The sequence below is a fragment of the Zea mays genome, chromosome 1 (assembly GCF_902167145.1).
Source record: "Zea mays cultivar B73 chromosome 1, Zm-B73-REFERENCE-NAM-5.0, whole genome shotgun sequence".
Taxonomy (NCBI): domain Eukaryota; kingdom Viridiplantae; phylum Streptophyta; class Magnoliopsida; order Poales; family Poaceae; genus Zea; species Zea mays.
In genome coordinates this window covers 187209027-187353205 of record NC_050096.1, presented here as the reverse complement: position 1 = coordinate 187353205, position 144179 = coordinate 187209027, and the positions used below count along the sequence as shown (strand labels likewise).

Sequence of the window (144179 nt, the reverse complement as noted above, 5' to 3'; positions counted from 1 at the left end):
GCAACCATGGTCTGGCGCACCGGACTGTCCGGTGCACCAGGGTGAATCCACTCGAACTGCTCAGCTTCGGGTTTCTGGAAATGCCACTCCGCTATAATTCACCGGACTGTCCGGTGTAGCACCGGACTATCCGGTGTGCCATGCGGAGTAACGACTACAGCGCCAACGGTCGTCTGCAAAAGTGAACAGTGAAGCTACAGTGCGCGGACTGCACGCGCAGAAGTCAGAGCAGGCGCCAGAAGGCGCATCGGACAGTGAACAGGTCTGTCCGGTGCACCACCGGACTGTTCGGTGGCCCCACTTGTTAGAGCTCCAACAGTCGAACCCCAACGGTTGGGTGACGTGGCTGGCGCACCGGACAGTGTCCAGTGCGCCCGTCGACAGACAGCCTCCCCAACGGCCACTTTGGTGGTTGGAGCTATAAATACCCCCCAACCACCACACTTCAAGGCATCCAAGTTTTTCAGCCAACATATTCAATACAAGAGCTAGTGCATTCAATACAAGACATAATTAGATTGAATCAAAGCCTCTCCAAGTCCCAATTCCACTCAAAGCAATTAGTGACTAGAAGAGAGAGTTTTGCCCGTGTTCTTTGAGCTCTTGCGCTTGGATCACTTTTCTTCTTCCCCATTTCTTGTTCTCAAGCATTTGTAATCAAAGCAAGAGACACCAATTGTGTGGTGGTCCTTATGGGGACTAAGTGTCCCATTTGATTGAGGAGAAAAGCTCACTCGGTCTAGGTGACCGTTTGAGAGAGGGAAAGTGTTGAAAGAGACCCGGTCTTTGTGACCACCTCAACGGGGAGTAGGTTTGCAAGAACCGAACCTCGGTAAAACAAATCATCGTGTCACTCTCGCTATTTGCTTGTGATTTGTTTTTCGCCCTCTCTTTCGGACTCGATTATATTTCTAACGCTAACCCCGGCTTGTAGTTGTGCTTAAAGTTTATAAATTTCAGATTTGCCTATTCACCCCCCTCTAGGCGACTTTCAATTGGTATCAGAGCCCGGTACTTCATTAGAGCCTAACCGCTCGAAGTGATGTCGAGAGATCACGCCAAGAAGGAAATGGTGACCGGTGAGAAGCCCGCTACAAGCCACGGGAAGGCTCTATCGGGAGACTCCGGCAACAAGATGAAGGGATCCCCTTCACACAACAAGTCGCATCGGAGCGGCGAAAAGAAAAAGAAGAAGGTGGTCTACTACGAGACCGATTCTTCATCACCTTCTACATCCGGCTCCGATGCGCCGTCCATCACTTCTAAGCGCCATGAGCGCAAGAAGTTTAGTAAGACCCCCCTACGCTATCCTCGCATTTCTAAACACACTCCTTTACTTTCCATTCCATTAGGCAAACCACCGGTTTTTTATGGTGAAGATTATATTAGGTGGAGTGATATGATGAGATATCACCTAACCTCACTCCACACAAGCATATGGGCCGTTGTTGAATTTGGAGTGAAAGGATCACGATGCCCAAGAGGGGGGTGAATTGGGCTTTTCTAAAAATCAACACTAATTAAAACCTAAGCAAGAGCCCAACTTTACCCCAACTACTAGCACTAAGATAATAATACTAGAAATACAACAATGCTAAGACAATACTTCAAATACTTGCTAAACAAATACACAATGTAAAATGCTTGAGTTAAGTGCGGAATGTAAAGCAAGGGTTAGAAGACTCCTCCAATTTTTCTCAAGGTATCGAAGAGTCGGCACTCTCCACTAGTCCTCGTTGGAGCACCCGCGCAAGGGTATCGCTCCCCCTTGGTCCTCGCAAGAACCAAGTGCTCACTACGAGATGATCCTTTGCCACTCCGGCGCGGTGGATCCCTCACGACCGCTTACAAACTTGAGTCAGGTCATCAACAAGATCTCCACGGTGATCACCGAGCTCCCAACGCCACCAAGCCATCTAGGAGATGCCGATCACCAAGAGTAACAAGTTGTAGACTTTCGCTTGACCAAGAGAAGCCTAATGCAAGTGGTGTGTGCTCTAGGTGGCTCTCGCTAGCGCTAATGAGGTCCAAATGTGGGATTAAGATTCTCTAATCTCCTCACTAGGCTTTTGGTGCTTGCAATGCTTTTCCAATGTGCAGGAATTAATGTGGACATCAAGACATTGAATATGGTGGGTGGAGGGGTATAAATAGCCCTCACCCACCAACTAGCCATTACCAGCATTGTTCTGCGCATGGGCGTACCGGACAGTTCGGTGCGCCACCGGTGCGCCAACGGTCGACTCCAACAGCTAGTTCTGACAGCTAGCCGTTGGGCAGATGGCAGACCGGACAGTGAACAGTCCAGTGCACTGTCCGGTGCGCCACTAAAATTCCACTCGGGAACCTTGCGCTCTCGGGTTTCTGTGTGGGGAAACCCTTCCCCTGGGCCAGCCTGGCCCCACCTGGCAGAGGGTGCACCGGACAGTCCGGTGCCCCAAGGCCAGAAACCCTATTTTCTGTTTTATGCTGTTTTTTCAAATCAGTTTTCGTTCTAACTTGTGAGTATGTTCTAGAGTGTCACCTAGCACTATATGTGAGTGTGAATATGCACCAACACTACACTAGAACTCTCTTGGTCAAATTACTCATCGACAACCCCTCTTCATAGTACGGCTAAAACAAAATAAAAAGACCTAACTAAATCATGAGTGTCTGCAACTCCTTGACACTCGAACTACGTAGACCTTCACTTTTTGATTCGTCGATTTAGCCGTCGCTTTGAGTTCTTATCTCCGGGATTGTTTTCACTGTTGTAGTACTTCTACCTGTAATGCGACCTAACTTACCATTTGTCTCTGCAAAACATACGTTAGTCACATATAACATTACGTTGTCATGAATCACTAAAACCAACCAGGGGCCTAGATGCTTTCAATCTCCCCCTTTTTGGTGATTGATGATAACCCTACAAGTTTTGTGAGAGTAGTTTGTTTTGAAAGTTCTATCAATAGAGAAGATGGTTAGTTGTACTCAGTAATCTTTGACAGAAAAAGTGTGTAACATAATAATATGAATGAGCGCATACACATCGTAAGTTTCTTGTTCATAAAAAAATAAAATCAAATCGATGAACAAGAACTAGAAGACTGGTGATAACATATAAGGTGAAAACATAATACACACACAGTGAACATGAGCATCGAGAGTATATAATAGAGTTTGTGAGCCAAAAGCATCATGCAAAAGTGAAGCTAGTACTGAGAGTAACAAAGCACATATATTACATCAAAATGACTCTCTACTAACTCTCTAACTCCCCCTAGCTCTCACAACTCATATCTCTCCCCCTTTGGCGTCAAACACCAAAAGGGAACCCGAACCTACACATTAGAAGAGGGAGGAGGAGGTGGGGGCGCATCCGGTCACGGTCGAGGCAGTAGAGCAAACGCCAGCTGTGGGTTAGAGTCAGTCTCGGATCCAGGATCTGCTGTAGAAGCTAGAGCTGGTACTGACTCAGACGGAGGCTACGCTGTAGGAGCTGCCGGAGCCGAAGAAGTCGCAGACACCGCCACAGCGACAGTGGAAACAACAGAAGCTGGTGGCACTGACGGCTGAGGGCTAACGGAGCTGATGACCGGCGACGTGAAAACCAGGGTGACCGGCCGGAGCGGAGAGGAGGAAGGACCAACTGTAGGAATAGGGGGTCCTGGATGAATAGCTGGCACAACAGGAGCCTGAAGAGGTGGAGGCGGTGCTGACTGAACTGGGGGAATCGACACACCGGTGTGCTGAAGCATGAGAGTCATGAATGCCCTGTTCTCAACCCGGTCCTAGAGAAGCTGCTGCTGTAGAGTATCCTGCCTGTCCTGAATCGTCTGAAACATCGAGAGCATTCTCTCGGACATCTGCTGCTGGACCGCTGCCTGACGGGCCTGCTCGGCTGCCAAGTGAGCCTGCTGCTGAGTAAGGGTCTGGAGGATCGCAGCAAGAGCAAGGTCAATGGAAGGAGGGGCAGCAGCGGTAGCACTAGAACTCCCAGCCTTATGATTATGTGAGCGTGGAGGCATAGGAGGCGGAGGCGGAACCCCAAAGTCGTCGTCATCATCATCATCATCATCATCATCATCATCATCATCATCATCATCAGGGACTGCTGCGCCCTGAGTCTCAAACTGGTGAAAGGTGGTATCCTCAGCCTGAGTGTAAACCACTGGAGCAGGTGCCGACATAGGATCCTCTGGAGCTGGACGGTAGGACCCAAAGAGGAGGCGAGAGGCCTCAAGAGTACCCTGGAACTGTGGGGGCCGAATCAGCTGAGCAAAGATGTGACACAAATAGTGAGCAAAAGGTAGCTGTCGACGAGCACGTAGACCATCCAGTACGGTGTCCTCGATCTCACAAATGAGAAAATCCACAACATCAAACTCTAAGTGAGAAACTAGGGCACCAAGGAGCCAAAGCTGAATATGAGTGGCAGCCTCCCTGTAACCCATCCGTGGCAGAAGCGTCCGTCTCATGAGCTGATATAGAAACCTGGCCGCTGTGGTGAAGTCTACCGGAGAACATCGCGACCCATCTGAGAAGGGCGGTTGAAACAAAGCCGCGATGTGAGCTGTACGAGGAGCAACTCTGCCGTGAGGGCGACGAGGAGGGTCAGAGGTGCCATAGCACATGCTGTGAAGACGAGTCGATGACTCGTTGAATCCAAACAACTGACGAATCTGACTGGCATGAATGGTAACATCCTCTCGCTCAAATCGGAATCTCATCTAGTGGTGATCAGGGTCGATCCATACAGTAGCATAGAAAACTCGGACCCATTCCTCAACATATCTGCTGCTGGTAGTCAAAAGAGTGAGAAGTCCAGGCAGATAGGAGAGGTGAACCTCAGAGTCGGCACCAGCTGCTAGCAGGAAGCCAGGGAGATCCAATAGCCGGTGCGCTCACAGAGCAATCTGAGCTGACAACTGTGCTCTGTAGAAAGACTCCTGAATCCTAGTGCTGAATGGATCTGCCGCTGCAGGGTCTCTCTGTGCAGGTAACCAAGACTCCACGGGTACATATATGAACCGACGTACCCGTGCCGCTGTAGCACGCTGAAGATCAAATAGCCTGGGATCAGCAGCAAGTGGTCGCACCTCAGTCTCATCGTGCTCCTGGAAGCGAGCAGGTGGGATAGGAGGAGCAAAAGTGGGAGGAGGAGCAGTGGAAGCTAGAGTAGTGGAGGTGGTGGGTATGGCTGAGGTGGTGGATGGCGCAGGAGTGACGGGGGCAGGCGAAGTGGGTGGAGGAGTGGTAGGAGCGGAGGAGCGAGGACGAGAGGCGAGGCAACGAACTCGATAGGCAATCTGATCGGAAGGAATCTGCAACTGAGCTCCTCGCTCTGCCTGCTCAGTGGCTGCTGCTGCTGCTGCCGTTGCTCGGGCTGCTCTGTCCAGACGCTGCTTCTTGCGGCCTTCCTGCTGCTCCAAATGCACAATCTTCCCCTTGACCTACTTAAAGGGGGCAAGGAGGGTCCTCGTCATCTCCTCCCCTGGCGCCGACACATTCTTCGTGTGCGACATCCTGACCTGACGACTGGAAAGCTCACACGAGAGGTGAAAATCTAGGCAGGACAGAAGACGGCTCACGGGCAGGCAAGGTCACAGAGGAAGAGCAGGCACAAGCACTGGAGGTCGCCGGAGCACGGTGGTCGCTGGTGAGGGAAGGTCACCGGCGAGGGAGAGCAAATCGCCAAAGAGCAGAGAGGAGCCAGAGAACAGAGAAAGTGTGGCCTCTAGCTCAGCTCAGGCTGGAGGCCGATTTTTTAAAACGCGTTATGGGCGCACCGGACAGTCTACAGTGCCTGTCCGGTGCACACCGGACAGACACTGCAGACTGTCTGGTGAACCACCGGACAGCGCACGGGAAAAAGGAGCTCTTGCGCGCGCGCGGCAGGTGCATCAGACAGTGCACAGTGCAGTGTCCGATGCACACCGAACTGTCCGGTGAGCCCAGAAAGAGGGAAATTTTCAAATTTTCAAATTTTTCTATCTAGTTTTCAACCAAACCAAATCCCAACTTATAATCACACAAAATAACACTTGTTGGGACAGGTATTGGCACCCTCATATATTTTCTCATAATTTTCAAAATATTTTGCCATAGGCTAGATAATTTTTAGAGAAAATATGCAAATGGTGAAATTTGCATTTTTGGCCTTGCACTAGGGGTTTTCATGAGTGTTTTGAGTTTTGAATACTCCCCCTAAGTGCAGTACCTCATGCATATTTCAAGAACCAACAATTGCATAGTAAGTAAGAATTTAAGTGCTAAAAGCTTAAAACTAAGACTTGTCAAGTTTGATCCGAGTTAAGCTTTTTCACTCGCTTTGTTGGCGGTTATCTCAACTAGGTTAGACAAGCCCTAGATGCAATACAAGAAATTTAAACATGCAATGCAAGCTTGACAACACCATTTGACATCTTAAATAATTTTTTTGAGATCAAGTATATTTAATTCATTCCTCAACATGCAAAAGCGGGTCTTATCAAGTGGCTTAGTGAAAATATCCGCTAATTGATCTTCCGACCTCACTCCTTCTAAAAGGATGTCTCCTTTAGCAACATGATCTCTAAGGAAGTGATGACGAATATCAATGTGCTTGGTGCGAGAGTGTTGTACAGGATTATTATCAATTTTAACAGCACTCTCATTGTCACACAACAAAGGTACCTTTTCTAGAACTACGCCATAGTCTAGAAGAGTTTGTTTCATATATAAAATTTGTGTGCAACAAGCACCCGCAACAATGTATTCCGCTTCGGCGGTTGACAAGGCAACACTATTTTGCTTTTTGGATGTCCATGATACTAGTGATCTCCCAAGCAAATGGCACCCCCAGAAGTACTTTTTCTATCAATTTTGCAACCGGCATAATCCGAATCGGAATAGCCAATTAAGTAAAAAGTAGCTCCTTTGGGATACCACAGACCAACACTTGGGGTGTGCCTGATATACCTAAGAATTCTTTTAACAGCATGAAGATGAGCTTTCTTAGGATTAGATTGAAATCTAGCACACATGCAGACACTAAACATGATATCGGGCCTAGATGCGGTAAGATACAATAAGCTACCAATCATAGAACGGTAGAGAGTTTGATTAACCGGGTTACCTCCCTCATCTAGGTCGAGATGTCCATTTGTTGGCATAGGTGTCTTGATTGGTTTGCACTTCTCCATGTTGAACCTTTTCAACAAGTCTTTGGTATACTTCTCTTGTGAGAGGAAGTTACCATCTTTCATTTGCTTGACTTGAAAGCCGAGGAAGTACGTCAGCTCACCAATCATTGACATCTCAAACTCCTTCGACATCAACTCACCAAATTCCTTGTAATGATAGTCATTTGTCGAGCCAAAGATTATGTCATCAACATATACTTGACAAATGAAAATATCACCGTTATGTTTCTTTGTGAATAGAGTTGTGTCGACGGTCCCGATCTTGAAGCCCTTTTCGATGAGGAAGTCGCGAAGGCGCTCATACCAAGCTCTTGGAGCTTGCTTTAACCCATATAGCGCCTTGGACAACCTGTAAGCATGGTTAGGATATCTAGGGTCTTCAAATCTAGGTGGTTGCTCAACATATACAAGTTCATTTATGAAGCCATTTAAAATGCACTTTTTACATCCATTTGATAAAGCTTTATATCATAACATGATGCATATGTGAGTAGGATACGGATGGCTTCCAGTCGAGCAACCGGTGCAAAGGTCTCTCCAAAATCTAAGCCTTTAACTTGAGAGAATCCCTTTGCAACAAGTCTTGCCTTGTTCCTTACAATCACACCTTGATCATTTTGTTTGTTTCTGAACACCCACTTTGTTCCAATGATTCTTGCATCTTGTGGGGGCTTCTCCAGGGTCCAAACTTGGTTACGGGTGAAGTTGTTAAGTTCTTCATGCATGGCGTTCACCCAGTCCGGATCCTGTAGCGCCTCATCTATACATGTAGGCTCAACACAAGAAACAAAGAAGTGATGTTCAATAAAAGAAGCATGTCTATGTGATCGAGTAATAACCCCTTGTGAAGGACTCCCAATGATTTGGTTTTGAGGGTGAGCTTGAAGTAGTGATGAAATTATCCTGTCAACCACTTGGGAAGAAGATCCTGGAGCATCAACATCTTCGGCTTGTACCCTTGCTTGTTCATGAGAGACAAATGTATCTTCATTTGCATGCCTCTCATCTTTTTCATCATCTTGTGGTACATTTGATGAAGAAGGCATGTCAATGTTTTGCACCTCTTCTTCATCTTCTTTTGGTTTGATAGCTCCAATTGGCATGTTCTTCATTGCTTCCCTAAGTGGCTCATCACCTACATCATCAAGATTTTCTAGTGCTCCTTGGGAGCCATTAGTCTCATCAAATTCCACATCATATGTTTCTTCTACCACGCCAGTGGCATGATTGAATACTCGATATGCTTTGGACTAAAATGAATAACCCAAAAGAAAACCAATATCACAACGTCTTTGAAACTTCCCTAGGTGATGTCGTTTCTTGTAGATGTAGCATTTGCATCCAAACACCCGAAAGAAGGAGACGTCTGGCTTTTTCCCATTTAGCAGTTCATAGGGAGTCTTCGCAAGTAGCCAGTGAGAAAATAGCCTGTTTGATGCATAACATGCAGTGTTGACAACTTCGGCCCAAAACCTCTCTGGTGTGTTATACTCATCAATCATTATTCTTGCATGTGTGATCAAGGTCCTATTTTTCCTTTCAACAACTCCATTTTGTTGAGGTGTATATGTTGCAGATACTTCATGCTTGATCCCAATTTCATCACAATACTCATGAATGTTGGTGTTGTCAAATTCTTTGCCATTATCACTTCTAATTTTCTTGATCTTGCAATCAAATTCATTTTGAGCTTTCTTGGCAAACTTCTTGAATATAGATGCAACTTCAGATTTATCATGGAGAAAGAACACCCAAGTGTATCTTGAGAAATCATCAACAATCACTAGACAGTAGAGGTTGCCACCAGCACTTACATAATTTGTAGGTCCAAATAAATCCATATGAAGTAGTTCCAGTGGCCTTGATGTTGACATGAAAGCTTTTGTAGGATGTGTATTAGCAACTTGCTTCCCAGCTTGACATGCACTACAAGGCTTGTCCTTTTCAAATACAACATCCTTTAATCCTCTAACCATGTCTTTCTTTAATACCTTCTTGAGTGTGCTCATCCCAACATGTGCAAGCCTCCTATGCCAAAGCCATCCAAGTGATGCTTTGGTGAAGAGGCAAGTTCTTAAGTCTGCATCTTCTGAGGTGAAATCCACTAAGTAGAGATTGTTGTATCTAAACCCTTTGAACACCATTGATTCATCATCCATTTTTGATACAATAACCTCTGTTGGAGTGAATAAACATTGAAGTCCAAGATCACATAGTTGACCCACTGATAATAAGTTGAAGCTCAAAGGTGCAACCAAGAGAACATTTGAAATTGATAGATCATTAGAAATTGCCACCTTGCCAAGTCCTTGAACTTTCCCTTTTGAATTGTCCCCAAATGTGATTTTGTCTTGTCCATCGACATTCTCATCAAGTGAGGTGAACATCCATGGGTTGCCTGTCATATGTTGTGTGCATCCACTTTCAATAACCCAATGGCTCCCACCGGTCTTGTAGTTCACCTACATCCACAGACAAATCAAGCTTGAGTTTTGAGGGCCCTATATTGCATAGGACCAGTGACTCTCTCAATCAAGGACTTTGCAACCCAAATTTGTCTAGGTCTACTCTTGCTTGGTGGACCTAGGAATGTAACTTTGACCTTTCCATTTGCAACTTTTCTTAGAACATAATGAGCATTGAAAGCAAATGGTCTTGAGTGCTTAGGCAAGGGAGTTGGTGGTTTGGCTTTGCAGTTGTGGGCAAAGTGACCTTCTTTTCCACACTCAAAGCATTTGATAGGCTTGTGAGTCTGCTCTGGCTTGTATTGAGTAGTAGCTTTATTTTGCACAAAAGCATTGTATCCAATATCACTCTTGTTGTTTTTCATGACAGTGTTCATGAGCAACTCATTTTGGAGGTATTGGCCCTTGTTGAACTTTTGCACACTTGTTGCAAGATGTTCATTTTCACTCTTAAGTTTCTTGACCTCATTTTAAGCCTTTCATTATCCATTGCCAACTCATTGTTGAAATCATTGTTCTCAACATCAACCTTTCCTCTAGTAGTTGCATCAGTCAAGTATCTCTTCAATTTTTGGTTGTCTAAAGTCAAGACTTCAACTTTTTCGGTAAATTCATCATGTAGACTAGTTTGCTCTCCTTGACTCAAATCATCACATGAGGTTGCTACATCAATCTTAACAACAGGGTTAATAGCCTCATGTGTATTGCAAGATAAAAGTTCATTTTCAACAAAAAGATTATCATGATCAAATTTAATCTTAGTATAGTCTTCCTTGATTTTCACTAGTCTATATTTCAACTCCCTATTAGCTTCATTTAACTTGTCACATTTATCCTTAGCATCTTTTAGGGAGATTGTGAGCTCATTTACAGTGGATGACATAGTTTTGTTCTCTTCTTTCATTTCATCACTAGCTTTCATAACTATGTCATATTTGACATTTAAAGATTCATTTTCATTTTTCAACTTATCACATTTAGCTTTTGACTTCCTAATGATTTGAGTGTATTCTTTAAGCAAGTCAGCTAGTTCATCATAGGAAGGTGAAGCAAATTCCTCATCACTATCACTATCACTATCATCAGTAATATCAATATCATTTTGTACCTTTCGTTCACCTCTAGCCATGAGGCATAAGTGAGAAGTCGATGATGGCGATGGTGGTGGTGAAGAGAAGTCCCCAGTGATGGCGGCAACTTTTTCATCATTTTCTTCTTCACTTGAAGAAGATCCACTTGATGACTCAATGTCAGTGAGCCAATCACCAACAATATATGCCTTTCCATTCTTCTTTTTGTGGAACCTCTTGTGCTTCCCATCCTTCCTCTTGAAGAATCTCTTTTCCTTTTTCTCATCATCGTTGTCATATTCTTTCTTGTCCTTGAACTTGTTTTTTTTGGGCTTGTTACATTGATGAGCAAGATGACCAAGCTCTCCACAGTTGTAGCAATCCATCTCAAAAATGGGCTTTCTTTTGCTGGAAAAGAATTTCTTCTTTCTTGAATCAAATTTGATGCCTTCTTTGTTGAGCTTCTTTAACATCTTGGTGGTCTTCCTCACCATCAAGGCAATGTTAGCATCAAGGTCATCATCACTTGAGGATTCTTCCTCAATTTGTACTTTAGCTTTTCCTTTTCTTTCTTGATTTGCTTTGAGAGCTAAATTCTTTCTTTTTGAAGATGACTCATCCTTGTCATTGATGTGCATGTACATTTCATGAGCATTGATCTTTCCCAATATCTATATAGGTGTGGTGACTGAAAGATCCATTTGATGCAGCATAGTGACAATGTGTCCATATTTGTCAATTGGGAGGACACTGAGAATCTTCCTCACAACATCCGGTTGTGAGATTTGAGTAAGCCCCAAGCCATTCACTTCCTCTACAAGAATATTGAGATGTGAGTACATAACATTGGCATTTTCATTAGCAAGCATTTCAAAAGAATTTAACTTTCTCATAGCAATGTGACATCTCTCTCCTCACGCTCACTCCTAGTTCCTTCATGTAGAGCACAAATGTCCATCCACAAATCATGAGCATTTTTATGATTTCTAACTCTTTTGAACACATCTTTGCAAAGGCCTCTAAAAAGGGTGTTTTTGGCCTTCACATTCCATTTCTCATAATTAAACTCTTCACCTACAAGATTTGTGGGATCTCTAGGTTCGGGGAATCCTTGTGTGGCGGCTTTGTAGACACCAATGTCTATAGCCTCTAAATATGCTTCCATACGAATTTTCCAATATGGAAAATCGTCACCATCAAAAACGGGAGGAGGTCCATCCCCACCGGACATCATTACTCTAGCGGTTAAGCTAATCTAAGAGCAACAAGGCTCTGATACCAATTGAAAGGATCACGATGCCCAAGAGGGGGGGGGGGTGAATTGGGCTTTTCTAAAAATCAACACTAATTAAAACCTAAGCAAGAGCTAAGCAAGAGCCCAACTTCACCCCAACTACTAGCACTAAGATAATAATACTAGAAATACAACAATGCTAAGACAATACTTCAAATACTTGCTAAACAAATACACAATGTAAAATGCTTGAGTTAAGTGCGGAATGTAAAGCAAGGGTTAGAAGACTCCTCCAATTTTTCCCGAGGTATCGAAGAGTCGGCACTCTCCACTAGTCCTCGTTGGAGCACCCGCGTAAGGGTATCGCTCCCCCTTGGTCCTCGCAAGAACCAAGTGCTCACTACGAGATGATCCTTTGCCACTCCGGCGCGGTGGATCCCTCACGACCGCTTACAAACTTGAGTCGGGTCGCCAACAAGATCTCCACGGTGATCACCGAGCTCCCAACGTCACCAAGTCGTCTAGGTGATGCCGATCACCAAGAGTAACAAGCCGTAGACTTTCGCTTGACCAAGAGAAGCCTAATGCAAGTGGTGTGTGCTCTAGGTGACTCTCGCTAGCGCTAATGAGGTCCAAATGCTGGATTAAGATTCTCTAATCTCCTCACTAGAATTTTGGTGCTTGCAATGCTTTTCCAATGTGCAGGAATTAATGTGGATAGCAAGACATTGAATATGGTGGGTGGAGGGGGTATAAATAGCCCTCACCCACCAACTAGCCGTTACCAGTATTGTTCTGCGCATGGGCGCACCGGACAGTCTAGTGCGCCAACGGTCGACTCCAACGACTAGTTCTGACAGCTAGCCATTGGGCAGATGGCACACCAGACAGTGAACAGTCCGGTGCGCCACTAAAATTCCACTCGGGAACCTTGCGCTCTCGGGTTTCTGCGTGGGGAAACCCATCCCCTGGGCCAGCCTGGCCCCACCTGGCAGAGGGTGCACCGGACAGTTTGGTGCACACCGGACAGTCCGGTGCCCCAAGGCCAGAAACCCTTTTTTCTATTTTATGCTGTTTTTCAAATCGGTTTTTATTCTAACTTGTGAGTATGTTCTAGAGTGTCACCTAGCACTATATGTGAGTGTGAATATGCACCAACACTACACTAGAACTCTCTTGGTCAAATTACTCATCAACAACCCCTCTTCATAGTACGGCTAAAACAAAATAAAAAGACCTAACTAAATCACGAGTGTCCGCAACTCCTTGACACTCGGACTACGTAGACCTTCACTTTTCGATTCATCAATTTAGCCGTCGCTTCGAGTTCTTATCTCCGGGATTGTTTTCACTGTTGTAGTACTTCTACCTATGCGACCTAACTTACCATTTGTCTCTGCAAAACATACGTTAGTCACATATAACATTACGTTGTCATTAATCACTAAAACCAACCAGGGGCCTAGATGCTTTCATGGAGCACAGGTACCATCCGTAGGGGATGAAGATTATGATGAGGACGAAGTCGCCTAAATCCGACACTTCAATTCCCAAGCAACTACTATACTCCTCACCTCTCTAAGTCGAGAGGAGTATAATAAGGTGCAAGGGTTGAAGAGTGCCAAAGAAATTTGGGACGTACTAAAGACCACACACGAAGGAGACGAGGTGACCAAGATTACCAAGAGGGAAACGATCGAGGGGGAGCTCGGTCGGTTCATGCTCAACCAAGGAGAGGAGCCACAAGCTATGTACAACCGACTCAAGATTTTGGTCAACCAAGTGCGCAACCTCGGGAGCACAAAATGGGATGACCACGAAATGGTCAAGGTTATTCTTAGATCACTCGTTTTTCTTAATCCTACTCAAGTTCAATTAATTCGTGGTGATCCTAGATATAAGCTAATGTCTCCCGAGGAAGTTATAGGAAAGTTTGTGAGCTTTGAATTGATGATCAAAGGCTCCAAACAAATCATCGAGCGAGGCGCCACCTCCACACCCGAGGTGCAACCCGTCGCATTCAAAGCGACGGAGGAGAAAGAAGAGTCTACATCAAGTAGGCTCCCCATCGACGCCTCCAAGCTCGATAATGAGGAGATGGTTCTCATCATCAAGAGCTTCCGTCAAATCCTCAAGCAACAGAAGGGGAGAGACTACAAACCCCGTTCCAAGAAGGTTTGCTACAAGTGTGGTAAGCCCGATCACTTTATTGCTAAATGTCCATTATCTAGTGATAGTGACAGGGGCGACGATAAGAAGGGAAAGAGGAGGGAAAATAAGAGATACTACAAGAAGAAGGGCGGCGATGCTCATGTTTGTCGGGTGTGGGACTCCGATGAGAGCTCCACCGACTCCTCCTCCGACGAGGACGCCGCAAACATCACCGTCAACAAGGGTCTCCTCTTCCCCAACGTCGGCCACAAGTGCCTCATGGCAAAGGACGACAAAAAGAAGGTAAAATCTAGAGCCTCCACTAAATATGCAACATCTAGTGATGAGGAAAACTCTAGTGATGATGAAGATAACTTGCTTGCCCTTTTTGCCAACCTAAACATGCAACAAAAGGAAAAATTAAATGAATTGATAGGCGCTATTCATGAGAAGGATGAACTCTTGGATAGCCAAGAGGACTTCCTTATTAAGGAAAATAAGAAGCATGTTAAGGTAAAAAATGCTTATGCTCAGGAAGTAGAAAAATGTGAAAAATTGACTAGTGAGCTAAGCACTTGCCATAATATTATCTCAAACCTTAGAAATGAAAATGCAAAATTAGTTGCTAAGGTTGAGAAGTTAGATGTTTGTGATGATTCAATTGTTAGTCTTAGAAATGATAATGCTAGTTTGATTACTAAGATTGACAAGTTGAATGCATCACTCTCTAGCCTTAAAATTGAGAATGAAAAATTAATTGCTAAGGCTAAAGACTTAAATGTTTGCAATATTTCTATTTCCAATCTTAGAGATGAGAATGCTATCTTACATGCTAAGATTGATGAATTAAATGCTTGCAAACCATCTACATCTACTGTTAGTCATGTCTCTATTTGCACTAGATGTAGAGATGTTAATGTTGATGCTATCCATGATCACATTGCTATGATTAAACAACAAAATGATCATATAGCAAAATTAGATGCTAAAATTGCCGAGCATGAATTAGAGAATGAAAAATTTAAATTTGCTCGTAGTATGCTTTATAGTGGGAGATGCCCTGGCATTAAGGATGGCATTGGCTTCCAACAGGGAGGCAATGTCAAGCTCAATGCCCCTAAAAGATTGTCTAATTTTGTTAAGGGCAAGGCTCCCATGCCTCAGGATAACGAGGGCTATATTTTATATCCTACTGGTTATCCTGAGGATAAGATTAGGAGAATTCATGCTAGGAAGACTCATTCTGTTTCTCACCATGCTTTTATTTATAAGAATGAGGCTTCTAGCTCTAGGCGTTCTAACCATGTTAAAATGCCTAAAAAGAAATCTCCTATTGCATCAAATGAACCTAATGTTTCATTTAAAACTTTTGATGCTTCTTATGTGCTCACTAACAAATCAGGCAAAGTAGTTGCCAAATATGTTAGGGGCAAACACAAGGGATCAAAGACTTGTGTTTGGGTACCCAAGGTGCTTGTTTCTAATGTGAAAGACCCAAGACCGTTTGGGTACCTAAGAACAAGGCCTAAACTTGTTTTGTAGGTTTATGCATCCGGGGGCTCAAGTTGGATCATCGATAGCGGGTGCACAAACCACATGACAGGGGAGAAAAGGATGTTCTCCTCCTATGAGAAAAACCAAGATCCCCAAAGAGCTATCACATTCGGGGATGGAAATCAAGGTTTGGTCAAAGGACTTGGTAAAATTGCTATATCACCTGACCATTCCATTTCCAATGTTTTTCTTGTAGATTCTTTAGATTACAACTTGCTTTCTGTTTCTCAATTATGCAAAATGGGCTACAATTGTCTTTTTACGGATATAGGTGTTACTGTCTTTAGAAGAAGTGATGATTCAGTAGCATTTAAGGGAGTGTTAGAGGGTCAGCTATACTTAGTTGATTTTAATAGAGCTGAACTCGACACTTGCTTAATTGCTAAGACTTACATGGGTTGGCTCTAGCATCGCCGACTAGCCCACGTTGGGATGAAGAATCTTCATAAGCTTCTAAAGGGAGAGCACATTTTGGGACTAACAAATGTTCATTTTGAGAAAGACATGATTTGTAGCGCATGTCAAGCAGGGAAGCAAGTTGGTGTTCATCATCCACACAAGAACATCATGACGACTAACAGGCCGCTTGAGCTACTCCACATGGATCTATTCGGCCCGATTTCTTACATAAGCATCGGCGGGAGTAAGTACTATCTAATTATTGTGGATGATTATTCTCGCTTCACTTGGGTGTTCTTTTTGCAGGATAAATCTCAAACCCAAGAGACCTTAAAAGGATTCTTGAGACGGGCTCAAAATGAGTTCGGCTTGAGAATCAAAAAGATTAGAAGCGACAATGGGACGGAGTTCAAGAACTCACAAATAGAAGGCTTTCTTGAGGATGAGGGCATCAAGCATGAGTTTTCTTCTCTCTACACACCACAACAAAATGGTGTAGTGGAGAGGAAGAGTAGAACTCTACTTGACATGGCGAGGACCATGCTTGATGAGTACAAGACTTCGGACTGGTTTTGGGCGGAAGCAGTCAACACCGCTTGCTACGCCATCAACCATCCCTACCTTCACCGAATCCTCAAGAAGACATCATATGAACTCCTAACCGGTAAAAAGCCCAATGTTCCATATTTTAGAGTCTTTGGTAGCAAGTGCTTTATTCTTGTTAAAAGAGGTAGAAAATCTAAATTTGCTCCTAAGGCTGTAGAAGGCTTTTTACTTGGTTATGACTCAAACACAAGGGCATATAGAGTCTTTAACAAGTCCACTGGACTAGTTGAAGTTTCTTGTGACATTGTGTTTGATGAGACTAACGGCTCCCAAGTGGAGCAAGTTGATCTTGATGAGCTAGATGATGAAGAGGCTCCATGTGTCGCGCTAAGGAACATGTCCATTAGGGATGTGTGTCCTAAGGAATCCAAAGAGCCTCCACAAGCACAAGATCAACCGTCATCTTCCATGCAAGCATCTCCACCAACCCAAGATGAGGATCAAGCTCAAGATGATGAAGATGAAGATCAAGAAGAGCCACCTCAAGAGGAGAACAATGATCAAGGGGGAGATGCCAATGATCAAGACAAGGAAGATGATGAGGGTCCAAGACTGCCTCACCCAAGAGTCCACCAAGCGATACAACAAGATCACCCCGTGAACTCCATCCTCGGCGATATTCATAAAGGGGTAACCACTCGATCTCGTGTCGCTCATTTTTGTGAACATTACTCCTTTGTGTCTTCTATTGAGCCATACAGGGTGGAAGACGCATTAAGGGATTCAGATTGGGTGTTGGCAATGCAAGAGGAACTCAACAATTTCACAAGGAATGAGGTATGACATCTTGTTCCACGTCCTAACCAAAATGTTGTAGGAACCAAGTGGGTATTCCGCAACAAACAAGATGAGCATGGTGTGGTGACAAGGAACAAAGCCTGACTTGTGGCCAAGGGTTATTCACAAGTCGAAGGTTTGGATTTTGGTGAAACCTATACACCCGTAGCTAGGCTTGAGTCAATTCGTATACTACTTGCCTATGCTACTTACCATGACATTAAGCTCTATCAAATGGACGTGAAAAGTGCCTTCCTCAATGGACCAATCAAGGAGGAGGTCTATGTTGAGCAACCTCCCAGCTTTGAAGATAGTGAGTACCCTAATCATGTCTATAAACTCTCTAAGGCGCTTTATGGGCTTAAGCAAGCTCCAAGAGCATGGTATGAATGCCTAAGAGATTTTATTATCGCTAATGGCTTCAAAGTCGGCAAAGCTGATCCTACTCTCTTTACTAAAACTATTGCAAATGATTTGTTTGTATGCCAAATTTATGTTGATGATATCATATTTGGGTCTACTAACAAATCTACATGTGAAGAAATTAGTAGGATCATGATTCAAAAATTCGAGATGTCTATGATGGGGGAGTTGAAATATTTCTTAGGATTTCAAGTAAAGCAACTCCAAGAGAGCACCTTCATCTGCCAAACGAAGTACATTCAAGACATACTCACCAAGTTTGGAGTGAAGGATGCCAAGCCCATCAAGACACCCATGGGAACTAATGGGCATCTCGACCTCGACACGGGAGGTAAATCCGTAGATTAAAATGTATACCGGTCGATGAAAGGATCTCTACTCTATATGTCGGGGACCATAATTAGGGGTACCCTCAAGACGCCTAATTCTCAGCTGGTAACCCCCATCAGCATAAAGCTGCAAAGGCCTGATGGGTACGATTAAGTCAGGGATCAGTCCACACGAGTGACTCGATCATGCTTCACCCGAGCCTAGCCTCGGCCAAGGGCAGCCGACCTCGAGAGACTTCCGTCTCGCCCGAGGCCCCCTTTTTATGGCGGACACATCACCGGCTCGCCCGAGGCCTTGGCTTCGCTCAGAAGCAACCTTGACTAAATCGCCACACCGACTGACCAAATTGCAGGGGCATTTAACGCAAAGGTGGCCTGACACCTTTATCCTGACACGCGCCCCCGGCAGAGCCGAAGTGACCGCCGTCACTCCACCGCTCCACTAACCAGTCTGACAGAGGGACAGCGCCGCCTGCGCCACTCCGACTGCAGCACCACTCGACAGAGTGAGTCTGACCGGCAGTCAGGTCTTGACAAAGGCGCCACGGCGAACTCCGCTCCGCCCGACCCCAGGGCTCGGACTCGGGCTAAGACCCGGAAGACGGCGAACTCCGCTCCGCCCGACCCCAGGGCTCGGACTCGGGCTAAGACCCGGAAGACGGCGAACTCCGCTCCGCCCGACCCCAGGGCTCGGACTCGGGCTAAGACCCGGAAGACGGCGAACTCCGCTCCGCCCGACCCCAGGGCTCGGACTCGGGCTAAGACCCGGAAGACGGCGAACTCCGCTCCGCCCGACCCCAGGGCTCGGACTCGGGCTAAGACCCGGAAGACGACGAAACTCCGCCTCGCCCGACCCCAGGGCTCGGACTTCGCCCTGGCCTCGGCCGAACGACTTCCGCCTCGCCCGACCCCATGGCTCGGGCTCGGCCACGGCAACAGAAGACGGACTCGACCTCGGCTTCGGAGGAACCCCCACGTCGCCCTGCCTAGGGCACAGACCGCCACGTCAACAGGAAGCGCCATCATCATCCTACCCCGAATCGACTCGGGTCACGGAGAACAAGACCGGCGTCCCATCCGGCCAGCTCCGCCAGAGGGGCAATGATGGCGCTCCACAAGCTCTATGACGACGGCGGCCCCCAGCTCTCTTACGGAAGCAGAACGACGTCAGCAGGGACTCGACCGCTCCAACAGCTGTCCCTCCGCCAGGCTCCGCCGCACCTCCGACAGCCACGACATCACACCAGCAGGGTGCCCAGATCTCTCCAGCTGCCACATTGGCATGTACCTAGGGCGCTAGCTCTCCCTCCGCTAGACACGTAGCGCTCTGCTACACCCCCCATTGTACACCTGGATCCTCTCCTTACGACTATAAAAGGAAGGACCAGGGCCTTCTCAGAGAAGGTTGGCCGCGCGGGACCGAGGACGGGACAGGCGCTCTCTTGGGGCCGCTCGCTTCCCTCACCCGCGTGGACGCTTGTAACCCCCCTACTGCAAGCGCACCCGACCTGGGCGCGGGACGAACACGAAGGCCGCGGGACTTCCACCTCTCTCACACTCGACTCCGGCCACCTCGCCTCTCCCCCCTTCGCGCTCGCCCACGCGCTCGACCCATCTGGGCTGGGGCACGCAGCACACTCACTCGTTGGCTTAGGGACCCCCCTGTCTCGAAACGTCGACAGTTGGCGCGCCAGGTAGGGGCCTGCTGCGTGCTGACGAACAGCTCCCCGTCAAGCTCCAGATGGGTAGTCTCCAGCAACCTCTCCGCCCCGGGACGGTGCTTCGTTTCGGGACTCTTGAGTTCATGTCCTTCGACGGCAGCTACGACATGATACTCCTTCCACCGCCGTGCGACTACGACAATGGCGGCCGACAACCCGCCAGCCGGCGGCGGAATCGACGACGTCTTCCCCGCATGGTGGAAGGGCAACATTCGGGCTCGCTCCGTTCTCTCCCCCGCCAACGGAGGAGGAGACGGGGCCGTCAAGGCCAGGTGGGAGGCCGCGCTTCGTCGGCCGTCGAGCAAATCGACGCCCCCGACACCCCGACGGAAGGCACGCCGGACGTCGACCTCGCGTTCAAGATGGAGGCAAGCGCCGTCCCCCCGCGGCACGCTGACCCCGAGCAAGAAGACGGCGCCGGCGCGCTCGCGGAAAGCCTGCACGACGTCGCCCTCGGACCAGAGATGATGGTGCAACCAGTCCCCGATGTGACTACGTCGCTCCTCGTCGACCAAAAGGTAACGACTAACTCCCATCTTGCGTCATTTTGACTCGGCCTCAATGTCACACCCGGTTTTAGAAGGCAAACCGAATGCGAACCATGTACGTGCCAGGATCAGTTATTCACGTACACAACAGTTACATAATATGGACATCATCACACAGTGCTCAAAATAGTATTAATAAGGGAAATAGTCGATTACATCATACGTCTGAGACGTCCATATAGTTCTTACAATAAATCAAAGTGCGGAAAAGAAACGTAGATAACGCGGCCTTCACAGGCAGCCGACTGGGGGTTGCCGCTAACCCACACCTAGAACTCGTCGTAATCTTGGAACTCCTGGAAGTCTCCTTCCACAGCTTCATCTTCGCCTGAGCAGTGGTTGCAATGCTGACAACCTGGGGGGGGTTTGGTGTGTAGAGCAAGGGTGAGTACACATCAACATACTCAGCAAGTATCCTGTTTGGCTGTAGTGGACTAGCTTTATGTGGGGATAAGTCAAGCAGTTGCTTTTAGTTGGTCAGATTATTATTTACTAGTAGAAAGCCAAGTTTTAGCATTACCCAAGTTATTAACCCGATGTACCCTTTCCAAACGGAAAGAATACCACTTACCAGCACCATAGTCATAACCAAAACCATCAATCTCATAACCACCTGTACCACAATGTCTCTGATCAAGTACCACTAATCACTGGAGCTCCCTTGGCCGCTCATAACCGCGAGCACGGCTGATATATCAGTTTCATAACACTCTGCAGAGGTTGTGCACTTTACCCACAAGCCGTGATTCCCTCTTGCCTCGGGCCGATCAAACCCTTAAACACTACCAAGGTGAATAGGCAGGGTTTCACTACGTAGCCTTTACAAAGATTCCCCGGGGCTGTAGCCACCCGTTAGGTTTCCTAAATGCACCGCACTCCTCCCCAAGGGGCGAACCCAAACTTGGCAGAGCGAGCCGCATACACCGAGCCCCATTGACGGCACGACGGCTAAGTGAACTACACCCCGGATCCTCTAATTATTCAGCTAAGGGCACCCCATTCCACCCTCATGGTTGCACTGTTTTCCCGGGCGGTCATCCATAGAACAGGTCCTTACGGAGAGGCACTCGAGAAACCGCTCGAGCCCCCTTGAAAACCACAAGTATAATCATAAAGAAGAACGGGAAAACAGCGTATCATAGATAATCACATCATGTTCATTGATTAGAGTTGAGCAATAGCATCAGACTAAGTAGTAATAATCCGACCCAAATAGGTAAACAAGGACATGGATAACAAAAGCTAGTCAATCCTTAGGGATAAATGTGTAATGCGGGAGGTGAATTAAAGAATGAATAGGACAGAGATAGGTCAAAGGACACTTGCCTCCACCAACCGACTGCTGCTCAGGGGCTTCTCCTGCGAATTCCTCGGGCTCTTCGACCGGATCGTTCTCTATGCGAGCGCAAACATACATACATCCATCCACATATTTAATACAAAAGAACAGTACACCATACAAGATAACAAATAAAGTGAATATGCACCAAGTATGACATTCGATAACGCATTTGTTATGGTTAGAAAGAAACGGGAAAGGTCTCGCAGGGGGTTAAATCTTATGCACTAATGACACAATTGGTTTTTAACAAAATAATTCTGTTATATATATTTATATATACTGATGGAAACCTAATCACTTTTAGTTGATCAACATTGCACAGGGTAAACAATTAACTACGTGAATCAATAACATAACGGAATTTTAAACTAAACTTCCTATTTTCCCATAGCATGAACAGTGATTAGCCTACTTAAAATACAGTAATTATGATCACAGAAAGTAAATAAAATAAAATAAAAAAAATAATAAAAAAAAAACAGAAGGGGGGGGGGCGGTTGAACCGGCCCTAGGGCGGTTGAACCGGCCCTAGGCGGGGCGCGGGCGGGGCTGGCCGGGCGGCTGAGCCGCTGCGCCGGCCGGTTGAACCGGCGGCCAGGCGGGCGCGGGGGGGGGGGGGGGGGGGGTCGGGCTGGGCGGCCGAGCGGGCGGCCACAGGCCACGGCGGGGCAGGGGACGGCCGGCGCGGACAGGGGGCGGCCGGGCCTTGGCCGGGCAGGGAGGGGGAGGGGAGGGGAGAGAGGGAGGAGGGAGAGAGGGAGGAGGGGGGGGGGGGCTCACCGGTGTCGGGGATCGACGGCGAGGGGCGGCCGGCGGCAGGGGGCGGCGCGGCGACCTAGGGGCAGGGGGCGGGCAGGGGGTAGGGGCGGCGGCTTAGGTGGGGAGGGAGAAAATGAGGGGGGAGAGGGAGAGGGTTAGGGAATAAGGGAAAGAGGGGGGGGGGCGGCTGGGCCTATTGGGCCCAGGGGGGGGGCGCGCAGGGGCCTGGGTCGGCCGGGGTCGGCCCACGGCGCGGGAGAGAAAAAGAGAAGATTAGAGAGAAAGAGAGAGAAAGAAAAAAGAAAAGATTACTTCTCTGTTTTCGAAATCCGATCTTCTAGATGAATGCGATTGCACTTTCAAAAAAATGCAAGGGCGGCATGGTGCATCAAACAACATAAAGTATTTAGGGTTTTTATACGTACGGGAATTCCAAACCGAATCCCGCTAGAACTTTGGAAAAGGTCAAGGTTTAGCGAAGGGAAAAAGAAAAGGAAAAGGTAACGCCCGAATTTTGGCGAGTAAAGAAAAGAAAAAATTCAACTGCAAAATTCGGGGCGTTACAAACCTATCCCCCTTAAAAGAATCTCGCCCTCGAGATTCAGGGCTGGCTAGCAAAGAGCTCCGGGTACTTGGCCATCAGATCATCTTCACGCTCCCAGGTTGCTTCTTCCTCAGAGTGGTGACTCCATCTGACTTTGCACATTCTGACGGTCTTCCTTCGGGTGACTCTATCTGCAACCTCAAGGATCTGAGCTGGCTTCTCAACATAGGTCAAGTCCTCCTGGACTTCCAGACCTTCCACTGGCAACTGCTCTTCCGGCACACGCAAGCACTTCTTCAACTGAGACACATGAAAGACATTATGCACAGCAGACAAATTCTCTGGCAAACTGAGCTGATAAGCCACTTCTCCTCGCTTTGAGAGAATTTGATACGGACCAATGTAGCGGGGTGCCAGCTTGCCTTTGACTCCGAATCTTCTGACTCCTCTGATCGGTGACACTTTCAGATAGACAAAGTCTCCGACTTCGAAACTCAGCTCTCTTCTTCTTGTGTCTGCATAGCTTCGCTGCCTTGATTGCGCTATCTTCAGATTCTCTCGGACCATCTTGATGTTCTCTTCGGCTTCGAGCAAAATGTCTGGCCCAAACACTTGCTTTTCTCCAGGCTGATCCCATTGCAACGGAGTTCTGCAACTCCTTCCATACAGCGCTTGAAACGGTGACATCTTCAAACTGGCCTGGTAACTGTTGTTATAGGAAAACTCCGCATAAGGCAATCTCTTGTCCCATCCGGACTGATCTTGCAACGCACAGGCTCTTAACATGTCTTCGAGAATTTGATTGGTTCTTTCGGTCTGGCCATCTGTCTGCGGGTGATAAGCTGAACTGAAATTCAGATGCGTGCCCAAGGCTTCATGCAACTGCTGCCAGAAATGAGAGGTGAACTGCGTTCCTCTGTCTGACACTATCTTCTTTGGCACACCATGAAGACAGACGATCCGAGACATATACAATTCTGCCAATACTGCACTGTTGTAGTTGGTCTTGACAGGTATGAAGTGGGCTGATTTGGTCAAACGGTCCACTACTACCCAAATGGAATCGTAGCCGGCTCGAGTGCGAGGCAATCCGACTATGAAATCCATACCAATTTCATCCCATTTCCACTGAGGGATCTGCAACGGTTGCAACAATCCAGCTGGTCTCTGGTGTTCTGCCTTAATTCTTCGACAACTATCGCACATAGCCACATGCTCTGCGATTTCTCTTTTCATTCCGTACCACCAGAATTTCTTCTTCAGATCCTGATACATCTTCTCACTGCCAGGGTGAATCGAATAAGCTGTCTCATGAGCTTCCTTAAGAATCAACTCCCGAATAGACTGGACATTGGGAACACACAAGCGGTCTTTGAACCATACCACACCTTCTGCATCTTCTCGAAAGTCTTTGCCTCTGCCATCTAGAATCAATCGCCGAATCTCACTGATCTTCTCATCATTTTTCTGCGCTTCTTTGATTTCGCGCTCCAAGGTAGGTTCCAATTCAACTGTGACTCCTCGCGAATTGTTCAGAAATCCGAGACTCAACCTGTCAAACTCCTTGGCCAACTCATAAGGCATCGGACGAGCGACCATCAGATTAACTTGACTCTTTCTGCTCAAAGCATCTGCCACTACGTTTGCTTTTCCTGGATGGTAATGAATCTCCAACTCATAGTCTTTGATCAATTCTAACCATCTTCGTTGCCTCATGTTCAATTCTGACTGAGTGAATATGTACTTCAGACTCTTGTGGTCTGTGTAAACATCACATTTCTGTCCATACAGATAGTGCCTCCATGACTTCAGTGCGTGAACCACTGCTGCCAACTCTAGATCATGGATTGGGTAATTCTTCTCATGAACCTTCAGCTGTCGGGACGAGTAAGCCACAACTCTTCCCTCTTGCATCAACACACATCCCAAACCTGTGTAACAAGCATCGCAATACACCGAGAAGGGCTTGTGCACATCAGGCAAGACTAGGACGGGCGCTGTAGTCAACTTCTCTTTCAGCGCTTCAAAGGCCTCTTGACATTTCTGGGTCCACTTGAACTCAACTTTGTTGCCTAGCAACGCTGTCATTGGTTTCGCAATCTTCGAAAACCCTTCAATGAATCGCCGATAATATCCGGCCATTCCAATGAAGCTCTTGATTCCTCGAGCATCCGTTGGCGCTTTCCAGTTTAGAATGTCTGCCACTTTCTTCGGATCCACAGCCAATCCTTCTTTGTTGATTATGTGACCCAAGAACAGGACTTCACTGATCCAGAACTCACACTTGCTCAACTTTGCATACAACTGGTGCTCTCGCAGTCTCTGCAATACCATCCTCAAATGATCTGCATGCTCTTCTTCACTTTGAGAATAAACCAGAATGTCATCAATGAATACCACCACGAACTTATCAAGATAATCCATGAATACACTGTTCATCAAGTTCATGAAGAATGCTGGCGCATTGGTCAAACCAAAAGACATCACTGTGAACTCATATAAACCATACTTGGTAATGAATGCCGTCTTCGGAATGTCCGAAGGTCGAATCCTGAGCTGATGATAACCTGACCTTAGATCGATCTTGGAGAACACACTGGCTCCTCTCAACTGGTCGAACAGATCTTCTATTCTGGGCAAAGGATACTTGTTCTTGATCGTGACTTCATTCAAAGCTCGGTAATCAATACACATCCTCTTAGTACCATCTTTCTTCTCCACAAACAAGACAGGGGCGGCCCAAGGCGAGGTGCTTGGCCGGATGTAACCTTTCTCTGACAGCTCATCAATCTGCTTCTTAAGCTCAACCAACTCTGGTCCAGATATTCTGTAAGCTCTCTTAGAGATGGGGGCGGTTCCAGGAAGAAGCTCTATAGCAAATTCAACTTTCCGCTCTGGTGGCATACCCGGTAAATCCTTTGGAAACACATCTGGGAATTCAGACACAACCTTGATACTCTCAATTGGGTCTGCTTCACTGCTATCGACAGCCATCTGATAACAACTTCCTTTCTTTGGCTCGGGCGGGACTAACTCGGTCACCACTTCCTCTCCTAGTGGGGACACCAACTTGATTGTCCTTTTATCACAACTGATAACTGCCTGATACTTATCTAACCAATTCATCCCTAGGATGACATCTATTCCCTGAGTACCCATTACTATAAGGTTGGCGGGAAACGCTATCCCCCTTATTTCCACACTTACATTTAAACAAATGCTATCAGCTCGAATTCTACCACCGGCTGAGTCAATTTGAATGGGGGTTAACATGGTAGTAGTTGGAAGATTATGTGCTTCTACCCATGATGCAGTAATGAAAGAATGTGTTGCTCCAGTATCAAATAACACTTCTGCAATATGGGAATCGACTGGGAACATACCTACTGTCATGTCGGGGGTCTCCTGAACTGCTTCAGCCTCCAAGTGATTCAATCTTCCATGATTATAGCGCTGCTGAGAGCGATTGCCTGCTCCAGGCTGAGACACATTCTGCTTTGCTGGGGCATTGGGGCCTGACTGCTGCTGGGCTGCCTTCTTCGGACATTGCATCACCCAATGGCCTTGCTCTCCACAGTGGAAACATGCCCTGTTTCCAACCTGAGCTGGTGCTGCCTGACTGTTCTGCTGATTTGCTGGGGCAGGAAGACGAGGTGCTTGCTGATTCTGCTTTTGAAACTGACCTCCTGACTGATTGCTCTGACGGTTCTGGTACTGATTCTGAGGATACTGCCTTTGGAACTGCTGATACTGCTGACGCTGCTGATGCTGCTGAGGTGGACGCTGGTTTTGCCTGGACTGCTGAGGTTGATTGCCTGAGAAACGGGGACGGCTGCTGCTTCCAGGCTGGGGTCCACTGATCTTGCGCTTACGATCTTCCATCTCCTTGCGCTTTCTCTCTGTCATGATTGCTCTGTCAATCAGGTGCTGGAATGTCGGGAAGGTGTGGTTCATCAGCTGATACTGCAGAGGGTCAACCAAGCCTCTCAGGAAACGGTACTGTCGCTTGGCGTCGGTGTTGACATCTTCAGGAGCATAGCGAGACAATTGCAGAAACCTGTCTCGATACTCACTGACAGACGATGACCCTTGCTTGAGAGCCAGGAACTCCTCCTTCTTCACTGTCATCAGACCTGCAGGGACATGGTACTGACGAAAGCTACCCCTGAATTCTTCCCAGGTGATGGTGTCGGGGTTGGCATGGGTGGCGAGGTAAGACTCCCACCATGACTGGGCTGCTCCTCTCAACAGACGGGGACCATACAAGACTTTCTCCCGGTCATCGCACTGAGCGGTATGCAACTCCCGCTCCACAGTGCGCAGCCAATCTTCAGCATCCATGGGGTCAGAAGAGTGAGCGAACGTTGGTGGATGACCTCTCATGAATTCAGCACGCTTGTCTCTGGGCATCTGAGGCATCTGAGGCTGAGGTGGTGCTTGCTGCTGTTGCTGCTGCTGCTGCTGCTGAATGGCGGCCAGAGTCTGACCGATGGCTTGAACTGCCTGAGTCTGCATCAGAAACATCTGCTCAATCGACATCGGGGGCGGGGGCGGCAGGTGCTGCTGCTGGGGCACCTCATCCTGCGGAGCGGCTCGCTCCTGCTGAGCACGCCTTCCTCCTCTACGCCTGTTCTCTGACATCTGCAGAACGCAACCACACATCAGAACTGATCTGGCAAATCTTGCAGCATAAGAAAAGAGTATAGAATTCTCCAACAGCACTGAACAGATGAGCATCTTCACTGATCTCCAACACAGACCACACAGCTTCTCAGATAAAGAGGAAAGGAGAATAATGGGTTTCCCAACTATATAACTAACTTTATTGACATAGTATGTAAACCAAAATGCAGGGGATACCCACACTCTGGTGACAATCATTACAAAGATCCAAACCAAACATAGTTCATCATGACAAACATAAATGCACAGGATATAGCAAACTACCCTGTCTAACTAAAACTAACTAAGACCGAGACTAACGCTAAGACTGAAGCTTCTATGTATATATTTATTTCGTATTAATTACAAGATCCAACTCTAACGATCTATGGTTCTAGATTTATCTTGGTCTTGCAGGCGGGATTGCCATAAGACTGGTGTCCACGCTGAGGTGAGCGGTACGGGTGCTGAGTCCCAACGGGAGCGGGGGAACCACCGTCCAGATAACGACGTTCCGCGCGCTCAGCCCGCAGCAGGGCGATCTCAGCACGAGCCCTACTCAGCTCGTCTAATGCATGGTCCAGCTCCGTGTTTAGCACGGCGGCTAGGTTGACTGTGCTGCTCAACCTAGGATTGCCCTCACCGACAGGTGAGACAATCACGCCTCCTGTGCTGCCAGATGAACGGCGGGGGTAATACTTCAGGTCAAGACCGTCAGCTGCCCCACCGAAAACCGAGCAGTAGTGCGAAAGCGCACGCCGTGCAGCATCTTGCATGGCTGCCTCAGCTGAGTCCCGCTCAGAGATAGAATAGTGCTCTGAACAGGCCTCTGCACCCTGGAGACTGTCCTCCGGGCAGCGCACCAAGCAAGTCGCCTCCCAGCGGTCCGGGTAGACCCCGCGACTATGCTGGTAGACCACACAGCGATACTCGACGGACCAAGTATGCCGGTCAAATGCCCGACGTAGCAGGGTGTCGAGCGCATCATGGAAGTGACACCCGCGAGCAGCGTCGCGAGTGATGGGTCGAGCAACCCACCCTTCCGGCTCAGGGTTAGCAGAGAAGTCGGTGTCGTGGCTCGAGCTGTCGTCGCCTCCTCCGTCGTCTGGGTCTCCTCCAGCAGCTACTCCAGAGGCTGGGGCGCCCAGTGGTGGTGCAGGGGGCGGCTCCAGAGGAAGCACAGGGGAGCAGCTCCTCACAGACTCTATCTCCTGGTGGAGCGAGAGGGAAGAGCTCTGCTGCTCCTGTCGTCGACGTTCCTGCTCCTCACGCAGGCGGTGGTGTAGTCTCTCCAAGTGGCTGGACTGTCCGGCCACGGGACGGTGAAGCGGACGCTCAGCAAGGCGGGAGGGTAAGAAGGGGATGACTGACTTTCGTGCAGTGTGTCTAAGTCGAGCCATCTACAAAAGACATCGCAAGCAAAAGGGTGAGAACAGAATTAATATGACCAGCAAGTAATGAATCATAAGTAAATGAAGGATCAGAATAAAACATAATTTTCAGCAAGGTATAATATGTAGTAGAACATAGGTTTGGTCAGTAGGACCAACTTTTGAAGAGATATCAAAGTCAAGGAAGAGACAGAGGTCTATAATCCTTAGAACGACCATTCTACTCTAGGCTAGCGGTCCTACAGTCAGCACGGCTTTGATACCACTTATGTCACACCCGGTTTTAGAAGGCAAACCGAATGCGAACCATGTACGTGCCAGGATCAGTTATTCACGTACACAGCAGTTACATAATATGGACATCATCACACAGTGCTCAAAATAGTATTAATAAGGGAAATAGTCGATTACATCATACGTCTGAGACGTCCATATAGTTCTTACAATAAATCAAAGTGCGGAAAAGAAACGTAGATAACGCGGCCTTCACAGGCAGCCGACTGGGGGTTGCCGCTAACCCACACCTAGAACTCGTCGTAATCTTGGAACTCCTGGAAGTCTCCTTCCACAGCTTCATCTTCGCCTGAGCAGTGGTTGCAATGCTGACAACCTGGGGGGGGGGGTTTGGTGTGTAGAGCAAGGGTGAGTACACATCAACATACTCAGCAAGTATCCTGTTTGGCTGTAGTGGACTAGCTTTATGTGGGGATAAGTCAAGCAGTTGCTTTTAGTTGGTCAGATTATTATTTACTAGTAGAAAGCCAAGTTTTAGCATTACCCAAGTTATTAACCCGATGTACCCTTTCCAAACGGAAAGAATACCACTTACCAGCACCATAGTCATAACCAAAACCATCAATCTCATAACCACCTGTACCACAATGTCTCTGATCAAGTACCACTAATCACTGGAGCTCCCTTGGCCGCTCATAACCGCGAGCACGGCTGATATATCAGTTTCATAACACTCTGCAGAGGTTGTGCACTTTACCCACAAGCCGTGATTCCCTCTTGCCTCGGGCCGATCAAACCCTTAAACACTACCAAGGTGAATAGGCAGGATTTCACTACGTAGCCTTTACAAAGATTCCCCGGGGCTGTAGCCACCCGTTAGGTTTCCTAAATGCACCGCACTCCTCCCCAAGGGGCGAACCCAAACTTGGCAGAGCGAGCCGCATACACCGAGCCCCATTGACGGCACGACGGCTAAGTGAACTACACCCCGGATCCTCTAATTATTCAGCTAAGGGCACCCCATTCCACCCTCATGGTTGCACTGTTTTCCCGGGCGGTCATCCATAGAACAGGTCCTTACGGAGAGGCACTCGAGAAACCGCTCGAGCCCCCTTGAAAACCACAAGTATAATCATAAAGAAGAACGGGAAAACAGCGTATCATAGATAATCACATCATGTTCATTGATTAGAGTTGAGCAATAGCATCAGACTAAGTAGTAATAATCCGACCCAAATAGGTAAACAAGGACATGGATAACAAAAGCTAGTCAATCCTTAGGGATAAATGTGTAATGCGGGAGGTGAATTAAAGAATGAATAGGACAGAGATAGGTCAAAGGACACTTGCCTCCACCAACCGACTGCTGCTCAGGGGCTTCTCCTGCGAATTCCTCGGGCTCTTCGACCGGATCGTTCTCTATGCGAGCGCAAACATACATACATCCATCCACATATTTAATACAAAAGAACAGTACACCATACAAGATAACAAATAAAGTGAATATGCACCAAGTATGACATTCGATAACGCATTTGTTATGGTTAGAAAGAAACGGGAAAGGTCTCGCAGGGGGTTAAATCTTATGCACTAATGACACAATTGGTTTTTAACAAAATAATTCTGTTATATATATTTATATATACTGATGGAAACCTAATCACTTTTAGTTGATCAACATTGCACAGGGTAAACAATTAACTACGTGAATCAATAACATAACGGAATTTTAAACTAAACTTCCTATTTTCCCATAGCATGAACAGTGATTAGCCTACTTAAAATACAGTAATTATGATCACAGAAAGTAAATAAAATAAAATAAAAAAAATAATAAAAAAAACAGAAGGGGGGGGGCGGTTGAACCGGCCCTAGGGCGGTTGAACCGGCCCTAGGCGGGGCGCGGGCGGGGCTGGCCGGGCGGCTGAGCCGCTGCGCCGGCCGGTTGAACCGGCGGCCAGGCGGGCGCGGGGGGGGGGGGGGGGGGTCGGGCTGGGCGGCCGAGCGGGCGGCCACAGGCCACGGCGGGGCAGGGGACGGCCGGCGCGGACAGGGGGCGGCCGGGCCTTGGCCGGGCAGGGAGGGGGAGGGGAGGGGAGAGAGGGAGGAGGGAGAGAGGGAGGAGGGGGGGGGGCTCACCGGTGTCGGGGATCGACGGCGAGGGGCGGCCGGCGGCAGGGGGCGGCGCGGCGACCTAGGGGCAGGGGGCGGGCAGGGGGTAGGGGCGGCGGCTTAGGTGGGGAGGGAGAAAATGAGGGGGGAGAGGGAGAGGGTTAGGGAATAAGGGAAAGAGGGGGGGGGGGGCGGCTGGGCCTATTGGGCCCAGGGGGGGGCGCGCAGGGGCCTGGGTCGGCCCACGGCGCGGGAGAGAAAAAGAGAAGATTAGAGAGAAAGAGAGAGAAAGAAAAAAGAAAAGATTACTTCTCTGTTTTCGAAATCCGATCTTCTAGATGAATGCGATTGCACTTTCAAAAAAATGCAAGGGCGGCATGGTGCATCAAACAACATAAAGTATTTAGGGTTTTTATACGTACGGGAATTCCAAACCGAATCCCGCTAGAACTTTGGAAAAGGTCAAGGTTTAGCGAAGGGAAAAAGAAAAGGAAAAGGTAACGCCCGAATTTTGGCGAGTAAAGAAAAGAAAAAATTCAACTGCAAAATTCGGGGCGTTACACTCAACCCGCCAAACGACCTCGTTTTGGCGGGCGCTCTCATTAAGGCGAGTGCAACCCCACTGAGGTTCCGTATGCGGTCGCCTTGGGACCGACTGACGGACGTCTCGACCTACGGGCCCTCTGGGTCCGAGGAAGATGACGATCCCAGCATCGATTGGGATTTCTCCGAACTTGGCAACCCCAGCGCCGTGCGGGACTTCATGACCGCATGTGACTACTGCCTATCCGACCGTTCCGATGGAAGCCGCAGCCTTGGCGACGAGAGCTGCGGCCCAAGCCGCGAATGTTTCCATATCGAGCTAGGGAATCCCTCCGAAGGCAACCATCTTGGCATGCCGGAGGACGGTGATCTCCCTAGGCCAGCGCCTCGCGCCGACATCCCACGGGAGCTAGCTGTGGTCCCCGCTCCGGCGGGGGGTTACGACCCACAACTCGAGCAAGTCCGCGAGGCGCAGGCCAGGCTCAACGAGGGAACAGGAGCGCTTGAGCCGATCCGTCGGGACGTCGGACAGGCGTGGGTGGGCCAACCCCTGGCCGGAGAAATACGTCACCTGCCCCGAGGTCTCCAGCACCGCGTCGCCGACGATGTCAGGATCAGGCCGCCGCCCGCATCCAGCGGGGTTGGTCAGAACCTGGCAGCCGCAGCAATGCTCATCCGCGCGATGCCGGAGCCGTCAACCACCGAGGGTCGGCGAATCCAGGGAGAACTCAAGAATCTCCTGGAAGGCGCTGCGGCCCGGTGGGCCGAGAGCACTGCCTCCCGAAGGCAAGGTTGTCCCTTGGAACCTCATGCCGCGACTTCCCGATTCATGCGGGAAGCCTCGGTCTACACCGGGCGCACGCGCAACACCGCGCCTGCGGCCCCGGGCCACCTCGGCAACGAGCACCATCGACGCGACCGTCGGGCTCACCTCGACGAAAGGGTGCGCCGAGGCTACCACCCCAGGCGTGGGGGGCGCTACGACAGCGGGGAGGATCGGAGTCCCTCGCCCGAACCACCCGGTCCGCAGGCCTTCAGTCGGGCCATCCGACGGGCGCCATTCCCGACCCGGTTCCGACCCCCGACTACTATCACAAAGTACTCGGGGGAAACGAGACCGGAACTGTGGCTCGCGGACTACCGCCTTGCCTGCCAACTGGGTGGAACGGACGACGACAACCTCATCATCCGTAACCTCCCCCTGTTCCTCTCCGACACTGCTCGCGCCTGGTTGGAGCACCTGCCTCCGGGGCAGATCTCCAACTGGGACGACTTGGTCCAAGCCTTCGCTGGCAATTTCCAGGGCACATACGTGCGCCCCGGGAATTCCTAGGACCTTCGAAGCTGCCGGCAACAGCCGGGAGAGTCGCTCCGGGACTATATCCGGCGATTCTCGAAGCAGCGCACCGAGCTGCCCAACATCACCGACTCGGATGTCATCGGCGCGTTCCTCGGCGGCACCACTTGCCGCGACCTGGTGAGCAAGCTGGGTCGCAAAACCCCCACCAGGGCGAGCGAGCTGATGGACATCGCCACCAAGTTCGCCTCTGGCCAGGAGGCGGTCGAGGGTATCTTCCGAAAAGACAAGCAGCCCTAGGGCCGCCCATCGGAAGAGGCTCCCGAGGCGTCTGCTCCGCGCGGCGCCAAGAAGAAAGGCAAGAAGAAGTCGCAATCGAAACGCGACGCCGCTGACGCGGACCTTGTCGCCGCCGCCGAGTATAAGAACCCTCGGAAGCCCCCCGGAGGTGCGAACCTCTTCGACAAGATGCTCAAGGAGCCGTGCCCCTACCATCAGGGGCCCGTCAAGCACACCCTCGAGGAGTGCGTTATGCTTCGGCGTCACTTCCACAGGGCCGGGCCACCCGCCGAGGGTGGCAGGGCCCGCGACGACGACAAGAATGAAGATCACCTAGCAGGAGAATTCCCCGAGGTCCGCGACTGCTTCATGATCTATGGAGGGCATGCGGCGAATACCTCGGCTCGGCACCGCAAGCAAGAGCGCCGGGAGGTCTGCTCGGTAAAGGTGGCGGCGCCAGTCTACCTAGACTGGTCCGACAAGCCCATCACTTTCGACCAGGCCGACCACCCCGATCATGTGCCGAGCCCGGGGAAATACCCGCTCGTCGTCGACCCCGTTGTCGGCGATGTCAGGCTCACCAAGGTCCTGATGGATGGGGGCAGCTGCCTCAACATCATCTACGCCGAGACCCTCAAGCTCCTGCGCGTCGATCTGTCCTCCATCCGAGCAGGCGCTGCGCCCTTCCACGGGATCATCCCTGGGAAGCACGTCCAGCCCCTCGGGCGACTCGACCTCCCCGTCTGCTTCGGGACATCCTCCAACTTCCGAAGGGAGACCCTGACGTTCGAGGTGGTCGGGTTCCGAGGAACCTACCACGCAGTGCTAGGGAGGCCATGCTACGCGAAGTTCATGGCCGTCCCCAACTACACCTACCTGAAGCTCAAGATGCCGGGCCCCAACGGGGTCATCACCATCGGCCCCACGTACAAACACGCGTTCGAATGCGACGTGGAGTGCGTGGAGTACGCCGAGGCCCTCGCCGAGTCCGAGGCCCTCATCGCCGACCTGGAGAACCTCTCCAAGGAGGTGCCAGACGTGAAGCGCCACGCCGGCAACTTCGAGCCAGCGGAGACGGTCAAGGCCGTCCCTCTCGACCCCAGTGGCGACACCACCAAGCAGGTCCGGATCGGTTCCGGGCTCGACCCCAAATAGGAAGCAGTGCTCGTCGACTTTCTCCGCGCAAACGCCGACGTCTTTGCGTGGAGTCCCTCGGACATGCCCGGCATACCGAGGGATGTCGCCGAGCACTCGCTGGATATTCGGGCCGGAGCCCGACCCGTCAGGCAGCCTCTGTGCCGATTCGACGAGGAGAAGCGCAGAGCGATTGGCGAAGAGATCCACAAGCTAATGGCAGCAGGGTTCATCAAAGAGGTATTCCATCCCGAATGGCTTGCCAACCCTGTGCTTGTGAGGAAGAAAGGGGGGAAATGGCGGATGTGTGTAGACTACACTGGTCTCAACAAAGCATGCCCGAAGGTTCCCTACCCTCTGCCTCGCATCGACCAAATCGTGGATTCCACCGCTGGGTGCGAAACCCTGTCCTTCCTCGATGCCTACTCAGGGTATCACCAGATCCGGATGAAAGAGTCCGACCAGCTCGCGACTTCTTTCATCACGCCGTTCGGCATGTACTGCTATGTCACCATGCCGTTCGGGTTGAGGAATGCGGGCGCGACGTACCAGCGGTGCATGAACCATGTGTTCGGCGAACACATCGGTCGCACAGTCGAGGCCTACGTCGATGACATCGTAGTCAAGACAATGAAGGCTTCTGACCTCCTCTCCGACCTTGAAGTGACATTCCGGTGTCTCAAGGCGAAAGGAGTCAAGCTTAATCCTAAGAAGTGTGTCTTCGGGGTCCCCCGAGGCATGCTCCTAGGGTTCATCGTCTCCGAGCGATGCATCAAAGCCAACCCGGAGAAGATCGCGGCCATCACCAGCATGGGACCCATCAAGGACTTAAAAGGGGTACAGAGGGTCATGGGATGCCTCGCGGCCTTGAGCCGCTTCATCTCACGCCTCGGCGAAAGAGGTCTGCCTCTGTACCGCCTCTTAAGGAAGGCCGAGTGTTTCGCTTGGACCCCTGAGGCCGAGGAAGCCCTCGGCAACCTGAAGGCGCTCCTTACAAAGGCGCCTGTCTTGGTGCCCCCGGCGGACGGAGAAGCCCTCTTGGTCTACATCGCCGCGACCACTCAGGTGGTTAGCGCCGCGATTGTGGTCGAAAGGCAAGAGGAAGGGCATGCATTGCCCGTTCAGAGGCCGGTCTACTTCATCAGCGAAGTGCTGTCCGAGACTAAGATCCGCTACCCACAAGTTCAAAAGCTGCTGTATGCTGTGATCCTGACGAGGCGGAAGCTGCGACACTACTTCGAGTCTCATCCGGTAACTGTGGTGTCATCCTTCCCCCTGGGGGAGATCATCCAGTGCCGAGAGGCCTCGGGCAGGATCGCAAAGTGGGCGATGGAAATCATGGGCGAAACGATCTCGTTCGCCCCTCGGAAGGCCATCAAGTCCCAGGTGTTGGCGGATTTCGTGGCCGAATGGGTCGACACCCAGCTGCCAACGACTCCGATCCAACCGGAGCTCTGGACCATGTTTTTCGACGGGTCGCTGATGAAGACGGGGGCCGGCGCGGGCCTGCTCTTCATCTCGCCCCTCGGAAAGCACTTGCGCTACGTGCTGCGCCTCCATTTCCCGGCGTCCAACAATGTGGCCGAGTACGAAGCTCTGGTCAACGGATTGCGGATCGCCATCGAGCTAGGGGTCAGACGCCTCGACGCCCGCAGTGATTCGCAGCTCGTCATCGACCAAGTCATGAAGAACTCCCACTGCCGCGACCCGAAGATGGAGGCCTACTGCGACGAGGTTCGGCGCCTGGAAGACAAGTTCTTCGGGCTCGAGCTCAACCACATCGCTCGGCGCTACAACGAAACCACAGACGAGCTGGCTAAGATAGCCTCGGGGCGAACGACAGTCCCCCCGGACGTCTTCTCCCGGGATCTGCATCAACCCTCCGTCAAGCTCGACGACGCGCCCGAGCCCGAGGTACCCCCGGCTCAGCCCGAGGTACCCTCGGCTCAGCCCGAGGTACCCTCGGCACAGCCCGAGGTACCCTCGGCCCCCGAGGGCGGGGCACTGAACATCGAGGAAGGGCAGAGCGGGGCCACGCCAGATCAAGATTGGCAGGCCCCGTACCTGCAATATCTCCGCCGAGGAGAGCTACCCCTCGACCAAGCCGAGGCTCGGCGGGTAGCGCGACGCGCCAAGTCATTCGTCTTGCTGGGCGACGAAGAGGAGCTCTACCATCGCAGCCCCTCGGGCATCCTCCAGCGATGCATCTCCATCGCCGAAGGTCGGGAACTGCTGCAAGAAATACACTCGGGGGCTTGCGGCCACCACGCAGCGCCCCGAGCCCTTGTCGGAAATGCTTTCCGGCAAGGCTTCTACTGGCCAACGGCGGTGGCTGACGCCACTAGAATTGTTCGCACCTGCGAAGGGTGCCAATTCTACGCGAAGCGGACACACCTGCCCGCTCAGGCTCTGCAGACAATACCCATCACCTGGCCCTTCGCTGTATGGGGTCTGGACCTCGTCGGTCCCTTGCAGAAGGCGCCCGGGGGCTACACGCACCTGCTGGTCGCCATCGACAAATTCTCCAAGTGGATCGAGGTCCGACCTCTGAACAGCATCAGGTCCGAGCAGGCGGTGGCATTCTTCACCAACATCATCCATCGCTTCGGGGTCCCGAACTCCATCATCACCGACAACGGCACCCAGTTCACCGACAAAAAATTCTTGGATTTTTGCGAGGATCACCATATCCGGGTGGACTGGGCCGCCGTGGCTCATCCCATGTCGAATGGGCAGGTAGAGCGTGCCAACGGCATGATTCTACAAGGGCTCATGCCTCGAATCTACAACGACCTCAACAAGTCCGGCAAGCGATGGATGAAGGAACTCCCCTCGGTGGTCTGGAGCCTAAGGACGACGCCGAGTCGTGCCACGGGCTTCACGCCGTTTTTCCTGGTCTACGGGGCTGAAGCTATCTTGCCCACTGACCTGGAATACGGCTCCCCGAGGGCGAGGGCCTACACCGAACAAAGCAACCAAGCTAGCCGAGAGGAATCGCTGGACCAGCTGGAGGAAGCTCGGGACAGGGCCTTACTACACTCGGCGCGGTACCAACAGTCCCTGCGACGCTACCACGCCCGAGGGGTCCGGTCCCAAGAACTCCAGGTGGGCGATCTGGTGCTCCGGCTGTGGCAAGACGCCCGAGGGAGGCACAAGCTCACGCCCCCCTGGGAAGGGCCATTCGTCATCGCCAAAGTTCTGAAGCCCGGAACATACAAGCTGGCCAACAATCAAGGCGAAATCTACGGCAACGCTTGGAACATCAAACAGCTACGTCGCTTCTACCCTTAAGATGTTTTCAAGTTGTTCATATACCTCGCACCTACGCAAAGTTTAGTCGTCAAGGAAGGGTCGGCCTAGCCTCGGCAAAGCCCGACCCTCCCTCGGGGGCTAAAAGGGGGGAGACCCCCTCTGCGTCGAATTTTTCCTCGAAAAAGGATCTCTTTTTAGCAGGATTTCTTTCGTGCTTCTTGACTACTTCGAAAAGCGGATCCTGGAAACGACGGAGTACACGTAAGCAGCCAAGGCTGACCGAGCCGAGGGACTCCTACGCCTCCGGGATATGGATACCTCACTCATCACCTTCTGCGATAAGTAACTTGCGCTCGGATAAAGCGACCCCGTGGACCGAACAAGTCTTCACGTTCGGAAGTTCTCCTGCCGAAGCAGTCCTTCAAGCTTTCTCGACTGAGTCGAGGACAGGGCCTCATGGACGGGTGAAAGTACGCGTAAGCGGCAAGGCCGACCGAGCCGAGGGATTCCCACGCCTCTGGGATACGGATACCTCGCTCGTCCCTTCCGCGAAAAACAACTCTCGCTCACACAAACATCCCTGTTACCGACAGAGTCCAGATGCTCGAAACAAGAGGAAAAAAGGCGCAGCTTCGCAAGCGCGGCGAGGGTGTGTTTTTTCTGGCCTCGGCGGCCGCAGAAAGCACACGCTACAAGATGATCTGATCCTGCAGGCTCGGGTCTTCACGCTGAAGGGAGCCATAGCACCCTCGGCATCGACGACGTCTTCAGCAAAGTCCGACCCAGCCTCGGGCGGCGACGCGATCCAGGGACTCCTCCGGGAATCCGGCCCGAGCAGGCGGCTCAACCGGTTACCCCCGGGGCCTCGGTCAACCGGCTTCCAAGGACGCCAGCCCGACCCGAAGCCTCAACTGATCGACTTTGGCATCGGCTCCGCTGACGGACAACACGACTAAGCTCCGGCCAACCAGGTTCCCATTCTCGAGCCAACCCCGCCTCTGTTCATACTGATATCGCTACCCCTGGCCTCGGTCCACCGAAGGGCGGCCGAGGGGTCTCTTTAACTAAGCTAGAGGAGCCCCAGACAACAAGGCCAAACGGGCCGAGGGATTCCTACGCCTCCGGGATACGGATACCTCACCCGTCACCTTAACACGGGGCGACTCATGCTTGGTAAAGCGGTTCAGATAACCAACAGGCGAGACTTAGTGCTCGAAAATGAGGAAAAAACACGGCTCCGTGCCGAAATTACATACATGTTCAGGCCCCGACAGCCGCAATGAACAAAAAACACTGGCATTCGAAGTGCCATTACGAACGGAACTCCGGTTCCCCTCTCCGCAGGTACGAACGACCCCATTCCATGGGGAAGGCCTGCGGAGCAACAGAAGACCGACGGCCGGCTCGCCGCCGCCCATCCTGACTACGGCGACAGTGGGTCGGCGCTGCCGCGATCTTGCCCTCGCCCCCGCCGACGCTCGAGGGGCGAGGACAAGCACGCCGGCGCGGTGGCCCGGGGCGCGGGTGGTGGCAGTGATCCCGTCGATGACGGGGACTTCTCGAGCCGCCTCCACCTCGGCGCCGATGGCGGGGACACCAGCCCCCCGGCAGATCCCCACTCAAATCCTCCCAAACGAGTGGGGCGCCGGCCTCCGCGCAAGGGCGCCGTCCCGATGCAAAAGCAGGACCACCCCAGAACACGAACGCCGCCCTAACGGCGCGCGGAATCGTGGGTGGTCCTCCCGTGCACACGATGCGGCGGTCACCCTTCGGCAGGAGGGGCCGCCGGAAGCCCGGCCAACGACTCCGACACGCTGGAGGTGACGACGCCCGCCGTCGATCAGCCCCACGTTGTCTAAGTCCGCGCCGTCCGTAGGGCCAGCGAGCGCCTCCACCCCCAAACGCCGCGGGAAAAGGCGACCCGCGGACCCTCGCGGAAGGAAGAGCGCCGGCTCAGCGTGGCTCCCGCCCCAGCGGGGATGATGAACATCCTTGAAGCTGAGGGTGGGACCAAGATCGCAGCCCGGCTTGCTCTTCCCCACCCAGAAACCGGCGGTCACCTTCCTGGGTGATCGACGGCATGGGGGTACGGCCGGGCCGGCTGATGAAAATCCTTGAAGCCGAACGATGGCTGAGAGGTACCAACTCCCATGGAGTTGCGTTCCTCCAACGAGGAGGCGGAAAGGCGGCGGATACCCCCCATCCGGGGGCTTGGAAGATGGGAAGGCACGACGCTTAAGGGAGGAAGAAGACATGGTTGCCTCCCGAAAGGAGTCTCCCTCCTTTTAAAGGCAACTCTCCCTACGTGCGCCCCCAGGCGCCATAGGCTGAGTCTTCTCCAACACGCGCCAAGGCCCTCCCATGCGACTCGGGGGCTGGGTCCCGCATGTCATGCAAGCCGGCTCAGGGCAGAAGAAGCCAAACCGCCGCGCGTGGTGCGCACGACCGTCCAGCGGTTACAAGCGACCCCCCATTTTCGCCCAGACCAACGGGCAGAAGGGGCGGGCAGCCATGCAGGCGGCATGCAACCGCGCCAGGTGGACGCGCTTCTCCAACTTCTGACACGTCAGCTTGGGAACCCAGGCCCACGCGTCGAGCAACCGGCGCGCCAGTTGCTGCGTGCAAGCAACCTCACCGCCACTTGTGCCACCATCGCGCCTCTTCGGTTGCGGAGCCAATGCCGCGACTCGAGGCAACCCAACAGCGCCAGCCTGGCGCGTCGGTCAAAGCGACCGAAAGTGGGCCGGCAGTAATAGCGGTGGCAGGCGGGCGGGCGCAGTGGTCACGTCGTCAGCCAGGCTCACGTCCCATCCCGGGACAGCAAGAGAGCCTCCTCTCACGGCGTGGAAATGGTGCACCCGTGACCCGTTCCTTGAACGGATCGCACACGCGCAACGGCCGCCCCGCCAACCACTCGCCCCGTCGCATTTACCCCGCGGCGGGACAGGCGGCGTCTCTGACGGGAGGAGCGCGCGACGCTTCACCTTCGCCATAATAACCGCGTCAGAAAAGGTACGCCACGTTGTCTGATCTCGTATCCTTTTCCGTTTTCCTCTTTCTCTATCTCTTGCAACAGGGACCGGGAAAGGGGATGCCCCGAAAGGGATCCTTCTCCGCGAAGGAACCGGGCTCCGAGCCCCCCACTACTGATCAGGGGTTCGAAGGCTGGCCCTCCGAAGGGTTCAACAGCCGCCTCAGATCGCGTGGGCCCGACACCCACTACTGGTCAGGGGTTCGAAGGCCAGCCCCCCGAAGGGTTCCATGGCCGCCTTAGGCTACTCGGGCTCCGCGCCCATTACTGATCAGGGGTTCGAAGGCTGGCCCCCGAAGGGTTCACAGTCGCCTCAGACACCGAGCGAGGGATGACCAGGGGTACGTTCGATACATAACCGAGGCTCGGGCTGCGCTCCCGAGGTACCCTAGGACATTTCCGAGACCAGCGGGAACGATCTTGTAACGGAATCCCATCGGAGGGAGGCATCGAGCCCTCGGACCCCGTCGCCAGGGGACCGGGTCCGGCAAATCACCCGCAGGTACTTTTGGGCGTGCCTCTGGGCCCCTAGCCGACCCCCAACGAACGGGGCACGGACGTCCACTCGGATTACCCGCTTGCAGCTCACCGGAGACACCATGTTTGGTGCCCATCGAGGGTAACATGGCGCACTCCCCCCTCCTCCTTGCGGAAAGGCGACGTAGGGGCGTATGTAAAAAGTCGAGTCTGTCCCTGATCGTCCTCTCGCCCTGTGCGGAGGCTCGGGGGCTGCTCTCGCAAAAACCGGCTCCGGCCAAATCGTTGACAGCGTCAACATACCAGCCCGAGAGCTTGGGCCCCGACCGTACACCCGGGCTACGGCCAGTTCGCATGAGGGAACGACCAGGCCAGCCGAAGCGTTACGCGAGGTATTAAGACCTCGAAGGAGTGTAACCACTCCTCCGAGGCCTCGGGGGCTACACCCGGCGGGTGCGCTCGCGCGCACCCGCCGGAACGAAAGGCAACTGAGAAAGGCTGGTCCCCTTGCAAAAAAGTGCGACAAAAGCCTCCAAGCGAGTGCTAACACTCCCTTCGAGGCTCGGGGGCTACTGTCGGGGACCATAATTAGGGGTACCCTCAAGACGCCTAATTCTCAGCTGGTAACCCCCATCAGCATAAAGCTGCAAAGGCCTGATGGGTACGATTAAGTCAGGGATCAGTCCACACGAGTGACTCGATCATGCTTCACCCGAGCCTAGCCTCGGCCAAGGGCAGCCGACCTCGAGAGACTTCCGTCTCGCCCGAGGCCCCCTTTTTATGGCGGACACATCACCGGCTCGCCCGAGGCCTTGGCTTCGCTCAGAAGCAACCTTGACTAAATCGCCACACCGACTGACCAAATTGCAGGGGCATTTAACGCAAAGGTGGCCTGACACCTTTATCCTGACACGCGCCCCCGGCAGAGCCGAAGTGACCGCCGTCACTCCACCGCTCCACTAACCAGTCTGACAGAGGGACAGCGCCGCCTGCACCACTCCGACTGCAGCACCACTCGACAGAGTGAGTCTGACCGGCAGTCAGGTCTTGACAAAGGCGCCACGGCGAACTCCGCTCCGCCCGACCCCAGGGCTCGGACTCGGGCTAAGACCCGGAAGACGGCGAACTCCGCTCCGCCCGACCCCAGGGCTCGGACTCGGGCTAAGAACCGGAAGACGGCGAACTCCGCTCCGCCCGACCCCAGGGCTCGGACTCGGGCTAAGACCCGGAAGACGGCGAACTCCGCTCCGCCCGACCCCAGGGCTCGGACTCGGGCTAAGACCCAGAAGACGGCGAACTCCACTCCGCCCGACCCCAGGGCTCGGACTCGGGCTAAGACCCGGAAGACGGCGAACTCCGCTCCGCCCGACCCCAGGGCTCGGACTCGGGCTAAGACCCGGAAGACGACGAAACTCCGCCTCGCCCGACCCCAGGGCTCGGACTTCGCCCTGGCCTCGGCCGAACGACTTCCGCCTCGCCCGACCCCATGGCTCGGGCTCGGCCACGGCAACAGAAGACGGACTCGACCTCGGCTTCGGAGGAACCCCCACGTCGCCCTGCCTAGGGCACAGACCGCCACGTCAACAGGAAGCGCCATCATCATCCTACCCCGAATCGACTCGGGTCACGGAGAACAAGACCGGCGTCCCATCCGGCCAGCTCCGCCAGAGGGGCAATGATGGCGCTCCACAAGCTCTATGACGACGGCGGCCCCCAGCTCTCTTACGGAAGCAGAACGACGTCAGCAGGGACTCGACCGCTCCAACAGCTGTCCCTCCGCCAGGCTCCGCCGCACCTCCGACAGCCACGACATCACACCAGCAGGGTGCCCAGATCTCTCCGGCTGCCACATTGGCATGTACCTAGGGCGCTAGCTCTCCCTCCGCTAGACACGTAGCGCTCTGCTACACCCCCATTGTACACCTGGATCCTCTCCTTACGACTATAAAAGGAAGGACCAGGGCCTTCTCAGAGAAGGTTGGCCGCGCGGGACCGAGGACGGGACAGGCGCTCTCTTGGGGCCGCTCGCTTCCCTCACCCGCGTGGACGCTTGTAACCCCCCTACTGCAAGCGCACCCGACCTGGGCGCGGGACGAACACGAAGGCCGCGGGACTTCCACCTCTCTCACGCTCGACTCCGGCCACCTCGCCTCTCCCCCCTTCGCGCTCGCCCACGCGCTCGACCCATCTGGGCTGGGGCACGCAACACACTCACTCGTCGGCTTAGGGACCCCCCTGTCTCGAAACGCCGACACTATTTATGTGCATCTCGACCGGATATTATGCTTTCCGTATGCATGTGTGCAAGATTCCAAGCCAATCCTAAGGAAGTTCACCTTAGGGCCGTAAAACAAATCTTGAGATATTTAGTTTATACTCCTAAGTTTGGTCTTTGGTACCCCAAGGGATCCACTTTTGATTTAATAGGTTATTCAGATGCTGATTGGGTAGGGTGTAAAATTGATAGAAAGAGCACATCAGGGACTTGTCAGTTCTTGGGAAGATCCCTGGTGTCTTGGGCTTCAAAGAAACAAAATTTAGTAGCCCTTTCTACCGCCGAAGCCGAGTATATTGCTGCAGGCCATTGTTGCACGCAATTGCTTTGGATGAGGCAACCCTTAGGGACTTTAGTTACAAATTAACCAAAGTTCCTCTCCTATGTGATAATGAGAGTGCAATCCGCATGGCGGATAATCCCGTTGAGCATAGCCGCATTAAGCACATAGCCATTCGGTATCACTTTTTGAGGGATCACCAACAAAGGAGGGATATCGAGATTGCTTATGTTAGCACCAAAGAACAATTAGCCGATATCTTTACCAAGCCATTAGATGAGAAAAACCTTTACCAAACTTAGGAATGAGCTAAACATTCTTGATTCTAGGAATTTTGATTGATACTTTGCACACATAGCTCACTTATGTACCTTTGATCATATCTCTTTCATTTGCTATGACTAATGTGTTTTTCAAGTACATTTCATGCTAAGTCATAGATTGAAAGGGAAATGGAGTCTTCGGCGAAGACAAGGCTTCCACTCCACTCCATCATGTTATTTACCCTTCACCGTCACTCCGCATCGCTCTTCACTTTGGTATAATCCTTCACTCATATATTGTTTGCCAAAGGGGGAGAGAATTTAAGAAGGGCTCTAAAAGACTCCGTTTTTGGCGATTAATGCCAAAGGGGGAGAGAGTATTAGCCTAAAGCAAAAGGACCGCACCACCATGCCAATTTCAATTTTTTTTGGAAAGTTGCTTTCAATTGGTATTTTTCAAATTAGTATTCCTCAAAGAAATTCTATCTCAATTGGTATATTTTTAAAGAAGAGGTTTTCAAAAATTGGTATCTAAAATATTTGATCTTCTTTCAATTTGTAAAACCCTCTTGAACACTAAGAGGAGAATTTCATTAAGGGGGAGTTTTGTTTAGTCAAAGGAAAAGAATTTGAAACAGGAACAGAAAATTTCAAATCTTGAAAATGCTTCTTGAAATATCATTCATTTACCTTTGACTATTTGCAAAAAGACTTTGAAAAGAATTTCCAAAAGAATTTGCAAAAACAAAACAAGTGGTGCAAGCGTGGTCCAAAATGTTAAAAGAAAGAAAGCAATCCATGCATATCTTATGAAAATATAAATTGGTTTAATTCCAAGCAACCTTTGCACTTACCTTATGCAAACTAGTTCAATTCTGCACTTATATATTTGCTTTGGTTTGTGTTGGCATCAATCACCAAAAAGGGGGAGATTGAAAGGGAAATAGGGTAAAACCTTTTCCTAAATGATTTTGGTGGTTGAATTGCCCAACACAAATAATTGGACTAACTAGTTTGCTCTAGATTATAAATTCTACAGGTACCAAAGGTTCAACACAAACCAATAAAAAGTCCAAGAAAGGATTCAAATGAAAAGGAGCAAAAGAAACCGAAGGCAGCCCTGGTCTGGCGCACCGGACTGTCCGGTGTGCCATCGGACAGTGTCCGGTGCACCAGGGTGAATCCACTCGAACTGCTCATCTTCGGGTTTTTGGAAATGCCACTCCGCTATAATTCACCGGACTGTCTAGTGTAGCACCGGACTGTCCGGTGTGCCATGCGGAGTAACGGCTACAGCGCCAACGGTCGTCTGCAAAAGTGAACAGTGAAGCTACAGTGCACGGACTGTGCACGCAGAAGTCAGAGCAAGCGCCAGAAGGCGCATCGGGCAGTGAACAGTGCCTGTCTAGTGCACCACCGGACTATCCGGTGGCCCCACTTGTCATAGCTCCAATGGTCGAACCCCAACGGTTGGGTGACGTGGCTGGCGCACCGGACTGTCCGGTGCGCCCGTCGATAGACAGCCTCCCCAACGGCCACTTTGGTGGTTGGGGCTATAAATACCCCCAACCACCACACTTCAAGGCATCCAAGTTTTTTAGCCAACATATTCAATACAAGAGCTAGTGAATTCAATACAAGACACAAATAGATTGAATCAAAGCCTCTCCAAGTCCCAATTCCACTCAAAGCAATTTGTGACTAGAAGAGAGAGTTTTGCCCGTGTTCTTTGAGCTCTTGCGCTTGGATCGCTTTTCTTCTTCCCCATTTCTTGTTCTCAAGCATTTGTAATCAAATCAAGAGACACCATGTTGGGGGTATGCTTCGTAGCCGAAGATCCTAAAGAAAGAAATACCTTCGGCAGATCCTCTCAAAAGCAGTGCCAAAGCTATCGCCTATAAAGCTTCGGCACAGTGACATGTCTCAAGACGAAGGGGTGAACCGACTTAAAGATGAAATGACCCAAAGACCCATGGTATTTTGTGTCATTATTGTAGTCGATTGTAAAGGGCATAAATGTAATTATACACAGGCTGCGCCCTGTGCCTATAAATAGGTGAACAGTACCCCTGTACTGTTCACGCAATCTTGTAATCACTTGTACGCGACATTTGAATTATTGCCCTTTGCCAAGACGAAGGTATAAATGTGATTAAATGTTATGTTTTGATATTTGAATTTATATAATGAAATACATGAATAAGTTTATGTGTTTTGACATATTATTCCTTCATGTCTTATATTTTATATTACATCTTTCATTACCTCACAATTCTGATTACGAAGGTATGACCTTCGTAATTTTTGCTCATGACCTTCGTTCGAAGTGCATTATATTCCTGGGGAGATAACACTTCAATGGACGAAGGTCATTAATATTTAACATTTTATGTTGCCTTGTTCTTAATTCGAAGCATTTGAGAACAAGTCCCCAACATTGGTGCCCACCTCCGGTGAACTCACTTCCACTTTCTGAGATGATGGCTTCGTTCAACAACCAAGCTGAAGCTGCTTCGGCTACGAAGCTGGTGCTCCCAATAACAGGCGATTCATGCTCAGAGCCAGCCAACAAGAAGCAGAAGAAGGAGGCTCAGAGAAGGGTACAACATGTTGGGGTGTAGGGACCCTTCATCAAGTTAAATGGTCCCACATCCCAATCACCTTCTCCCAGGAGGACCTTCAGCTCAAGGATTACCCTCACAATGATTCTATGGTCATTTCTTGTGTCATCAAGGGATTTCTGGTCCACAATATTCTGGTTGATACAGGCAGTGCATCGGATATTATATTTGCCAAGGCCTTCAGACAGATGCAAGAGCCAGAGGATACGATTCATGATGCTACACACCCTCTTTGTGGCTTCGGAGGAAGGCAGATCGTAGCACTTGGCAAGATCACGATGTCGGTGACCTTCGGATTTGTCAACAATACAAGGACTGAGCAAGTTGTGTTTGATATTGTCGACATGGAGTATCCTTACAATGCAATCATTGGTCGTGGGACACTCAATGCTTTCGAAGCAATTCTTCATCCAGCATATTTATGCATGAAGATACCTTCGGATCAAGGGCCTATTGCTATTCACGGAAGTCAGGAAGCTGCCAGAAAGACTGAAGGAAACTGGACAGATTCAAAAGCAATCCATAATATAGATGGAGCCGAAGCTTGTGAACGGTATAAGTACAGAAGGGAGAAGGCTGCTTCGGCTGATCAGCCGAAGCCCATGCTTCTATGTGAGGACATAGTAGAGCAGAAGGTATTGCTGGGATCTCAACTATCTGAAGAGCAGGAGAAAACCTTGTTAAGGTTTTTATTCAACGACAAAGATGTTTTTGCATGGTCAGCCAACGATCTCTGTGGTGTCAACAGGGACGTCATTGAACATTCGCTCAATGTCGATCCATCCTTCAGACCCAGAAAATAGAGGCTTCGGAAAATGTCTGATGACAAGGCCGAAGGTGCTCGGAATGAAGTAAAAAAGACTTCTTAGTGCTGGAGTCATCAGAGAAGTAAAATACCCGGAATGGCTAGCTAACACTGTTATGGTGAAAAAGGCCAATGGTAAATGGAGAATGTGCATTGATTTTACTGATCTCAATAAGGCTTGTCCAAAGGATGAGTTCCCATTACCAAGAATAGATTCTCTAGTTGATGCAGCAGCTTCGTCAGAGCTCATGAGTCTACTAGATTGTTATTCAAGTTACCATCAAATCTGGATGAAGAAGGAAGATGAGCCAAAAACCAGCTTCATGACCCCCAGTGGTACATATTGTTACCTTCGGATGCCTGAGGGGCTCAAGAATGCTGGAGGAAGCTTCAGTAGAATGACAGCCAAAGTCCTTCATTCTCAGATAGGCAGAAATGTACTAACATATTCAAACTAAAAAGCAAGTTCCAATATATTTTGTCTCCGAAGTATTAAGCTTATCAAAGAAAAATTACACAGAATTAGAGAAAGTGTTATATGCTGTATTAATGGCCTCCAGGAAGCTTCGACATTATTTTCAAGCTTACCATATAATTGTTCCCTCATCACAGCCTCTGAAGGATATTATGACGAATAGAGAAGCAACTGGAATGGTTGGAAAGTCGGCCATGGAGCTCAATGAATTCACCATTGACTACGTGCACAGATCTTCAATTCAATCCCAGGAGCTAGCAGACTTCATCGCTGATTGGACGCTAGGGGCTCACGAAGAAGGGACAAGCAAAGATACCGAAGCTTGGACGGTGTTTTCTGCGATGGTTCTTGAGGAACCTTCGGTGCAGGAGCAGCTGCGATCCTAGTGGCACCTTCAAAAGTCAAAACATGTTTTGCAGTCAAACTGGATTTCAGTTGCACAAATAATATTGCTGAGTACGAAGCACTTCTTTTGGGGCTTCAGAAACTAAGGGCAATGGGAATAAGAAGGGCCATTTTAAAGTCTGATTCTCAAGTTATTGCTGGTCATGTGAATAAAAGCAGCAAGGCACGAGATCTGAAGCTTGAGAAATATCTGGATGCAGTCCGAAGGTTGGAAGCTTCCTTCGAAGGTTTTTCCGTCAGAAATATTCCAAGAGGCGAAAATGAGCATGCAGATTTGCTAGCCAAATCAGTGGCTCAGGGGCCTCTCCTTCCCTCCGAAGTATTTTTTGAAGCAATAAAAGCACCTTCGGTTGAGCTCGTGGAGAGAGCAGTGCTTACTATTTCTCCAGTACACAGTGAAGACTGGAGAACTGAAATAATATCTTTCCTTCAAGGCAATTGTCTTTCAAGTGACGAAGCTTATAATAAATAATGGAGGCAAGAACAAGACCATATGTGGTAATAGAAGGGGAATTGTATAAACATGGAGTTTGTTCACCACTCCTCAAATGTTTATCAAGAGCCGAAGGTATGGAATTAATGAAAGAGATACATGCAGGTCTGTGTGGATCCCACATTAGATCTAGGCCCTTATTAGGAAAAGTTTTCCGACAAGGATTTTATTGGCCGAAGGCAGCTTCGGATGCGACAGAATTAGTCCAAAAGTGCGAAGACTGTCAAAAATGTGCAAGAGATCAGAAGCAACCTTCATCTCTCACTCAATTAATACAACCCACTTGGCCGTTGCAAAGGTGGGGCCTCGATTTACTAGGCCCACTTCCACCAGCACAAGGAAATCTAAAATATGTTGTGGTGGCAGTAGAATATTTTTCCAAGTGGATTGAGGCGAAGCCTTTAGCCACAATAACTTCGGTCACTGTCCAGAAATTTTTCTAGCAAAATATTGTTTGTCGCTTCGGAGTGCCGAAGGCTATTACTGTGGACAACGGGACACAATTCGATGCTAAAGCTTTCAAAGAATTCTGTGAACAAATTGGCACGAAGATTCATTTTGCATCGGTCAGACATCCGGAGTCAAATGGACTTGTTGAAAGAGCTAATGGCATTATAATGACGGGAATAATGAAGTTAATCTTCAATCAGCCCAGAGGAAAGTGACCGGATGAGTTGATCAAAGTGGTGTGGAGCCACAACACAACAATATCAAGGTCAACAGGCTTTACACCATTCAAATTACTGTTTGGTGACGAAGCAATAACCCCAGAAGAAGCTAAAGCAGGATCAATAAGAACAATGGCTTCGGCAGAGGACGAAGCTGATTGTTCTATGGCAAAAGATGCTATAGAAGGGATCAGGCTTCAGGCAGTGGAGAACATCAATAAATATCAAGCCGAAACAATAAAGTGGCGTGACAGAAAAGTTCGGCTAAAGAACATCAAGCCAGGGCATTTGGTGCTTCAGAGAGTTGCCAACCCAGATACAGTAGGCAAGCTACAGTTGAAGTGGGAAGGACCTTTTCTGGTAGTATCTTCGTCAAGACCCGGCTCTTACAGACTAAAGGATATGGACGACAACGACATTCCTAGATCTTGGAATGCGGATGAGCTTCGGCGATATTATGTTTAGCTTGATGCAATTTTTTTCCTATGACACCCTTTTCCTTTCCGATGGGGGAGAAAGGTTTTTAATAGGGCCATAGCATGTAATCTCTCTTTTTCTTATTCAGCTCTACGAGAGCAAAATCCCCCAAAAATGTAAATGTAAAAACTGGGCACGCACCATCGAGTGCACACAAAAAGGAAAAAACAGGAAGAAGCTTGAAAGTCGTCCCTAAGGGGATGCAGAGCACGACGAAGCTACAAAAAGCCGTTCCTAAGGGAGCGCATCATAAGTTTTCTGCTCAAAAGTCGTTCCAAAGGGAATGCAGAGCTTACAGCGAAAAGTCAACGCTGATTCCGCCGAAATATAAGGCAAAGCGCGAAAAGTCAACGCGATACCGCCGAAATAGAAGGCAAAGAAGTTCAAAAGACGTTCCTAAGGGGATGCAGAACTTACAGCGAAAAGTCAGCGCTGATACACCAAAAAATAAGCGGTGAAGCCGAAAAATAAGCGGCAAAGAGACTTCGGTCATTCCCAAGGGAATGAAGGCTATGGTTGTGGCTTCGTATGTGGGTTTGGACATTCATTTGCACGACACATTACATCATACATTTGCATTCATAAACATTCATTTAGACATACATAGGATCATCATCATCATAACATACAGACAAAGGCGGATGCTTCGGCTCTAAAAATATGGCTTCGGCAAAAAGAGAAAAAGAAGCAGTTTTATGCTTCGTTGTGTACGAAAAGAAATGAAGGTGTTTTTCGCCTTCGGCTCAAAAAATGCTAGTTTCGTCCACAACAAAGCAAATCAATGCAAGTACAAGTGTTGTTCACATCGAAGCACTTCATACGTTGATGGAAAGGTAAAAATATATTACAAGGTATGGACAAAGTTTACAGAGTAAAATCTAATTTTCAAGTTAAAATATTTTTCACAAAGGTTATTACAAAGAATTCTTAGTCTTTTCCACAGTTATATATTTCAGCTTCATCATTATCTATTAAGCTTCGGCTTCGCGCTCTTCAGCTTCGTCAACTTGCTCTTCAGCTTCGTCATCCTGTACATATTTAAGTATGGTAAGACTTATTCAAGTTTAAAGGGAGAAGTAAGCACAAGGTATGATTTTGTTACCGGCTTAAGATGACTTCGAGCTTCGTCACCAGCCATGCTTCGTCCACCCTTAGTCCATATCAGTTTTATAAACCTGTTTCCTATGCTTCGGGCAAGATTGGGGATATCAACTAGATCTGCTGGTGACAAACTAAAGTTGGGCCTATTAACAATATTTCCATGTGTACAACCAGATTTCAGGAAGGCGACAGCTGTGCCCCGAGAAGCTACCAGGGCATAGAAATCACCATGTCCGGCTATAATTTCGTCAAGGTCATCAATTTCACCCTCGATATGTTCGAATGCTCCTGGCAAGTCTTCAGTCGAGGGACTAAATTTTTTACAGCTGGCTCCAATCGAATTGAAGACTTGCTTCAGCCATTGTACACATCGGCTACTGAACTCCAGACACTTGTTCTGAAGCTCTGTCAATGATTTTTGCAAATTTGAACTTTTCTCGACCTCGGCCTCAAGTTTTCCATTAAACTTTTGCTTTTCCTGTTCAAAGCTTTTTGACTTGGAGAGGAGCTCTGTATTTAATTCTGCAATTTTAGCTTCAGCTTCTACCAATAAACCTTCTGTTGTCTGAAGCTCGAAGTCCTTCTTTTCAAGAGAAGCTGCTTGATCTTTTATTTTGCTTTCTAAACTCTCAATTATAACTTCATGTTTTTATCTTCAAAATCTTGTTGCATTCTCAAAGCTTTACTCAACAACATACTCTGTGCACAAACAACCTTCGTCAGAAAACATCTTTGTTGTTAAAGATAATAAAAACTCAAGAAAAGTTTTTTACCTTGAAATTGGAGTAGAATAAACTACCGATGATGTGATGTCGTCGGTAGCGGCTAATGTCTGTCTCGAGCTTCGGGAAACCAATACTCTTTGATAGAGTACCAATAACCTTCGCTCCAGTTTGATCTCGGACACAGCCTAACTTTTCATCGTCAATGCCACCGAAGAGTAGTGCCCCCGGTAGATATCCGCAAGATATGGCATATTCTTTTAACTCTTCTTTCTCAGCCTTCGTCAACTCCTGTCCAACTAAGTTTTGAAAGTTGAAAATTTCCTCTTCCGAAGTGTCTTCGACTATTTCCTTCTCCTTCTCAGGCTCTGGGGCCATAGCTTCTTCGGTGGCTGCGGCAGCTTCTTCTGCGGCCATGTCTAGAAGTATCTTATCAATATTAGAAATTGTGTGTTCTAAATCTACATCTTCGGCCGTGGCAGCTTCGGCGGCTGTAGCTTCCGAAGGTGCAGCTTCGGTAGCTGTTGTGCTCTTAACAGCTGGTGCCTTCGGAGTCGAAGCTTGCGGTGGTGTCCCTTCAATAACTTCTGTTACAGTAACGATTCTTCGTTTTTTTGGCCTAGCGGCCTTCTTCATTATCGAGGGCTCCTTTTCCTTCTAAAAAAGCTTCGTCAGATGCGGCCCCAGTGGACTTAGCTTGATAGGCAAAGATTCAGTCATTACCTTTAAGATTTCCTCCACGTCGGTGGCAGAAGGTGTTGCAGCAGTTTCTTCTCCTACATCAATTGCCTTCTGCTTCGGAGCTATAGCTTTTCTCTTCTTCGAAGCATCTATCTTCGGCTCAGGCTTCAGTTTTTTCTTTTTCAATTTTTCTTCATCGTCTTTCATTGATTTAGTAGCTTCTTTATTCAGAACACTGGCCACTCTCTTTCTCTTCTGCCCTTCGGCATCCTTGTCTAGTCGCTCGTAGTCGGGGTACTCAAAGTCCAGAGCATCCATTACTCGGATTAATCTTCGCTTCGGACGAGAGCCGAAGGCTGCGGTCATTAGTTGATCTTCTTTTTTAGAGTAATTGCCGAGAATTTCATTGCACATTACTTCAATCGTGTCTAACCACTCTTGGCAAGGCACTTCGAAATGTTTCTTGAATTTATAATGATAGGGCAACCGAATAAGTTCCCCCTTTTTCTTTTCTCCCTTTAGCTTCGGCATGTCCCACTCTTTCAAAGTTGGGAACACTCTGAAAGCCAAGAATTCTTGCACTAAGTCCCTAGTGCCAATATGCTCCGCAATAACTCAAAATTCAGCCAGAGCAATTTGGCTTGGACTCCCTGGTGTCATGTTGCACTGGGGTCTGGTTTCTCCGAAGATTAATTCTAGCGGACTTTGGACCAGCTTCTCCTTTTGTTCATCAACTTTGACGTAAAACCATTCAGACTTCCAGCCAGCTGGCCACTTGCTACGATAGCTGATAACTGGAAATTTTGTATTCTTGCAATAGGCAAAATTGTAGCAGCCAAAGTTTTCATGGAGCCCATCTCCTCTAGCTTTTGTTTGATAATGAAGCTCGTGCACTCGGCAGAAGCCTTCGGCAAATGGTTCCACCCCTGGCTTCGGAGGGCCCAGATATAAACGCTAAGCCTAACGATAGCGTTAGGAGTTAGCTGATGAAGGTAGATCCCAAACTTCTTCAAAACATCAGCAATCATCCCATTTAAAGGAAATCTTAATCCAGCTTTAAAGAAGCCTTTGAAGACCACTACTTCATCCTTTCCTGGCTTCAGGGTAATCTCCTCCCCGCCAAAATGAACCAGCTCCTTCTTTGCTTCACTAAAATATCCTAAATTCATCAGCTTAGACATATCACCTTCGGAAATGGTGGATTTCCTAAACTCCAGGTGGCTGGGTTTAGTTGGCACAGCGATGTAATCATCTTCAGATTCAATTTCCTCAGCATCAGCCTGCTCGGCTTCAGCGGCAGGTGCATCCTCCGATACTACTAACCCTGAACGCTTCATCACTTCAGAGATTGGAGCGGTTTCGACACCTTCGGCTTCCTCTCCGTCGCGAGTAACCCTAGCTGTTGAACGTACTCTGGCCATCTGATGATTAAATTTCTTGTTTTTCGAATGAAGTTGAAATTTTTTTAACTTTGCCGAAGCTCTTTCTTGTTACGAAGCTTGAGCAAAATAAATAGCTTCGGTTGAGGATGCAGTAAGCAAGCTTCGACTTTGGTCAATATTTTGGCAGCAAAACATCGCAATAGCAATGAATGCTGTGGTAACTTCACACCTACCCGTCTGTTTATATAGTGTCGCAGGTGGAAAGGTGAATCGTCAAGGTCTTCCGCACCGGACAAACATCCACCCGCACTCACTGAACGGTGGGCCACAGAGTCCGAGAAGGTGAATCGCCAGGGCGCGCGTAACTGCTGCAAGATGGGGTCACCTCGCGCTCGGATTATTTTAATCGTTTCTCGGCAACGAGCTCAAGGAAGGTGTTTTTCGGATCTTCGGCATCCCGAAGCCTAGAAGATTTTTTCACGGATCAAGCTCGTTACGAAAAATGATCTAGCACCCGCGAACTGTTGGGGGTATGCTTCGTAGCCGAAGATCCTAAAGAAAGAAATACCTTCGGCAGATCCTCTCAAAAGCAGTACCGAAGCTATCGCCTATAAAGCTTCGGCACAGTGACATGTCTCAAGACGAAGGGGTGAACCGACTTAAAGATGAAATGACCCAAAGACCCATGGTATTTTGTGTCATTATTGTAGTCGATTGTAAAAGGCATAAATGTAATTATACACAGGCTGCACCCTGTGCCTATAAATAGGTGAACAATACCCCTGTACTGTTCACGCAATCTTGTAATCACTTGTACGCGACATTTGGATTATTGCCCTCTGCCAAGACGAAGGTATAAATGTGATTAAATGTTATGTTTTAATATTTGAATTTATATAATGAAATACATGAATAAGTTTATGTGTTTTGACATATTATTCCTTCATGTCTTATATTTTATATTACATCTTTCATTACCTCACAATTCTGATTACGAAGGTATGACCTTCGTCCGAAGTGCATTATATCCCTGGGGAGATAACGCTTCAATAGACGAAGGTCATTAATATTTAATATTTTATGTTGCCTTGTTCTTAATTCGAAGCATTTGAGAACAAGTCCCCAACACACTAATTGTGTGGTGGTCCTTGTGGGGACTAAGTGTCTCATTTGATTGAGGAGAAAAGCTCACTCGGTCTAGGTGACCGTTTGAGAGAGGAAAATGGTTGAAAGAGACCTTGTCTTTGTGACCACCTCAATGGGGAGTAGGTTTGCAAGAATCGAACCTCGGTAAAACAAATCATCGTGTCACTCTCGCTATTTGCTTGTGATTTGTTTTTCGCCCGCTCTTTCGGACTCGATTATATTTCTAACGCTAACCCCGGCTTGTAATTATGCTTAAAGTTTATAAATTTCAGATTTGCCTATTCACCCCTCCTCTAGGCGACTTTCAGTTTCTACTCTATAACTTACATGACACTTTTCGTTCCACTCATATATAGTAAAAATGTAGCACATAAATATCTTCGACATCTTGCTAATAATAGTATACAAATATATTTTATATAAAAATAAATTAACTTAATTGATATACGCCTAAATTACTATTATTAGAATGCAATTCCAATGATCCAAACGGGGCGTTAAAGTTTATTGGGTTGGTGGGAGGTTGGGACTTTGGGTGGGGCGGGGCGGGGCTTGGCATGGTGGACGACTGGACGGTATATCATTAGTCAATTAATTTTTGGATGTGTGGCTTTTTTTCACTACAATTCTGTAGCGGTATTGTACCTCGTCGATTCGTCATATTTGTGTTAATTATGTAAAACTCTACACTGATGTTTTTGTGTGTTGTGACTTGTAAGTAATGCTAGCTGAGTTGTACGCAATGCACCTGCACAACTATACTTTTGATGCTTTTGTTATGTGATAGTTAATCTATTTTAGTTGCTATATAGTGATGATTAATCTTAGCTGCTATACAGAGGCCTTTTGTACAATCTGTAGTTATACTTGATTAAGATCTTTGTGTGCCTGGCTGCCCGCATTATGTTCCGTAGCCAATAATTGTAATGAGCAGCTATATGGACCGGTGACATCCAACGAAAAACATGTTAGTTTGTAGGAAGTTAGGTTTTTTTTATCTAATCTAATCTTTGTCAATAAAACTTCTCACTAGTGTTGCAACTAGCGAGATGCTAGTTTTACATAACGAGGTTACAACTGAACTATTGGGAATACTCGTAGTTCATAGAGCAGGGCATGATGCAGCACTATGAAAGTAATTGTTTTGGCATTTGTGTTGTTTTCCTTTTTTCTATATTCCATTTATTCAACAATTTGATGTGTGGATCTACTAGTGAATTGCAGGATTAATAGATTCTCATATTAGCCATGTCTTCATTCTACTGATTTTGTGCTGGTGTGTCCTGGTACAACTGAAAGGGAAATGTGCCTTTGGACCATTTCCATAATGTTTTGGTGATTAAATGTTCAACACGTTTGATTAAGTTCTTATGTACCAAATAAAGTGAGAAGTATAAATCAAGGCACAAGGTATGTTTCTAGACTTAGTATATTGTTTTTTTGAACGCTAATGTGTTTGTCTAAGTGCTAGAAACAGTGAAAAAAGAAAGAGAAAATAAATGTAAAGGACTTGGCTCTGTGCAGCCAAACTTCAGCTCAGTCTGGCACACCGGACTGTCCGGTGGTGCACCGGATAGTGTCCGGTGCGCCAGGCTGGTCTCCGGTGAAAGTGCTGCTCTCGGGAATCGATGGTGGTGTACGACTATAATTCATCGGACTGTCCGGTGAGTCATCCGCGGAGAACTCGTCGCTCTCGGAAATTGCAATGGGGCGACGTGGCTATAATTCACCGGACTGTCCGGTGGTGCACCGGACTGTCCGGTGAGCCAACTGTCGCCTGCGTCAACGGTCGACCGCACAATCTTCACGCGACACGTGGCCGCGCCAACGATCGGTTTTGCACACCGGACTGTCCGGTGCGCCAACCGATTCTGGGGACCAGCGGTCGGCTGCTCTTCGTATGGAAAGAAATCAAGCACCTGACATGAACAGTAGCTGTCCGGTGATGCACCGGACTCTCCAGTGCGCCACCCGACAGAAGGCAAGATTGGCCTCCAACGGCTCCTAGCTGACTTAGGGCTATAAAGGGACCCCTAGGCGTATGGAGGAGTTACCTAAGCATTCACTAAGCATTCTAAGACTCCCACACTCCGCCACCGCACATTTTGATCGATTGTGTTAGTGATTTGAGCTCCGTTCGAGTTGTGAACTCTCTGTGCTACGTTTCGAGCTCAAGTCTTGGCTTGTGTGCGTGTGTATGATGTGGATTTGTGTCTTGTGTGTGTTGCTCTCCCAACCTTACTCTGTGTTTTCTTTGTGATCTTTATTGTAAGGGCGAGAGGCTCCAACTTGTGGAGATTCCTCGCAAACGGAAGAAAGACTATAAGGAAGAAAGTCGTGGTATTCAAGTTGATCATAGGATCACTTGAAAGGGGTTGAGTGCAACCCTCGTCCATTGGGACGCCACAACGTGGAAGTAGGCAAGTGTCACTTGGCCGAACCACGGGATAAAAATCGCGTGTCTCTTGTGTTGCTTTCTCTGTGATTGTTTTGTCCACAAGAACTCGCCTCAAAACTACTTAGTCGCACTAACATCTCTATAACTAAGTTTTGTGGCTATTTAGTGTTTAATTTTACAGGATCACCTATTCACCCCCCTCTAGGTGCTCTCAACAACTACATTTGTGAGGCATTTTGAACAGTATGGAGACATAGTTAATTCTGAAAGCATCTAGGCCCCTGGTTGGTTTTAGTGATTAATGACAACATAAGATTATATGTGATTAACGTGTGTTTTGCAGAGCAAATGGTAAGTTAGGTCGCATTACAGGAAGTTGTGCTACAACGATGAAAACAGTCCCAGAGATGAGAACTTGAAGCGACGACTGATGAAAACACGAATCAAAAGATGAAGGTCTTCATATTCTGAGTGTCGAAGGAGTTGCGGACACTCGGTATAGAATTAGGTCTTCGATTTTTATTTTAGCCGTACTATAAAGAGGGGTTATGGATGAGTAGGTTGACCAAGAGATTTCTAGTGTAGTGTTGTTGCATATTCACACTCACATCTAGTGCTAGGTGTCACTCTATAACACACTCACTAGTTAGAACGAAAACGGTTTAGAAAAACCAAAGGAAAAAGAAGTTAGGGTTTCTGTCTTAGGTGCACCGGACCGTCCGGTGCGCCCCCTAACAGTGGGGCCAGCTAGCCCTGGGGGCAGCGCCTCTGCCCCCGAGAGAACCCGAGAGCAACGAGTTTGGAAAATGAATTTTAGCCATCATACTGGACTGTCCGGTGCACCATCAGCCCAACGACTAGCTGTCAGAACTAGTCGTTGGAGCCGACCGTTAGCACACCGGTGGCGCACCGGACTATCCGGTGCGCCCATGCGCAGAACAGCCAGGTAACGGCTAGTTTGGTGGGTGGGGCTATTTATACCCCCTCCACCTACCTCATTGAGTGTCTTGCTACCCACATTAAAGCTCACACATTACTAGAGCATTGCAAGCACTACAAAGCCTAGTGAGGTGATTATAAAATCTTAATCCAGTGTTAGGACCTCATTAGTGCAAGTGAGAGCCACCTAGAGCAAACACCACATGCATTAGGCTTCTTTTGGTCAAGTGAAAGTCTATGGCTTGTTACTCTTGGTGATCGACATAACCTATACGACTTGATGGCATTTCGAGCGTGGTGATCACCCTGGAGGATTTTTGGTGACCCGACTCAAGATTGTAAGCGGTCGTGAAGGATCGACCGCGCCGGAGTGGCAAAGGTGAGAGCACCTAGAGGGGGGGGGGGTGAATAGGTGATCCTGTAAAAACTTGAAACTTAAAGCCAAAAACTTGATTAAGTGTTAGCACAATGAAATCAAGTGGCTAAGGAGAGCTCTTGTGAACCACAATTGACACAGTGAGAACAAGCACAAGAGACACAAGGATTTATCCCGTGGTTCGGCCAAGTACAATACTTGCCTAGTCCATGTTGTGGCGTCCCAATGGACGAGAGTTGCACTCAACTCCTTTCAAGTGATCCAATGATCAACTTGAATACCACGGTGTTCTTCTTTCTTTACTCTTTCCCGTTTGCGAGGAATCTTCACAACTTGGAGCCTCTCGCCCTTACAATGAGATGATCACAAAGAATCACAGATGTAAGAGTGGGAAGAGAAACACACACAAGCCTCAAAGCACGAGCACAAACACGCACACAAGTCACAACTTGAGCTCTAAGATCACACACGGAGTTCTTAACTCAAGAGGAGCTCAAATTGCTATCACAACGAATCAAATGCGCTAGAGAGATGTATTGGTGCTAAGAGATGATCAAAGAATGCTTGGTGTCTTCCTCCATGCGCCTAGGGGTCCCTTTTATAGCCCCAAGGCAGCTAGGAGCTGTTGAGAGCAATCCAGGAAGGCAATTCTTGCCTTCTGTTGGGTGGTGCACCGGACATTCTGGCGCAACCGATCGTTGAAGATTTGGAGCCGTTGGCGCACCGAACATTGTCCGGTGCACACCGTATAGTCCGGTGCCCCCTTCTGACCGTTGGCTCGGCCACGCGTCACGCGCGGATTGCGCGGCCGACCGTTGACACAGTCGATCGTTGGCTCACCGGACAGTCCGGTGCACCACCGGACAGTCCGGTGAATTATAGTCGTACGCCGCCGCCAAAACCCGAGAGCAGCCTTTTCGCCAGAGCCAGCCTGGCGCACCAGACACTGTCCGGTGCACCACCGGACAGTCCGGTGCACCCAGACTGAACAGCAGTTGGCTGTACACAGCCAACTCTTTTTCCTTTTGTCTTTTCTCTGATTCTAGCACTTAGACAAATATGTTAGTACACAAAAACCAATGTACTAAGTCTAGAATCATACCTTTGTCTTGATTTGCACTTTGTCCACCATTTGGCATAGTTTAACACATAACCATTTGTGTTGGACACTTAATCACCAAAATACTTAGAAATGGCCCAAGGGCACATTTCCCTTTCAATCTCCCCCTTTTTGGTGATTTATGCCAACACAACAAAAAGCAACATATAGAAGTGCAACATCAATGCAAACGAGAACAAAAATTTGTTTTGATTCAAATTTGGCATATTTGGATCATTCTTTGCCACCACTTGGTTTGTTTTTGCAAATCAAACTCAATTTCCTATCTCTAAGTCAAATTCACTTGTTGAGGCATAGAGAAAGATATTCTAAGAGAAATTGATTAAAGATTCAAAAACTCCCCCTTTTCCCATAATCAAACATTCTCCCCACAAGAGACCAACTTTTGACAAAAATAGACACTTAGAGTATTTTGCTAAAACAAAAGTTCTAGCTCTACTATTTTCAAAATTCTCAAGTGGTAGCTGATCCATTTGCTTTAGCCTTAATTTCTCCCCCTTTGGCATCAAGCACCAAAACAGGATCTTTTTGGCCCTTAAACCCCATTGCCTCACCAAAATCTTCAACTCAAAATAAAAGGCAATGAGAGTATGGAGATGAACTTGGAGTAAGTTACCCTCTCATCGGAGTGCAGTGCAAGTCTTTCATGGTCCAACTCCATCTTTCCCTTTCAATCCACCTTTGAGACTAAATCAAGCAAGCTCTAACACATGGTTAGTCTCAAAGGGTCAAGTTGTAGCACATCTCCCCCTAAATATGTGCATCACTTGCAAATGGACTTGTGAGGTCCGGGGAGTGCTTGTACAACTTGAGCACCATAAATAAACAACAATATGCATAAGGAACATGATCAAGGCATAAAACACATGTATGCTATAAATCAATCCAAGTTCTACGAATCTAAGACATTTAGCTCACTACGCAGCCTGCAAAAGGTCTTCTCATCTAAAGGCTTGGTAAAGATATCGGCTAGCTGGTTCTCAGTGCTAACATAAAACACTTCGATATCTCCTTTTTGCTGGTCGTCTCTCAAAAAGTGATGCCAGATGTCTATGTGCTTTGTGCGGCTGTGTTCAACAAGATTATCCGCCATGCGGATAGCACTCTCATTATCACATAGGAGTGGGACTTTGCTCAGATTATAGCCAAAGTCTCGGAGGGTTTGCCTCATCCAAAGTAGTTGCGCGCAACACTGTCCTGCGGCAACATACTCAGCGGTGGATAGGGCAACAGAAGTTTGTTTCTTAGAATTCCAAGACACCAGAGACCTTCCTAAGAATTGGCACGTCCCTGATGTACTCTTCCTATCAACCTTACATCCAGCATAATCGGAGTCTGAATATCCAATTAAGTCAAAGGTAGACCCCTTTGGATACCAGATCCCGAAGCAAGGCGTAGCGACTAAATATCTAAGAATTCGCTTCACGGCGACTAAGTGACACTCCCTTGGATCAGATTGAAATCTAGCACACATGCATACACTAAGCATAATATCCGGTCTACTAGCACATAAGTAAAGCAAGGAACCTATCATAGACCGATATGCTTTTTGATCAACGGACTTACCTCCTTTGTTGAGGTCGACGTGTCCGTCTGTTCCAATTGGAGTCTTTGCGGGCTTGGCGTCCTTCATCCCAAACCGCTTGATCAAGTCTTGCGTGTACTTCATTTGGGAGATGAAAGTGCCGTCCTTGAGTTGCTTCACTTGGAACCCAAGGAAGTAGTTCAACTCACCCATCATCGACATTTCAAACTTTTGAGTCATCACCCTGCTAAACTCTTCACAAGACTTTTGGTTAGTAGAACCAAATATTATGTCATCGACATAAATTTGGCACACAAATAAGTCACCATCACAAGTCTTAGTGAATAAAGTTGGATCGGCTTTCCCAACCTTGAAAGCATTAGCAATTAAAAAGTCTCTAAGGCATTCATACCATGCTCTTGGGGCTTGCTTAAGTCCATAGAGCGCCTTAGAGAGCTTACACACGTGGTCGGGGTACCGTTCATCCTCAAAGCCAGGGGGTTGCTCTACGTACACCTCCTCCTTGATTGGCCCATTGAGGAAAGCGCTCTTCACATCCATTTGGAACAACCTGAAAGAATGGTGAGCGGCATAGGCTAACAATATGCGAATTGACTCTAGCCTAGCCACAGGAGCAAAAGTCTCCTCAAAGTCCAAACCTGCGACTTGGGCATAACCTTTTGCCACAAGTCGTGCCTTGTTCCTTGTCATCACCCCGTGCTCATCCTGTTTGTTGCGGAACACCCACTTGGTTCCCACAACGTTTTGTTTGGGACGTGGCACCAGTGTCCAAACTTCATTTCTCTTGAAATTGTTGAGCTCCTCCTGCATGGCCAACACCCAGTCCGGATCTAGCAAGGCCTCTTCTACCCTAAAAGGCTCAATAGAAGAGACAAAAGAGTAATGCTCACAAAAATTAACTAATCTAGAGCGAGTAGTTACTCCCTTGCTAATATCACCCAATATCTGGTCGACGGGATGATTCCTTTGAATCGTCGCTCAAACTTGAGTTAGAGGGGCATGTTGTGCTTCTTCCTCCATAACATGATCATCTTGTGCTCCCCCTTGATCACACGCCTCTTCTTGATGAACCTGTTCATCGTATTGAGTTGGGGGTTGCACCATTGTTGAGGAAGAAGGTTGATCTTGCTCCTTTTGTTCCTGTGGCCGCACATCTCCAATTACCACGGTGCGTATTGCGGTCGATGGAACGTCTTCTTCATCTACATCATCAAGATCAACAACTTGCTCTCTTGGAGAGCCATTAGTCTCATCAAATACAACATCGCTAGAGACTTCAACCACACCCTATGATTTGTTGAAGACCCTATACGCCTTTGTATTTGAGTCATACCCTAACAAAAACCCTTCTACAGCTTTGGGAGCAAACTTAGAATTTCTACCTTTCTTCACTAGAATATAACATTTGCTCCCAAAAACACGAAAATATGAAACGTTGGGTTTGTTACCGGTTAGTAGCTCATATGAAGTCTTCTTGAGGAGGCGATGAAGGTAGACCCGGTTTATGGCGTGGCAAGCCGTGTTCACGGCTTCCGACCAAAACCGCTCGGGCGTCTTGAATTCTCCAAGCATCGTCCTCGCCATGTCTATGAGTGTCCTGTTCTTCCTCTCTACCACACCGTTTTGCTGTGGTGTGTAGGGAGCAGAGAACTCATGCTTGATTCCTTCCTCCTCAAGGTACTCCTCCACTTGAAGGTTCTTGAACTCAGACCCGTTGTCGCTCCTTATCTTCTTCACCTTGAGCTCAAACTCATTTTGAGCTCTCCTTAGGAAGCGCTTGAGGGTCCCTTGGGTTTCTGTTTTATCCTGCAAAAAGAATACCCAAGTGAAGTGGGAAAAATCATCAACTATAACAAGACCATACTTACTTCCTCCTATGCTTAGGTAGGCGATGGGTCCGAAGAGGTCCATATGAAGTAACTCCAGAGGTCTTGATGTGGTCATTACATTCTTGCTGTGATGAGTACTTCCCACCTGTTTACCTGCTTGACAAGCTGCACAAGGTCTATCTTTTTCGAAAGTCACATTCGTTAGTCCTAACACATGTTCTCTCTTTAGAAGTTTGTGAAGGTTCTTCATCCCCACATGTGCTAGACGGTGATGCCACAGCCAGCCCATGCTAGTCTTAGCCATTAAACATGCATCTAGACCGGCCTCCTCATTTGCAAAATCAACTAAATAGAGTTTGCCGTCTAGTACACCCTTAAAAGCTAATGAACCATCACTCCTTCTAAAGACAGACACATCTACATTTGTAAATTAGCAATTATACCCCATATTACATAATTGACTAACGGACAACAAGTTATATCCGAGAGATTCTACTAAAAACACATTTGAAATGGAATGCTCGGATGAAATTGCTATTTTCCCTAGTCCTTTAACCTTGCCTTGGTTCCCATCACCGAATATGATTGAATCTTGGGAGTCCTTGTTCTTGACGTAGGAGGTGAACATCTTCTTCTCCCCCGTCATGTGGTTTGTGCATCCGCTGTCGATAATCCAGCTTGAGCCCCCGGATGCATAAACCTGCAAGGCAAATTTAGGCTTGGGTCTTAGGTACCCAACTCTTGTTGGGTCCTACAAGGTTAGTGACAATAGCCTTAGGGACTCAAATGCAAGTTTTGTCTCCCTTGCATTTTGCCCCTAATTTCCTAGCAATTACTTTCTTATCCTTTCTACAAATTGCAAAGGAAGCATTGCAAGCATGATAAATTGTAGAAGGTTCATTACTTGCTTTCCTAGGTACATGAACAACATTTCTCCTAGGCATATGATGAATAACATTTTTCCTAGGCATATCATGCACAATAGAAGAACTAGAAGCAGGCATAGCATATGAATCGTAAGAATAATTCCTATAAGCATTTCTAGAGAATTTTCTATCACTATAAATGAAAGCATGATTCTTTTGAATACTATTAGCCATAGGGGCCTTCCCTTTCTCCTTGGCGGAGATGGGAGCCTTATGATTTGTTAAGTTCTTGGCTTCCCTCTTAAAGCCAAGTCCATCCTTAATTGAGGGGTGTCTACCAACAATGTAGGCATCCCTTGCAAATTTTAGTTTATCAAATTCATTTTTGCTAGTCTTAAGTTGGGCATTAAGACTAGCCACTTCACCATTTAGTTTTGCAATAGAAGTAAGGTGTTCAACACATGCATCAACATTAAAGTCCTTACACCTATTGCAAATCACTACATGTTCTACACAAGAACTAGATCTATTTGCTACTTCTAGCTTAGTATTTAAATCATCATTAACATTTTTTAAACTAGAAATAGTCTCATGGCATGAAGATAAGTCACAAGAAAGCATTTCATTCCTTTTAACTTCTAAAGCAAGAGATTTTTGGACATCTACAAATTTATCATGCTCTTCATACAAAAGATCCTCTTGCTTTTCTAACAATCTATTCTTGTCATTCAAAGCATCAATTAATTCATTGATTTTATCAATTTTAGTTCTATCTAAACCTTTGAATAAACTTGCATAGTCTATTTCATCATCGCTAGATTCATCATCACTTGAAGAAGCATATGTAGTAGTATTCCTAGTGCATACCTTCTTTTCCTTTGCCATGAGGCAGGTGTGATGCTCGTTGGGGAAGAGGGATGATTTGTTGAAGGCCGAGGCGGCAAGTCCTTCGTCGTCGGATGAAGAGCAATCCGAGTCCCACTCTTTGCCAAGGTGTGCCTCGCCCTTCGCTTTCTTGTAAGTATTTTTCTTTTCCCTCTTCTTTTCTTGATCCTGGTCACTATCATTATCAGGACAGTTAGCAATAAAGTGACCAACCTTACCACACTTGAAGCAGGAGCGCTTCCCCTTCGTCTTGCTCTTGTTAGGATGCTCCTTGCGACCTTTGAGCGCCGTCTTGAAGCACTTGATGATGAGGGCCATCTCATCTTCATTTAGCCCGGCCGCCTCAACTTGCACCACCTTGCTAGATAGCACCTCCCTGCTACTTGTTGCTTTTAGAGCAATGGTTTGAGGCTCGTGGATTGGGCCATTTAACGCCTCATCAACATATCTCGCATCCTTGATCATCATTCGCCCGCTTACGAACTTTCCAAGTATCTCCTCGGGTGTCATCTTGTTGTACCTAGGATTTTCACGAATAAAGTTTACAAGATGCGGATCAAGGATGGTGAAGGACCTTAGCATAAGCCTGACGACGTCATGGTCCGTCCATCTCATGCTTCCATAGCTCCTTATTTTGTTGACCAGGGTCTTGAGCCTGTTGTAAGTTTGAGTTGGCTCCTCCCCCTGATCATCGTGAACCTTCCTAGTTCGCCTTCCATCAACTCCATCTTGGTGAGCATGGTGACATCGTTCCCCTCATGCGAGATCTTGAGGGTGTCCCAAATCTGCTTGGCGTTATCCAAGCCGCTCACCTTATGATATTCTTCCCTGCACAATGATGCTAACAAAACAGTAGTAGCTTGTGCATTTTTGTGAATTTGTTCATTGATAAATATGGGACTATCCGTACTGTCAAATTGCATTCCATTTTCTACTATCTCCCATATGCTTGGATGGAGAGAGAACAAGTGACTACGCATTTTGTGACTCCAAAATCCGTAGTCCTCTCCATCAAAGTGAGGAGGTTTACCAAGTGGAATGGAAAGTAAATGAGCATTGGAACTTTGCGGAATACGAGAATAATCGAAAGAAAAGTTCGAGTTAACTGTTTTCTTTTTCTCCTCGTATTTGTCGTCCTTTTGGGAAGAGGAAGACTCGTCGCTGTCGTAGTAGACTATCTTCTTGATCTACCTCTTCTTCTTCCCGTCCTTCTTCTTTTGGCTCGAGCCGGAGTCAGTGGCTTTGTCATCCCTCGGCTCGTTGAAGATGGACTCCTTCTCCTTATCGTTGACCACCATCCCCTTTCCCTTAGGATCCATCTCTTCGGGCGATTAGTCCCTTTTGTGAAGAGAACGGCTCCGATACCAATTGAGAGCACCTAGAGGGGGGGTGAATAGGTGATCCTGTAAAAACTTGAAACTTAAAGCCACAAACTTGATTAAGTGTTAGCACAATGAAATCAAGTGGCTAAGGAGAGCTCTTGTGAACCACAATTGACACAGTGAGAACAAGCACAAGAGACACAAGGATTTATCCCGTGGTTCGGCCAAGTACAATACTTGCCTAGTCCACGTTGTGGCGTCTCAATGGATGAGAGTTGCACTCAACTCCTTTCAAGTGATCCAATGATCAACTTGAATACCACGGTGTTCTTCTTTCTTTACTCTTTCCCGTTTGCGAGGAATCTCCACAACTTGGAGCCTCTCGCCCTTACAATGAGATGATCACAAAGAAGCATAGATGTAAGAGTGGGAATATCAACACACACAAGCCTCAAAGCACGAGCACAAACACGCACACAAGTCACAACTTGAGCTCTAAGATCACACACGGAGTTCTCAACTCAAGAGGAGCTCAAATTGCTATCACAACGAATCAAATGCGCTAGAGAGATGTCTTGGTGCTAAGAGATGATCAAAGAATGCTTGGTGTCCTCCTCCATGCGCCTAGGGGTCCCTTTTATAGCCCCAAGGCAGCTAGGAGCCGTTGAGAGCAATCCAGGAAGGCAATTCTTGCCTTCTGTCGGGTGGCGCACCGGACACTGTCCGGTGCTGATTGCTTTCCTACTCTGGCGCAGCCGACCGTTGAAGATTTGGAGTCGTTGGCGCACCGGACACTGTCCGGTGCACACCGGACAGTCCGGTGCCCCCTTCTGACCGTTGGCTCGGCCACGCGTCACGCGCGGATTGCGTGGCCGACCGTTGACGCAGTCGACCGTTGGCTCACCGGACAGTCCGGTGCACCACCGGACAGTCCGGTGAATTATAGCCGTACGCCGCCGATGAAACCCGAGAGCAGCCTTTTCGCCAGAGCCAGCCTGGCGCACCGAACACTGTCCGGTGCACCACCGGACAGTCCAGTGCACCCAGACTGAACAGCAGTTGGCTGTACACAGCCAACTCTTTTTCCTTTTGTCTTTTCTCTGATTCTAGCACTTAGACAAATATGTTAGTACACAAAAACCAATGTACTAAGTCTAGAATCATACCTTTGTCTTGATTTGCACTAGCTTTGTCCACCATTTGGCATAGTTTAACACATAACCATTTGTGTTGGACACTTAATCACCAAAATACTTAGAAATGGCCCAAGGTCACATTTCCCTTTCAAAAGGATCACCTCATAGTGAGCACTTGGTTCTTGCGAGGACCAAGGGGGAGCGATACCCTTGCGCGGGTGCTCCAATGAGGACTAGAAAAGAGTGCCGACTCTTCGATACCTCGGCAAAAAATTGGAGTAGTCATCTTAACCTTGCTTTACATTCCGCATTTAATTTGAGCATTTAACTTTGTTCAATTGCTTAGCAAGTATTTGAAGTAATGACTTAGAGTTGTTGTTTTTTTAGTAGTATTTACTTATTGCTAGTAGTTGGGTGAAGTTGGGCTCATGCTTAGGGTTTAATTGTTGTTGATTTTTTAGAAAAGCCCAATTCACCCCCTCTTGGGCATCGTGATCCTTTCAGATTCAGTGATAATGAATGTTAGGCACACGTCTCAACCACTGGTTTTGGCTTCATTGCATACTCTAACCTTGTTGTTGTTGATAAAGTGATAGAAGACAATCATGTTATCGATGGGAAGCAAGTAACTTTTGTTTCTCAGCAAGTCTGTATCATCACTTAGGAGTTAAATTTCTCTATTTTGTTATTTCTTCGCTTTAGCTATTATACATGTTTTGTCGATGCATGCACATTAGGTAATCATTTTTGTGATAATAAGGATATAAAACCATTTATTTTATCGCATTTATATGTATTAAAATATAAATTACACCTTGTACTATAAATGGACATGGATTATCAATTTATATGCCTATTAGGATTGATCACTTCTAGGTGTAGTTATGTTTTTTGCTACCAAGTTATGAGTGCATTTTAAACAAACATTAGCGTTGCTTTGGTGACTGTATGTCTTTCTGTTTGCTTCGTTAGTTCAAGCAAATGTCATGTCAATGTATATTATCTCGCTGTGCTAGATTCGCGAACTACCATTGGTGTTTCTGATTCAATTTAGGATACTAGTTTGCTAAGTTTTTCATAATGTAGCTATTCCAGATGTGATTTCACATTCTTCATTTATCCATTTGAAGTTTCATTTGTGCCATACCTCATGCATCACTCATTAATCTTTGCATTCCCCACACGTTCACATCTAAAATTTACATAATAGTACTTCCTCTTGCTTACTCCTAGGTTGAGATTAAGAGAACCATAGTGTTGGGGACTTGTTCTCAAATGCTATGAATTAAGAACAAGGCAACACAAAAGTTAATGATTAAAGACCTTTCGTCCTTCGAAGCATTATTTCCCTTAGGATATAATGATCTTCAGACGAAGGTCATGAAGGACGTACCTTCATCATCTCAATATACAATGGAAAGCAGGATCATATGACACATAAAAAACATGAATAATCATATGATATCATTTAGACATTTTATTATATAATCATGAATAAACATGGATAATACTGAATTACATTTATACCTTCGGCTTGACAGAAGGTGAGAATCCGAGTATGCCGTGCGAGTGAATACAAGCGAGCGTGAACAGTACGGGGGTACTGTTCATCTATTTATAGGCACAGGGCACAACCTGTGAGATATTACACTCATGCCCTTTACAAAAGATTACAATTATGACACAGACTCTCATGGATCAATCGGTCATTTCGTCTTTAAGTCGGTGCAGTCCTTCGTCTTGAGACATGCCACTATGCCGAAGCTTTATGGATGATAGCTTCGGCATTGCTTTTGAGAGGATCTGCCGAAGGTGTTTCTTCTTACAGGATCTTCGACGACGAAGCATGCCCCCAATAGTAGCCCCTTCGCGATGCTAGATCGTTTTTCGTAACGAGCTTGATCCATGAAAAAGTCTCCTAGGCTTCAGAGAGCCGAAGGTCCGAAAAACACCTTCCCTGAGCTCGTTGCCGAGAAACGATCGCAATATTCTGAGCGTGAAATGGTCCCACCATGCAACGGGTACGCGCGTCCTGGCGATTCACCTTCTCGGGTTCTGTGGCCCACCATTCAGTGGGTGCGGGCGACTATTCGTCCGGTGCGGAAGACTTGGCAATTCACCTTCCCACCTGCGGCACTATATAAACAGACATGTAGGTGTGAAGTTACCACAACATTCATTGCTATTGCACTGTTTTGCTGCCAAAAATTTGACCATAGCCGAAGCTTGTTCATCGCACTCAACCGAAGCACCGCTGTTGGTTTTGCTTCGTCACAAGAGGAAGAGCTTCGGGAAAATTAAAAAAGTCAACAACTTCATCAAAAATTGTGAGGAATTCATCATCAAATGGCAAGGATACGTTCCACTGCTAGGGTTACACGTGACGGAGAAGAAGCCGAAGCTGCTGAAACCGCTCCAATTTCTGAAGTGATGAAACGGTCGGGGCTGGTAGTGTCGGAGAATGTTTCTGACGAAGGTGCACCTGCTGCTGAAGCTGAGCAGGTTGGTGCTGAGGAAGGTGAATCTGAAGATGATTACAGTGCCCTGCCATCTAAACCCAGCCAACTGGAGTTTGGGAGGTCCACTGTTACCGAAGATGATATGCCTAAGTTGATGAAGTTAGGCTATTTTAGGGAAGCCAAAAAGAAGCTGATTCGCTTTGGCGGAGAGGAAATTGCTCCAAAGCCAGAAAAGGATGAGGTGGTAGCCTTTAAAAGCTTTTTAAAGTAGGATTAAGATTTCCTTTGAATGAGATGATTGCGGATGTTTTGGAGAAGTTTGGGATTTATCTTCATCCGCTAACTCCTAACGCCATCGTTAGGCTTAGCGTCTACATCTGGGCTCTTCGAAGCCAGGGGGCAGAACCGTTTGCCGAAGGCTTCTGCTGGGCACGTGAGCTTCATTATCAGACAAAAGCTAGAGAAGATGGGCTGCACGAGAACTTCGGCTATTACAATTTTGCTTATCGCAAAGATGCGAAGTCTCTAGTTATTAGCTATCGTACCAAATGGCCAGCTGGCTGGAAGACTGAATGGTTTTATGTCAAAGTTGATGAGAAAAAGGAGAAGCTGGTTCAAAGCCCATTAGAATTAATCTTCGGAGAGACTAGGCCCCGGTGCGACATGAAACCGGAGAGTCCATGCCAAATTGCACTGGGCGAATTTCGAGTTATTGCGAAGCACATTGGTACTAGGGATCTGGTGCAAGAATTCTTAGCTTTTAGAGTATTCCCAACTTTGAAAGAATGGGACATGCCGAAGCTCAAAGGGGAAAAGAAAAAGAAGGAACTTATTCGGTTGCCCTATTACTATAAATTCAAGAAACACTTCAAAGAACCTTGCCAAGAATGGTTAGACATGATTGAAGTTACGTGCAACGAGATCCTTGGAAACTATTCTAAAAAAGAAGATCAATTAATGACTGCAGCCTTCGGCACCCGACCGAAGCGAAGGTTGAACCGGGTGATGGATGCCCTGAATTTTGAGTATCCTGACTATGAGCGATTGGACAGAGGTGCCGAAGGACAAAAAAGAAAAAGAGTTGCTAGCATCCTGGATAAAGAAGTTGCTAAATTGGTGAAAAAGGATGAAGAAACTTTGAAGAAAAGAAAATTAAGCCCTGAGCCGAAGATAGCTGCTTCGAAGAAAAGGAAAGCTGCGGCTCTAAAGCGAAAAACGACTGATATTGAGGATGAAGCTCCTTCAACACCTCCTGCTGCCGATGTGGAAGTAATTTTAAAGGTAATGACTGAATCTTTGCTTGTCAAGCTAAGTCCACTAGGGCCACATCTGATGAAGCTTTTTCAGAAGGAAAAGGAGCCTTCGGTAGCGAAGAAGCCAGATGAGCCAAAAAAACGAAGAATTATTCATGTAGTTGAAGTTATCGAGCAGACACCGCCGCTGGCATCGACGTCAAAGACTCTAGCTATTGAGAGCACTGCTGCTGCCGAAGTTGCACCCACCGAAGCCGAAAGTGCTGAAGCTGAAACCGCTGAAGATGTAAATCTAGAGGCCACACTCTCTGAAATTGATACCATGCTTCTAGATGCGGCCACGGAAGAAGCTGCTGCAGCCGCTGAAGAGATCCCGGGCACGATGGCTGGAAAAGGAAAGGAGAAAGCCGAGGATACTTTGGAAGAAGAGGACTTCAATTTCCAAGATATACTTGGGCAAGTGTGACACCCCAGTGTCACCTAGGGTTCCTCTCAAATGCCAAACCAAGAATCATTATTTTATGTGAGCCAAAGCAAGCATGAGCATCAAAATAACTTAAGTAATAAAGAATTCACCAAGTACATGCTTAAAAGTATCATGATCAAAACAATTGAGTCTTTTAAAAGATAAGAATGAGCAACCCTAATTAAAAACCCTAAGTGAGCCCTATGAGCAAAATTCAAGAAAATAAGAAAAAGGGTATGAAAAGTTTAAAATTATGAATTGAGCCAATTACAAAAATTGAAGTATATTTAATGAGCAACAAGAAATGTTGAGAAAGCTTAGCCAAAATAACTCAAATAAAACCCCAAATCAAGCTTCTCATGTGGGGACTTAATGGGATTTCTGAATTTCAGAATTCTGAAATTCAGACCTTGAGCCAAAGATCAGGGATGTTCACCTTGATCCCTAACTCGAATCCTAATTACCCCATTGACAAAATTTTGTCTAACTAACCCCTCTGTCGTGTGCCAGAAGATGGCATTAGGACGCGAGCCCTAGACACGACAAAACCTTGGATTTGCCTCGGGTTTGGGCAGGGAGACAGACCAGATTTCCTGGCTCCATATCTCTGCAACCAGTAGGCAAAATCCTATGACCCCCACACAAGAATGGTAGCTTGTAGGGAGGAGAAGAGGTTTTGTGCACTGACCAAGGCGAGTGCAGGCTCGGATGAGCGACCACACGCGCCAGAACTTGGGCAGAACGCACGGGCACAAATGTTCGACACTGGTCGGCACGCCAGAGCTCGCCCAACCCGCGCGCGCGCTCACCCCGGCGTCCGGTCAAGTCCGCCGCGCGCCCACGCCCTCGGCCGTGCCCGCCCGCGCCTATAAAGCCTCCCCGGGCGCACCTCTCTTCGCCCCGCACTCACCCTCACCGGCCAGCCACCTTTCCTTAGCTCCGGCGAGCTCAATTTCGCCTGCCATTGCCGCCAGAGCTTCGGCCACCGTGGCCAGCCCACTCCAGCCACCCTCAAGCCAAGCCAGTGCTTCGGCTAGCTCTGCCAGTAGCCCGTGAAGCTCGCCAAGCCCTCGGCCCCGGCCAGACTTGTAATACTCAAAAGTGTAATAGAAGAGGATAGAGATAATCTCAATAGTTTGTGGTCTCTACTATTCATTACATGTGATCAACACTAGTTAAAAGAGGATAATTAGAGCCAGGAACACATAAATAACCTGTGCATCATGCTGGACTTTATTTGGTGTGCATTTTGTGACAATAAAAATAAATAAATAAATAATAACATGAAAACATAATAATGAGAAGAGGATTGGATTTAATCCCAAAAGTGCAAATTGGGGGAAGATTGGAAATAATAAATACTATACAAGACAAAATATATGGATCAATAAAAGACTACAGTACTAGCATGTTTATTTTGTATATTTAACTTATGTACAAAGTTCACATTCATATTTGAATTCAATTGGAAATTTAAAAATGAAAGGAAAAAGAGACACATAAAAGAAAAGAGAAAGGAAAATGAATAAATAAAAAGAAAAAAAAATAAAACCTCATATGGGCCGGCTGCTCCCATTTCGGCCCACTCCCCCATTCGCCCCGCGCGGCCCAAGACCCCCTTCCTGCCGCGCGCGGTCACACTGGCGTGTGGGCCCCACTGGCCAGCTACCCAGCCTCCTCGCGCGCGCATCACGGCAGTAGACACCGACAGGTGGGTCTGTTTTGTCAGCTGGCTTCTTCCTCAACAGAACGCGAGGTTCGCGGGTGAGCTCAACGGATTTCGAGAGATTCGCGCCTCCCGTTGCGGCCCGTCGACCAGGCAAGCTCCTCACCACCTGACCATAAGTAGCACGCACCGTGGGGACCAGTCACCGTGTCCACCTCCGAATCGTGAGCCGCCGCCAGACGAGAAGAAGCGCGAGAGAGGGAGAGTCCGTGGTCTGCCGGATTGATCCGAGGGAGAAAGGAGGGGGTGCTGGAACCGTGGTGCTCTGGCGCGGGCTGCTCGTCCTCGCTCGCCAATTCGCGAAGCACATTGGTGCCCGACGCCGTCAACCTACGCATCCAGGGAGTTCTCCGTTGCCGCGCGAGATTCGGCCACCGCGGAACAACCCCTTCGCCCTGTCGATTGCCGGTGAGAATATGTCCTACGTGTGCATTTCCATTTCACGAGTGTGTATCTTCCGGTGCGGTTCGTGTACGTCCGGTCCGCGGCCCGGAGTTGGTCGTCGGACACGGGCTTCCGCCGTGCGCCGTAGGCTGGGCTCTACACTCGACATCGGCCGAAATTAGTTGTAGCAGTGGGTTCGGAGAGTCGTCAATTACGCGTAGGTCGTGTGAATCGGGTTATGGTGTCCGTATGGGCCGGGTTGCGCGCTCGCCGGTGAGTCCTCCGCCGTGAGGTTTGGGCGCCGTCGTGCTTGTGCCTGGGTTGGGGGGAAGACGAAACCGTCGTCGTCCGATCCTCTATGGAGGGTCAAGATTAGAGCTAAATACCCCTTCGCGCAGGAGTAGATCCTGACCGTTGGCGCCAGATCGTAAGCATCACATTAGATCGCGAGTAATTGAACCTGAACCGTAGATCTTTGATCCGACGATTGGGAGAACCTACCGGTTCATTTAATGGTCAGTCTAATCTGCGCCCTCGACTTTGGATCGGACGGTCAGATTTAACCCGTACCCCTCCGCGATGGTCATTTTTCTAAAGAGCCCTTCCAGTATTGATAAATCAACCCGCCGTCCACACCCGGGATTCTCTGAGTCTTAGGAAATCTTGCGCCAAACCCCCTGCGCTTTATGAAATTTGAGGCCCAGTCCAGAAAATAGAAAATCCAGGGAAATAAATAGAAAAAATGAATTTTTAATATAGAAATAATGGCTAGAATTTGTTTAATCCATAGAAAATTCATACTAATTCCAAATTGAGTCCTTCCAGTTCCTATAATTTTATAATATTATTGTTTATCTAATAGTGCCACTAATTTGACGCGAAAGCCACCTTAAAATTTATTTCCTAATTAAATCCATATAAAATACATAAAACCTTAGGAAATTCGTATCTTCCCCGTTTTAACTCCGATTTGGTCCGTTCAAGTTGCGTTAGTCTCGTACAAGCACGTAGATCACTATTATGTAGTATATTCTTATGTGTGGTGTGATGTTAATTTTATCTATACCATGTTTGTTTGTATTGCTACGACTAGCGCGAGGACTCATGTCATCTGAAAGGCAAGTTGGTACCTGGAATCTCAAGTGCCAGGCAAGTTGTGCCCTTGATCACTTTTTTTTACCCACTCATGTTCTAATTAATCATAATGATCTGCATAGGTTAATTTTGATGGGTCCTAATAGGATACCCTAGTTTGATTATCTTTATACCTTGTTACCACTGAACTTTTTGGGTAGTACTTGCTAGTGCTTTATGTGGTTTTGGGTATGAAGATACATTACTCATGATTATACTTTTGTTATCCGTTGTTATTTATCGTTCATGATAAGATCATTATGTTAATTGGAACATGGAGAACCACCCGGGAAAACAGTGCTACCACAAGGGTTTAATGGGACGCCCTTGGCTGATTAACTAGGAAAGCTAGTGGAGGGCTACCTTACCCGAAAGGGGCAAGGGCAGTAGGGGAGTGGTCAGTGTAGGGAGGCCCTCGGGAGGATTTTGCTGCGATGGCGGTCCTGCAAGGGATTCCTGCATTGGAGCTTCCTATAAACTGTAGCGGGTAGTCTGAAGCTAGTGGAACTTTGTAAAGGCCTCGTAGTGGTACCCTGCCTCACTTCCTTGGTAGAGGTGTATGGAGTCTGATCAACTCCATGGCAAATGGGTAACACGACTTGTGGGTAAAGATGCGCAACCTCTGCAGAGTGTAAAACTGGTATACTAGCCGTGCTCACGGTCATGAGCGGCTCGGACACTCACATGATTAAATTATGGAACTTAAACTCAATTTGTCATATGCATTGCATCGCAGGTGAGGTTGTTACTTTTGTTCTACTACTTAATTGGGCTGGTATTTACTTATACTTAGTAATTGCTAATAAAATTTTGACCAACTTTAAAAGCAATGCTCAGCTCTAACCATCCTCTTTGGTAAGCCTTACACTTCACGTGAGCTCCCACCTTTGGCGAGTTCATGCACATTATTCCCCACAACTTGTTGAGCGATGAACGTATGTGAGCTCACTCTTGCTGTCTCACACCCCCCCCACAGGTCAAGAACAGGTACCACAGGATGAGGCGCATGAAGGATGCTGTGGCAAGTTCGTGAGAGGTCTAGGTCGTCGTCTCCCAGTCAACTTTGGGTTGCTGGATCGTTTCCTCATATGATGTAATTATTTAATTATTTTGTATAGAACTCCTGTTATATAGTAAAGATGTGACATTCGATCCTGTGCCACTATGCATCATATGTGTGAGACTTGGTCCCAGCACACCTGGTGATTATGTACGCGCCCGGGTCTTGGTGCCCCGAAATCCGGGTGTGACAGAAGTGGTATCAGAGGAATGTTGACTGTAGGATGAAACCTAGATAGAACTGGACAACCATTATTCACTTACCTTTGCTACTTTGATTCTTTTCTAAACTTTTCTTAATCTTTTCTCATCGATTTCCGCTTTACTCTGATTATTCTTACCTTTTCTTTCTAAAGACAAATGTGGATTTCACACTTTGAAATCCTGTGCCTAAAGTGACTTTAGGAATAGGAGACCTACTTTTAGGAACAAAAACAAAACTATTTTTATAGGTATTTGTATGCTTGAATGTTTGTTCTTATGATACTTGTTTGATTTGGATCTTTGATTGAGTGTGATTAGTTGTGGAGTAATGTCCACAATCACATCTGCATATACATATATAAAAAAAACGGTTATAAAAATATCTAAAAGAACTAGGTTATCCCTCATCAAAGAATCTAGCCTAGCAAAATCCATCTTATCTTAAAAAAAATCTATCCTACACTTATAGATCCATCTTATCTTAAAAAAAATAGATTCTCATCTTATCTTAAAAAGATTTATCTTATCCTAATAGATCTATCTGACCTCAAGAGATTCTACCTTATCCTTATAGATTCATCTTACCCCAATAAGCATATTTATCCCACGCTAGTGTAACAACCATGATCTAGCCTAAAATAAATAAGATTTTATCTAGTCAAACTAGTCACACCAATCTAACCTAGATCTGATCTAATCTAAAGTGACTTATCAAACATGTTAGATAATACTGATGAAATAGATTAGACTCTACTCCTATAGAGCGGGTCTTAACTTAGTTCACCCTGCACTAAATTAAGAATGACAGATCGACTTGTCCATATGCAACTACCTTAACCATCAAATAGTTGCATAACCCCACAATTTTAACCTAGCAAGAGATTCTAACCTACCTACACCATACAATCCATCCTACTCACATATGTCCTAGCTATATGTCCTTAACTCGGATGACAACTCCAAGAAATAAAGGCCAAAGAAGACCAACCATGTCAAAGGAGGATAAGCATCAACTCAAGACTTCAAAGATCAAGTTGAATCGCCAGCGGAATCAAGATCCATAGTTTAGGATGAAGTCTTTCCTTATTATACCCTTGCCACAACCTCTACTTGCCATAACCATACCTAACCTAATGAATATCTAGACATACAATATTCATATCATCTACTAACTGTTAAAAAAAAAACTTGAACAAAACTTTAATTCCCAAAACCAAATGAGAAACTAAAATTCTAGACCAAACCTATTATATCCCTTTTCTTACAAATCTCGAGGACGAGATTATTTTTAAGGGGGGTAGGATTTGTAATACTCAAAAGTGTAATAGAAGAGGATAGAGATAATCTCAATAGTTTGTGGTCTCTACTATTCATTACATGTGATCAACACTAGTTAAAAGAGGATAATTAGAGCCAGGAACACATAAATAACCTGTGCATCATGCTGGACTTTATTTGGTGTGCATTTTGTGACAATAAAAATAAATAAATAAATAATAACATGAAAACATAATAATGAGAAGAGGATTGGATTTAATCCCAAAAGTGCAAATTGGGGGAAGATTGGAAATAATAAATACTATACAAGACAAAATATATGGATCAATAAAAGACTACAGTACTAGCATGTTTATTTTGTATATTTAACTTATGTACAAAGTTCACATTCATATTTGAATTCAATTGGAAATTTAAAAATGAAAGGAAAAAGAGACACATAAAAGAAAAGAGAAAGGAAAATGAATAAATAAAAAGAAAAAAAAATAAAACCTCATATGGGCCGGCTGCTCCCATTTCGGCCCACTCCCCCATTCGCCCCGCGCGGCCCAAGACCCCCTTCCTGCCGCGCGCGGTCACACTGGCGTGTGGGCCCCACTGGCCAGCTACCCAGCCTCCTCGCGCGCGCATCACGGCAGTAGACACCGACAGGTGGGTCTGTTTTGTCAGCTGGCTTCTTCCTCAACAGAACGCGAGGTTCGCGGGTGAGCTCAACGGATTTCGAGAGATTCGCGCCTCCCGTTGCGGCCCGTCGACCAGGCAAGCTCCTCACCACCTGACCATAAGTAGCACGCACCGTGGGGACCAGTCACCGTGTCCACCTCCGAATCGTGAGCCGCCGCCAGACGAGAAGAAGCGCGAGAGAGGGAGAGTCCGTGGTCTGCCGGATTGATCCGAGGGAGAAAGGAGGGGGTGCTGGAACCGTGGTGCTCTGGCGCGGGCTGCTCGTCCTCGCTCGCCAATTCGCGAAGCACATTGGTGCCCGACGCCGTCAACCTACGCATCCAGGGAGTTCTCCGTTGCCGCGCGAGATTCGGCCACCGCGGAACAACCCCTTCGCCCTGTCGATTGCCGGTGAGAATATGTCCTACGTGTGCATTTCCATTTCACGAGTGTGTATCTTCCGGTGCGGTTCGTGTACGTCCGGTCCGCGGCCCGGAGTTGGTCGTCGGACACGGGCTTCCGCCGTGCGCCGTAGGCTGGGCTCTACACTCGACATCGGCCGAAATTAGTTGTAGCAGTGGGTTCGGAGAGTCGTCAATTACGCGTAGGTCGTGTGAATCGGGTTATGGTGTCCGTATGGGCCGGGTTGCGCGCTCGCCGGTGAGTCCTCCGCCGTGAGGTTTGGGCGCCATCGTGCTTGTGCCTGGGTTGGGGGGAAGACGAAACCGTCGTCGTCCGATCCTCTATGGAGGGTCAAGATTAGAGCTAAATACCCCTTCGCGCAGGAGTAGATCCTGACCGTTGGCGCCAGATCGTAAGCATCACATTAGATCGCGAGTAATTGAACCTGAACCGTAGATCTTTGATCCGACGATTGGGAGAACCTACCGGTTCATTTAATGGTCAGTCTAATCTGCGCCCTCGACTTTGGATCGGACGGTCAGATTTAACCCGTACCCCTCCGCGATGGTCATTTTTCTAAAGAGCCCTTCCAGTATTGATAAATCAACCCGCCGTCCACACCCGGGATTCTCTGAGTCTTAGGAAATCTTGCGCCAAACCCCCTGCGCTTTATGAAATTTGAGGCCCAGTCCAGAAAATAGAAAATCCAGGGAAATAAATAGAAAAAATGAATTTTTAATATAGAAATAATGGCTAGAATTTGTTTAATCCATAGAAAATTCATACTAATTCCAAATTGAGTCCTTCCAGTTCCTATAATTTTATAATATTATTGTTTATCTAATAGTGCCACTAATTTGACGCGAAAGCCACCTTAAAATTTATTTCCTAATTAAATCCATATAAAATACATAAAACCTTAGGAAATTCGTATCTTCCCCGTTTTAACTCCGATTTGGTCCGTTCAAGTTGCGTTAGTCTCGTACAAGCACGTAGATCACTATTATGTAGTATATTCTTATGTGTGGTGTGATGTTAATTTTATCTATACCATGTTTGTTTGTATTGCTACGACTAGCGCGAGGACTCATGTCATCTGAAAGGCAAGTTGGTACCTGGAATCTCAAGTGCCAGGCAAGTTGTGCCCTTGATCACTTTTTTTTACCCACTCATGTTCTAATTAATCATAATGATCTGCATAGGTTAATTTTGATGGGTCCTAATAGGATACCCTAGTTTGATTATCTTTATACCTTGTTACCACTGAACTTTTTGGGTAGTACTTGCTAGTGCTTTATGTGGTTTTGGGTATGAAGATACATTACTCATGATTATACTTTTGTTATCCGTTGTTATTTATCGTTCATGATAAGATCATTATGTTAATTGGAACATGGAGAACCACCCGGGAAAACAGTGCTACCACAAGGGTTTAATGGGACGCCCTTGGCTGATTAACTAGGAAAGCTAGTGGAGGGCTACCTTACCCGAAAGGGGCAAGGGCAGTAGGGGAGTGGTCAGTGTAGGGAGGCCCTCGGGAGGATTTTGCTGCGATGGCGGTCCTGCAAGGGATTCCTGCATTGGAGCTTCCTATAAACTGTAGCGGGTAGTCTGAAGCTAGTGGAACTTTGTAAAGGCCTCGTAGTGGTACCCTGCCTCGCTTCCTTGGTAGAGGTGTATGGAGTCTGATCAACTCCATGGCAAATGGGTAACACGACTTGTGGGTAAAGATGCGCAACCTCTGCAGAGTGTAAAACTGGTATACTAGCCGTGCTCACGGTCATGAGCGGCTCGGACACTCACATGATTAAATTATGGAACTTAAACTCAATTTGTCATATGCATTGCATCGCAGGTGAGGTTGTTACTTTTGTTCTACTACTTAATTGGGCTGGTATTTACTTATACTTAGTAATTGCTAATAAAATTTTGACCAACTTTAAAAGCAATGCTCAGCTCTAACCATCCTCTTTGGTAAGCCTTACACTTCACGTGAGCTCCCACCTTTGGCGAGTTCATGCACATTATTCCCCACAACTTGTTGAGCGATGAACGTATGTGAGCTCACTCTTGCTGTCTCACACCCCCCCCACAGGTCAAGAACAGGTACCACAGGATGAGGCGCATGAAGGATGCTGTGGCAAGTTCGTGAGAGGTCTAGGTCGTCGTCTCCCAGTCAACTTTGGGTTGCTGGATCGTTTCCTCATATGATGTAATTATTTAATTATTTTGTATAGAACTCCTGTTATATAGTAAAGATGTGACATTCGATCCTGTGCCACTATGCATCATATGTGTGAGACTTGGTCCCAGCACACCTGGTGATTATGTACGCGCCCGGGTCTTGGTGCCCCGAAATCCGGGTGTGACAAGACTTCACCGGAGGCCCGAGATCGACCTCACCGGACTTCGGTCTTCTGCCGCCGCGCGTGGACCGAGCTATCCAGTGAGTCTCCGCCCAATTCCTTGCGCTCATATCTTCTCTGGCATCCCGTGGACCTCCCTGACCCATTTGATTGAACTATCTCGCCGTGACCAGGCCGGTCTCCTCGCCGCCGACGAGCATCCCCGCCTGCGCGCAAGGACCGACCGACTCCGGCCATCTCCGACGGCGTTCTGCACACCGTTGTGATCCCCGAGACCTCCCCTACGTCCTCGACCACTTCACCGGAGCAATCTCGCCGCCGGTAAGCCCCTCCGCCCTTTCTTCCGCCGCGGTTACTGTTTAAGATAGAAGAAGGACCTCGGGTTAGGATTTGTAGAGCCCGAGGGGTTTTCTGTAACGTCAGTGACTCATATGAATAGTAGCTTAAGGACTGATTCGCGAGGAAAACTTAGAAAACCCGCCAGGGACCCCAGTGCAAAGTGGATTTCCATTAAACCAATTCTGTTATTCTTTTAAAATGACCAGAGAACTTAGAAAATCCATAACTTGATGAAATCTTAATAAAAAGTTGTCAAACCAATTTTGCTAGCTCCTGAAGATTATAATCTATCATTTAAAAATAGTAGACCCTATACTTTCTATTCAAAATTTTAGAGTTTAAAATTTAAAACAGAAACCCACTAAACCTTGTTTAATTAAGGAAAATTAGTTTTTCTTCTGTGTTGAACTTAAGAAAATTTGTAGATGATCAAACCTCATTTAGACACTGTTTAAAAATAGTGGGAACCCCAGCATTGAAAAATATGATGTAGTTTTTCATTTAAAGCTATTTTGTCCAAAACTTAGAGAAAATCAAAAGGACATTAGAAATAAATGAACAGTGATTAAGATTATTTTTCCTAATTTACTTATGTAACAGAGAACCTAGAAAAAATACAGAGATCATTAAATTGGACCAGTTTTAAATTAAAATGTTTTATTTAGCCTTATTTGGACTGGAACTCAATTATTAGAGAGGCAAAACTATAACCAAAGTGCTTAATAAAAATCCAGTGGACTTACAACCACCAGAACCCCACTACAAAAATACAGAGCACCTCAGCCCAACTTTTTAAGTAAGGAAAATAAATACAAAGTGATAATAAGGCATTTTCTAACTAAATCATGAGCAACCCCAAATAATGTGATAATGGGCAACCAAAAATTAGCTAAGTCCATGATGAGATAAACTACCAGAGAAAAATGCAAACCCATGAAAAGGAAGCAAACTCATACCAATTCCTAGTGATTTAAGAGAAAGGCCACTTAATTCAAATAATGCATACCACCACTTCCCTTAAGCAAATAGAGGCCAAACTTCAGAATGATTGCTCTTGCACAAAATAATAACCAAGAAAAATAAGAACTCTGTTGTTTGATGTTTTTCAAATATAGTGGTAGTAGAAAGCACCCATTTGGCTAGAAACTGGAGAAAACCATAGGAAAATAATTAAAAGGTATTAATGACTAGAAATTTGTATCAAGTCATGTTATAACACCTAAAAGCCAGCAAAAATGAGTTTTAGAGAATTACCCACTGTTAAATAATAGTTGTAGTTCAAAGCACCCCTTCTGCCCTAGAATTTAATAATTTTGTCCAGAGAAAACTATTCACTTTCTGATCCCCAAATTTTGAGACAGAGAAACACACACCAGTAACAAGCCACTGTAAGTTTTGCAGAATTTTTGGAATTTTATAAAAGCAACTTGTAGTTCAAACCTACTCCAAAACATTAAAAAGAATAAAAGAAAAGGGAAGAAGAAATAAACCTCACCTCAATAAGTCTAACTTGAGTACTTAATCAACTCTCACTAAGACTAAAAAGGAATCCAGTGGAACCCCAAAAATTAAACCTACTACTTACCTTAGCTAAGTTTAAATCAGTATACCAAGTATACCACCCAAGGGTCTTGCATAAGTAAAGTTAACCTTATTTAACTCAAGAAAGATCATACACCTTTAAGGTTGTGATTTCTAAAAGCACCTGTCATATCATGCATATATCTTACGCTTTGCATTCATTAGATTATAATCTTGCCGACGGAGAGTACGTGCTCATCCCCGAGCAAGGACCTGTCCAAGAGGAGGACCAGGAGCAGGCTTCAGAGGCTGCTATTGAGGATCTCCCCGCAGCCCCAACAATTTAAGGCAAGCCCCGGTTTATATGCATAACCATATTATTATATGCTACTTTACTACACTTAATGCTTGTAGGATTGCAATGTGCACTTAAGTGTAGGAGTTGCTTGAAACCTCTAGTTGCATGAACTTAGGATTCCTTTTTGAGATGAATACTAGTATGATAAGTCGAGTAGCTGCTTGCTAATCAGGATCTCGGTAGAAGTCGAGTGATTTTTCTAGCACTCGCGCGAGGTCAGGAATTGATTGTATTCATCTTGATAACGGGATCTATGTTGGTCTATGGATTTGGATCCAGGGAGGATGCCTTGTCCATGAGACGGGAAAAATGAATTAAGGATTAATGTGTGGATACCTGAGTCAAGCTTTTGAACGTACTAAGCACATGCCGGGAAAAATGGTAACCGGTAAACCTAGTACCTGAGTGAAGCCGGGCGCGGACTTTATCCCTCATGCGACCTGAGACTGGGTCTCCCATGCTAGCTATGGTGGGTACAAGTGCGGTCACTGCACGACGGCAGCCGGGGTCAGTGGAGCATTGTATGCCAAGGCGGTGAGGCCTGGACGCGAACGGGGAATCGATGGGGACGGTTGTCATGTGTGGGGTCGGAGTACCCTGACATGCTGTGTGTTTAGGTTTACCTTGCAAGGTTAAAACTCGATTCGAATCGTCTGCTTCACACAGCTAATGAGACTGCTTGATTCCTTGTACTGCATCGAGTAAGAAGTGAAATGTGGTTATATGAGATAACTTGTTGATTGAACTAATTGATTGTTACCATGAATGCTTAGAAGGAGCAAATCTAGCTAAGTTAATGATGATAGAACTTAAAAAGCTAAAAATTGATTTTAGAAACAGCTAGTGCTTTTGGCAAACCAAACCCCTCAGCCAAACAGCTGCATAGTCTAGAGGTAGAGGAGTAGACTCCTCACACCGGTTAAGTCTAGCTGAGTATTAGTATACTCAGCCTTGCTTGTGGCACCATTTTTGCAGGTACCATGCAGGAAATGGTTGATGGTGTGACTTGGCCTACCACCCTGCCACCGGGTTGGACGGTCGAGTGGGATGTTGCTCCGGCAGGAGAGGAGCATGAGGAGTAGTGGGCTAGGCCTTGCCCATTTCCTCATTACCGACGACATCGATTATCCACTGCACTTTATTTTGTGAACTTTATTTGCTACTCAAAAACTCCGATTTATGTAATAACTCAGTACTTAATTTGAGGTTTCCTGTTTTATTGTATTTCTTCTGTGACTCACCTTCGAGTGAGATTGTGGAATTTGATCCTGGTTAAGTGGCTCTATCAGACTAGATCTGAAGGACTGACGGGTTATTCCGATTTAAGTGTGTTACGGCCCCTGAGGCGTGAGTTAGGCACTTAAGCTGGAATAATTCGGGTGGTTCTGCCACAGCTGGTATCGGAGCAAATTCCACCACAGAGAAGGACAATAAACCATGAATACCAATTTTCAAAATCTAAAACTTGCCTAGAAACTGCTATGGATCGTCAGGACTAGACCGCTAGACCTAGGACGAAAGGCCTTAGGCATAGAGGGAGAAATAGGTGGCTAATTAATTAGGCCCCGTGGGACAATACTTATATTTTAAGGATGCCCTAAAAAGCACCCTATTTTCTTTTGAGAGGCAGCGTTTCTTCTAGCATGCATGCATTATAAAACACAAGAAGGAATTAAAATTTTGAGCTAACCCCCTTTCTTTAAAACCATCCGGGCTCTCTTTTTCTTTTTCCTTCCACCATAATCTTTACCTTTGATTCCCTTCCACAGATGAATTCACCCACCCCCGCAAGTGGACGAGACTCTCGTTTCAGTTCTGACTTCCTTTCTCGCGATGGCTTTCCTTCCATCTTGTGGGAAGTGCTTAACTCCGCCGGTTACCCTACGCCCCCTTTGTACACGGTGCAGTTGTATGAGGAGCATCGGGTACCTCGTTGTCGGGTCTGGCTGACTTTGGAGGCTCATCCCCTTCAGCCGGGTTGGCGTTCTCTTGACTCTGAGACGATTGGACTCAGGACGGACGACACCGTTGAGGCAGCAGCCATGAAGACTCTGACGACTTTTTGTGGCTACCATCCCCTGGAGATGGTGATGCACCCCTTGGGACTCTTCCCTGCTGAGAAGAAGGATGATCCCTTGTGGTGTAACCGCGTGAGCCATGTGAAGGATGTGTGGGCAATGTATCCTGACTTGGTTGGGAGGGTCACTGTCCAGTGCATGAGTGCGCTGTACCGCCTTCAGGCCCTTCAGAGCGATGCTATGGCACTCCTTGCTAACACCGCTCAGGCTGCCAAGCTCACTCTCGACAGTCGGGAAGATTTTGTGGTCGACCTATCCACAGAGTTGGTGGAGAAGGATCTGCAGGTAGAGAGGCTGAACCAGCGCATCACCACCCTGGAGCAGCAAGTGGAGATCCGAGACAACACTATTGATGTCTTGGAGAACCAGCTTCACGATGTGTAGAGGGAACTTGAGGAAGCAAATGACCACTTGGATATGCACCACTTGGAGATGGAGGCCAATGAAGCAGGAAGCGAGGGAGAAGAGGCTCCCGAGGAGCTAGGACCAGCCCCTGGTGCTAATGGGACTACCTCCGCGATGCCTCCTTCACCCGTATCCAGTGTCGCTTCCACCGCTCAGGGTTAAGCAGTCGCTTTGACATTTTTAGGCGGATAGAAACCTATGCGAGCTTAGTAATATCACATTTTGGACTAAGCTTACGGGTACTTTTCCCTAATTGATGTAACCCTGTAAACTTTTGAAATCTGTGGGATCTTTTGCCACCATGTTATCTTCATTTCGAACCTAATATTATGATTATGGCATTTTTCCTTTCCATATGGGATGATATCTTGTCGTTCGAAACTGTGAGTTGGGATAACAATGGCGACAATCTCTGTTTTCAGATGGCAGCTAGGCAGCGTCGCGGGCAGAACGAGCAGGTTCCCCCGCCACCTCCTCCAGCTCCCACAGTGCAGGAGCTGATGGCCCAGCAGAATGAGATTCTGCGACAGCTCTTGCAGCGCCAGCCCCACCAACAGCAGTATGGTGGAGGCCAGCATTAGCGACCTCCGGCTATGGCAACTTACCAGGAGTTTCTGAGCACGCAGCCGCCCTTGTTCACCAAGGCAGAGGATCCGTTGGACGCCGACGTATGGCTTCGCGTCGTCGAGTCCAAGTTTCCCCTCCTCACGGGAGACTGCCCTGATGAGGCCAAGGCTCGCTTCGCCGCACAGCAGCTTCGCGGCCCTGCTCGGACTTGGTGGGACCACTTTCATGCTATGCTCCCCGATGATCGCGAAGTATCTTGGGAGGAATTCAAGACTGCCTTCAGAGGACACCACATCCCAGCTGGCATTCTTGATCGGAAGTTGAATGAATTTCTGGCCCTTAATCAAGGAACCCGCACGGTACTACAGTATGCACAAGCCTTCAACGACTTATGCCAGTATGCAGGGTATCATGCTGATTCTGATGAAAAGAAGAGAGATCGCTTCCGCAGGGGTCTTAATACCAAGCTGCGGGAACGACTCAACACTGTCCGGGCTGATAGCTTCAATGAGTTGGTCAACATGGCTATCTCCCAGGAAGATTGCATTGTTGCTCACCGGGCAGAGAAGAAGAGAAAGGCACCTATGGCAGCACCATCCGCTCAGGCTCAGAGGTTCCAGATTGTTTCTCACAATCAGAGCAGGGGTTTTCAGCAGGAGGCAGGCAGATGGGTGATCAGGCCACCTCAGCAGCAGCAGCAGTCGGCACCCAACCGCTACCCAGCTCCCGCCCCAAGGAACAATCAGCCTCCGCAGCAGCAGCAGTTCCGCCAGGGCAATGGGAACAAGTGTTTCACTTGTGGCAATGTGGGCCACTATGCCAAGAATTGTCCCAAGAACCAGCAGAGGCAGATGCCAGCACCAAATCAAGACAAGGGAAGAAAGCAGAAGGTGCAAGTCAGGCAAGGGAAGCTCAACTTCACTGCTCTGGAGGAAGTACCAGAAGGAGCTCCTATCATGACCGGTACCTTTTCAGTTTATAATCAACCTGCTTTAATTCTGTTTGATTCTGGTGCATCTCATAGTTTCATTAGCCAAAAGTTCAGTGCTAAATGCAAACTGACATTCTCTCACTCAAAAGGGTCATTCATGATAGTCACACCTGGGGGTAAAATTGCAACTAATCAATTAAACCAAAGTGTGCCTATTCAACTGGGAAGCCACATTGTCAAAACCACTCTTCTTGTGTTGGGATTGGAAAATGTGGACATTATTCTAGGGGCAAATTGGATGACCTTGCACCAAGTTGTGCTTGATGTAGCCAGTCGTACCGTGGAAGTTAATTCTCCATTCTGCGGGAATTTCACTTTGATTCTGCCTAGTCAGGGTTCTTCTCAGTCATGTGCTTTCTCTATGACGGAGTTACCCCTGAAGAAGATCCCAGTGGTCTATGAGTATGCAGATGTCTTCCCTGATGAATTGCCAGGAATGCCACCGGACCGGGATATTGAATTCGCCATCGAGTTGCAACCGGGAACGACCCCAATTTCCAAGAGGCCCTACCGAATGCCACCCGCTGAGTTGGCAGAGTTGAAGAAGCAGTTGCAAGAATTGCTGGACAAGGGTTTTATTCGCCCAAGCACTTTGCCTTGGGGATGTCCAGCACTGTTTGTGAAGAAGAAGGATGAAAGCTTGAGGCTGTGTATAGATTACCGCCCTCTTAATGCGGTAACTATCAAGAACAAGTATCCTTTGCCTCGTATTGATGTTCTCTTTGACCAGTTGGTCGGGGCCAAGGTGTTTTCCAAGATAGACCTTCGCTCTGGCTACCATCAGATCAAAATACAAGCAAGTGATATTCCGAAGACGACATTCTCAACCAGATATGGGCTATATGAATTTTTGGTGATGTCATTCGGGCTGACAAATGCACCAGCATATTTCATGTATCTGATGAATTCTGTTTTTATGCCGGAATTGGACAAGTTCGTGGTGGTTTTCATCGATGATATTTTGGTGTACTCAAAGAACGAAGAAGAACATGTCGGGCATTTGCATGTAGTGCTTCAATGTCTGCGAGAGCACCACCTTTATGCCAAGTTATCCAAGTGTGATTTTTGGCTAAAGGAAATCAAATTCTTGGGTCACACTATCTCTCAGGCTGGAATAGCTGTTGATCCTGATAAAGTGCAAGAGGTGATGAACTGGAGGCCACCAACAACTGTCCGCCAGATTCGGAGTTTTCTGGGATTAGCTGGTTATTACCGAAGATTTATTCCGGATTTCTCTCGAATTGTGAAGCCTATTACTGAGTTGCTGAAGAAAGAAGTCAAGTTTGTGTGGAGTCAGAAGTGCGAAGATGCCTTCCATGCATTAAGGCAGCATCTGACCACAGCACCAGTATTGGCGCAACCCGACAGCAGCAAGCCTTTTGATGTGTATTGCGATGCCTCTGGCACCGGGCTAGGTTGTGTCTTGATGCAAGACAACCGAGTCATTGCTTATGCCTCAAGAGCACTCAGGCCTCATGAGCAAAATTATCCCACTCATGACCTCGAATTAGCAGCAGTGGTTCATGCATTGAAGATGTGGAGGCACTATCTAATGGGAACCCACTGCAACATCTTCACTGATCATAAGAGCCTTAAGTACATTTTTACTCAGGCTGATCTCAACATGAGGCAGAGAAGATGGCTAGAGCTGATCAAGGATTATGACCTGGAGGTACATTATCACCCAGGAAAGGCTAATGTGGTAGCAGATGCCTTGAGTCGGAAAATGCAATGCAACTGTATTCTGATGGATTCTCGCATTAACACCTTGTGTGATGAGTTGAGCAAGATGCAAATTGAAGTAATTTCTTCTGGTTCTTTGTCTCACATTTCTGTTGAGCCAGCTTTGCAAGACCAGATTATCATGGCCCAGCTCAGTGACAAGGGAGTGCAGATTATCAAGAAGAATCTCCATCAGAAGGTTGAGAAGTATAATTGTTTCCGCCAGGATGAGAAAGGTGTGTTATGGTTCAAAAGCAGATTGGTAATTCCTAAAGACCAGGAGCTCAAGAGGAAAATTTTGGATGAGGCTCATCTCTCCAAATTCTCTATGCATCCGGGAAGCACCAAGATGTACCATGATTTGAAGCTTTTGTACTGGTGGACCAGAATGAAGAGGGAGATAGCCCAGTATGTATCAGAATGTGACACCTGTCAGAGGATAAAGGCAAGCCACTTGAAGTCAGCTGGAGCTTTGCAACCACTATCCGTACCTTCATGGAAGTGGGATGACATCAGCATGGATTTCATTGTGGGTCTGCCCAACACCTCTCGTCATCATGATTCAATTTGGGTTATTGTGGACCGATTGACGAAAGTGGCACATTTTCTTCCTGTGCACACCACTGATAAGGCTCAGAAATATGCAGAATTGTATATTGACCGGATCGTGTGTTTGCACGGATTACCTCGGACCATTGTTTCTGACCGAGGAGCCCAATTTGTTGCCAGATTTTGGGAACAATTGCAGGAGTCTTTGGGAACCAAGCTGATCAGAAGTTTAGCTTACCACCCACAGACTGATGGTCAGACGAAAAGGGTGAACCAAATCCTGGAGGATATGCTGAGAGCTTGTGCGATCGATTGTGGCAAGAACTGGGATAAGCACCTCTCCTTGGCAGAGTTTGCTTATAACAATAGTTATCAATCCAGCCTAAAGATGGCACCTTTTGAAGCTCTCTATGGAAGAAGGTGCAGGACACCACTCAATTGGTCTCAACCTGGTGAGAGAGAAGTTTTTGGACCTGATTTAGTGACGGAAGCCGAAAGGAAGGTCAAGCTAATCAGGAAGAATCTAGAAGCCGCTCAGGCCAGGCAGAAGAGCTATCATGATAAAAGAAGGAAACCTCTCCAGTTCGAGGTGGGAAGTTTTGTATACCTCAAAGTATCACCCACCAAGGGAGTGCAGAGGTTTGGGATCAAAGGCAAGCTAGCCCCTCGTTACATTGGACCTTATGAGATCATAGAAGCATGTGGACCCGTGGCGTACAAGCTGAAGTTACCTTCAAAGATGTCTGCCATTCACAGTGTATTCCATGTATCTCAACTGAAAAAGTGTGTTCGATTGCCGACTGAGATCGTGGCAGAGCCAGAATTGGAGATAGAGCCAGATCTATCGTACCAAGAGTACCCCTCCAAGATTCTGGATTGCAAAGAAAGATCAACTCGGGCTAAATCGATCAAGATGTTCAAGGTCCAGTGGAGTAATCACTCAGAGGAGGAAGCTACTTGGGAAACCGAGGAATTCTTAAGATCCAACTTCCCCGATTGCCTACCTAAGGAAGTTGGTACGTAATCACCCCCAACCCCTCCTCCTGCCCTTCGAACCTAATTTCCAAAAATGTGATCTTAATTCAGAATGAAGTAACTATGAAGTAAAACTTAAAGGGACTTCCTTATGAAGTTGCAAAGAGAATGACATTCGAAGAGCAGTTCTACCCTAATAATAACAATAATCACCCTTTTCCTATCAGTCTCACCCTTCGCTTCACCCCGGGAGGACTCTGGCCCGAATCTCGGGACGAGATTCCTTTAAGGGGGGAAGGCTGTGACACCCCAGTGTCACCTAGGGTTCCTCTCAAATGCCAAACCAAGAATCATTATTTTATGTGAGCCAAAGCAAGCATGAGCATCAAAATAACTTAAGTAATAAAGAATTCACCAAGTACATGCTTAAAAGTATCATGATCAAAACAATTGAGTCTTTTAAAAGATAAGAATGAGCAACCCTAATTAAAAACCCTAAGTGAGCCCTATGAGCAAAATTCAAGAAAATAAGAAAAAGGGTATGGAAAGTTTAAAATTATGAATTGAGCCAATTACAAAAATTGAAATATATTTAATGAGCAACAAGAAATGTTGAGAAAGCTTAGCCAAAATAACTCAAATAAAACCCCAAATCAAGCTTCTCATGTGGGGACTTAATGGGATTTCTGAATTTCAGAATTCTGAAATTCAGACCTTGAGCCAAAGATCAGGGATGTTCACCTTGATCCCTAACTCGAATCCTAATGACCCCATTGACAAAATTTTGTCTAACTAACCCATCTATCGTGTGCCAGAAGATGGCATTGGGACGCGAGCCCTAGACACGACAAAACCTTGGATTTGCCTCGGGTTTGGGTAGGGAGACAGACCAGATTTCCTGGCTCCATATCTCTGCAACCAGTAGGCAAAATCCTATGACCGCCACACAAGAATGGTAGCTTGTAGGGAGGAGAAGAGGTTTTGTGCACTGACCAAGGCGAGTGCAGGCTCGGATGAGCGACCACACGCGCCAGAACTTGGGCAGAACGCACGGGCACACGTGTTCGACCCTGGTCGGCACGCCAGAGCTCGTCCAACCCGCGCGCGCGCTCACCCTGGCGTCCGGTCAAGTCCGCCGCGCGCCCACGCCCTCGGCCATGCCCGCCCACGCCTATAAAGCCTCCCCGGGCGCACCTCTCTTCGCCCCGCACTCACCCTCACTGGCCAGCCACCTTTCCTTAGCTCCGGCGAGCTCAATTTCGCCCGCCATTGCCGCCAGAGCTTCGGCCACCGTGGCCAGCCCACTCCAGCCACCCTCAAGCCAAGCCAGTGCTTCGGCTAGTTCCGCCAGTAGCCCGTGAAGCTCGCCAAGCCCTCGGCCCCGGCCAGACTTCACCGGAGGCCCGAGATCGACCTCACCGGACTTCGGTCTTCCTCCGCCGCGCGTGGACCGAGCTATCCAGTGAGTCTCCGCCCAATTCCTTGCGCTCATATCTTCTCTGGCATCCCGTGGACCTCCCTGACCCATTTGATTGAACTATCTCGCCGTGACCAGGCCGGTCTCCTTGCCGCCGACGAGCATCCCCGCCTGCGCGCGTGGACCGACCGACTCCGGCCATCTCCGACGGTGTTCCGCACACCGTTGTGATCCCCGAGACCTCCCCTACGTCCTCGACCACTTCACCGGAGCAATCTCGCCGCCGGTAAGCCCCTCCGCCCTTTCTTCCGCCGCGGTTACTGTTTAAGATAGAAGAAGGACCTCGGGTTAGGATTTGTAGAGCCCGAGGGGTTTTCTGTAACGTCAGCGACTCATATGAATAGTAGCTTAAGGACTGATTCGCGAGGAAAACTTAGAAAACCCGCCAGGGACCCCAGTGCAAAGTGGATTTCCATTAAACCAATTCTGTTATTCTTTTAAAATGACCAGAGAACTTAGAAAATCCATAACTTGATGAAATCTTAATAAAAAGTTGTCAAACCAATTTTGCTAGCTTCTGAATATTATAATCTATCATTTAAAAATAGTAGACCTTATACTTTCTGTTCAAAATTTTAGAGTTTAAACTTTAAAACAGAAACCCACTAAACCTTGTTTAATTAAGGAAAATTAGTTTTTCTTCTATGTTGAACTTAAGAAAATTTGTAGATGATCAAACCTCATTTAGACACTGTTTAAAAATAGTGGGAACCCCAGCATTGAAAAATATGATGTAGTTTTTCATTTAAAGCTATTTTGTCCAAAACTTAGAGAAAATCAGAAAGGCATTATAAATAAATGAACAGTGATTAAGATTATTTTTCCTAATTTACTTATGTAACAGAGAACCTAAGAAAAATACAGAGACCATTAAATTGGACCAGTTTTAAATTAAAATGTTTTATTTAGCCTTATTTGGACTGGAACTCAATTATTAGAGAGGCAAAACTATAACCAAAGTGCTTAATAAAAATCCAGTGGACTTACAACCACCAGAACCCCACTACAAAAATACAGAGCACCTCAGCCCAACTTTTTAAGTAAGGAAAATAAATACAAAGTGATAATAAGGCATTTTCCAACTAAATCATGAGCAACCCCAAATAATGTGATAATGGGCAACCAAAAATTAGCTAAGTCCATGATGAGATAAACTACCAGAGAAAAATGCAAACCCATGAAAAGGAAGCAAACTCATACCAATTGCTAGTGATTTAAGAGAAAGGCCACTTAATTCAAATAATGCATACCACCACTTCCCTTAAGCAAATAGAGGCCAAACTTCAGAATGATTGCTCTTGCACAAAATAATAACCAAGAAAAATAAGAACTCTGTTGTTTGATGTTTTTCAAATATAGTGGTAGTAGAAAGCACCCATTTGGCTAGAAACTGGAGAAAACCATAGGAAAATAATTAAAAGATATTAATGACTAGAAATTTGTATCAAGTCATGTTATAACACCCAAAAGCCAGCAAAAATGAGTTTTAGAGAATTACCCACTGTTAAATAATAGTTGTAGTTCAAAGCACCCCTTCTGCCCTAGAATTTAATAATTTTGTCCAGAGAAAACTATTCACTTTCTGATCCCCAAATTTTGAGACAGAGAAACACACACCAGTAACAAGCCACTGTAATTTTTGCAGAATTTTTGGAATTTTATAAAAGCAACTTGTAGTTCAAACCTACTCCAAAACATTAAAAAGAATAAAAGAAAAGGGAAGAAGAAATAAACCTCACCTCAATAAGTCTAACTTGAGTACTTAATCAACTCTCACTAAGACTAAAAAGGAATCCAGTGGAACCCCAAAAATTAAACCTACTACTTACCTTAGCTAAGTTTAAATCAGTATACCAAGTATACCACCCAAGGGTCTTGCATAAGTAAAGTTAACCTTATTTAACTCAAGAAAGATCATACACCTTTAAGGTTGTGATTTCTAAAAGCACCTGTCATATCATGCATATATCTTACGCTTTGCATTCATTAGATTGTAATCTTGCCGACGGAGAGTATGTGCTCATCCCCGAGCAAGGACCTGTCCAAGAGGAGGACCAGGAGCAGGCTTCAGAGGCTGCTATTGAGGATCTCCCCGCAGCCCCAGCAATTTAAGGCAAGCCCCGGTTTATATGCATAACCGTATTATTATATGCTACTTTACTACACTTAATGCTTGTAGGATTGCAATGTGCACTTAAGTGTAGGAGTTGCTTGAAACCTCTAGTTGCATGAACTTAGGATTCCTTTTTGAGATGAATACTAGTATGATAAGTCGAGTAGCTGCTTGCTAATCAGGATCTCGGTAGAAGTCGAGTGATTTTTCTAGCACTCGCGCGAGGTCAGGAATTGATTGTATTCATCTTGATAACGGGATCTATGTTGGTCTATGGATTTGGATCCAGGGAGGATGCCTTGTCCATGAGACGGGAAAAATGAATTAAGGATTAATGTGTGGATACCTGAGTCAAGCTTTTGAACGTACTAAGCACATGCCGGGAAAAATGGTAACCGGTAAACCTAGTACCTGAGTGAAGCCAGGCGTGGACTTTATCCCTCATGCGACCTGAGACTGGGTCTCCCATGCTAGCTATGGTGGGTACAAGTGCGGTCAATGCACGGCGGCAGCCGGGGTCAGTGGAGCATTGTATGCCAAGGCGGTGAGGCCTGGACGCGAACGGGGAATCGATGGGGACGGTTGTCATGTGTGGGGTCGGAGTACCCTGACATGCCGTGTGTTTAGGTTTACCTTGCAAGGTTAAAACTCGATTCGAATCGTCTGCTTCTCGCAGCTAATGAGACTGCTTGATTCCTTGTACTGCATCGAGTAAGAAGTGAAATGTGGTTATATGAGATAACTTGTTGATTGAACTAATTGATTGTTACCATGAATGCTTAGAAGGAGCAAATCTAGCTAAGTTAATGATGATAGAACTTAAAAAGCTAAAAATTGATTTTAGAAACAGCTAGTGCTTTTGGCAAACCAAACCCCTCAGCCAAACAGCTGCATAGTCTAGAGGTAGAGGAGTAGACTCCTCACACCGGTTAATTCTAGCTGAGTATTAGTATACTCAGCCTTGCTTGTGGCACCATTTTTGCAGGTACCATGCAGGAAATGGTTGATGGTGTGACTTGGCCTACCACCCTACCACCGGGTTGGACGGTCGAGTGGGATGTTGCTCCGGCAGGAGAGGAGCATGAGGAGTAGTGGGCTAGGCCTTGCCCATTTCCTCATTACCGACGACATCGATTATCCACTGCACTTTATTTTGTGAACTTTATTTGCTACTCAAAAACTCCGATTTATGTAATAATTCAGTACTTAATTTGAGGTTTCCTGTTTTATTGTATTTCTTCTGTGACTCACCTTCGAGTGAGATTGTGGAATTTGATCCTGGTTAAGTGGCTCTATCAGACTAGATCTGAAGGACTGACGGGTTATTCCGATTTAAGTGTGTTACGGCCCCTGAGGCGTGAGTTAGGCACTTAAGCTGGAATAATTTGGGTGGTTCTGCCACAGCAAGAATTGTCAAAGGCTGAAAAAGAAGAACTGAAAGAGTATGCTATATCTTGCGGGTACAGACCAGGTGCGTTACTCTTCGGGGGAGTCAACGAAGAAAGCTTAGGATGCCTTCAGGACCACACTAGGGCGAAGGTTGTCGGCACTCTATCGAAGAGTGTTGGCCTCCCGAAGGTTGAGGCAGACCTCAGCAGGTACCGGCGGCAGCATATCGCTGGTAGCCTAATTTATGCTAACTTTAAGGTAAAATTCTTAACTTTTTATTCCTTTGATATGAAGATTGTTTGCTGATGAAGCTTATTTTATCAGAGCTTACTACTGAGCAAAGTCCTGAGGATGCAACAAGACCTCGAGGACAAAAATAACGAAATTATAATTGAGGGCCTGGAGAAGAAGATTAAAGACCATGAGGCTACCCTGGAGAAAAAAGACTTCGTACTTCAAACCATGGAAGGTTCACTGGTGGAGGCCCAGGCCAAAATTGCTATATTGAATAGTGAACTCTCCATGGAGAAGAAAAATTTTGAAGCCAAACTCGAAGCTGAAGCTGAGAAAATTTCAAATTTGCGGAAATCGCTGAAAGAACTTCAAGAAAAATGCGTAGACTTCGGCAACTAGTGCCTGCAGCGGCTAAAGCAGGTTTTCAACTCGATTGGAGCCAGCGCTGAGAAATTTAGTCCTTCGGTTGAAAACCTGCCGGAAACCTTCGAACACATTGAGGGCGAAGTTGATGCACTCGACGAAGTTATAGCTGGACACGCCGGAAACCTTCATGAAATCTGGCTGTACACATGGAAACATTGTCAACAGACCAAATTTTAGCTTATCACTGGCAGATTTAATTGATATCCCCAGCCTAGCTCAGAGTATAGGAAATAGATTCATAACTCAAATATGGGTAAAAGGCGAGCGAAAAATGGCTGGCGACGAAGCTCGAAGCCACCTTAAGCCGGTAAAAAATTTGTGCCTGTTACTTTACCTTTTTCTTGAACTCTGCACTTCTCTCATACCATGTTAATATGTACAGGATGACGATGCTGAGGAACAATGAGCCGAAGCTTGACAGGTGATCCGAAGCTCAGATGATCCGAAGCTCAATGATGTCAAAGCTGAAGACCTTGCTGAAAAAGTTCTAGAGAAAATCTTGTAATATCGTTGTAAAAATATTAGTAGTTTAAGAATCAAATACTAATTCTATAAATTTGTACATACCTTGTAATATATTTTTACCTTTTCGTCCATGTATAAACTGCTTTGATGTGGACGAAACTAGTATTTTTTGAGTCGAAGGCGAAAAACACCTTCCCTTCTTTTCGTACACAACGAAGCATGAAACTGCTTCTTTTTCTTTTTGCCGAAGCCTTATCTTTATAGCCGAAGCATCTGCCTATGTCTGTATGTTATGATGATGATGATCCTATGTATGTCTAAATGAATGTTTATGAATGCAAATGTATGATGTAATGTGTCGTGCAAATGAATGCCCAAACACACATCCGAAGCTTCATCCACAACCTTCATTCCCTAAGGAATGACTGAAATCTCTTTGCCGTTTATTTTTCGGCTGCACTGTTTATTTTTCGGTGTAAGTTCTGCATTTCCTAAGGAACGTCTTTTGAACTTCTTCGCCTTCTATTTCGGCGGTATTCGCGTTGACTTTTCGCGCTTCGTCTTATATTTCGGCGGTATTAGCGTTGACTTTTCGTTGTAAGCTCTGCATTCCCTTGGGAATGACTTTTGAGCAGAAAACTTACACTGCGCTCCCTTAGGAACGGCTTTTTTGTAGCTTCATCGTGCTCTGCATCCCCTTAGGGATGACTTTCAAGCTTCTCCCTGTTTTTTCCTTTTTCCCTGCACTCGATGCTGCATGCTCAACTTTTACATTTACATATTTGGGGGATTTTGCTCTCGTAGAGCTGAATAAGAAAAAGAGAAATTACATGCTATGGCCCCATTAAAAACCTTTCTCCCCCTTTGGAAAGGAAAAGGGTGCCATAGGAAAAATAAAAAGATTACATCAAACTAGACATAATATTGCCGAAGCTCATCCGCATTCCAAGATCTAGGAATGTTGTTGCCGTCCATATCCTTCAATCTGTAAGAATCGGGTCTTGACGAAGATACTACCAGAAAAGGTCCTTCCCACTTGAGCTGTAGCTTGCCTACTGTATCTGGGTTGGCCACTCTCCGAAGTACCAAATGCCCTGGCTTAATGTTCTTTAGCTAAACTTTTCTGTCACACCATTTTATTGTTTCGGCTTGGTATTTATTGATATTCTCCATGGCCTGAAGCCTGATCCCTTCTATAGCATCTTTTGCCATAGAATAATCAGCTTTGTCCTCTGCCGAAGCCACTGTTCTTATTGATCCTGCCTTAGCTTCTTCTGGGGTTATTGCTTCGTCACCAAACAATAGTTTGAATGGTGTAAAACCTGTTGACCTTGATATTGTTGTGTTGTGGCTCCACACCACTTTGATCAATTCATATGGCCACTTTCCTCTGGGCTGATTGAAGATTAACTTCATTATTCCCGTCATTATAATGCCATTAGCTCTTTCAACAAGTCCATTTGACTTCGGATGTCTGACCGATGCAAAATGAATCTTCGTGCCAATTTGTTCACAGAATTCCTTGAAAGCTTCAGCATCGAACTGTGTTCCGTTGTCTACAGTAATAGCCTTCGACACTCTGAAGCGACAAACAATGTTTTGCCAGAAGAATTTCTGGACGGTGACCGAAGTTATTGTGGCTAAAGGCTTCGCCTCAATCCACTTGGAAAAATACTCTACCGCCACCACAACATATTTTAGATTTCCTTGTGCTGGTGGAAGTGGGCCTAGCAAATCGAGGCCCCACCTTTGCAACGGCCAAGTAGGCTGTATTAACTGAGTGAGAGATGAAGGTTGCTTCTGGTCTTTTGCACATTTTTGACAGCCTTCACATTTTTGGACTAATTCTGCTTCATCCGAAGCTGCCTTCGGCCAGTAAAATCCTTGTCGAAAAACTTTTCCCAACAAGGGCCTAGATCTAATGTGAGATCCACACAGACCTGCATGTATCTCTTTCATTAATTCCATACCTTCAGTTCTTGATAAACACTTGAGGAGTGGTGAACAAACTCCATGTTTATACAATTCCCCTTCTATTATCACATATGGACTTGTTCTTGCCTCCATTCTCTTGTTATAAGCTTCGTCACATGAAAGACAATTGCCTTAGAGGAAAGATATTATTTCAGTTCTCTAGTCTTCACTGTGTACTGGAGAAATAGTAACACTGCTCTCTCCATGAGCTCAACCGAAGGTGCTTTTATTGTTTCAAAAAATACTTCCGAGGGTAGAGGGAGCCCCTGAGCCGATGATTTGGCTAGCAAATCTGCATGCTCATTTTTGCCTCTTGGAATATTCTTGACAGAAAAACCTTCGAAGGAAGCTTCCAACCTTTGAACTGTATCCAGATATCTTTCAAGCTTCGGATCTCGTTCCTTGCTACTTTTGTCCACGTGGCCAGCAATAACTTGAGAATCAGTCTTTAGGATGGCCCTTCTTATTCCCATTGCCCTTAATTTCCGAAGCCCCAATAGAAGTGCTTCGTACTCAGCAATATTATTTGTGCAACTGAAATCCAGTTTGACTGCATAACATGTTTTGACTTTTGAAGGTGCCACTAGGACCGCAGCTGCTCCTGCACCGAAGGCTCCCCAAGAACCATCGCAAAACACTATCCAAGCTTCGTAATCTTTGCTTGTCCCCTCTTCGTGAGCCCCTGGCGTCCAATCAGCGATGAAATCTGCTAGCGATTGGGATTGAATTGAAGATCTGTGCACGTAGTCAATAGTGAATTCATTAAGCTCTGCGGCCCACTTTCCAATCCTTCCAGTAGGTTCTCTATTCCTCATGATATCCTTCAGGGATTGTGATGAAGGAACAATTATGTGATATGCTTGAAAATAATGCCGAAGCTTCCTGGACGCCATTAACACAGCATACAACACCTTCTCCAATTCTATATAGTTTTTCTTTGATAAACTCAAAACTTCGGAGACAAAGTATACTGGGACTTCCTTTTTAGCTTGTCCTTCAAGCTTCTCTTGTACAAGTGCCGCACTCACTGCAGAGTGCGAAGCTGCCACAAACAATAGCAATGGAGCCCCTAGCACGGGTGGAGTTAATGTTGTTAAATCAATCAGGTATTGCTTCAGCTCTTCGTAAGCTTTTTGTTGAGTTGGGCCCCATTGAAAAACTTTAGCTAACTTTAGTACTTCAAAGAATGGTAAATCTCTTTCTGCTGATCTAGATATAAATCGATTCAAAGATGCCAGTCTTCCTGTCAGCCGTTGGGCCCCCTTCTTTGTGCTTGGCGGCTCCATTCGAAGGATAGCTTTGATCTTGCTTGGGTTGGCTTCGATCCCCTTCATTGAAACTAGACAGCCAAGGAACTTGCCCTTCTTCACTCCGAAGACACATTTTTCTGGATTTAATTTTAGGCCAGCTTGCCTAAAATTAGCAAATGTTTCCTGCAAATCAGTAATGTGGTTTTCTTGCTTCGTTCTCTTCACTATGATATCATCAACATATGTTAGTACATTTCTGCCTATCTGAGAATGAAGAACCTTGGCTATCATCCTGTTGAAGCTTCCTCCAGCATTCTTGAGCCCCTCAAGCATCCGAAGATAACAATATGTACCACTGGGGGTTATGAAGTTGGTCTTTGGCTCATCTTCCTTCTTCATCCAGATTTGGTGGTAGCCTGAATAACAATCTAGTAAACTCATGAGCTCTGACGAAGCTGCTGCATCTACTAGAGAATCTATTCTTGGTAATGGGAACTCATCCTTTGGACAAGCCTTGTTCAGATCAGTAAAATCAATGCACATTCTCCATTTACCATTGGCCTTCTTCACCATAACAATGTTGGCTAGCCATTCTGGGTATTTTACTTCTCTGATGACACCAGCACTGAGGAGTCTTTTGACTTCGTTCCGAGCACCTTCAGCTTTATCGTCAGACATTTTCAAAAGCTTTTGCTTCCTGGGTCTGAAGGATGGATCGACATTGAGTGAATGTTCAATGACGTCCCTGTTGACACCATAGAGATCGTTGGCTGACCATGCAAAAACATCTTTGTTGTTGAATAAAAACCTTATCAAGGTTTTATCCTGCTCTTCAGATAATTGGGACCCCAGCAATACTTTCTACTCTGCTATGTCTTCACATAGAAGCATGGGCTTCGGCTGATCAGCCGAAGTAGCCTTCTCTCTTCTGTACTTATACTGTTCACAAGCTTGGGCTCCATCTATATTGTGGATTGCTTTTGAGTCTGTCCAATTTCCTTCAGCCTTTCTGACAGCTTCCTGACTTCCATGAATAGCAATAGGCCCTTGATCCGAAGGTATCTTCATGCATATATATGCTGGATGAAGAATTGCTTTGAATGCGTTGAGTGTTCCATGACCAATGATTGCATTGTAGGGGTATTCCATGTCAACAATATCAAACACAACATGTTCAGTTCTTGTATTGTGGACAAATCCGAAGGTCACTGGCATTGTGATCTTGCCAAGTGCTACAATCTGCCTAGCTCCGAAACCACAAAGAGGGTGTGTAGCATCATGGATCTTATCCTCTGGCTCTTGCATCTGTCTGAAGGCTTTAGCAAATATGATATCCGCTGCACTGCCTGTATCAACCAGAACATTGTGGACTAGAAATCCCTTGATGACACAAGATATGACCATAGCATCATTGTGAGGGTAATCCTTAAGCTGAAGGTCCTCTTGGGAGATGGTAATTGGGATGTGGGACAATTTTGACTTGATGAAGGGTCCCTGCACCCCAACATGTTGTACCCTTCTATGGGCCTCCTTCTGCTTCTTGTTGGCTAGCTCTGAGCATGGACCGCCTGTTATCGGGAGCACCAGCTTCGTAACCGAAGCAGCTTCAGCTTGATTGTTGAACGAAGCCATCAGCTCAAAAAGTGGAAGTGAGTTCACCGGAGGTGAGCGCCAATGTTGGGGACTTGTTCTCAAATGCTATTGTCGGGGACCATAATTAGGGGTACCCTCAAGTCTCCTAATTCTTAGCTGGTAACCCCCATCAGCATAAAGCTGCAAAGGCCTGATGGGTGCGATTAAGTCAGGGATCGGTCCATTCGAGGGACTCGATCACGCCTCGCCTGAGCCTAGCCTCGGACAAGGGCAGCCGACCCCGGAGGATCTCCGTCTCGCCCGAGGCCCCCCTCCAGCGACGAACATACCTACGGCTCGCCCGAGGCCCTGTCTTCGCCAAGAAGCAACCCTGACCAAATCGCCGCGCCAACCGACCAGATCGTAGGAGCATTTAATGCAAAGGTGGCCTGACACCTTTATCCTGACACGCGTCCTCCAGTCGATAGAGCCGAAGTGACCGCAGTCACTTCGCCGCTCCACTGACCGGCCTGACAGAAGGACAGCGCCGCTTGCGCCGCTCCGACTGTTGTGCCGCTCGACAGAGTGAGGCTGACAGGTAGTCAAGCCCGACCTCAGGCACCATAGGAAGCTCCGCTTCGCCCGACCCAGGGCTCGGACTCGGGCTCAGCCCCGGAAGACGACGAACTCCGCTCCGCCCGACCCAGGGCTCGGACTCGGGCTCAGCCCCGGAAGACGACGAACTCCGCTCCGCCCGACCCAGGGTTCGGACTCGAGCTCAGCCCTGGAAGACGGCGAACTCCGCTCCGCCCGACCCAGGGCTCAGACTTGGGCTCAGCCCCAGAAGACGGCGAACTCCGCTCCGCCCGACCCAGGGCTCGGACTCGGGCTCAGCCCCGGAAGACGACGAACTCCGCTCCGCCCGACCCAGGGCTCGGACTTAGGCTCAGCCCCGGAAGACGGTGAACTCCGCTCCACCCGACCCAGGGCTCGGACTCGGGCTCAGCCCCGAAAGACGGCGAACTCCGCTCCGCCCGACCCAGGGCTCGGACTTGGGCTCAGCCCCAGAAGACGACGAACTCCGCTTCGCCCGACCCCAGGGCTCAGACTCAGCCCTGGCCTCAGCCGATGGTCTCATCCTCGCCCGACCCAGGGGCTCGGACTCGACCGCGGCCATGGAAGACAGACTCGACCTCGACCTCGACCTCGGAGGAACCTCCACATCACCCAACCTAGGGCGCGGACCGACCATGTCGACAGAAGGCGCCATCATTACCCTACCCCAAGCTGACTCAGGCTACGGGGAACAAGACCGGTGTCCCGTCTGGCTCGCTCCGCCAGATAGGCAATGATGGCGCCCCGCACGCTCTGTGACGACGGCGGCTCTCAGCCCCCTTACGGAAGCAAGAGGACGTCAGCAAGGACTCGACAGCCCCGACAGCTATCCTTCCGCCAGGCTCCAGCGCTCCTCCGACGACCACGACACCACACGAACCGGGTGCCAAAACCTCTCCGGCTGCCACGACGGCATGTACTTAGGGCGCTAGCTCTCCTCCGCTAGACATGTAGCACTCTGCTACACCCCCATTGCACACCTGGATCCTCTCCTTACGCCTATAAAAGGAAGGACCAGGGCCCTCTTACAGAGGGTTGGCCGCGCGGGGAAGAGGACGGGACAGGCGCTCGCGTGAGGCCGCTCGCTCCCCCTCCCGCGTGGACGCTTGTAACCCCCTACTGCAAGCGCACCCGACCTGGGCGCGGGACGAACACAAAGGCCGCGGGATTTCCACCTCTCTCACGCCCGTCTCCGGCTGCCTTTCTCCCCCCTTCGCGCTCGGCCTCGCGCCAACCCATCTAGGCTGGGGCACGCGGTGACATTTCACTCGTCGGCTCAGGGACCCCCCCGGTCTCGAAACGCCGACAGTTGGCGCGCCAGGTAGGGGCCTGCTGCGTGTTGACGAACAGCTTCCCGTCAAGCTCCAGATGGGCAGTCTCCAGCAACCTTTCCAGCTTTCCAGCCCGGGACGGTGCTCCGTTTCGGGAGTCTTGAGTTCATGTCCCTCAACGGCAGCTACGACATGATACTCCTTCCCCCGCCGTGTGACAGTGACAATGGCGGCCGATAGCCCGCCCACTGGCGGCGGAATCGACGACGTCTTCCCCGCGTGGTGGAAGAACAACATTCAAGCTCACCCCGCCCTCTCCCCCGCCGACGGAGGAGGAGGCGGGGCAACCAAGGTCAAGCAGGAGGCGGCCCCTCGTCGGCTGTCGAGCAAGTCGACGGCGCCGGCGCCCCAACATGGGGCGCGTCGGGCATCGACCTCGCGTTTGAGACGAAGACGAGCGCCGTCTCCCCGCGACACGCCAATTCCGAGCAAACGGACGACGCCAGCACGCTCACGAAAGGCTTGCTGGGCGTCACCCTCGTACCTGGGACGATGGTGCAATCAGTCCCTGACGTGACTTCGTCACCGCCCGTCGACCAAGAGCCTTCGCCGACAATTTCTAGGGCACGTACGTGCGCCCCGGAAATTCCTGGGACCTCTGAAGTTGCCGACAGCAGCCGGGAGAGTCTCTCCGGGACTACATCCGGCGATTCTCGAAGCAGCGCACCCAGCTGCCCAACATCACCGTTTCAGATGTCATCGGCGCGTTCCTCACCGGCACCACCTGCCGCGACCTGGTGAGCAAGCTGGGTCGCAAGACCCCCACCAGGGCGAGCGAGCTGATGGATATCGCCACCAAGTTCGCCTCTAGCCAGGAGGCGGTTGAGGCCATCTTCCGGAAGGACAAGCAGCCCCAGGGCCGCCCACTGGAAGATGCCCCCGAGGCGTCAACTCAGCGCGGCGCCAAGAAGAAGGGCAAGAAGAAGTCGCAAGCGAAACGCGACGCCGCCGACGCGGACCTTGTCGCCACCACCGAGTACAAGAACCCTCGGAAAACCCCCGGAGGTGCCAACCTCTTCGACAAGATGCTCAAGGAGCTGTGCCCCTATCATCAGGGGCCCGTCAAGCACACCCTTGAGGAGTGCGCTATGCTTCGGCGCCACTTCCACAGGGCCGGGCCACCCGCGGAGGGTGGCAGGGCTCGCGACGACGACAAGAAGGAAGATCACCAGGCAGGAGAGTTCCCCGAGGTCCGCGACTGCTTCATGATATATGGTGGGCAAGCGGCGAACGCCTCGGCTCGGCACCGCAAACAAGAGCGTCGGGAGGTCTGTTCGATGAAGGTGGCGGCGCTAGTCTACCTAGACTGGTCCGACAAGACCATCACCTTCGACCAAGCCGACCACCCCGATCACGTGCCGAGCCTAGGGAAATACCCGCTCGTTGTCGACCCCGTCATCGGCGACGTCAGGCTCACCAAGGTCCTCATGGACGGAGGCGGCAGCCTCAACATCATCTACGCCGAGACCCTCGGGCTCCTCCATGTCGATCTGTCCTCGGTCCGGGCAGGTGCTGCGCCTTTCCACGGGATCATCCCCGGGAAGCGCGTCCAGCCCCTCGGAAAACTCGACCTTCCCGTCTGCTTCGAGATGCCCTCCAACTTCCGAAGGGAGACCCTCACGTTCGAGGTGGTCGGGTTCCGAGGAACCTACCACGTGGTACTGGGGAGGCCATGCTACGCGAAGTTCATGGTCATCCCCAACTACACCTACCTCAAGCTCAAGATGCCGGGCCCCAACGGGGTCATCACCGTCGGCCCCACGTACAAACACGCGTTCCAATGCGACGTGGAGTGCGTGGAGTACGTCGAGGCCCTCGCCGAGTCCGAGGCCCTCATCGCCGACCTGGAAAGCCTCTCTAAGGAGGTGCCAGATGTGAAGCGTCACGCCGGCAACTTCGAGCCAGCGAAGACGGTTAAGTCCGTCCCCCTCGACCCCAGCAGCGACGCCTCCAAGCAAATCCGGATCGGCTCCGAGCTCGATCCCAAATAGGAAGCAGTGCTCGTCGACTTTCTCCGTGCAAACGCCGACGTTTTCGCGTGGAGTCCCTCGGACATGCCCGGCATACCGAGGGATGTCGCCGAGCACTCGCTGGATATCCGAGCCGGAGCCCGACCCGTCAAGCAGGCTCTGCGCCGATTCGATGAAGAAAAGCGCAGAGCCATAGGCGAGGAGATCCACAAGCTAATGGCGGCAGGGTTCATCAAAGAGGTATTCCATCCCGAATGGCTTGCCAACCCTGTGCTTGTGAGAAAGAAAGGAGGGAAATGGCGGATGTGTGTAGACTACACTGGTCTAAACAAAGCATGTCCGAAGGTTCCCTACCCTCTGCCTCGCATCGATCAAATCGTGGATTCCACTTCTGGGTGCGAAACCCTGTCTTTCCTCGATGCCTATTCCGGGTATCACCAAATCAGGATGAAAGAGTCCCACCAGCTCGCGACTTCTTTCATCACACCCTTCGGCATGTACTGCTATGTCACCATGCCGTTCGGCTTGAGGAATGCGGGCGCGACGTACCAGCGGTGCATGAACCATGTGTTCGGCGAACACATTGGTCGGACGGTCGAGGCCTACGTCGATGACATCGTAGTCAAGACGAGGAAAGCCTCCGACCTCCTTTCCGACCTTGAAGTGACATTCCGGTCTCTCAAGGCGAAAGGCATGAAGCTCAATCCCGAAAAGTGTGTCTTCGGGGTACCCCGAGGCATGCTCTTAGGGTTCATCGTCTCCGAGCGGGGCATCGAAGCCAACCCGGAGAAGATCGCAGCCATCACCAGCATGGAGCCCATCAAGGACTTGAAAGGCGTACAGAGAGTCATGGGATGTCTTGCGGCTCTGAGCCGCTTCATCTTGCGCCTCGGCGAAAGAGGCCTGCCTCTGTACCGCCTCTTAAGGAAGGCCGAGTGCTTCACTTGGACCCCTGAGGCCGAGGAAGCCCTCGGGATCTTGGTGCCCCCCGCTGCCAGAGAGGCCCTCTTGATCTACGTCGCCGCGACCACTCAGGTGGTTAGCGCCGTGATTGTGGTCGAGAGACGAGAAGAGGGGCATGCATCGCCCGTTCAGAGGCCAGTCTACTTCATCAGCGAGGTACTGTCCGAAACCAAGATCCGCTACCCACAAGTTCAGAAGCTGCTGTACACGGTGATCCTGACGCGGCGGAAGTTGCGACACTACTTCGAGTCTCATCCGATAACTGTGGTGTCATCCTTCCCCCTAGGGGAGATCATCCAGTGCCAAGAGGCCTCAGGTAGGATTGCAAAGTGGGCGGTGGAAATTATGGGCGAAACAATCTCGTTCGCCCCTCGGAAGGCCATCAAGTCCAGGTCTTGGCGGACTTCATGGCTGAATGGGTCGACACCCAGCTCCCAACAGATCTGATCCAGCCGGAACTCTGGACCATGTTCTTAGACGGGTCACTGATGAAGGCAGGAGCGGGCATAGGCCTACTCTTCATCTCGCCCCTCGGAAAGCATCTACGCTACGTGCTACGCCTCCACTTCCCGGCGTCCAACAATGTGGCTGAGTACGAGGCCCTAGTCAACGGGTTGCACATCGCCATCGAGTTAGGGGTCCGACGCCTCGACGCTCACGGTGACTCGCAGCTCGTCATCGACCAAGTCATGAAGAACTCCCACTGCCGCGACCCGAAGATGGAGGCCTACTGCGATGAGGTTCGGCGCCTGGAAGACAAGTTCTACGGGCTCGAGCTCAACCACATCGCCCGGCGCTACAACGAGACTGCGGACGAGCTGGCTAAAATAGCCTCGGGGCGAACAACGGTTCCCCCGGACGTCTTCTCTTGAGACCTGCATCAACCCTCCGTCAAGATCAACGACACTCCCGAGCCTGAGGCACCCTCGGCCCAGCCCGAGGTACCCTCGGCTCAGTCCGAGGCACCCTCGGCTTGGCCCGAGGCATCCTCGGATCAGCCCGAGGTACCCTCACCCCCCGAGGGCGAGACACTGCGTGTCGAGGAGGAGCGAAGCGGGGTCACGCCTAATCAAAACTGGCAGACCCCGTACCTGAAATATCTCCACCGAGGAGAGCTACCCCTCGACCGAGCCGAGGCTCGGCGGTTGGCGCGACGCGCCAAGTCGTTCGCCTTGCTGGGAGATGGGAAGGAGCTCTACCACCGCAGCCCCTCGGGCATCCTCCAACGATGCATTTCCATCGCCGAAGGTCAGGAACTCCTACGAGAGATACACTCGGGGGCTTGCGGCCACCACGCAGCACCTCGAGCCCTTGTCGGAAACGCCTTCCGGCAAGGTTTCTACTGGCCGACGGTGGTGGCCGACGCCACTAGAATTGTCCGCACCTACGAAGGGTGTCAGTTCTATGCGAGGCAGACCCACCTGCCCGCTCAGGCACTGCAGACCATACCCATCACCTGGCCTTTTGCTGTGTGGGGTCTGGACCTCGTCGGCCCCTTGCAGAAGGCACCCGGGGGCTACACGCACCTGTTGGTTGCCATCGACAAATTCTCCAAGTGGATCGAGGTCCGACCCCTAAACAGCATCAGGTCCGAGCAGGCGGTGGCGTTCTTCACCAACATCATCCATCGCTTCGGGGTCCCAAACTCCATCATCACCGACAATGGCACCCAGTTCACCGGCAGAAAGTTCCTGGACTTCTGCGAGGATCACCACATCCGGGTGGACTGGGCCGTCGTGGCTCACCCCATGACAAATGGGCAAGTAGAGCGTGCCAACGGCATGATTCTACAAGGACTCAAGCCTCGGATCTACAACGACCTCAACAAGTTCGGCAAGCGATGGATGAAGGAACTCCCCTCGGTGGTCTGGAGCCTGAGGACAACGCCGAGTCGAGCCACGGGCTTCACGCCGTTCTTTCTAGTCTATGGGGCCAAGGCCATCTTGCCCACAGACTTAGAATACGGTTCCCCGAGGACGAGGGCCTATGCCGATCAAAGCAACCAAGCTAGTCGAGAAGACTCGCTGGACCAGCTGGAAGAGGCTCGGGACAAGGCCTTACTACACTCGGCGTGGTACCAGCAGTCCCTGCGACGCTACCACGCCCGAGGGGTCCGGTCCCGAGACCTCCAGGTGGGCGACCTGGTGCTTCGGCTACGACAGGACGCCCGAGGGCGGCACAAGCTCACGCCTCCCTGGGAAGGGCCTTTCGTCATCGCCAAAGTTCTAAAGCCCGGAACGTACAAGCTGGCCAACAGTCAAGGCGAGGTCTACATCAACGCTTGGAACATCCAACACCTACGTCGCTTCTACCCTTAAGATGTTTTCAAGTTGTTCATATACCTCGCTTCCACGCAAAGTTTAGTCATCAAGGAAGGGTCAGCCTTGCCTCGGCAAAGCCCGACCCTCCCTCGGGGGCTAAAAGGGGGGTACCCCCTCTGCGTCGAAATTTTCCTCGAGAAAAGATCCTTTCTGCCAGAATGTCTTTCGTGCTTTTCGACTACTTCGAAAGTGGATCTTGAAAACGATGGAGTACACGTAAGCAACCAAGGTTGACCGAGCCGAGGGACTCCTACCCCTCCGGGATACGGATACCTCACTCATCACCTTCTGCGATAAGTAACTCACGTTCGGATAAGTGATTCCGCGGACCGAACAAGTCTTCACGTTCGAAAGCTCCTCTGCCAAAGCGATTCTTCGAGCCTTCTCGACTGCGTCGGTGACAGAACCCAATGGACGGGTAAGAGTGCACGTAAGCGGCAAGGCCGACCGAGCCGAGGGATTCCTACGCCTCCGGGATACGGATACCTCACTCATCACCTTTCGTGAGAAGCAACTCTCGCTCGCACAGACAATTCTGTTACCGACGAAAAAGTCCAGATACTCGAAACAAGAGGAAAAGAAACGCAGCTTTACAACACGGCGAGGGTGTGTTTGGGCCTCGGCGGCCGCAGAAAACACACGCTACAAGATAATCCGATCCTGCAGGCTCGGATCTTGACGGTTGAAGGGAGCAGCAGCACCCTCGGCGTCAACTACACCTTCGGCGAGGTCCGACCTAGCCTCTGATGGCGACACGGTCCGAGGGTCTCCTCCAAGAATCCGGCTCGAGCAGGCGGCTCGGCTGGTCACCCCGAGGCCTCGGCCAGCTGTCCCCCGAAGACATCAGCCTGGCCCGAGGCCTCGACAGATCAACTCCGGCGTCGGTCCCGCTAACGGACGACCTGGCCAGGCTCCGTCTGACCAAGTCTTCTTTTCGAGCCAACTCGGCCTCTGTCCGTGCTGACACCGCTACCCCTGGCTTCGGCTCATCGAAGAGCGGCCGAGGGGTTCCTTTAACTAAGCAAGAGAAGCCTCGGACAGCAAGGCCGACCGAGCCAAGGGACTCCTACGCCTCCGGGATACGGATACCTCGCTCGTCACCTTTGCACGGGGCGACTCACGCTTGGTGAAGCGGTTCAGACAACCAACAGGCGAGTCTTAGTGCTCGAAAATGAGGAAAAAACACGGCTCCGTGCCAAAAATACATACATGTTCAGGCCTCGACAGCCACAATGAACAAAAACACTGCATTCAAAGTGCCATTACAAACGGAACTCCGGTTTCGTCCCCGCGGGTATGAACAACCTCCACACCGGGGAGCCTGCGGGGCGACGAGTTCCGGGCGACTCGCCAGCGACCTCTGTAGCAGCAGCCATGGTCCCAGGATGGACGCGGCCACCGGAAGGCTCTCGTTCGCATTCCCACTCAAGGGACGCGAACCAGCCATCAAAGCCAAAGAGCGGGCCGCTCCAAAGCGCACCGGCAGGTCCTCGCTCCCGTCCTCGCCACGAAAGCGAGGAAGAGGGCGGAATGTTGCATCCTAGCTGGGCAGCAACAGCTCGCCTTCCCCGGCATGGCTGGAGGACGCCTCCTCCGCAGAGCTGGAGGATGGTTTCCACCACCAGAAGCTGGAAGAGGAGGTGGCCAGCCGACCCGCGCGGGAGGTAGAGCCCCGGCTCGCCTCGCTCTCCGCCCCAGCAAGGATGATGAACATCCTTGAAGCTGAGGGCGGGACCAAGATCACAGCCCGGCTTGCTTCTCCCCATCCAGGGGCTGGTGGTCACCGTCTTAGGTGACCACCGGCGGAGGGGTGCAGCCGGGCTGCATGATGAAAATCCTTGAAGCCGAACGATGGCTGAAAGGTACCGACTCCCATGGAGTTGTGTTCCTCCAACGACAAGGCGAAAGGACTGCGGGCATCCCCCATCCGAGGGCTCGGAAGGTGGAAAGACACGATGCATAAGGGAGCGCGAAGACATGGTCGCCTTTCAAGGGGGTCACCCTCCTTTTAAAGGCGACTCTCCCTACTTGTGTCCCCAGCCGCCGTGGGCTGAGTCTTCTCCAACACGCTCCAAGGTCCTCCCCCTACGACGCGGGGGCTGGGTCCCACACGTCATGCAAGCCGGCCCAGAGCAGAAGAAGCCAAACCGCCGCGCGTGGTGCATGCAACCGCCAAGCGGTTACAAGCAGTTCTCCACTTTTGCCCGGACCAGCGGGCAAAAGGGCGGGCAGCCATGCAGGCGGCATGCAACCGCGCCAAGTGGGCGCACCTCTCCGACTTCCAACGCGCCCAGCATGGAAGCCCACGCCCACGCGTCATGCAACTGGCGTGCCGGTCGCTACGTGCAAGCAACTGCACCGCCACTCGCACCACTGCCACGCCTCCTCAACTGCGGAACCAGTACTGCGACTCGAGGCAACCCTGCGTACGACCCAGCAGTGCCAGCCAGGCACGACGGTCAATGTGGCCAAAAATGGGCCGGCAGTGATGGCGGTGGCAGGGGGGCGGGAGCGGCGGTCACGTCGTCAGCCAAGCTTATGTCCCATCCTGGGGCAGTGAGAGAGCCCTCTCTCACGGCGTGAAGACGACGCGCCCGTGTTCCGTTCCTCGAACGGCTCGCGCACGCGCAACGGCCGTCCCGCGAACCACTCGCCCCCGTCGCATTAACTCCGTGGCGGGACAGGCGGCGTCTCTGGCAGGGGAAGCGAGCGACGCTTCGCCTTCGCCATAATAACCGCGTCAAAAAAGGTACGCCGCGTCATTCGATTTTGTGTCCTTTTCCTTTTTCTCTTTCTCTCTCTTACAACAGGGACCGGGAAAGGGGGATACCCCGAAAAGGACCCTTCTCCGTGAAGGAAACAGGCTCCAAGCCTCCCTACTGATCAGAGGTTCGAAGGCTGGCCCCTCGGAGGGGTTCAACAGCCGCCTCAGAGCACGTGGGCTCCACACCCACTACTGGTCAGAGGTTCGAAGGCCGGCCCCTCGGAAGGGTTCAACGGCTGCCTCAGGCCACTCGGGCTCCGCGCCCACTACTGATCAGGGGTTCGTAGGCTGGCCCCCGAAGGGTTCACAGCTGCCTCAAACACAGAGCGAGGGATGACCATGGGTACGTTCGATACATAACCAAGGCTCGGGCTACGCTCCCGAGGTACCCTAGGACATTTCCGGGACCAGCGGGAACGATCTTGTAACGGAATCCCATCAGAGGGAGGCATCGAGCCCTCGGACACCGTCGACAGAGGACCGGGTCCGGCAGATGACCCGCAGGTACTTTTGGGCGCGCCTCTGGGCCTCTAGCCGACCCCTAACAAATGGGGCACGGACGTCCGCTCGGATTACCCGCCAGCAGCTCACCGGAGACACCACGTTCGGCGCCCACCGAGGGCAACATGGCGCTTTCCCCCCTCCTTGCGGAAAGGCGACGCAGGGGCGTATGTAAAAAAGTCGAGTCTGCCCCTGATCGTCCTCTCGCCCTGTGCAGAGGCTCGGGGGCTGCTCTCGCAAACCCGGCTCCGGCCAAACCGTTGATAGCGTCAACATACCAGCCCGAGAACTTGGAACCCGACCGTGCACCTGGGCTACGGCCAGCTCGCATGAGGGAACGACCAGACCAGCAGAAGCATTACGCGAGGCATTAAGACCTCGGAGGAGTCAAACCACTCCTCCGAGGCCTCGAGGGCTACACCCGGCGGGTGCGCTCGCGCGCACCCACCGGAACAAAACGCAACCGAGAAAGGCTGGTCCCCTTGCAAAAAAGTGCGACGAAAGCCTCCAAGCGAGTGCTAACACTCCCTTCGAGGCTCGGGGGCTACTGTCGGGGACCATAATTAGGGGTACCCTCAAGTCTCCTAATTCTCAGCTGGTAACCCCCATCAGCATAAAGCTGCAAAGGCCTGATGGGTGCGATTAAGTCAGGGATCGGTCCATTCGAGGGACTCGATCACGCCTCGCCCGAGCCTAGCCTCGGACAAGGGCAGCCGACCCCGGAGGATCTCCGTCTCGCCCGAGGCCCCCCTCCAGCGACGAACATACCTACGGCTCGCCCGAGGCCCTGTCTTCGCCAAGAAGCAACCCTGACCAAATCGCCGCGCCAACCGACCAGATCGCAGGAGCATTTAATGCAAAGTTGGCCTGACACCTTTATCCTGACACGCGTCCTCCAGTCGACAGAGCCGAAGTGACCGCAGTCACTTTGCCGCTCCACTGACCGGCCTGACAGAAGGACAGCGCCGCTCCGACTGCTGTGCCGCTCGACAGAGTGAGGCTGACAGGCAGTCAGGCCCGACCTCAGGCACCATAGGAAGCTCCGCTTCGCCCGACCCAGGGCTCGGACTCGGGCTCAGCCCCGGAAGACGGCGAACTCCGCTCCGCCCGACCCAGGGCTCGGACTCGGGCTCAGCCCCGGAAGACGGCGAACTCCGCTCCGCCCGACCCAGGGCTCGGACTCGGGCTCAGCCCCGGAAGACGGCGAACTCCACTCCTCCCGACCCAGGGCTCGGACTTGGGCTCAGCCCCAGAAGACGGCGAACTCCGCTCCGCCCGACCCAGGGCTCGGACTTGGGCTCAGCCCCGGAAGACGACGAACTCCGCTCCGCCCGACCCAGGGCTCGGACTCAGGCTCAGCCCCGGATGACGGTGAACTCCGCTCCGCCCGACCCAGGGCTCGGACTCGGGCTCAGCCCCGGAAGACAGCGAACTCCGCTCCACCCGACCTAGGGCTCGGACTTGGGCTCAGCCCCAGAAGACGACGAACTCCGCTTCACCCGACCCCAGGGCTCGGACTCAGCCCTGGCCTCAGCCGACGGTCTCCGCCTCGCCCGACCCAGGGGCTCGTACTCGACCGCGGCCACGGAAGACAGACTCGACCTTGACCTCGGAGGAGCCTCCACATCGCCCAACCTAGGGTGCGGACCGACCACGTCGACAGGAGGCACCATCATTACCCTACCCCAAGCTGACTCAGGCTACGGGGAACAAGACCGGTGTCCCGTCTGGCTCACTGCCAGATAGGCAATGATGGCACCCCGCACGCTCTGTGACGACGGTGGCTCTCAGCCCCCTTACGGAAGCAAGAGGACGTCAGCAAGGACTCGACAGCCCCGACAGCTGTCCTTCCGCCAGGCTCCAGAGCTCCTCCGACGGCCACGACACCACACGAACCGGGTGCCAAAACCTCTCCGGCTGCCACGACGGCATGTACTTAGGACGCTAGCTCTCCTCCGCTAGACACGTAGCACTCTGCTACACCCCCCATTGTACACCTGGATCCTCTCCTTACGCCTATAAAAGGAAGGACCAGGGCCCTCTTACAGAGGGTTGGCCGCGCGGGGAAGAGGACGAGACAGGCGCTCGCGTGAGGCCGCTCGCTCCCCCTCCCGCGTGGATGCTTATAACCCCCTACTGCAAGCGCACCCGACCTGGGCGCGGAACGAACACGAAGGCCGCGGGATTTCCACCTCTCTCACACCCGTCTCCGGCTGCCTTTCTCCCCCCTTCGCGCTCGGCCTCGCGCCGACCCATCTGGGCTGGGGCACGCGGCGACATTTCACTCGTCGGCCTAGGGACCCCCCGGTCTCGAAACGCCGACAGCTATGAATTAAGAACAAGGCAACACAAAAGTTAATGATTAAAGTCCTTTCGTCCTTCGAAGCATTATTTCCCTTAGGATATAATGATCTTCAGACGAAGGTCATGAAGGACGTACCTTCATCATCTCAATATACAATGGAAAGCAGGATCATATGACACATAAAAAACATGAATAATCATATGATATCATTTAGACATTTTTATTATGTAATCATGAATAAACATGGATAATATTGAATTACATTTATACCTTCGGCTTGACAGAAGGTGAGAATCCGAGTATGACGTGCGAGTGAATACAAGCCAGCGTGAACAGTACGGGGGTACTGTTCATCTATTTATTGGCATAGGGCACAACCTGTGAGATATTACATTCATGCCCTTTACAAAAGATTACAATTATGACACAGAATCTCATGGATCAATCGGTCATTTCATCTTTAAGTCGGTGCAGTCCTTCGTCTTGAGACATGCCACTATGCCGAAGCTTTATGGATGATAGCTTCGACACTGCTTTTGAGAGAATCTGCCGAAGGTGTTTCTTCTTACAGGATCTTCGGCGACGAAGCATGCCCCCAACACATAGCAAAAGGTTCGATGCAATCTAGCTCTAAGGATTTCAAGACTAAAAAGATAATTGTTGGTGAGCTTCCCTCAACACTAACAGAAGGTAGCATCAGTATGCCATATGATGGATTAGCCTTTTACATTGATTTTGCCCTAATGATTGTTCTATTTGTTAATCTTGATCAGATGATGTCAAGAGTTTCTTTGCAAGATATGGGACTATGGTAGACCACCAGATTATGTTTGATCACGAGACCAAACGTTCTCGAGGCTTTGGATTTATAGTTTTTGCTTCTGAGTAAGTTGTAGATGATTTGTTAGCAAATGGAAATATGATTGACCTTGCTAGTTCAAAGGTGAGTCTGTAGTTCCTTGTAGAAATGTCACAGATGGTTATCCCATCCATTGTGTATCTACACGGTAAAATATGTAAAGTAATGTCAACAAAAGGAAAATGCATTCTTCTATTCTAAGTCATCAGTTGTGCTATTCCATGGAAAATCATGCTTAATTGATAGAAAGGGCCATAGGTTATTTGACCAAGCTTAGGTCATTTGCTTTGTTTGTAGGTGGAGATCAAGAAAGCAGAACCAAAGAAATCCTCCAATGCACCACCACCACCACCATTATATGGTAGAAATGCTAGGTTAGCATATGATAGTGGCTCTAGGGACCACCCCTCGGCTAACAACTATGGTGGAATGCCCAATGCTTATGCAAATTACAGGGGTGGTGGATTTGGTCCCTATAGGAGTGACACGGGTTTCGGTGGTAGGCTAGGCAACTATGGTGGGACGGGTGATTTTGGTAGTACATATGGTCGTTACTATGCAGGATTAGGGGGCTATGGAGCCACAACTGTGCTTTCATTTGATTATCACAATCGCTTTGGTTTATATGGAGGAGGTTTTGGTGGAGCTTATGCTGGTGCTGACTTAGTGGCTACAGGCGTGGTGGCGGTGATGAGAGCTTCGGTGCCCCTGGTAATTCTGGGTTTGGTGGTGATGCTGATGAAAGCTTTGGTGGCCCTGGTAATTCTGGCTTTAGTGTCACCGCCTATGGTGGTGCATATGATCATACACTAGGTGGTTATGGATCTGCTAGCACACCTGGGAAAATAGGGGAAGCTTCACTGGTGGATATGGACGATATCACCCGTATGCATGACAAGAAGAGCCCTGAATGATTTACCTGGCTTAAAACTTCCCTACATCTTTGCTGCCTCTCACTGGAGAGCACCCACTACCCAGCATCTCTCAAAAATATCCAGCTACTTGAAGCTTCAAGCCCAAGTTAATGTCATGTGTAGATGTTTTTCAGTTCACGCGAGCTTTTAACTTGTATCCCATATCTTGTAGTGATCCAGCATAGATGTCATATTGAAAGTTGTGTCTGGTTTACTTAAGGTTCTTTGTAAGCATACCTATGGGAGCATATTAGTTGTGTGAGCATTAGCAGGCTAAGTCTATCACTTAGCACCACTACATGAAAAAACGTCGGTGCTGACGTTCTTAAATAGGTTAAGAACGTCGCTTTAAGTTGACCAATAGACTTAGCGTTAAGAACGTTGGCCTGTGCGCGGGGCGATGTTCTCGCTGACGTACTTAAGGTGATAAGAATGTCGGCCCACCCCTGGCCGACGTTCTTAGTTGATTTAAAATCCATGCGCTCGACTTCTCTTCTCTCTCGTTCTCAAGAGCTTGTGCCCTAACCACGCCAGCCACCACAGTGTTGGCCTCCATACGCGCTGCCTCCGTCATCAGCCGCCACCACGCCGGCTCCAACGCGCGAGCCGCCACCGGACGCGCCACCTATGGCCGCACCGTAAACCGTCGCCTCCGCTTTTCTTGTACAACAATATGGAGGAACTTCATCCATATTTTGAAATCTTTGACAACAAGTATTGGGTAACTTCTCAACGACTTACATTGAAGGAATTGGATGACCTACACTTAAACGGGGTGACGGTCCTTCCTTTGTTCAGTGGTTCCATGAACATGTAAGTATCTCCATACTCGTTTTCTTGAACTTCTATTCCATATATTTTGAATATTTTAACAATACCGATTCGTTTGCACACGTTGTGGTAGGTCCCACACAGACACCGTATGGGAAAGCTTCTGGGTTATTTTTCTCACTCCATGGTTTTATCGTACTTCGCTTTAATGGTAACAAACAATAATTTATCTATATTATAGGAACAATATTGCTTGCCTGATGATATGAGCCTTGATGATCAACACGTGCGACAGGTTTTTAACATCACTGCCCAAAAGAGTTGTGAAGGGCATGATGTATGATGCATGAGTCAATGCGGTGGTCGTCTGGCATAAGCGCCAGAAGACTAACATGAGTAGAGAGGCGGCTAAGAAAATACACTTGACAGCAACGCAGTATAGGGAAAGTGAGATGGATTGGCTGAGCCAGCATCCAGATGCTTGGCTGTGGTTGTGCGATTACTGGGCTTTAGATGAGTTCAGAGCTAGATTAGATAGAAATCATGGAAACCGGTTGAGTAAGCCTGGTCTCAACCATTTTGGGGCTGATGGTCACACCGGCAAGGCTAAACGCCTGGTAAGGTAAATGATTGTTAATTCTTTTTTTAAAACAAATCTGTGGACATGTAATCTTGTATTGCAGGCTTCTTGAGATGGCGTCGAGCCTACCATTGTCCAGACGTATGTTGCGGGACACAAGGGTCCAGATCTGGATCACCTGGAGATTCTTTTGTGACGACATTGCGACACAAAAGTTGGTACGTCCGAATACTGACTCAAAATTGTAATTTTGCAATTTTATTTGAAAACAATGTTTTGTAGGGTAGCTATATTGAAACCATGCGAGAGAAACATGGACCAGGCGTTGACTGGATGACAACTGATTTTGACATGGCGGCAGCTTTATGCGGCTGGTGGAGGTGTGCGACATGGGAGGTAATTTATATTGTCGATTCGTTTTATTTTGAGAACTGTGATTTTATCCTATTGTATATATTATAAACACTCTATGCAGATTTTCTATCAGTGATGGCGTTGTGGACCGCCAAAGTTATAGTAGGCAGTCATCCTCCTTTGTGGGGACCAGTCGGCCTCGACGATCATCTGCACAGGACGAGGAGATGCAACAACTACGACAGGACATGCAACAAATGCGACAACATATGCAAATGATGCAATCTCAGAATATGTATATGTGGATGCATCAATAGGTAATAGCTCGACTTCAATTTAGTTATTTGTCAGTTTTTCCAAATGATTCTAAATGCACAATTGGTAATCTATTTGCTTGCAGACGTACGGTAGCGGAATACCTTAGCAAAGCATTACTCCGACTCCACCAGTGAACCTCGCATCTTCGCATGGTGATGCATCACAAGTAAACTTGTGCAACTTTATCAAGTTAGAGTTTTAAATCGTAAACATGACACTTATTCTCTTGTTACAGGGTTCTAGGATAGGTCCCCACAACCAAATGACACCCTCGATGATGTCGTGGGTATATGCTTTGCAGATGCTACCTCAGATGACTCCGCAGATGCTACCTCAGATGACTCCGCAGATGCCGCCTCAGATGCCAATGCAGATGCCAACGCTGATGTTGGGGACTTGTTCTCAAATGCTATGAGTCAAGAACAAGGCAACACAGAGAATGTTAAACGTTAAAGACCTTCGTCCTACGAAGCATTATATCCCTTTGAGAGATAATGATTTTCGGACGAAGATTGCGAAGGACGTACCTTCGTCAAAGCGACATATAAACGAGGAAAGAAACATATGGGATATAAAAGACAATACCAACAGTTATTTATTACCATCAAATCATTTTTATTTTATTATTAAAGAAAAATAAAAATAATAACAAGTTACAAAAATACCTTCGGCTTGAAAGAAGGTAAAAGTACAAGCGTGACGCAAAAGCAAATTCCCAGTCCGCGTGAACAGTACGGGAGTACTGTTCATCTATTTATAGACACGGGACGCAACCCATGTAAAATTACATCCAGGCCCTTTACATTTGCTAATAACTCCATAGTAATTCATCGGGGTCTAAATAGCCTTTCCCCTTTAAGTCGGTTTCCTTTTTTCTGTCATCATGCCAAAGTTCCCTTGTGCACAGCTTCGGCTCTGTTCCATCCTTCGTTTCCCTTGTGCTTCTTCACATTGTGATTTTGACTCAAGTCCGAAGGGTTCAAGTCCGAAGGTACCTGTTCATGTATTATACTCCAGAAACATCGTTAAATCATGTTTTTGAGGACCTTCGGAAGTCGAAGGCCCCCAACAGTAGCCCCTCGCAATATTAATTTGTTAAAATGATAAATTCAGATTGCGATATGGATGAAGGCTTTAAGCCGAAGGTCCAAAAAACACCTTCTCTTTGCTAGAATAGCAACAGACAATGACAAGCGGGGCCCTCCCACTTGCAACGCACTGGATGATAAGCGGGGCCCTCCTACTTGCAACGCACTGGGCGTATAAATAAGAGCGCACTGCGAGCACATTTGGCATGCTTTCTTGCCATCTGCTCTTGCTTTCTCAATTTTTAGCTCTTGCACACCAACGCTTGCCTGGCTTCTTAGATTTTTTAGCTTCGGCCTTAAGGGCACGTTTTCAACATTTTCGAAGATGTCTCAAGATAACAAAGCTGTCGCTGAAACAAAGCTGAGCCTTTCTGAAGAGAAGAATCTCGGGTTTCTTGAATCGATAGCGAAGACGAACACAGAGAAGATCACTAGGGAGATTTTAGAAGGTTTATCTGAAGATACTGGTGAAAGTGACAGCTATGATATAGAAAGTGGAGGTGAAGACTCCGAAGATCGACCGTGGCGACCTAGTCACACAGTCTACGGAAAGTCGAGTATTAAACAGAGTCATCTCTATAACATGAGGGGAAGATATTTTCGAGACATGTCTACTGTGAGGGCCGATGACGGAGAGAGGATTGTGCCTACTCCCGAAGAGAATGAAGTTGTGATCTTCCGAAGCTTTTTAAAGCTAGGCTTCGGTTCCCCTTAAACAAATTTGTGGTTGAGGTTTTAAAGATCTATCAGGTTTACCTTCATCAAATTACTCCCGAAGCTATTATAAGAATGGGAATCTTCATCTGGGCCGTGAGGAGCCAGGGCTTGGAGCCAAATGCAAAAAGTTTCTGCAGTATGCACGAACTACTTTATGAGACAAAACCCTGGGGCAAAGAGCAATATCATAACAACTTTGGCTGCTATAGCTTTGTCGCTCGTTCTGGCTCGAGCTGCCCCGTGCCAACCTTCCGGAAAAGATGGCCTAGGGACTGGATGAAGGAATGGTTTTACGTGAAAAATGATTTAAAGGCACGAGAGGACATTAAAGATAATATCATGCGTCCTATCTGGCAGCGCTTCGGCCTTCGGAAACCGAAGGTGGAAATTGATGAAGCAGCCGAAGAATGCTAGAAGGCCTTCGGCATAGTCTGTTGTTTCATCGGGACGAGGGATTTAGTCCAAGAGCACATAGCCTTCAGAGTGTGGCCGCTTGTAGAGCAATGGGAAATGCCAAAGGAAACTATCAGTAAGTCTGACGAAGGCGGGCTGGTTAGGTTGAAATACACCTTCAGATACGAGGGTAAGTTTATTGAGCCAGATGATGATTGGCTGAAGTGCATCGAAGCTACAAGCGACGAACTGCTTGGACCATATTCAAAGGCAGAAGATAACGCGTTGTCCGCGACCTTCGGATGCCGGAAGAAGAAGAGGTTGTATAGAGTTTTTGATGCTATTGGGTTTATGTACCCTGATTACCGCTACCCGCTAAAAGGGCAAAAGAGAAAAAGCGCAACTTCTAGAAAAGGTGATGCTTCAGTTGCTCTAAGTGAGGCCGCACCAAAGAGGAAAAGGGTGAAGGTCCTTACTCACCGACCGCGCTTCATCGAACCGGCCTCAGTGCTCGAATTTGGTGGTGAGACCTCTATGGCTACTGAAGCCAAAGGACATGCTTTTACTCAGAAGAATGAAGAGCCGACTGCAACGCCGAAGGCTAAAAAAATTGGAGAGCCGAGAGCTGAAGGGACAAAAACATCAGAAATTTTAAGTCCTTCGGCAGAAGTTGAAGTACCAAAAACCCAAAAAGGTCCAACAATGACCCCCAAAAGAAAAAGGATGGTTAATGTTCTGGATGTATTGGAGACGATAAAGTCTTCAAGCATTACTCCGAAGAAAATTGTCGAAGTTTCCAAAGTGCAAATTGAGACAACAGCCTCTGAGGCCGAAGCTACAAAGCGCCAAGCTGAGACTGAAGCTGGGCCTTCAGAGCCTACCAAGATGAAATCCTTGGAAACCATAGAAAAAGAAACAGAAGCGGCAGAACAAATTTTGGCTGAAAAAACTGCCACTGCCACCCCCGAAGCATTTTTCGAAGTTCTCAATTATATTTTACGACATGCTTCGGGGAAAAAGTTGACTGAAAAAGAAAAGCAACAGGCTCAGTTCTATGCCCAAAAATTGAAATATCCGAAGGGGGCATTGATTTTCAATGGCAGTGGAGAAGAAGACTTCTTATATTGTCTCCCAGACAGCAAGGAGATCTCTGTTTGCCGGGAGATGGGAAGAAGCTTTGGATTCCCGACGCTAGAAGACGGGCTCTCAGTGTTATCAAAAGATGAATTGGCCGACAGCTTAGCGTACAACAGCTTGAAGGTGAGAGAATAAGATTTTTGTGCTTAAAAACAAGGTTTTTTCGTTTGCTTATACTTAATACCACACTTCTTTTGCAGGGCCTTATTCTTAGCAACGCCCTCAAGGCGCAAAAAAGCGCTGAAGACGAGGGATATACCATGGCCTTGAATAACCTTCGTTCCGAAGTAATTGAGCCAAGGAACGAAGGTCTTGAAAAAGACAAAATATTAAACTCATTGATAAACAAGATAAAAGAAGACGAGGCTACTTCAAAAACCCAAGCTGAGACCCAGAAGTGTGAAATTGAAGATCTTCGGAAACAGCTGGCAGAAGAAAAATTAAAATGTGCAGTTGCCGAAGCTGACCGAGACGCTAGTGAATACTGGAAAAATCACTGGGAAAAAACAGTTGTGGAGCTTTGTTCTTCAAAAGAAAGATGCTATGAAAAATCTATGGCATGTGTACAAAAGATAAAAACCAGGTTCGCCAATATTGGCGCATACTCAAATGAGGACAACTTCGTAGTAGGCGATCCCGAAGGTCCAATCGAATGGATCAAGGGCGAAGCCGAAGCCTTTGAGGAAGTTTTGAGTGGCCGCAGAGATGTCTGCGCCTTCTCAGGTGCCAGGGGAATTGCGGCCATCTTAGAGAAGGCAGGATGCGAGCATGTGAAGATTCTGGCCCAAGCCGAAGCTGCGTTTTCTATTGAAGATACAAAAGACCCTTCGGCCGAGGCAAGCTTGGTTGGCGGAAAGTTCTTTACCGACATCTAGGAAAATGGTGGCCGAGAGATGGCTCACGAAATTATAAAGAAAAGTGAAAAAGATACCCACGATGCTAGAGAAGCAGCAAAGGCAGTTGAAAAAACTGCAGAACTTGAAAGACGGATATGTATTGTCTAATTGCTTTTGACTTTATGTTTTATTCTTGTGACTTCGAACTTATTCATGTTTTATATCGCAGCCGAATTATCTCCTCCCACGGAGCCCTTCGAGTCACAAGCCAACCCCGATGCAAAAAATAAAGATGAAATTATTAAGATGGCCGAAGCTATTATGGACAAAGTTGTAACTCAACTACTAAACGAAGCTGCGGAAGTAGTTTTGAAAGAAGAATATCTATTGTTGTAAAAACATTCGGAATACTGATGTAATGTTTGCTGAACAAAATGTGTAATATTCTATAGTTTTGAAAGTAATATACAAGTTGTATATAATTCAGTTCTTTACGATGCATGAAACTTTACATACATACCGTTTTTGAGCCTTTGGCGAAAAAAAACACCTTCCCTTCTTTTCATGCTTCATGAAGAATATCCATATCCATGAAAATATTATGCTTCGTAAGCAATAGATTTCCTCTGATACTAAAGTTGACGAAACTGCACTTCTTCAAACTTTATTTTGTGCCTTGGCACAATTTGTTCGAAACAATTTCTGAAGGTTAACATTGTATTCCCTTCTTGTGCCATTGGTGCGATATGATGTATGATGTCATGTTATGCGAATGATGTGATGATGCTATGATATGCAAAATGATATTTGTGCCGAAGATACACACACATTCTCACAGTAGAACACAGTCTCTTTGCCGTTTATTTTTCGGCTTCACCGTTTATTTTTCTGTGTATCAGCGTTGACTTTTCGCTGTAAGCCTCCCTTAGGAGCTTCTTCGCCTTTTACTTCGGCGGTATCAGCGTTTATTTTTCGCTGTAAGCCTCCCTTAGGAGCTTCTTCGCCTTTTACTTCGGCGGTATCAGCGTTTATTTTTTGCTGTAAGCTCTGCATTCCCTTTGGAACGACTTTTGAGCAGAAAACTTACGCTGCGTTCCCTTAAGAACGACTTTTGTTGCTCCGACAAAAACTTACACTATGTTTCTTAAAACGACTTTTTGTAACATCGGAGATACTTTCTGTATCCACGAGCTCTTAAGAACGAGTTTTCATGCTTCGGCAACTTTTTGGATTCCGTATATCTGTGTATAAGATATATTTTCACTATGACAAAAACGAAGCTGTTACAAGAAATTGAAAACGACAAGAAAAACTTAGGCTTTCAATGATTGTTCCTTATTAAAAAGAAAAATGGTAACAAATGCAAGAACTATTTCAGCAGCAGGATATCTTCTAGTATATGTGCTTCGACTCTGGTACAATACTGTTTACTGTGAGAGCTTCGGACTCCTCTCTGAAGTCTCGTTGCTGATGAGTGTGCTGGCTCCCTTCTGGCTGCTAGCCTCGTTGTATTGGTGGTGGAGGTGGAAGTTGTTGCCAAGATGCCTGAGGTTGACTTGCCGAAGCAACAGAAGATGCAGAATGGTTACCCACATATTCTGGAATGTACGGTGAGTGGTACGAAGCAGTATGCATAACTTGCTTCGGCTGGCTCTACTGTGCTACAGCTTCGGCTATCTCTTTCTGTTTCTGGATGGTGACATGGCACATCCTGGTAGTATGGCCCTTGTCCTCACCGCAGAATAGGCAATAAATTTTTCTGGGCTGATCCCCAAACCTTCCTCCGAAGCCCCTGGCGCCTCTGCCCCTTGGAGCTGTGGGCCGAGGATAGCTCTGTTGCTGCCCCGAAGCCTGGGAGGAATATTATGGCCTCTGTTGCTGACTTCCTCTGTCGTCATTCTGAGTGGAATGAATTGATCTGATGTGCCTAGGATGGACTCACCCTCCGAAGCCCCTGGTCATTTCGGAGAATCTATAAGCTTCCTCCCTTCTCTGTCGAAAGTCATTATCAGCTCGGATGTATTAATCCATCTTCTGAAGCAGTTTCTCCAGAGTCTGAGGGGGCTTCCTGGCGAAGTATTGGGCTGTAGGTCCTGGCCGAAGCCTCTTAATCATGGCCTCAATGACAATTTCATTGGGCACCGTTGGCGCCAGTGCCCTCAGTCGTAAGAACCTTCGAACATACGCCTGAAGGTATTCTTCGTGATCCTGGGTGCACTGGAACAAATCTTGAGCAATGACTGGCTTCGTCTGAAACCCTTGGAAACTGGTGATAAGCATGTCCTTCAGCTTTTGCCATGATGTGATTTTTCCTGGCCGAAGAGAGGAGTACCAGGTTTGAGCAACATTTTTGACTGCCATGACGAAGGATTTCGCCATGACTGCAGTGTTGCCACCATATGAAGATATGGTTGCTTCATAGCTCATCAGAAATTGCTTCGGATCTGAGTGTCCGTCATACATGGGGAGCTGAGGTGGTTTGTAAGACGGAAGCCAAGGTGTAGCCTGCAGTTCAGCTGACAGAGGAGAAGCATCGTCAAAGGCAAAAATTTCCATGGTGGAAGTCCTCATACCAGTCATCTTCGTTGACGAAGCCCTCTTGGTGAAGCTCTCTGTGCTGGGGCCTTCGATTTTTCTCATCCTGAGCAAGATGACGAACTTCTTCAGAGGCTTCGTCTATCTGCCTTTGTAGGTCAGCTAGCCGAGCCATCTTTTCCTTCTTCCGTTGCACTTGCTGATGAAGCATCTCCATATTCCTGATTTCTTGGTCCAAGTCGTCCTCCTGAGGCGTTGGACTGGTGGCCTTCCTCTTCTGGCTTCGGGCCTCCCGAAGAGAAAGGGTCTCCTGGTTCGGGTTCAACGGCTGCAGAGCGGCAGCCCCTGTTGCTGAAGCTTTCTTTGGCGGCATGACGAAGGTCGATGCTTGCCGAAAGTGGTCGGAAAGGGTTCACCGGAGGTGGGCGCCAATGTTGGGGACTTGTTCTCAAATGCTATGAGTCAAGAACAAGGCAACACAGAGAATGTTAAACGTTAAAGACCTTCGTCCTACGAAGCATTATATCCCTTTGAGAGATAATGATTTTCGGACGAAGATTGCGAAGGACGTACCTTCGTCAAAGCGACATATAAACGAGGGAAGAAACATATGGGATATAAAATACAATACCAACAGTTATTTATTACCATCAAATCATTTTTATTTTATTATTAAAGAAAAATAAAAATAATAACAAGTTACAAAAATACCTTTGGCTTGAAAGAAGGTAAAAGTACAAGCGTGACGCAAAAGCAAATTCCCAGTCCGCGTGAACTGTACGGGAGTACTGTTCATCTATTTATAGACACGGAACGCAGCCCATGTAAAATTACATCCAGGCCCTTTACATTTGGTAATAACTCCATAGTAATTCATCGGGGTCTAAATAGCCTTTTCCCCTTTAAGTCGGTTTCCTTTTTTCTGTCATCATGCCGAAGTTCCCTTGCGCACAGCTTCAGCTCTGTTCCATCCTTCGTTTCCCTTGTGCTTCTTCACATTGTGATTTTGACTCAAGTCCGAAGGGTTCAAGTCCGAAGGTACCTGTTCATGTATTATACTCCAGAAACATCGTTAAATCACGTTTTTGAGGACCTTCGGAAGTCGAAGGCCCCCAACACTGATGTTGCTGCCATAGATATCGTGGGTATATCCTCCTATGGGGCCGTCACAAATGCCTTAGGGATATGCTCCATGGCCAACATAGCCACCTCCATCACCTAGAGTGGTAAGTTAAGTCCAATTTGAGTTTTAGTTAACTAAAATGTAGTGAATCAAGCTAAATCTATACGGTAACATATGGACCACATCTTTTGTAGAGTTCGGGTTCACGTCCTACTCTGGACGACGGTACGAACTTCATCGACTAGATGTTTGTTGGGGACTTGTTCTCAAATGCTATGAATCAAGAACAAGGCAACACAAAGTATTATATTTTAAAGTCCTTTGTCCTTCGAAGCATTATTTCCCTTAGGATATAACGATCTTCGGACGAAGGTCATGAAGGACGTACCTTCATCATCACGGTTATCAGATAATGAAAGACAAAACATATGGAACATGAAAGTCAATATGAACAGACATATAATGTTATTCATATGTTATCATCATATAAACTTGAATACTAAATTTACATTTATACCTTTGGCTTGACAGAAGGCAAAAATCCAAGTGCGGCACGCGGGCAATTACAGGATAGCGTGAACAGTACAGGGGTACTGTTCATCTATTTATAGGCATAGGACACAGCCTGTAGAGAATTACATTCATGCCCTTTACAGAGGTCTATAGTCATAATACAAATTATCATGGGCCGATTGGTCATTTCATCTTTAAGTCGGTGCCTTTGGAAATATACTCCGAAGCCTTCTGATTGATAGCTTCGGCTTTGTGTCAATCTTCCAAAGGTGTTTCTTCTTATGGGACCTTCGGCGATGAAGCAGACCCCCAACAGTAGCCCCTTCATGGTACTAGATCGTTTTTCGTGACGAGCTCGATCCGTGAAAAACTCTCCCAGGCTTCGGAATGCCGAAGGTCCAAAAAACACCTTCCCTGAGCTCGTTGCCGAGAAACGATTAAAATACTCCCAGCGTCGGGTGATCCACCGTTCAGTGTATACGAGCGATTTGGTGATTCACCTTCTAGGCACCGAGTGGTCCACCGTTCAGTGGGTGCGGGTGACTGTTCAATGGGTGTGAGCGGCTTGACGATTCAGCTTCCCACCTGCAGCACTATATAAACAGATGGGTAGGTGTGAAGTTACCACAGCATTTACTGCTATTGCATCGTTGTGCTGCCAAAAAATTTGACCATAGCCGAAGCTTGCTCACTGCATTCTGAACCAAAGGATTATCTTGCTCTAGCTTCATGACAAGAAGGAGCTTCGGCAAAAGATAAAAAAATTTCAACTTTGTCAAAACGCAGAAAATTCAACATCAAATGGCCAGGGTATGCTCAACAGCTAGAGTTACTTGCGACGGGGAGGAAGCTGAAGCTGCTGAAACTGCCCCGATCTCCGAAGTTATGAGGCGGTCGGGATTGATTGTGACTGAAGGCGCTGCTGACAAAGAATCACCCGCTGCTGAAACCGAGCAGGTAGATATTGAAGAGGGTGATGGTAATGAAGGAGAGATTGATTATGACAACATTATGCCATCGAAGCCCAGCCATCTGGATTTTGGGAAATCAACTGTATCTGAAGCTGATATGACTATGATGACGAAGCTAGGCTACTTCAGAGAAACCGAGAAGGGGTTGGTTCGCTTTGGCGGGGAAGAAACTATCCCGAAACTAGAAGATGATGAAGTTGTAGTTTTTAAGAGCTTCTTCAAAGCAGGGTTGACATTCCCTCTGCACGGAATGATTGCAGAAGTCTTGGAAAAATTCGGGATTTACCTTCATCAGCTGACCCCTAATGCCATTATTAGGCTCAGCGTGTACATCTGAGCCCTCCGAAGCCAAGGGGTAGAGCCGCTCGCCGATGCATTCTGCCGAGTACATGAACTTCATTATCAGACGAAGGCTAGAGAAGATAGATTGCATGAGAACTTCGGCTGTTATAATTTTGCTTATCGGAAGGATATGAAGACACCGGTGGTTAGCTATCGTACTAAATGGCCGACCGGTTGGAAATCTGAATGGTTTTATGTTAAAATTGATGAAGAAAAGGAGAAGCTAGTTCAGAGCCCGTTGAAGCTAATCTTCGGGCTAACTAGGCCTTAATGCAACATGACACCGGGGGATCCATGCCAAGATGTTGTGTATGAGTTTAGAATTGTGTCTGAACATGTTGGAACTAGAGACCTAGTCCAGGAATACTTAGCCAACATAGTATTTCCAGCGCTGAGGAAGTGGGGTATGCCGAAGCTTGAAGAAGAGAAGAAAGAGGGTGAACTCGTTCGGCTGCCTTATCACTTTAAGTTCAAAAAACACTTCAAGAAACCCTGCCAAAAATGGTTGGACACAATCGAAGTTATGTGTAACGAGATTTTAGGGGACTATACGAAAAAACAAGATCAGTTGATGACTGCAGCCTTTGGCTCCCGACCGAAGCGAAGATTGAATCAGGTAATGGATGCTCTACATTTTGAATATCCTGATTATGAGCGGTTGAACAAGGGCGCCGAAGGGCAGAAAAGGAAAAGAGTTGTCAGTGTTGTGGGCAGACAGGCCGCTAGAATGGTAAAAGAAGATGAAGAAAAATTGAAGAAGAGGAAATTGAGCCCTGAGCCGACGACGGTTGCTCCGAAGAAGAGAAAAGCTACAGCTCCGAAGCAGAAGGCGACTGATATAGAAGAAGAAACTCCTGCATCACCTTCTGCTACCGATGTGGCAGAAATTCTAAAGGTAATGACTGAATCCTTGCCTATCAAGCTAAGTCCACTGGTGCCACATCTGACGAAGCTTTTTCAGAAGAAGAAGGAGCCTACGATAGCGAAGAAAGCAGCTGGGCCGAAAAAACGAAGAATTATTACTGTGACAGAAGCTATAGAAGAGACACCACGACCAGCTTCGGCTTCGAAGGCACCAGCTATTGAGAACACTGCAGCTACCGAAGCTGCACCTACTGAAGCTGCAACTGCCGAAGCTGAACTGACCGAAGATGCAAATCTAGAAAGCACGCTTTCTAACATTGATAAGATACTTCTGGACATGGCCGCAGAAGAAGTTGCTGCAGCCGCCGAAGAAACTACGGCTATAGTGCCTGAGAAGGAGAAAGAAATAGTCGAAACTACTTTAGAAGAAGAAAATTTTAACTTTCAAAACTTAATTGGGCAAGAATTGACGAAGGCTAAGAAAGAAGAGTTGAGAGAATACGCCATATCCTGCGGGTATCAACCAGGGGCACTACTCTTCGGTGGTGTTGATGATGAAAGGTTAGGTTGCCTCCGAGATCAAACCGGAGCGAAGGTTATCAGTACTCTATCAAAGAGTATTGGTTTCCCGAAGCTCAAGACCGACATCAGCCGCTACCGACGACAGCATATCGTCGGTAGTTTATTCTATTCTAATTTCAAGGTAAAAAAACTTTTCTTCAACTTTTTATTGTTTTTAACAACGAGGGTGTTTTCTAACGAAGGTTGCTTCTGCACAGAGTATGCTATTGAGTAAAGCTTTGAGAATGCAACAAGATCTTGAAGATAAAAAGCATGAAGTTATAATTGAGGGTTTAGAAAGCAAAATAAAAGATCAGGCAGCTGCTCTTGAAAAGAAGGATTTCGAGCTTCAGACAACAGAGGGTTTATTGGCAGAAGCTGAAGCTAAAATTGCAAAGTTGAATACGGAGCTTCTCTCAAAGTCAGAAAGCTTCGAACAGGAAAAGCAGAAGTTTGATGCAAAATTTGAGGCTGAGGTCAAAAAAAGTTCTAATTTACAAAAATCATTGACGGAGCTTCAAAACAAATGTCTGGAGTTAAGTAGCCGATGTGTGCAACGGCTAAAGCAGATCTTCAATTCGGTTGGAGCCGGCTATGAAAAATTTAGTCCTTCGATTGAAGACCTGCCAGGAGCCTTCGAACATATCGAGGGTGAAGTTGATGCCCTTGATGAAATTATAGCCGGACATGGTGATTTCTGTGCCCTGGTAGCTTCTCGGGGCACAGATGTTGCCTTCCTGAAATCTGGTTGCACACATGGAAAGATTGTCAATAGACCCAACTTTAGCTTATCACCAGCAGATCTGATTGATATTCCCAGTCTTGCCCGAAGCATAGGAAATAGATTTATAAAGCTAGTATGGACGAAGAGTGGACGAAGCTTAGCTGGTGACGAAGCTCGGAGTCATCTTAAGCCGGTAACAAAATCATACCTTGTGCTTACCTTTTCCTTTAAACTTGAATTTTCCTTACAATATTTTAATATGTACAGGATGACAAAGCTGAAGAGCGGGATGACAAAGCTGAAGAGCACAAAGCCGAAGCTTAACAGACGATCCGAAGCTCAATAGATAATGATGAAGCTTGAATAGATAGCTATGGAAAAAACTCTAAGAACTCTTGTATTAACCTTTGTAAAGAATATTGTAATTTAAAAATTAGATTCTACTCTGTAAATTTTGTCCATACCTTCTAATATATTTTTACCTTTCCATCAATGTGTGAAGTGCTTTGATGTGAACGAAACTTGTACTTTTTGAGCCGAAGGCGAAAAACACCTTCCCTTCTTTTCGTGCACAATGAAGCATGATTCTGCTTACGAAGCTGCATTCTTAGAACCGAAGCAACTGTTTGTATCTGTATGGTATGATGATGATGATGATCCTATGTATGTCTAAATGAATGTTTATGTATGCAATGTATGATGTAATGTATTGTGCAAATGAATGCCCAAACACACACATCCGAAGCTTCATCCACAACCTTCATTCCCTAAGGAATGACTGAAACCTCTTTGCCGTTTATTTTTCGGCTGCACCGTTTATTTTTCGGTGTAAGTTCTGCATTCCCTAAGGAACGTCTTTTGAACTTCTTCGCCTTCTATTTCGGCAGTATTCGCGTTGACTTTTCGCGCTTCGCCTTATATTTCGGCGGTATTTGGCTCTGCATTCCCTAAGGAACGACTTTTAAGCAGAAAACTTACACTGCGCTCTCTTAGGAACGGCATTTTGTAGCTTCGTCATGCTCTGCATCCCCTTAGGGATGACTTTCGAGCTTCTCCCTGTTTTTTCTTTTTCTCTGCACTTGATGGTGCATGCTTAGATTTTACATTTACATATTTGGGGGATTTTGCTCTCGTGGAGCTGAATAAGAAAGGAAAAGATTACAAACTATGGCCCCATTAAAAACCTTTCTCCCCCTTCGAAAAGGAAAAGGGTGCCATAGAAAAATAGAAAAAGATTACATGAATCTATACATAATACCGCCGAAGCTCATCCACATTCCAAGACCTAGGAATATCATTGCTGTCCATATATTTTAGTCTGTAAGAACCGGGCCTTGACGAAGATATGACCAGAAAAGGTCCTTCCCACTTCAGCTGTAGCTTGCCTACTGTGTCCGGATTAGCCACTCTCCGAAGCACCAGATGCCCTGGCTTGATATTTTTCAGCCGGACTTTTCTGTCGCGCCATTTTATTGTTTCAGCTTTATATTTATTAATATTTTCCACAGCCTGAAGTCTGACCCCTTCTATAGTGTCTTTTGCTACATGATAATCAGCTTCGTCCTCAGTCGAAGTTGTTGTTCTTATTGACCCCGTTTTAGCTTCTTCTAGAGTTATGGCTTCGTCACCAAATAGTAGCTTGAATGGCGTAAAACCTGTTGATCTTGATACAGTCGTGTTGTGACTCCACACCACTTTAATCAACTCTTCCGGCCACTTTCCTCTAGGCTGATTAAAAATTAACTTCATTATTCCTGTCATTATAATACCATTTGCTCTTTCGACAAGTCCATTTGATTCTGGATGTCTGACTGATACAAAATGGATCTTCGTGCCAATTTGATCACATAATTCCTTGAAGGTTTCGGCATCAAACTGTGTACCGTTGTCCACAGTTATAACCTTTGGTACGCTGAAGCGACAAACAATGTTTTGCCAAAAGAATTTCTGGACTGTGACCGAAGTTATTGTGGCCAAAGTGAGAGCACCTAGATGGGGGGTGAATAGGTGATCCTGTAAAACTTGAAAAACTTAAGCCACAGAAACTTGATTAAACGTTAGCACAGTAAATGCCAAGTGGCTAGAGAGGAGTCAAAACACAATAACCACAAGAGATCGATCACAGAGATGGCACGGTGGTTATCCCGTGGTTCGGCCAAGACCAACGCTTGCCTACTCCACGTTGTGGCGTCCCAACGGACGAGGGTTGCAATCAACCCCTCTCAAGTGGTCCAAAGACCCACTTGAATACCACGGTATTTTGCTTGCTTTACTCAATCCCGTTTGCGAGGAATCTCCACAACTTGGAGCCTCTCGCCCTTACACTTGAAATTCACAAAGAAGCACGGAGCAAGGGAGGGATTAGCAACGCACACAAGACAAGAAATCACAGCAACACCACGCACACAAGTCGCAACGAGAGCTCACAACACAACTCAATGAGTTCACCACTCAACAAGAGCTCTAATTGCTATTGCAAAGAATCAAAGGCGCGGAATCGATGTCTTGGTGCTTAGGAATGTTGTAGGAATGCTTGGTGTTCTCCTCCATGCGCCTAGGGGTCCCTTTTATAGCCCCAAGGCAGCTAGGAGCCGTTGAGAGCAATCTAGGAAGGCTGATCTTGCCTTCTGTCGACTGGCGCACCGGACAGTCCGGTGCACACCGGACACTGTCCGGTGCCCGATTTCCTTCCAAAAATGGCACAGTCGACCGTTGGTAGCCTGAGAGCTGTTGGCGCACCGGACATGTCCGGTGCACACCGGACAGTCCGGTGCCTTCTTCTAGCCGTTGGCTCGGCCACGTGTCCCGCGCAGATTGCGCGGCCGACCGTTGGCCCGGCCGACCGTTGGCTCACCGGACAGTCCGGTGCACACCGGACAGTCCGGTGAATTATAGTCGTACGTCGCCGGTGAATTCCCGAGAGCGACAATTTTGCCTGTGAACGGCCCACCGGACAGTCCGGTGCACACCGGACAGTCCGGTAAATTATAGCCGTACACCGCCGTCGAAGTCCCGAGAGCAGCCTGTTTGCCAGAGCCAGCCTGGCGCACCGGACACTGTCCGGTGCACCACCGGACAGTCCGGTGCTCCAGACTGATCAAAGTCTTGGCTGCTCGAGCCAAGGCATTTTCAATTGGATTTTTCCTGTTTCCAGCACTTAGACACAATACATTAGTCCATAAAACAATGTACTAAGTCTGAGAAAAATACCTTTATCCTTGATTTGTACTTTGTCCACCTTTTTACACTTAGGCACTTGTGTTGGACACTAAATCACCAAAATACTTAGAAATGGCCCAAGGGCACATTTCCCTTTCAATCTCCCCCTTTTTGGTGATTTATGCCAACACAACATAAAGCAAGTAGAACAAGTACAAAATCAATTCAACTAAGAACTCAAAATTGTTTTGATTCAAATTTGACATATATGGATCACTCTATGCCAACACTTGGTTTGTTTTTGCAAATCAAACTCAAATTCCTATCTCTAAGTCAAATCCACTTGTAGAGACATAAAGAGAGGTTTTCCAAAGAAATTTGATCAAGGATTTCAAAAACTCCCCCTTTTTCCCATAATCAACATTTCTCCCCACAAGAGGCCAACTTTTGACATAAGAGACAATAAAAGAGTTTTGACAAACCAAAAGCTCTAATCTACTATTTTCAAAATTTCTCAAGTGGTAGCTGATCCATCTATTGCTTTGGCCTTTATTTTCTCCCCCTTTGGCATCAAGCACCAAAACGGGATCAATCTTGGCCCTTTAACCCCATTGCCTCACCAAAATCTTGAAATGAGAACACAAAGGCAATAAGAGGATAAAGATGAACTTGGAAAAGTTACTCTTTTCATCGGAGTGCAGTGGAAGTCTTGCATGGTCCAAGTCCACCTTTTCCCTTTCAATACTCCTTTGAGACTAAAACAAACTCAAGCACATGGTTAGTTTTCAAAGGGTCAAGTTGTAACACACCTCCCCCTAAGTATGTGCATCACTTGCACAAGAACTTGTGAGATCCAGGGAGTGCTTGTACAACTTGAGCACCACAATAAGCAACAAAATGCAGAATGAACATGATCAAAGGCATAAATACATGTATGCTACAATTCAATCCAAGTTCCGCGAATCTAGGACATTTAGCTCACTACGCAGCCTGCAAAAGGTCTTTTCATCTAAAGGCTTAGTGAAGATATCGGCTAGCTGGTTCTCGGTGCTAACATGAAACACTTCGATATCTCCCTTTTGCTGGTGGTCTCTCAAAAAGTGATGCCGGATGTCAATGTGCTTTGTGCGGCTGTGCTCAACAGGATTTTCCGCTATTCGGATAGCACTCTCATTGTCACATAGGAGTGGGACTTTGCTCAGATTGTAGCCAAAGTCCCGGAGGGTTTGCCTCATCCGAAGTAGTTGCGCACAACACTGTCCTGCAGCAACGTACTCGGCCTCAGCGGTGGATAGGGCAACGGAAGTTTGTTTCTTAGAGTTCCACGACACCAGGGACCTTCCTAAGAATTGGCACGTCCCCGATGTACTCTTCCTATCGACCTTACATCCAGCATAGTCGGAATCTGAATATCCAATCAAGTCAAAGTTAGACCCCTTTAGATACCAGATCCCGAAGCAAGGCGTAGCGATTAAATATCTAAGAATTCGCTTCACAGCCACTAAGTGACATTCCTTAGGATCGGATTGAAATCTAGCACACATGCATACGCTAAGCATAATATCCGGTCTACTAGCACATAAATAAAGCAAAGAACCTATCATGAACCGGTATGCTTTTTGATCAACGGACTTACCACCTTTGTTGAGGTCGGTGTGTCCGTCGGTTCCCATCGGCGTCTTTGCGGGCTTGGCGTCCTTCATCCCAAACCGCTTTAGCAAATCTTGCGTGTACTTCGTTTGGGAGATGAAGGTGCCGTCCTTGAGTTGCTTCACTTGGAACCCAAGGAAGTAGTTTAACTCGCCCATCATCGACATCTCGAACTTCTGCGTCATCACCCTGCTAAACTCTTCACAAGACTTTTGGTTAGTAGAACCAAATATTATGTCATCGACATAAATTTGGCACACAAAAAGATCACCATCGCAAGTCTTAGTAAAAAGAGTTGGATCGGCTTTCCCAACCTTGAAAGCATTAGCAATTAAAAAGTCTCTAAGGCATTCATACCATGCTCTTGGGGCTTGCTTAAGTCCATAGAGCGCCTTAGAGAGCTTACACACGTGGTCGGGGTACCGTTCATCCTCGAAGCCAGGGGGTTGCTCCACGTACACTTCCTCCTTGATCGGCCCGTTGAGGAAAGCGCTCTTCACATCCATTTGGTACAACCTGAAAGAATGGTGAGCGGCATATGCTAGCAAAATACGAATTGATTCTAGCCTAGCCACAGGAGCGAACGTCTCCTCAAAGTCCAAACCTGCGACTTGGGCATAACCTTTTGCCACAAGTCGAGCCTTGTTCCTCGTCACCACCCCGTGCTCGTCCTGTTTGTTGCGAAACACCCATTTGGTTCCCACAACATTTTGCTTGGGACGAGGCACCAGTGTCCAAACTTCATTGCGCTTGAAATTGTTGAGTTCCTCCTGCATGGCCAACACCCAGTCCGGATCTAGCAAGGCCTCTTCTACCCTGAAAGGCTCAATAGAAGAGACAAAGGAGTAATGCTCACAAAAATTAACTAATCTCGAGCGAGTAGTTACTCCCTTGCTAATATCACCCAATATTTGGTCGACGGGATGATCCCTTTGGATCGTCGCTCGAACTTGGGTTGGAGGTGCCTGAGGTGCTTCTTCCTCCTCAACTTGAACATCCTGTGCTCCCCCTTGATCATGTGCCTCCACTTGAGGTACCTGTTCGTCACCTTGGGTTGGGGGATGCACCATAGTTGAGGAAGATGGTTGATTTTGCTCCAATTGTTCCTGAGGCCGTACATCTCCAATCGCCATGGTGCGTATCGCGGCCGTTGGAACGTCTTCTTCATCTACATCATCAAGATCAACAACTTGCTCTCTTGGAGAGCCATTAGTCTCATCAAATACAACGTCGCTAGAGACTTCAACCAAACCCGATGATTTGTTGAAGACCCTATACGCCTTTGTATTTGAATCATAACCTAATAAAAACCCTTCTACAGCTTTGGGAGCAAATTTAGAAGTTCTACTTTTCTTCACAAGAATATAACACTTGCTCCCAAATACACGAAAATAAGACACATTGGGTTTGTTACCAGTTAACAGCTCATATGAAGTCTTTTTGAGGAGGCGGTGAAGGTAGACCCTGTTGATGGCGTGGCAAGCCGTGTTCACGGCTTCCGACCAAAAACGCTCGGGGGTCTTGAACTCTCCAAGCATAGTCCTCGCCATATCAATGAGCGTCCTGTTCTTCCTCTCTACCACACCATTTTGCTGAGGTGTGTAGGGAGCGGAGAACTCGTGCTTGATCCCCTCCTCCTCAAGGAACTCCTCCACTTGAAGATTCTTGAATTCGGACCCGTTGTCGCTTCTTATCTTCTTCACCTTGAGCTCAAACTCATTTTGAGCTCTCCTGAGGAAGCGCTTGAGGGTCACTTGGGTTTCAGACTTATCCTGCAAAAAGAACACCCAAGTGAAGCGGGAAAAGTCATCAACAATAACTAGACCATACTTACTTCCTCCTATGCTCAAATAGGCGACGGGTCCGAAGAGGTCCATATGCAGCAGCTCCAGAGGTCTTGAAGTGGTCATCACATTCTTGATGTGATGTGCTCCTCCCACTTGTTTACCTGCTTGACAAGCTACACAAGGTCTATTTTTTCCGAATTGCACGTTAGTCAAACCTATCACGTGTTCTCCCTTTAGAAGCTTGTGAAGGTTCTTCATCCCCACATGTGCTAAGCGGCGATGCCACAGCCAGCCCATGCAAGTCTTAGCAATTAAGCATGCATCTAGACCGGCCTCTTCTTTTGCAAAATCAACCAAATAAAGTTTGTCGTCTAGTACACCCTTAAAAGCTAGTGAACCATCACATCTTCTAAAGACAGACACATCTACATTTGTAAATAGACAATTATATCCCATTTTGCATAATTGACTAACAGATAACAAATTATATCCAAGCGACTCAACTAAAAACACATTAGAAATAGAGTGCTCAGATGAAATAGCAATTTTACCTAACCCTTTTACCTTGCCTTGGTTCCCATCACCGAATATAATTGAATCATGGGAATCCTCATTTTTGACGTAGGAGGTGAACATCTTCTTCTCCCCCGTCATATGGTTTGTGCATCCGCTGTCGATAATCCAGCTTGAGCCCCCGGATGCATAAACCTGCAAGGCAAATTTAGGCTTGGGTCTTAGGTACCCAACTCTTGTTGGGTCCTACAAGGTTAGTCAAAATTGTCTTAGGGACCCAAATGCAAGTTTTATCACCCTTACATTTTGCCCCTAATTTCCTAGCAACTATCTTCCTATCCTTTCTACAAATAGCAAAGGAAACATTTAAAGCATGATAAATTGTAGAGGGTCCATTCATAACTTTCCTAGGAACATGAGCAGTATTCTTTCTAGGCACATGATGAATATTTTTCCTAGGCATATCTCTACCATGCATATAGGAAGAACTGGGAGCAGACATAGCATAAGAATCATAGGCATGTGAAAAAGCATTACAACTCCTATGAGACTGTCTTCTATCATTGTACATAAAAGCATGGTTCTTTTTAGTACTACTTGCCATAGGGGCCTTCCCTTTCTCCTTGGCGGAGATGGGAGCCTTATGGCTTGTTAAGTTCTTGGCTTCCCTCTTGAAGCCAAGCCCATCCTTAATTGAGGGGTGTCTACCAATCGTGTAGGCATCCCTAGCAAATTTTAGTTTATCAAAATCACTTTTGCTAGCCTTAAGTTGGGCATTAAGACTAGCCATTTCATCATTTAACTTTGCAATAGAAGCTATGTGTTCACTACAAGCATCAATATCAAAATCTTTACATCTATTGCAAATAACAACATTTTCTACACAAGTTGTTGATTTACTAGCTATTTCTAACTTAGCATTCAATTTATCATTAATGCTCCTTAAGACAAAAATCGTCTCATGACAAGAAGATAATTCACAAGAAAGCATTTCATTTCTCTTAACTTCTAAGGCATGAGATTTTTGTGCTTCTACAAATTTGTCATGTTCTTCATACAACAAGTCCTCTTGTTTTTCTAAAAGCCTATTCTTATCATTCAAGGCATCAATCAATTCATTAATTTTATCTACCTTGGTTCTATCTAGGCCCTTAAATAAACATGAATAATCTATTTCATCCTCATCACTAGATTCGTCCTCACTTGAAGAAGCATAAGTAGAGTTTCGAGTACATACCTTCTTCTCCCTTGCCATAAGGCATGTGTGACGCTCGTTGGGGAAGAGGGATGATTTGTTGAAGGCGGTGGCGGCGAGTCCTTCATTGTCGGAGTCGGATGAGGAGCAATCTGGATCCCATTCCTTGCCAAGATGTGCCTCGCCCTTTGCCTTCTTATAGTTCTTCTTCTTCTCCCTCTTGTTCCCTTGATCCTGATCACTATCATTGTCGGGACAGTTAGCAATAAAATGACCAAGCTTACCACATTTGAAGCATGAGCGCTTCCCCTTGGCTTTGGTCTTGCTTGGTTGTCCCTTGCGCCCCTTTAGTGCCGTCTTGAATCTTTTGATGATGAGGGCCATCTCTTCATCATTAAGTCCGGCCGCCTCAATTTGTGCCACTTTGCTAGGTAGCACCTCCTTGCTTCATGTTGCCTTGAGAGCAAGGGGTTGAGGCTCGTTGATTGGACCATTTAATGTGTCGTCCATGTACCTTGCCTCCTTGATCATCATTTGCCCGCTTACGAATTTTCCAAGGACTTCTTCGGGCGACATTTTGGTGTACCTGGGATTCTCACGAATATTATTCACCAAATGAGGATCAAGAACGGTAAAGGACCTTAGCATCAATCGGACGACGTCGTGGTCCGTCCATCGCGTGCTTCCGTAGCTCCTTATTTTGTTGATAAGGGTCTTGAGCCGGTTGTATGTTTGTGTCGGCTCCTCGCCCCTTATCATAGCGAATCATCCAAGCTCGCCCTCCACCAACTCCATCTTGGTGAGCAAGGTGACGTCGTTCCCCTCATGAGAAATCTTGAGGGTGTCCCAGATCTGCTTGGCATTGTCCAAGCCGCTCACTTTGTGATACTCGTCCCTGCACAAGGAGGCTAACAACATAGTAGTAGCTTGTGCATTTCTATGAATTTGTTCATTAATAAAAATGGGACTATCCGAGCTATCAAACTTCATTCCATTCTCAACAATCTCCCATATGCTTGGATGGAGAGAGAATAGGTGACTACGCATTTTGTGGCTCCAAAATGCGTAGTCCTCCCCATCAAAGTGTGGAGGCTTGCCGAGAGGAATGGAGAGCAAATGAGAATTTGAACTTTGAGGAATACGCGAATAATCGAAAGAAAAGTTCGAGTTAACCGTCTTTCGTTTGTCGTAGTCGTTGTCGTCGTTGTCCTTGTGGGAAGAAGTGGACTCATCACTATCGTCGTACTAGACGATCTCCTTAATGCGCCTTGTCTTCTTCTTCTTCCCATCTTTTCGTCTATGACCCGAGCCCGAGTCGGTAGGCTTGTCATCCTTTGGCTCGTTGACGAAAGACTCCTTCTCTTTATCGTTGATCACGATACCCTTCCCCTTAGGATCCATCTCTTCGGGCGGTTAGTCCCTTTGTGAAGAGAACGACTCTGATACCAATTGAGAGCACCTAGAGGGGGGTGAATAGGTGATCCTGTAAAACTTGAAAAACTTAAGCCACAGAAACTTGATTAAACGTTAGCACAGTAAATGCCAAGTGGCTAGAGAGGAGTCAAAACACAATAACCACAAGAGATCAATCACAGAGATGGCACGGTGGTTATCCCGTGGTTCGGCCAAGACCAACGCTTGCCTACTCCATGTTGTGGCGTCCCAACGGACGAGGGTTGCAATCAACCCCTCTCAAGTGGTCCAAAGACCTACTTGAATACCACGGTGTTTTGCTTGCTTTACTCAATCCCGTTTGCGAGGAATCTCCACAACTTGGAGCCTCTCGCCCTTACACTTGAAATTCACAAAGAAGCACGGAGCAAGGGAGGGATTAGCAACGCACACAAGACAAGAAATCACAGCAACACCACGCACACAAGTTGCAACGAGAGCTCACAACACAACTCAATGAGTTCACCACTCAACAAGAGCTCTAATTGCTATTGCAAAGAATCAAAGGCGCGGAATCGATGTCTTGGTGCTTAGGAATGTTGTAGGAATGCTTGGTGTTCTCCTCCATGCGCCTAGGGGTCCCTTTTATAGCCCCAAGGCAGCTAGGAGCCGTTGAGAGCAATCTAGGAAGGCTGATCTTGCCTTCTGTCGACTGGCGCACCGGACAGTCCGGTGCCCGATTTCCTTCCAAAAATGGCACAGTTGACCGTTGGTAGCCTGAGAGCTGTTGGCGCACCGGACATGTCCGGTGCACACCGGACAGTCTGGTGCCTTCTTCTAGCCGTTGGCTCGACCACGTGTCCCGCGCAGATTGCGCGACCGACCGTTGGCTCACCGGACAGTCCGGTGAATTATAGTCGTACGCCGCCGGTGAATTCCCGAGAGCGACGATTTCGCCTGTGAACGGCCCACCGGACAGTCCGGTGCACACCGGACAGTCCGGTGAATTATAGTCGTACACCGCCGTCGAAGTCCCGAGAGCAGCCTGTTTGCCAGAGCCAGCCTGGCGCACTGGACATTGTCCGGTGCACCACCGGACAGTCCGGTGCTCCAGACTGAGCAAAGTCTTGGCTGCTCGAGCCAAGGCATTTCCAATTGGATTTTTCCTGTTTCCAGCACTTAGACACAATACATTAGTCCATAAAACAATGTACTAAGTCTGAGAAACATACCTTTATCCTTGATTTGTACTTTGTCCACCTTTTTACACTTAGGCACTTGTGTTGGACACTAAATCACCAAAATACTTAGAAATGGCCCAAGGGCACATTTCCCTTTCACAAAGGCTTCACTTCAATCCACTTAGAAAAATATTCTACAGCCACCACAACATATTTTAAATTGCCTTGTGCTGGTGGAAGTGGACCTAACAAATCTAGGCCCCATCTTTGCAATGGCCAGGTTGATTGTATCAGTTGGGTTAATGACGAAGGTTGTTTTTGGTCTCTTGCGCATTTTTGGCTATTTTCACATTTTCGAACCAGATCCGCTGCATCCGAAGCTGCCTTCGGCCAATAAAATCCTTGTCTAAAGACTTTCCCCAGCAAAGGTCTAGATCTAATGTGAGATCCACACAATCCTACATGTACTTCCTTCATCAATTCTATACCTTCAGCTCTGGATAGACACTTGAGCAGTGGAGAGCAGACTCCATGTTTGTATAATTCCCCTTCTATTATTACAAATCCGAAGGTCACTGGCATTGTGATCTTGCCAAGTGCTACAATCTGCCTTCCTCCGAAGCCACAAAGAGGGTGTGTAGCATCATGAATCTTGTCCTCTGGCTCTTGCATCTGTCTAAAGGCCTTAGTGAAAGGGAAATGTGCCCTTGGGCCATTTCTAAATATTTTGGTGATTAAGTGCCCAACACAAATGGTTTAAGTGCAAAGTGTGCAAAATGGTGGATGAAGTGCAAAACATCAAGAAGGTATGATCCTAGACTTAGTACATTGTATTTTGTGTACTAACACATCTGTCTAAGTGCTAGAATTAGAGAAAATACAAAAGGAAAAAGACTTGGCTGGAGCAGCCAAGACTTAGCGCAGTCTGGGTGCACCGGACTGTCCGGTGGTGCACCGGACAGTGTCCGGTGCGCCAGGCTGGCGTCTGGTCAACTGGCCACTCTCGGGAATTCGTCGGCGGCGTACGGCTAAAATTCACCAGACTATCCGGTGGTGCACGGGACTGTCCGGTGAGCCAACGGTCGACCGCACCAACGGTCGGCCGCGCAATCCGCGCGTGACGCGTGGTCGAGCCAACGGTGTGATGGGGGCACCGGACAGTGTCCGGTGCGCCAACGGCTCCAAATCTTCAACGGTCGGCTGCGCCAATTTTGGAAAGCAATCTACACCGGACACTGAACAGTGCCTGTCCGGTGCGCCACCCGGCAGAAGGCAAGAATTGCCTTCCTGGATTGCTCTCAATGGCTCCTAGCTGCCTTGGGGCTATAAAAGGGACCCCTAGGCGCATGGAGGAAATATACAAGCATTCTCTGATCATCTCTAAGCACCAAGACTTCATTCTAAGCGCATTTGATTCTTTGTGATAGCAATTTGAGCTCCTTTTGAGTTGAGAACTCCGTGTGTGAACTTAGAGCTCAAGTTGCGACTAGTGTGCGTGTTTGTGCTGTTGCTTTTGAGACTTGTGTGTGTTGCTTTTCCCTCCCTTACATCAGTGCTTCTTTGAGATCATCATTTGTAAGGGCGAGAGGCTCCAAATTGTGGAGATTCCTCGCAAACAGGATATAGTGAAAGGAAGGAAAACATCGTGGTATTCAAGTGGATCTTTGAACCACTTGAAAGGGGTTGAGTGCAACCCTCGTCCATTGGGACACCACAACGTGGAGTAGGCAAGTGTTGTACTTGGCCGAACCACGGGATAAACCATCGTGTCTCTTGTGCTTGTTCTCACTGTGACTATTGTGTTTGACAAGAGCTCGGTCCTTAGCCACTTGATTTCATTGTGCTAACACTTAATCAAGTTTTGTGGCTTTAAGTTTTAAGTTTTTACAGGATCACCTATTCACCCCCCTCCTCTAGGTGCACTCAATTGGTATCAGAGTCGTTCTCTTCAAGAAAGGGACTAATCGCCCAAAGAGATGGATCCTAAGGGAAAAGGGATGGTGATCGACGACAAGGAGAAGGAGTCCTTCCTCAATGAGCCAAAAGACGACAAGCCCACTGACTCGGACTCAAGCCATAAGAAGAAGGATGGAAAGAAGAAGAGGCGCATCAAGAAGATAGTCTACTACGACAGTGACGAGTCCTCTTCTTCCCAAAAAGACGACGACAACGAGAAAAAGAAAACGGTCAACTCAAACTTTTCTTTTGATTATTCTCGTATTCCGCATAATTCGAATACTCATTTGCTTTCCATTCCTCTTGGTAAACCTCCACACTTTGATGGAGAGGACTACGAATTTTGGAGTCACAAAATGCATAGCCACTTGTTTTCTCTTCATCCAAGTATATGGGAGATAGTAGAAAATGAAATGCAATTTGATAGTACGAATAATTCCATGTTTATCAATGAACAAATTCACAAAAATGCACAAGCTACCACTGTTCTATTAGCATCCTTGTGCAGGGAAGAGTACAATAAGGTGAGCGGCTTGGATAACACCAAGCAGATTTGGGACACCCTCAAGATCTCGCATGAAGGGAATGATGCCACCATGATCACCAAGATGGAATTGGTGGAAGGAAAACTAGGAAGGTTCGTAATGATCAGGGGGGAGCCAACCCAAACATACAATAGGCTCAAGACCCTGGTCAACAAAATCAGGAGCTATGGAAGCACGAGATGGACGGACCACGACGTCGTCCGACTTATGCTAAGGTCCTTCACTGTCCTTGATCCTCATCTTGTAAACTCTATTCGTGAAAATTCTATGTACACCAAGATGACGCCCGAGGAAATACTCGGAAAGTTTGTAAGCGGGCGAATGATGATCAAGGAGGCAAGATATGTTGATGAGGCGTTGAATGGCCCAATGCCCATCTACGAGCCTTAAAAGGTTGCTCTCAAAGCAACAAGTAGCAGGGAGACGCTACCTAGCAAGGTGGCGCAAGTTGAGGCGGTCGGGCTGAATGAGGATGAAATGGCCCTCATCATCAAACGCTTCAAGACGGCGCTCAAAGGTCGCAAGGAGCATCTCAACAAGACCAAGACAAAGGGAAAGCGCTCCTGCTTCAAGTGTGGTAAGATTGGTCACTTTATTGCTAACTGTCCTGATAATGATAGTGACCAGGAACAAGGAAAGAATGGGAAGAGAGAGAAAAAGAAGGTTTACAAGAAGGCTAAGGGCGAGGCACACCTTAGAAAAGAATGGGACTCGGATTGTTCCTCGTCTGACTCCGACGACGAAGGACTCGCCGCCACGGCCTTCAACAAATCGTCTCTCTTCCCCAACAAGCATCACACCTGCCTCATGGCAAAGGAGAAGAAGGTAAGCACTCGAAATACTAGTTCATATGCTTCTTCAAGTGATGATGAATCTAGTGATGATGAAGTAGACTACGCAAGTTTATTCAAAGGCTTAGAT

The 144179-nt window shown here is 48.0% G+C and overlaps 1 protein-coding gene across 1 annotated transcript; it reads left to right on the top strand.

The window, feature by feature from the left end:
- Positions 1 to 56410: 56410 nt before the first annotated feature.
- Positions 56411 to 116034, top strand: LOC103645111 (glycine-rich RNA-binding protein 3, mitochondrial). Its single transcript, XM_020542862.1, is given in 10 exon segments — positions 56411 to 56429; positions 68216 to 68251; positions 68254 to 68336; positions 68945 to 68965; positions 108263 to 108279; positions 114909 to 114970; positions 115054 to 115223; positions 115437 to 115797; positions 115800 to 115976; positions 115979 to 116034. Coding segments are annotated over 10 exon segments (1002 nt in total).
- The last annotated feature ends 28145 nt before the right edge of the window (positions 116035 to 144179 follow it).